Raw genomic sequence first — 144,179 nt, 5'->3', positions numbered from 1 at the left:
GACAGAAAGAGAGAGAGAAAGAGAGAGAGAGAGAGAAAAAACAAAAACTCCACCCATTTCAGTAATATGAACATAAAAAAAGAACAATTACGTGTACTATGCGAGTCAATTTTGTAATGCACCCACTTTCTAATTCATTGCAGTCATTTGTAATTAGTTCCCCGTTGTCGGTAACTCACTTCCATTTTTTTTCTTCTTATAGTCAGACCATAGCTTTTTCGGGCCTTCGACTTGATAAGTTGGCTTTGCTAAATGTGACTATTTGCCCCTTGCTGGAACAAAAAATAGCAAACTAAAATGGTGTAAGTGAAATTCGTTTAAATAATCTTGCGATCGTTTAATCGCTAACGATATGTGAATGTTCTTCTTTCCCATTATGTGTTATACCAAGTGTACAGTAGAACAAATGGGCAGTGGACATCAAACATCTCACTTTCTTTACCACCCCCTCTATTAAGTGAGAAACTACCATCAACGTCACTCATTGCTGATTTTTAATGTCATTATGTGGTAGTTTTTTTTCTTCTCCCTTTCCTATATACGGTGGAATAAGGAAAGAAGACCTGATGTTTGTGTTTATGTCGAGATCAATTCGTGGCCCAACTTTATATAATTGAACACCCATCATCACAAACTAGTATCTATTATTTCCAAGCAAAATCTTTCGTATTATCTGCTTTATTAAAGAAGAAATGGGATGGGATGGAAACAAGAGGACAACTTCAACGAAAAACCCAATATATATCCTTGTCCAAAAGCTTGTCTTTTAAACATAACGAAAGATGTTGTTATATGAAATATCATATTACTTGAGGCTAATAGTTAAGAAAATAATTGATTGTTAAACCTATTACATGAAAGGAGTTGTATTCATGAGACCGACATTGATGATCAGGGTAATGATAAAGGATGGCTTCTAACTTTAAAATGAAATGATCCGTGCTGATCAGCGATCTTCAGCGACTCTTTTTTGATCGATTCTCAGGATGCCAGTTTGTCAACATCATGCCCTGATCGCGGGGCACATGCAATGAGAACCTTGCACGCATCACGTCTTGTTTACCCAGATGTGTGTTTATACCAACCATGCAACACGTAAACCCATTCATGCATTCTCATCTTACCATCCGTACAGGATCCCGGCTGAAGATGACATGCTAGCAGCATCCAAACCACCAGGAAAATACCATTCTCACAGTGCGCCATAATCCCAATATGTTTCCAAGGTCCCGGATGCTCAACCACAGAAGTAACCTGGTTGTTTTGATTTCTGCCAATATATTTCACCACCGCTGCGTAGGGTACACACTGTGATGAGCGCGCAATCCAAAAACAACCGAGTCGTTTGTGTCGATATCCAATGAGTCTTATGAAGACAGCTTCTCCTGCGATTGTTGCTGGTAGAGAATTCTTCAAGTTCGAGTCTGGATCATGAATTCGAAGAAACAAGTATTAGATGCGAGGGTAATGATTTGTTGTAAAATCGAGTAAGCTACATCTAATGGAGGGTGTGTGTATAACTAGCATCCAGGCACTCTTTTCTTGTTGATGTTAAGTAGAGGAGGGAGTGGGGAGGTTGAAGCTATCGCACCGTGCAAACACACACACTCACACAACACTGCAGCCTCACTCCCTTCCGTGGCGTCTAGCGATCGATTGCATTGCACAAATTACTTCGTTGCAACCTATGACTGAATGAGTCGTGTGTGATTTGATGTTGTCCTTATTCTCCCCTTCTACACGTTGATTTTGGTCCAGTTCAATACATGCATTCACCTTTTGACTGTCATTTATTCATGGACAACATACCAGCACAATATTCCATCAGCTGCAATTATGACGCTGATAATCTGTCTCTTAATCGAGATCGTCAGGACCATGACCCATTAAACATGTTACTTTCAAAGATGAAAAATGCTTGTATAGCTTTTCCCCCGTAAGGATTATAATAATTCGAGAGATCAATTACCGATATATGTTTCTCTATGTAACTCTTTTTTCTCTCTAATTTCTCTACCCATATATAATAGATCTGTCCATGTCTTCCCCTTTCTCTATAAAGTGCATAATCCCCCTTCTCTCTCCATCTAGTATGTTTCATGGTTGTCACTACGTGTATGCAATACATGTATGTTCATATTCGTTTTCTTTCCTTCAAATAAAGCTTGAATCTTGTCCACTTCCCTTTCCCAAATTTATTCGCCACATTTCCATCATTTTTCTTCTAAATCATTATTTCCCTTCCCCCTCTTTATTTTACTTTAGAATTTTCATTTGTGAATATCCAGTTTCATAATTTGCTTCGCTCCTTACTGTCATATCACATACTACTAATGATTATATTCCGCTTTTATATAACGCCAATTACATCGATACAACGATGTGTCTAAGCGCTCTACATATATTATTACCCCTGTCATCGGATTCAGGCTTACCCGCGATAAATGTATGCACATTCCCCACTCCCTGGGGAGCATTTCATTTCATACGTATCCGGGCATTTGAAACATCCTATATCGTTATGAGATATTTATTCGTTTCTGTCTTTAAATTTTCCTTTAAAGCCACACTGTCCTACTTGTAGCTACTTGCTCCCTCTATATAGAAAACAATGCCTAATCGGTGATCATTGGTCCCCCATGATCCTCTATTTCTTATGTTAATTGAGAGCTGAGTTGATGAGATAGCCACCTGTCCAGTGACCTTGCGGTGTGGTCTAATCCCTCCTATAAACTAGTACAGATAAGCTTTACAAAAAAATATTCCAGTGGTCTTTGATTCCGTTCTTTCGCGTTGTATGCAAAACATAATTATTAACTAAATATATGCTATTGTTATTTTGTTTAAATTCAGAAATCTTTCAATCTACAAAATTCCATACTTAGGTCTATTGTGACAAAACACATTACTCTATCGAAATACATTTTTCCCATTGAATATAGATATGATATATTCTTTTCACTAGCTATTTTGTCATCATCGTCAAGTTAATTTTCAAATACTTGATATACTTAAAATGAAATACAAAATTACAATGAAAGACTTTTGCGATGATCACCAAAAGGGAAGTTAAAAGTGAAAGGGATTAGGTAACTTTGTCTCAGATTCTCAAACAAAATCATGGATTTAGCTTATGCTGCAATGATTATTAATAACCTTTAGGTCAGTCAGGAATCCCATGACTTTTACAAGCCAACAGTCTATTGGGGAACATGAGTATGGTAAAACCGGTCACTCAAAGATTTTTAATTTTTTGGGGCACTTCATGATCATTTTGAAGCGCATTTTTTTTTTTTTTTTTTTTTTTTTTGGTGGGGGGGGGGGGGCTTCAATATTACACCATTTCATAGACACTGAGGACAACTGAGGACTCCACGCATCTCATATTTAACATTGTTAACCGATGCATTTAAGGGTAGAATTTTTGCACTTCGATACCCATATGAAAAAGATAGCAACAACATCAACAACAGGGGCAACAACAATAACAGCAAAGAAACAATCAGGCAAAAATAAAAGCGAAAACATGGACAAAATCCAATCAAATGCACATGACCTTTCAACCTTGCATTCAATCATTCATCTCAGTTATGAAACAAACCATATTGTATCAATGAATCTAACAGATGACGTCCAATGTTTTGATGCAAACCAATCAGACAATTCATGAAAATGCGTCTGTGCGTATGCGTATATTGACATGATATAGGACTAAAGAGAGAGAGAGAGAGAGGGGGAGGAGAGAGTTAGGGAGAGATAAACAGAGAGAGAGAGAGAGAGAGAGAAAATAGAGAGAGAGAGAGAGTGAGAGAGAGAGAGAGATAGAGAAGGGGAATTGTTTGGAAGTATATACAAGCCTGTGTTTTACGAAAGAACACACCAATGAACCATTTCATGAGCGTGGTCAGAACAACATCAGCATACACCTGTTACGGCGCCACCATTGTGCATCTCACACTATGTGAGGGAGCCCGTATACATCACGTGATACAATGCATTCATCATGAAGCGTATCCACGTTGTAAAGGAAGGATCTTTAACGAAAGTGAATATAGCTTCACCATAATTCTTTATCGTAAGATTGCCCAAGTATTGAAATGGGGGAAACCTCACAGAATACAAAATGGTTACTGCACGTTTGAAACAAACAATGCGATATCTTATTTGTCAGATGAATGTGATATATATATATATATATATATATATATATATGTTTATATGTCATTTATTCATTTCAAATGTTCAATATCCTATATGATGTTATGAACTTTCTCTCGCTCTCTCTCTCTCTATCTCTCTCTCTTTCTTTCTCCATGTATATATATTTGTATATCGTTTTTGATTACAATGAAACAATGTGTGAATGAATAGATCTATGTATTCCTAATATCAATATAATATACAGATCTGTAAACATTGTAAAAAGTTCATTACATTCTCTCTCTCTCTCTCTCTCTCTCTCTCTCTCTCTCTCTCTGTGTGTAATATTCATATGTGTTTGTGTGTGGGTTCTCAGACACCTACCCCCTGGACAACCAACCTTTCGGATAACCACCCCTAGGACAACTTCCCCTTAGGCAAATCACCCTCTTTTGCTCTAAGACGACTACCCCAGGACAATTACCCTCTAGGTTGATTACCCCCCCCCCCCCCAGCTAACTACCCCTAGGTGAACCACCCCCTAGGCCAACACCCTCTAGAACAACTATCCCCGAACATCTACCTCAGACAACTACCCCGTAGGACAACCAACTTCTAGGACAACTACCCCCGATTGATCATTACCCTAAGTGCTTATTGTCCGGGTTAGTTGGGTGGTAGTTACCATATGTGGCAGATGTCAAGGAGGTATATGTCCTAGAGGGCGGTTGCCCTATGGGATAGTTGTCTGGGGGGTACTTGTCCTGGAGGATGGTTATCCTAGGGAGTAGTTTTGTGGGGGCTATATGCCGGGGGTAGTTGTCCTAGAGGGTGGTTGTCCTAGGAGGTAGTTTTATGGGGGCTATTATGTCTGGGGGAAGATGTCATTGGGTAGTTTTCCTAGAGGGTGGTTGTACTAGGGGGTAGTTGTCCTAGAGGTAGTCGTTCAGAGGGGGGTTGCCCTAGGGGTACTTGTCCTATGGGGTAGTTGTCCTAGATGCTGGTTATCCTAAAGGTGGTTATCCGGGGGTGGTTATTCAGGGGGTAGGTGTCAGGATACGGTGTGTGTGTGTGTGTGTGTGTTTTTCTGTCTCTGGAGCTCTCCGATCTTTATCTTCCTTTCTCTCTATCATTCATAATCCTGTCGTTTCTATTTTTAGCTTTTTCCTTTTTTTTGGTCACTCTCACTCTTAACTTATAATTGTCTCCATTTGAACCCAGTGTAATAATGAGGTATTTGTAATCCCTGTATATGGCTATAAGCTCCTCGTTTAACACAGTACTTTTATTCCAAACAAGCTGAATTACATATCCATTCTCACATCAACCATCTTTTACTACAGTGTTTTAATTGAAAATAATATATATTTCAATCCTTTTTCAGGTATAGATATTTCGGAAAGAAAGACATTGGTATATGATAAGAAATTAGATATACAGACGGATATTTTACTGATTATCTGCAACAATAAAGATTTAGAATTTTGAAGTAAAAATGATTATATTTTAAAAGATTATTACATGACTTTCTAAAAAAAAAAAATCATATTACATACAGGTCATGCTAGGCCATAAAAGTCAGAGTCGCTATTCTGGTTGAAACACTTTAACATCCACGTGCTCCATTCGGGCGGGAAAGGGGTGGGGTGTGCGATGAGATAATACTTTTTTGTTCAGAACAGTCATCCCGCCCCTCCGATATTTGTTAGGATTATATTTATGACCGCTTTCTGTAAAACATTTCTCTGGTTAATTGATACAACTATTTCAAAATGATTATTGAAACTTTCTTGAATATATGTTTATGAGTGCGTAGATGAGTAATACATGTATATAAATAATTGTCTCTATGGATAATTGTTCATGGACACATATACATTTACCTAAGAAAATAACTATGAAGAGTATGTGGCCTTTCATACCTTTCACAAAATATCTGTATAGATGCATGTCACTTGAGATTATCCAGAATCCCTTGTTTCAGTACTGTTATCTAATACTGGAAATAAAGATCGTCACCGAAAACATCACCACTAAATAAAGTTTTACATTGTATCTTGATATATGAATACAATATAACACAACATCCTTATGTACGTCTGTGAGTATTATATATAAGTTTATACTAAAATCCTAACGAAGAAACCAAGGTATGTACGATAACGAACAAGAAAACAGTATAAACGTCTGCGGTGAGGAACAGAAGTAAAAAATGATCTATTTGGTATCGTAATAGTCGTTGCTGCCCAGTAAAGGTTATATAGATATTTTATAAACTAAAATTATAATGAACTTACGACGGAATATACAATAAAGGAAAACAAATAGTATGTAGTGAAGAACAAAGGAAATTAATAATCAAATTTGGTATCAGCAAGTTTTGCTGCCCGTTAGAGGTTCTGCACAGTGAATATATATATATAAGTCATCGAATCTAAATACGAAAGCTATACTTGAAATTCATATTTTCAAAGTTCTGAAGATTACATTTTCCATGAGTCATAGTATAGTAATACAAGACCTATATGTTCTATAAGTAGTAGTGTGTCTGTTTATTTGAATTACATTCGGCATCTACTTTGGTCGAAAGAACCTCGCCACCTAAATTTAGGGTTTAAATTTATGGCCTATAATTATGTTGATCAAACTGAACTGATCTTAGGTTTCCGCCGTACCTCGGGCTTGATCTACCATCAGTAACACGGCCTGGGTTGGAGATCACTGACAAGGTAGACCCACTTCGAAGATGTCTTGGAGGCACCGAACCATACAAACCAACACCCGGACTATCATCATAGTCTCTGACAGCATTGACAATTTCATCTACAGCTTGTCTCTCCTCGTTCCCAAGGTTGTTGACATGGCCATTAGACTGCGCCGTACCACCGGAGATAACGGAGTCACGATTAGCAGACCCAGGGTAGTCTACGGGAGGGTAGTAGGTCTCGGTTGGTGAGGGTGGGTCGGGGGCAGGTTGAGAGGGTGGTGGTGGTAGGATGATAGGTTCTGTCTGTTGTACAGCATCATGAGATTGAGTTGTAGCAGCAGGAGGAGGTGGAGGTGGAATACCTAAGGTGGAGGCGGTACTTATGTTGGTACCTTGACGTACTAATCCACTTGCTGATGCTTCGTTGATGGGGATAAGAGCTGGTCGTCCACTGTAGTCATTATCAGTAGGAGTTGCTAAGTGTGTGATAACAGGACCCCGATCGTCTTCCCGCCTTAACAAATGAGAAAATTGAACAATCTTAATTCATTGTATTTCCACGATTCGAATATGATTTGTTTTTAAATCATACAATATGAGCAAATAACAGAAAAATGTTTTTCAAAGTACTAGACGCACTCATCCATTATCTCCGATATACAAACCAAAATCATCAAGTAAATAACGCTTTATCAAAGGTGTTAGATACATTACAGGTGCGAATATGGAAAGTGATAGAATAGACATACTGAAGCTTTTTGTATTGCACTCAGAGTAAAATCACTATTTCATGTTATATTCATATTTATTTCATTTCCAACTATGATTAACAGGAATCCGAAATCGGATAATATAATGAGGAGCTAGAATAATAGACGTACTTAAAGACCGTCAGTACTCGTTTGGCTAGGAGGGATTAGACCACACAGCGATGTCACTGACAGGTGGCTATCTCATAAACTCAGCTCTCAAATAACATAAGAAACAGAGGATCATGGGGGACCAACTGACACCGATTGGGAAAGTTTTCTATATAGAGGGAGCAAGTACCTACAAGTAGGACAGTGGGGCTTTAATTTTCTGTTTTGCATTCGTCATGTTTGTGTTTTACCCTGATGAGTGCAAGACGATGTGCGCTCTAGAGTGTATTATAATAACATTACCTCTTTTTTTTCTTCCCGAACGCGACGGCCATGATTAGGAAGATGACGATTAGGATGACAAGACAGAGAGAAATCACCACTGCGATCACTGAAAAAGTTAAAAATAAACAAATAAACATATATTTACATGTTTTTGTCTTCTAGGTTTTTCTTACATAATTATACCATACATCAAAGCAATACGAGTATTGTTTACACCAAAACAACCGAGTAAATACAAAACAAAAAAAATAGAGTAGAAAGTTTGAAATTTGTAACTAATCACGATCTTTTAAGTTCCCATAATAGGTACAATTCCGTGACGTAATTTCAGTGTCTCCATCTTTTCTAGGATTTTGTTTCTCCGTTCGAAAAGCGCTTTTCATATTAAAGAAAATCGTATGATAGGGGGTGTAACACCTTCTCTTACAATTGTGTCATTGTACTGCCATGCTGTTCTTTTAACACACTGTAATTAGCTTAGGTACAGGGCACAGTGCATTGAACACAGAATGGATCCGACATGTAATACGCATTTATTACATATGGGTCGAGAGAGGGTCCCGTGGACAGACAGAAGAACAAACCGATGGGTACTGGACAAGCTGGATACAGAGATGTTGCTCAGAGTATTGCCAGAAGGAAACTTCAGTTTTTTGGCCATGTAGTAAGGAGAGATGTTCTTGGAAAGTCCCTTATAATAGGAACAGTGGAAGCCAGGCGAAGAAGAGGCAGACCTGCTATTTCCTGGTTCAAAGATATCCACATATGGACAGGGAAAAAGCTGTCAGAGGCAACGAGAGCAATAGCTGACAGAGAAGGATGGTGTTAACTTGTGATGGCCACAGCAGCGCAGCTAGCGCCACATGACTGAAGAAGGGCCGAGAGAGACAAGACAGTGTAGATAATGTTGTTCTTGAGTAGCCCTTATATTACAACAAGATGATTACATCTCTGTAGCGTGTCCGAAGAACTTTTGAATATCATTATCCAGTTTAGCTTTGGCAACCATAGCACTAAGTGCATACGTAGGGTACCGGGTACACACTTACTATTGTCGACTAAGTTCAGTGTGGCAAATGTTGGCTGATGTCTTGCCAACTGAGTGCACGGAATCGAACCCCATGCTTTGCTGTCTACTGTTCGGTGACTTATTTACTTAACTATGACACCTCCACAGATACAACGTACTGACTAGCCTCGTTCAGATAAGATGCGGTAAAACCTCGGGGGATTTCTTTTTCATGATGACGCAAATGTTACACACTTCATGGCCCGAATTCACAAAGGAGGTTTGTCGACAAACTTAGGTTTATGTTCGTCATATGACGCGTTTCGACCAACCTTGGTTTGAAACGCGTCGAAACGCGTCATAATTATGACGCACATAAACCTAGGTTTGTCGACAAACCTCCTTCGTGAATTCGGGCCGTTATGGCTGTATCTTATAACACAGAGGTACACGCATGACCTTCATTGCGCGCAGTTGATTTTTTTTTCGGGGGGGGGGGGGGAGGGGGGAGGGGGGGGTGGCGGTTTATCGCGTCGAATCTAAACAAGCCTTAAGGATATGTGTGTGTGTGTGTGTGTGTGTGTGTGTAATTGGTTTTTTACAGACGTGTATTAATCAGATATGATTATCTACGTCTGGGGACCGACCTTTAAGGTCACCATCCGAGAGACGTAAAAGACGAAAGACGTAAAAGACGTATCTGTAAGGATGGGCTTACCAATGATCATCCATACTTCGATTCCTCCTGATGCGGTACAGGTTGGTAGAGGGAACCATGTTCTATCGGACTGGCACGAAAGAGTGGTATTCTCCACTGGGTTTCGTCCGTCATCACAGTCTAACACCACACTCTGACCCACCTGGTATGGACTCCCGTCTACACCTACGATTCTTCCTTCCTCTACAACCGGATGGTCGCATGTGGCTGTGGAAAGCAACGGATAAAAACATATATGTGCTTGATTCATTATCCAAGTATGGTATAAATACAACCACCATTTACAGATTAATTTCGTACTGGGAAAATGTGTGATTAAAAATATAGATTCTGTTGTCACATACAGTATGCGTGACACTGATATAGCAAGAGTTTATTGGTAAATTAACAATGAACAATACAGCGTTGTTATAACAATCATTATCCATTACAGTCGCATCGCCAAACCGATTACAAACCGACACCAAACCAACTGATTTTGGGTCATTCACTCGGTAATTTAAGTATTGTGTACAATATGTTGCCATTCTCGGTGTGACCGGGTCTAATACAGAATGAGATGCCTTTTCAGATGCGTGATCATTTAAGATACGTAATAATAAAACACGATCCCACTACTTTCGGATAATAAACATAGGGCGATTTCAATGGCTTTGTAAGTCACCTTTTGAAATCTGTCAATATGACAGTGACATATTACGTTAGCCGAACATTATTTCTACGACACATGAAATAAGGTCTTTTAAATTACCCCTAAGTTAATTTTCGAAAGAAGTTGAGAACGTGTTATACGTCCTTTTTACAGCACACTTCAGAGAAATAACTTAAAGTACATTAAAACTACCCGTATTCAGTCAGTAAAAAACTATTTTTCAATAGATCCATCTCTGAAAAGATAATATCATCTACAGCAATCAAACAAGCTTTCCTCTAACGCCCATTGCACACGATGCGTCAATGTATTGGCGTAGAGCTGCGTCGGTGATTGGTGCTGTCCTTAATGTGCTATGTGTAAGTGAGATCATCATGATCATTGAATGTTTTGAATTTAATACAAAGCGTAGGTGCCGATTGTTTTCATAGTCTTGATATGCGCAGGTAAGAACGCAATCAAACTGACGCCTGGGGGTTGTTTCACAAAACTGGTCATCAGTGACAAATGACAGTTGTTGTTATAAGCTACTGAAATCCTTGCTTCTGATTGGTTATCAGCAGATTTGTCACTTATATTTGTCATTTGTCATTGAAAACAGGCTTTGTGAAACGGGTCCCTGGTGTGCGGTGGATAGAATGCTTACATGGGTTTGGAGGTATGGTGACAGAGGCTGTAGTCATTGCAGGGTCAGTGGCTTCATCTGTGGAAGGAGGAGCGGTCGCTGGCACAACAGCTGCAGTCGTGACCTCATCTGGAGGGGTTGCTGTAGAGTTGGGATCTGGTGAAACTGGTGGAACTGGTACAGCTGGTGATGAAGTCACCTCTGGTTGATTAGTCATCGGGATGGCTGATACTATGGTCGGCGTAGTTTGAGGCATCGTTGTGGTCGGATCTCCTGTATAGTGATAATAATGATGAGGATGATGATGGTAATGATAACAATGATGCTAATGATGATAATAATAATAATGCTAATGTTAATGATAATGATAATACTACTACTACTAATAATAATGATGGTAATGATAATACTACTTCTAATAATGATCTACACCTGGAGGGCGGGGAAGGTAGGGGGGTTGGAGTGGATGTAAATTGACGTTAGTGCCTACGTGGGATTAAAACCAACCCCAATTTTTGGATTTAGAGTCATATGACTTAACCGCTCATTGATTTAAACAATTCTCAAAGTTTACTCCTCACTTGTTATAGTAAAAGTTTATAGAAACGTCTTTACTAATTTACGCAAATGAAGGGAGGGATACTCGCTGGATAGAGCGAATACCTTAGGAATCCTGCGTTTGAGGACCAATTAGAAAGGCTACTCATCCCATTCCTTCGGAAGGGACTAAAAACTGAAGGATATCTGGAATTGTCTTCACTTCCTTTATATTAAGTGTAGGAAAACGATATATCGTATGATTTTTTTTTTTTAAAGCGTTAAAAACACCAAACGTTGATTTTCTCGGCAATAAAAGGCTAACTCACTGGTAAAGGTGATAAGATATCCCGATGCTCCAGCCGAGTTCGCAGCCCTCGTCAACGTCGCAGTCACAACCAGTGCCATCTCTAGTAGCCCGGACAGCATGGTTTCACCAGATTCTGTAGGGTTGATGGTCATACCTCCTACCTCCACACTCAGTGTGTCTCCAGGAGCTAGGTCGAAAGCCAGGACTCGAATTAAAAGCATCCCTGATGACGCAGTGACATCGGTACTGGAGATGAGGTCGTCTGGTTGGAATGTATCAGTACTTGATAGGACGTAATTACCAGGAAACCATGGTGATGAGACGTAGCCATCGCCAACAGACACTAGATAATTTGAAATAAAAATGGAAGTCGAAGAAAACAAATCAAATGAAACACAAAACAAGATTGCTCAATGTCAAACTGTCTGGTTCAACTTGAATAGATTTTTCATTAAACCTTTGTAATCATGAAAATTGTTGAACGTGTGAGATCTGTTGAGGATCTAAAGGGCATTAAATCTTTTAAGAATGATATCAGTTAACACCTTTCTGGCCATTAACAGACGACTGATATGAAATTACGATAAATTCATAAGCAAAAGAACATCTTTTTGAAAGAAGATGACAATATACAGTAAGCTTGCGGGTGCACCATGTGAGAGAGAGAGGGAGGATTGAGGAGTCTTGCAAAGGACTTTCGGTATTTTCTTGAGGTTTTTGTAGTCCTGAAAAAGACTGTTGGTATAGTCTTGAAAAAGACTGTTGGTTATCTTTCTTAGCTAATAGTTCAAAGGAGAACTATATGAGCGCTTGGAGAGGATGGGTGGCGGGAGTGGCATGGTGCATGGTGCATCCGCAAGCCTACTGTATATCTACATCACAATGCAAGCCGACACTTACAAGCAGCATCTTAGATGACAATATTTTTTTAATTTTTAATCCAAATTTTAAAACCATAAACCTAAGTCTGGAATGTTTCGTTAAATTGTATTAGACTACAATTCAGACATTTTATTTGTATAATTATTTCTTTATTTTGAGATATGAAAACGCTTACCAGAATAAACAGATAGGACTTCCATGTTGACTTCAGCGTCACCACATAGCTGGGCAGAGTTACCTGGGCATGGCATTCTACACATAGTGTTATCAATAGGCTGGGCTGAAGGATTTATCTGGTCATCACAAGTACATGTCTCTCCATATAAACCAGCAAACATAAAATTTATTGAACAGCTTTCTAAACAAGTCTCAATAGTATTTGACTCGAAAGTAATTGCTGAGTTTGATACAGGAATGTCTTCAAAACGGTAGCACCCTTGGTAATTTGGCGCGATCCCAACGTTTAAGCCTAAAAAGGTGTAAAAAATAAATATGGATTACGTTTAAACAAATTAAGATTTAAAGTTTCTGTTGAAAATACGTCTATTGCTGCTCTCAAGTAGCATAAATAATGAATGCATAGCATTATTCAATGAAATATAATCACTTCAAGATTCAGAATTCTCACGTGCAATTATGATTTTAAACGCAGCCTCCGGTCTCTGTAAAATATAACATCAATCGGGAAAATGTTGAATCTGTCGGTTCATATATTTTGTTGTATTGAACTTCATATAGCATTTATTATTTCGTCTACTAGTAATACAATAATAAGGAATAATAACAAAGTGAATATGACGATGGAAAACAAATAATGTACAATGACTTTAGTCATACGTTTTTCTTTTTTTTCGAGACGGGTAAACAGGATTTAACCTTTTTTGAGTATCATTGTGTTGGAATAAATATTCGCCTATGTTTACGGAGTTAATCATACAAATAATTTTGGTCTACTCGGGGTAAATATTTCTCTCCTTTAAAGAAACCTAAAGAGTAAAAAAAAAGAAGAAAAAAAGAAGACATACATACAAAATAATTATGTTGACACAGGTCGATTATCAGTTTCGATATGTAGATCATCGAGGAAATAAAAGGTAATTTCATGAGGCTTGAAGACTTACCTGAGCACCTAACACCTACATCGTTGTTATGAGGGCATGTAGAGGTCTGTCCCCATTGGCCGTCTGTAACACACTCGTTCAGACGTCGGTCGGATGATTCACACTGTACGTCAGCTAACCAGATACTTTGTGTTGGAATGCCAGCCCCGAAACTTGGACTGCTCAAAGAAACTTGAAAACCTATATTAAATATGACAGTGGAAATTTCACAATTAAAAACCCTGTTAATCCTAGAGTCCTGTGTTAAATAACATATGTTTCAATAAGGGTGACCCATTCCACAAATGGAAATAAACAAAGCAAAATAGAACAATGTTGGAATACCTGGCCTGAATCAGTTCATCATAGGGAGCCCTGGTTTAATATTGATCCATGCTTCTGAGTGTCTATAATTCCTTTACTTCCAAATACATGCAATATCGACTCAATATCTTCGTGTTTCATTACAAAGACAATCCAACGTCAATGAAAGAAACAGTGATAAAGTAACCGGGACATACAGTAATGTTTTATAAGGATGATGGGTTAGAGATTTACACATATCAAATGGCTATATCTGTATTAAATTATTAAATGTACTATTCAACATCATTTCGGCTATGACGAGCTACCCATTCAAAATGATGTTTGAGAAATAATAATTAAGAATAAAAAACATGGTGTTATGATTTTTCTCTCCCCATTTCTTTTCTTTTGGGCATTTCCCTTTTCATGCTTTAACAAAAATGATCTTTTCTTCTTCAGCATTCCCTGCTCTTTCCCATTCTCTCTTGTTACAAATCCTTCCTTTCAAGGCAATTTTGTACTTCCTTTCTGATATCTTATTTACATTGCAATCTGCGTTTGTATAACTCATTTGAATTCATACCAATGGCTTTGAAGAAGACTTTTGTTATAGTTACACAGATTAATTAAAAATTCAAATCAAGTCGATTCAAAGAAGTATAATAAGAAAGATATAATAAAGAAGAAAAAATAGGATGAGAAGATGAAGAAGAAAAAGGTTAAAGAAGAAAAAAGGAGAAGAGAAAAAAGAAAAGGTAGAAGAAGAAGAAGATTGAAGAATATTAATAAGAAGAAATTGAGCTATAGTAGTCAAGGCTCACGTACTTTTAGTCATAGTCACAGTCTCATATTTCAGAGTATTTTCAGTCTCTAATTTTCAGAGTAGTTTCAGAGAAAGTGATTTCTAGGAAGTTGTGTTGGTTTCCTTATTTTGTCTGGTCCAAAAGCAAATATATTGTATTAAAAAGAAAATATATTTTATATTTTTATTTACATATATTTACATTATTGCTTCTCAATTACTATTGTTCAGCCTATTGGATTGTAAACATGACGAGTTTTCATACAAACCTAGCTGTCTGCAGACTACACCACTGTCTGTACTATCCCATCCTCGGTTGCATATCGTACCCCACACGTTATCATAATACACCTCTACCCTTCCTTCCAGAGTGGAACTACCATCAACCAGTCGTACATCACCTACAGAAAGAAAGACAAAATACGTAAATGGTTTTAAACACTACCAATCAGCCCTATATCGGAAGAATAAGGAAATCAACTCAGAACAATGAAATTCGCTTTCGAACATCTCACGTCAGTAGACTAAATTTGATTCTAATAATTCATTGGTATAATAATAATGTGGTCTTATCAATAACCGAGGTAGTCACTTTAGTGTTACTATACTGCTCCTTCTACGAACCCTGTAATTATTATGAACCCAGCATTGCCAGATACGCATTTGGGTCGAGAGGTCAGATATGGGTTGAACATCTTGTCTCAGGAGGTAATCACACAGCGAGGATCGAACACACGACCTCGGGTGTTGTGTTCATTTAATAGGACATTTTCGTAATCTAACCAAATTCGTGCATATGCCTTTGTGAAGGGCCTCTATAAGAATTATTTTGTTCACCAATTACGAGAAATTGTATATCGCAATATTTAAAATGCAAATTGTGTGTATTTAGTTGTTGCTAGGTAGGACAGTACTTATGGCTTGTACTACATAGCAAAACCTAATGTAGCCTATGCAATTTGCATTCTGACTATTGAAATATTATTATTCGTATCAGGTGAATGAAATAATTCATATCGTGACACTTATGTATCAATTCGGTTACATTGCGAAAATGGCCTATTCGGTGATTATTTACTTCATGAAGGTTGGACGTAAATGCATACAATTGGTGGAGCGACACCTTGTTTGATTTGAAGGAAAAACATCCATTTCACTTTGACATCTGAGTTGGGTTATCTCTCCATCATAGCAAAAATAACCAATAAATTAAAGTGAAGAAAATACAGGCATAAATGTGGGGGTCGGACTTACATCAGAGAAAACTGTTTTCAGACCTTTCAACTTAAAGAAAAGGTTGAGTTATGGAGAGAGGTGAACAATAATTTGTGAGCGTTTTTATTTTTATTTTGCAAATATGGAAGAATATATAAGAAAAAATGTTACCTGAAAAGCATTGCTCTTCAAATGCCACCATATTATAAATATGACATGAAACAGCTTAAAAATGAGGACCACATTTTTATGCCACACGTTTGTGTAGTCCCATATTCATCTTTCTGTGTACAGTGCTTGTTATTTATACCAAGACTGGGCCAAATTTCTTATCATTTTAATGATTTCAGAGCCTTGCAATACACACATATATGCGTATAAGCTACATGATAAACTTGTTTATGATCGATTCCACACTGTTCTATCAAAATGCAATCGCATGACCAGAACTCAACTTTATCTTTAAGTTAAAGTTAAAATCTCTGTGATATTATTAGCTAAGTCTTAAATTTTCTGAATGAATTGGTATCTAAGATATCACTTTTTAACTTGGTGTAGAAAAGATGTTGATCGATATTGACAAAATTCAGATAGGGATTGATCTTTTGGGGAGTCGGCCGAGCATTATGAGGGGTCGGATGTGCATTATTCAAACTGAACAAATCCTGTATATCTGTTCCCCTTTAAAAAAAACACATGCACAAAATCTACAAATTATTTGTTCATAAACCTACAATAATTTATGTTTGGTTTGAATTATTTCAAATAAAATTGAATTTTTTGAGAGCTTTTGTGTCAGACTATGAACTGTAGGTGACACAATTTGGCACCTTTCCAGACTCTGAACGTCCGACCTCAAAATGTTATTTGTGGTAAATTATCCCTGTTGATTTCACAAACTAACAAACAACCAAACAAACTTCATGGATGTATATGACCAATAAAATTGTAACGAAAAGAAAACAATAAACAATTTATTCACTGTCAAAATCCATGTCCTTTAGGAACTTTCACATCGCAGGAAAATCAAGAAATTTCTACAGTGGTTCAAACTCGAAGATTTTTCGTTAAACAAAACATCTTGTTGAAAAGCTGCTTAATGACAATCGTTAAGGTATCATAATTAGATTCAATCTGTTTTCAACTTAAGTAGATTTAGGTCGGTTATTACTTCTCTTAAAAATCTACAAATACATGTACTTACAGACTAAAGGCTAAAGACTGTCTGTTACGGCTACTTACACATACACATCAAAGCCCAAAGACATACAATATGAATAACTTTATTTGTACACACCTAGTAATTTTGTTTTCAAGAACGTAAAAATACAATCTTCTAATGATATTTCTGATTTACATGTGAAATAATAATAAGTCGAGAGCTTGATAGGTTTTGAAGCTCACCTGAATTTACTAATGGTATTTGAATCTATGGAATTCAGGTTTAGAATAACATAAATGATTAACAGAATTTCATGGATCAATCACTATACAGAAACAAATAAACTGTAATGCTTTAGCTGTCGAATGAGACCATATATATTACATTTCGAAATTTTGACCTTTTACTTATTTATGGAATTGCTCAAATCTATATTTTACAGTATAGTATACAAACATGAAAATTTGACTTTTGTATAGTCTGTTTTAAGGAAGTACACGATATAGATGACCTATGTAAAGTATTATCAAAAATATTTAACACTGTTACTGTAGAGTCAAATTGAACATTTCCATTTCTTTCACGCCTATTACTTGATTGACATTTCAAAAGATCAAATGAGACATTTTACAATATATTAGTTCATTGATGTAACTTTTTAATCTATTGATGTTTTACACTGCAAAAAGGAGTTGGATATTTTTTTTACTCATGTTAGGTAAAAAAAAAAAAACCTATAGGGAGCATGCATGTTTGTAACAGTTTACCTAACATTGCGGGTTCAATCTGACCCGATATTGGCTATATTTTACCCACTGTTGGGTTAGATCTTTTCAAGAAAACAAACACAATCTCTTTTTTAATCCAACGTGAGTAAAATTGTCTCCATTTCAATAATATAGCGTTCTCTTATTTCAAATAGCTATTATTTATACACGTCAATTTACCAAAGGCGTGGCATTCATATAGTTTACTACAAGTCTTCAAAGTACCGTATATATTGCTATAATGCTATACTTTTACCTGGAGATTGTCCTAATATTCCCGATCCTGTTGAAACTAATAAGATGACTTGAGTCCAGAATAAAATCAGAGAATCCATGGTGGATAATCAATTGAAATCCATTCACACAATCATGGTAATAGTTTTAACATTGAGTAGTCCTATCCACGCTCTGAGCAAGGGCGAGTATACAACTAACGTACAGGAAACTATGGGTGTGCGACGTCTTTTCAGATTGTGTATGGTACATTATATTTTCCTATTCCTCTTTCCGAAACCAAAGTTCACCCAAAGAGAGAAATATCTTTTGAAATATTCATATAGTTAGTGCAGTCAACCTTATAGAAATATGTCAACGTCATAGCCAATGGTACAATGGAGGTGTGTGCTTGTGATATGCGGGATGCGACCGACCAGAAAAGCTCTTTCTTTTGTCATTTTTTTATTTATTGTATCTATAAACTGCAACAGGGCACCGCCTGTTTGTAGAGTACTCAATACATGAAGTCCACAGTTCGCCAAGTATCACCCCATGACGTTCTGAGAATGATCCTATTTGTAAAATATGTGTGCAACAAAAGAAAATTGAAATTTTAAGTGATAAATCTCAACTAGATTTCAACAACATGAGCGGATGCCATGTATTTAAACATATACATGTATGTTAGAGAGAAATTGTACCCTCTCTATAGTTATTTCATCCTATATTATATATGATACAGATGTAACCTGAACTCTGACACTAATCGTAGACCTAACCATTAGCCAAAATTGCGTTCACAACAATAACTTTATACCTTTCACGAAAATGAAGCCCGAAGCAATTGTCGCAGGTACAATTAATGTTCGGTCGCAAGTAGAGGTGCGGGCTACCTCTAATTCATAATGCATTGTTGAGATTATCAACGATCATGCCGTTTTGTGTTCGTAGCGTGGGTGTTTCTGCGTGCCAATTCGTTTCTACAAGCTATCTGACACTTAATGAACTTCCTCCTTTTTTAATATATAATAACACAATTTCACCGCTAAACCAACTCAAAACCCAATGACACCATTTAAAAGCTTGGCCATTCTTGGATTTTGTTCAATCCGTCATCGATCTAGTATATCTGGACTGGAGTATCAACTCTATTGGTTAAATGAAATGACTCTTCAACCGGTACAAGTCAACGAGGTTTATGTGTACTATGGTGTTTTCATTATGAGTGATAGTTCTATTAATAGTCAAATTTATTATACAAATTGCGAGTAATTTGAAATGATATTTGATTCGAGCGAAACAGGCATAGAAGCATTGAACGATCGAGTAATATTATCAAACTTGTCAAAGTAATTAAATTTATTATATAGAAAATGCGAGTAATTTCAACAATATTTGAAACAAGATAAGAGGCTAGCAAACAGTGAATAACCAAGTCCTATTTTCAAACATTACAACTCAAATTTCAGTATGTCATATATTGCATGGGTAGATAAACAATACAAACTAGTTGACGGAACAGACACACCCGTTCCCGAAGAACATACCCCATATCCCACAGTTAGCGGTGTGCACAATTCATTCGTGTTATTGGTTGTTAAAACACACTTCCATTTACCTATTTCTGTTTACGTATATATTTACTACGTTTTGATTCCCGTTTAATGTGTTTAAAACAAACTTTTGAATTTTTTAGTCTGTTAAACAATAATACTAATGATGATAACAACAAAACATAAAGATAATGATAATGATAATAACAATAATGATAATAATAATGATAATAATAATAATGATACTACTACTACTACTACTACTACTACTACTAATCAACAAATCAAGAACATTTGTAGAGATATGTTTTCAGTTCACTATTTACTATTCACTAAAGATGCAGGGAGTTTTAATTAATAGGCGTGGGACCACAGATTGAAAGTATTCGTAGCCAGTTTGTTAGAAATGATTTTGACAAAGAATAGTCTATGCCTAGTGTATACCAAAAATGTAGGCTTGCTCAATCACATGATCCAAGTTGATTACACTTTTCATTAGAAATCAAATTTAATTATTGATGTAATTTCTGAGGTGCGCAGATTTGACTACGTGATGTCGTCAAGATTAAGTGAGGCACAGATTTCAAACTCTTCTGAGTTGAGCGTGGCTCTGTTGCTTGCTCTAATTAGTTAAGAGAAATGCGCCCTTTGGTATTTTGAATAGAAAGGCTTTTCACTGATATTTCACACCAATGGTTTCATGTTTTTGTCAAATATCGCTCAAAGTTGGTTCCACCACCTGGTAAAAATCTAAACGATGGAAACAATTTAAAGAAGCCTGTCTTTTCTGCAATCTCAAAGCTTTCAAAGACAAATTCGAGGATCCCCTTATTAAAAAGCCTCGTTGTCGTAGTCAAATCGCTTTCCAAGACCAACATATTATATTGGAAAAACTAGAACATAAACAAATAATCAATGATATGATAAAGTTTATTTAAACTGTGTTCAATTTCCTCTGTATTTGTACAGGGCCTCTCAGGAAAACAGTTTAAATACTGAGAGAGTCACCCTATGTAAATTAAACGAATGAATACATAAATAATCAAAAATACGTCCAACAATAATTATCATAAAAAAGGTACCAAAGGCTTTGATTCTTACTATCATAGATCATCGCCAGATGGCGTGCTTCATTTACGATGGTTTCTTCCAATTAAACTTGCCTATATAGCTAGACCTCGTTTAAAAAAAAGTTTCATTCACTCCCCCAAAGGGCAGTAAGCCAATTAAGTCATTAAAAAAGAGGTTACAAAAAAAAAACAGATTCCCATGTTCATTTTAGCAAATCTGGCACATTAATTGGTAATTAACAACAACAACCAAACATTAAAGTATTGTAAGGGGTTGGGAAATTACCCTGTGACCGGTAGAGGGCGGAGTGCTGAGACAGGCCAGCACTCTTTGCTTGTCCTTCTCACAGGTGAGTTGATCGAACTTGGACCACTTTTATGTTTAGTAAATATTGGTATTGTTATACTAAATATTTGTTATGTACATATGTGGATTGCGTCAGAACGATTTCAGTGATTATTTTGATGTATCATGTGGGTTGATATGATTATATCGAAAGCGAAGATTTAATGTTAAAATGTGAGATGCTTAGCGTTTTGATTAATTTGGAAAATTTACATTGTAGTACATGGGCATGTACACTAATTACTAGTAGTTGAATGCAGTACCAACATTGGGTGTAGTGCGTGCGCGCTAATATTTTACCTGGTCCCAGGACCAGGACCAGGGTTACGCTCTAATTTTTGTGATGAGTATAGGTCTTGGTTCAGGAACGAGGTCAGTGAGAAGTATAGGGAGCATAGAAAGAAGTGCTTATGATAGGATTTGAGTGTTAGCAATGCATGTTGTTTGAATATCGGTTGCTAAGGGGATATTAATAAAGCACATCAAACAGTGATGATCGAACTTTGTCTGACTATTTAGTCATAAGAGGGTTTCTAGCGCCCTCTATTATTGTAAACCTTGTTTATCATTTTGCAGATTGCTATAAAAAAATATTGTTACATGTTAAATTGATATGGACTATTAAGGAGTAAGGGCAGTGAAAGGGGTTAGACCAGGAGATATTTGGAAGTAAGAAAAGTATGGAAGATAAATAGTTGGATTGGAGTGGTTGATGAACGTTTATTTTGATGCAGATAATAAAGATATTTATTGTTTCCAGGATTTATCAATGTTTCTGGTCTTGGGATATTCTGATATTTTGTCTTTGTTCCATTGGTCTATTGTTATGATATTGTTAGTTTCATTATTCATTCTATAAGATGTGCTTACTTTGAAAAGGGGAACCAGGATAGCCCTATTTAAGTTTATGTTATTAGGATATTCGCATTGTCTTAATATTACAATGTACAAGTTAAATGCATAGTTTATTGAACAAGAATTGAGTAGTGATATAGAGGTCGCATGATAAGGTTATTAAACCTAGCTTGGTGTGTTGGCTTATCCAACTTTGTGAATGTGTTGCTTTATATGAGTTTTATATTGACTGATATTTGTATATTAAAGTATTTGGGTCAGGTATTTACCTGTGTTAGTGTTGAGAGTTTCAGCTACATTGTACTGTGGCAATTGGTTTTTAAAGGGCAAATTTACTCGTTTTATACTTAATAAAATTACAAGTTTTTGGGGATGCATGATCTCCATGATAATCAGCAATACTATGTGATATGTAATGTATCAGTTACTGGTTACTACTATAAATAAAGACACTCCTAGCGTCTTCGATTCTTGTCTTAAAACGCTCAACGGCGAACACTCAATTAGATTGGTGCCCGGCGGGCGGCCGCCGCTCGGTGCCCGGACGAAATCGGCTAAAAACTCGCCGCCCGGCCGCCGAGCAGGCTACTTTTTGGGTTTACAGTAAATCGTCATGACTGATAACATTGCGAGAGCAAGAAGAAATTTTACAAATCAAAGAATAAGAATACGTTTTACAGCTCTCCTATTGTATTAACATATTGTGACCTGCCCTAAATAAAATATTTCAGTGCAATAGCTGTCATTGCACAGGTTAAATATTTGAAGGACATGATTAGATATTTTTTTTAATTAAACAAAAAGAGAATTAAGCAGATGGAGGATAGATTCTTGCAGAGAAATAATCTTGAATAAAGGTAATAGCATTTGGTATACATGTCAAAACCACTTTATCTCGGGGATGATCTTGTCCTGTTATGAATTGTTTTGTCATGTCTTGTCTTATCATATTATGTCAGTAATGTCCTTTGTGTCCCGTTTTAATTTTTCAGTGAATTACCCTAAAATATGTCATGAAGATTGTGTTTCTATTAATTTTAACCCATTCATTCAACGAAATGAACTATCAGGAATATGTGAGAACAATTTCATATCAATAACTTAAAAAATTCATGTTGAATTGAAAGATTTATAAAATAAGTCACTTTTGCACTAAAACTGTGAATATGTAGGATTTTGCTGTTTGAAGTAGTAAATTTATACCCTTTTTGTGCATACCCGAATTAAATATTTCACTGAGGTATTCCTCTATGTATTACCTTTCAACTGGGCAAGAAAAAAATTGAAGAAAAAAAAAATCACCCAAACTTAGTTTTGGCGCACTTTGGTTCCTCCCTGGCCCAATGTGCGCCGTCCGGAGAAGCTTCCCGATTTCGTACAGTTTTTATCTGATAAAAACGCTCTTCAGACTGCTGGACTTCTCCAAAAATCGTTTGGCGATTGCCTACATTCCAGCGGCGACCGGACAGGCTGCAAGTCGGTCAGTCGCCGCTCTGAGCTGTGATCATAGCTTAAGGCTTCCGCTGTATCTCGGGCTTGATGATTGATCTGCCATAAGTAACACCGCCTGGATTAGAGATCACTGACAAAGTAGACCCACTTCGAAGATGTCTTTGGAGGCACCGAACAATATATATACCAGTACTTGGACTACCATCATAGTCTCTGACAGCATTGACAAGTTCATCTACAGCCTGTCTCTCCTCGTTACCGAGGTTTTTGACATGGCCATTATACTGCGCCACCTCATTGAAGGTGATGGAGTCACAATTACCAGTCTCCATGTAGTCTCGGGGAGAGTAAGTATCGGTTGGGGAGGGTGGATCTGGGGCGAGTTCAAAGGGTGGAGACCGGATAGTTCACGCTAGTTTACTTGTTAGCCAGAGTGTAAACGACGCTTCCCTTGGCTAGATGTTGAATTACACCATCTTCGACACGCCTTCCTTTTGAAGATTGTCCCTTTGATATCCGTACATAGGTTTATCAACCAGGTCACCATATGACACCGAGTCTTGTTTCCCGATGTCCATTTCGTTTTAGATTGGGTTCATGATCAGGGGTGGACATCCACCATCTTCGTCTTCATTCAGACGTCGAATAAAGGACCTTGGTTGTCATTCTTGACATCGACAGCTTCATTAGCCTCTGGATTTGAGGCTTAAGCGTTTTTCGGTTGTGCCATCGCCTCCGGACGTATTTCAGGACGTATTAAAGTAATGAATATACTCTTCATAATCAATATGGTGTTCAATATCTTTGGTTTAGGTTTAAGTGTCTTAGTGGAAATGCCTCCATATGTAGAGCCTGGTTTTTGGGGTTGTATGCTTTAAAGATCCAACTAGAACTCAGTTAGTGTTCTCATGATAATGGTCTAAAGCACCATCATGATCATTATCATCATCATCATCATCGTCTTCATCATTATCATTATCATCATCATCAACCTCGACAACATCATCCTTCTCATAATTATAATCATCATCATTATTCTTATCATCATTACTTCATCATTATCATCATATTCATTTGTATCATCATCATCATCATCATCATCAACATCATCAACATTCTAATCACTATCATTATCATCATCACCATCGTCATCACCAGTTTTCTCAAAATGACATACTATGCAATTGTGTACCCTTACTTTCCTTATGCTATCATTGTCTGGGGGCAATGCTGTTTTAATTCATCAAGATAGATTGTTTAATTTACAAAAACGTGCAATAACAACTATTAATCATTCTTCTTTTCTTGCCAATACCAATTAAATATTTTACTCCTTAAACATGTTACAATAAAGGGATGTATAATCATTACGAGTAGGTGATTTGAAGCATTTATATCATAAAATTTTTTCGTGATTCCATTCTCAAATTTTGTATATCAAACTGTAATATTCATAGTTATAGTAATAATTATAAATGCTCAATTTTTTCATTTGCCATTGATTCGTACAGTACTCAACCAAAAACGAATTATTTTAAAGGGCCGTTCCGTGGATCGCTCTTCTTCGTTACATACATAATTCTGCTAGTGTAAATGTATTAAAACGTAGGTATAAACATTTATTTTGGGTAAATTGCACTAATCATTTGAAATCAAGAAATGTATGGTTTGTTTGTATTTATGTTTTTTATTTTGTTTATTCGTGTCTCGAATAATGTTCATTAACGAATATATGTCATATTTTTTATTATCGAAAATGGGTCAACCTTTATAAGGATTATATATCCTTTCAGGTTGCAGCCTATTAAGTTTGTTTTATGTGCTAGTCCAATATGTTCTTCATGTGTATTTTATGTAATATATCTGATTGTTACATGTAATGCTTTTTTGTAAACTGAATTACATAAAATTGAATGGAATCGTTTTAAAAAGAATCCCTCTTTTCCAGTTACTCTTGCAAATGTAAACGTTATGTGAGATTATTTTTGTATTGCTTTCAAAACGGAATTAAAAAAAAGAAGAATTAATCTGTTGATGTTGTTCTCAGTAAAATGAAGATACGTAAAATTGCTGACATTTATATTGTGTTTTTCTAAAGCTTCTAATTATTTTTATTTTAGGGAAGTACAATCTAAAAATGAGCACCCTCTTCTTTTTTGTGTGCAATCTCCGAAACATTCTGGTTCTCATAAATCAGGTTTGGTGATGGTAGACGTCTTTCTCCTGGTGTTTTGGACGAAGCCGTTGAGGTGATAGCCATCTCCTGGTATGTCCTGTCTCCCTCGGGTCTGGGTTGTAGGTCCATGTAAGGATCTGGTTCGTTCTCGCCCGTCCTGGTTCGTACTTTGCGTCTGTTACAGACAAAATAATCACATGAATAAATCCATATTAATCCACATTCACCACTCTCCATCCAAGTATTAAATGGGTACCCGGTATGATGCATACGCCGGTGCATACGCCGGTGCATACGTCTTTGTAGTTTCATTGCTCAGCATTAAAAAAGCGCTGAAATGCTCCCCAGTGGATGGAAAAGGTGGATACATTGTGAGCGGGCAAGCCTGAATCTTAGTACCGGGGTGAAGCGCTTTGAAACATCGTCGATGTATTCTATACCCGATCATTTTTAGGTGATTTGCCGTGTAGCGTGGCAGAGCACCTATTGATTTCGTCAGAATCTATCCTTTGCCCCTTTTTTGGTTACCCTTTCTTTCTGTATGGATTTCGTTAGCTCCATACCTAATGAATGACATGTGCCTATGCATTATAATTGATCCTTACGACGATAACTTTTTCTTTATTACTGATGCGTGACGTCATCTAGGCGACATTTTGTTAATTTCTATTATTGACCATATTTCCGTCATACAATATCATTTCTGAAGGATATTCCATACGCATAAACTTGACGTCATGGATAAACTTTTGTAAGGTCACACCCTTTGGTCAAACCCATGTCCGTGAGCGCATCAAGACGGGCGCGTACGCGTGCGTCGAAATTTGAAATTGGTCAACAATGCTTATTGGACCAATTTACTACACGTTTCAGACCTTTATGTAACATTATAAAATTGTGCGAGCGCGGATTCATATGCGCGTGTTTTACGTGTGCCGTCCGTACTGAATATATTAATCTAACTTGTTCAAATGTTGCTGAGACTATTTTTTGCAAATTCAATTTTTTTTTAGCCATTATTGACCTCAATTTAGCTTTTATACTTTCCTTAACCCTAAAAAGGCCGGGCTATTTGAGTTCTTAGTATGGCGGGGGGGGGGGGGCATTATGGTTCCTCTTAAGATCTCGGCCGTGAAACGGCCGATCTCCGTGAAAATTAGCACGCATGTCAATTGAAGTGTATAAAATACTATGATAATATGAATTTTTTGTAAAATTCACTTATTTGCATATTTATGGTAATTTATGCAAATATGGTCATAAATCACATTTTTACCCATAAATCATATATTATTCATATTGAAGCATTCTTTTTTCACTACATATATTCATTAAACAATTTGAAATAATAGGACAAAACATTTGGAAGAGCCAGCTTATTCCTTTATATGCTATCTTTTGTTTTGATAATTTCTTATGTATTTCATTGTTTTTTTAAACTTAGTATTTTATTGTTTTTGTTGTTTTATTTCATTTCTAACTACAATTCAACTGTTTTGACTCCCAAAACAACCACCTAAACTTTAAACAAGACCCAATAACCAATGTTCGATTTATTTTTAGGAAAAATGACATTTCAATATGTTTTGTACACAAGGGGGGGGGGCATAATGGCCCAGCGTTACTAGGGTTAAACACCACAATTAAAGATCATAATAAAAACTCAGTTAATGTCTTCTTGATTTTGGTCAAATGCCCCATCATCAACATGATAATAATAATAATACATTTATAAAGCGCAGCTTTAATACAAAATATATATCATCATCATTAACACATCGGCATCATTCTCATCATTATTATTCTCATTATAAACATTACCATCATCATTATCATTATTATCATTATCACCATTATCATCATCAAAATCATCGTCATTATCATCATCACCAACATTATCATCATCATTATCATTCTGATCATCATCATCATCATCATCGTCATAATCATGATCGTCATCAACATTCTAAAAACTATCATCTTCATCATCATCATCATCATTATCATCATGGTCAATATCATCATTTAAATCACTATCAAAATCTTCGTCAGGATCATTATCACCAACTTCATGACCATCATCATTATCATCATCATCAACATCATCATCCCCATCATCAACATCATCACCTCATCATCATCATCATCATCATCATCGTCTTCATCATCAACATCATTATTTACATCATCATCCCCATCATCATCAACATTATAATCACTATCATCATCATCATCATCATTAATACCATCACCACCATCATCATCAACAACATCATCATTCAAATCGCTACCATCATCATCATCATCATTATTCTCGTCATCATCAATATTTTCACCTCCATCATCATCAACATCATCATCATTCTAATCACTATCTCCATCATCATCGACATCATTCTAATCATCATCATCATTGTCATTCTCATCATTATCATCACCGTCATCATTACCATCATCATTCAAATCACTTTCATTATCATCAACATCATCGTTCTCAACATCATCATCATCATCATCATCAACATTATAATCACTATCATCATCATTATCATCATCATTAATACCATCACCACCATCATCATCAACAACATCATCATTCAAATCGCTACCATCATCATCATCATCATTATTCTCGTCATCATCAATATTTTCACCTCCATCATCATCATCAACATCATCATCATTCTAATCACTATCTCCATCATCATCGACATCATTCTAATCATCATCATCATTGTCATTCTCATCATTATCATCACCGTCATCATTACCATCATCATTCAAAATACTTTCATTATTATCAACATCATCGTTCTCAACATCATCATCATCATCATCATCACCACCAACATCAATATCATCATCACCATCATGATCCTCATCATCAACATGATTATAGAAACTATCATCATCGTTTCATCATAATCATCATTATCAATCTCATCATTAATCATTATTAATATAAGTGAAAAAGAGAAAAAACGAAACCGACAATTATCGATGTTTAATCATAATTTAATCAATATTATAATTAATAAATGACACACATTTGCAAAGTTTAGATCCTCTTCTGTCATTCGATGCAACTCATATGATGCATATTTAACGCATGAGTGATTAAAAACAATTTGAAGAGAGGGTACCAAAAAAGTCATTTGGCGGGCGGTATCTGAATTTCAAAGGGAAAATCACATTTCTAGAAAGTTCATTTTTGCCGTTTCATATGACACCTCAATCAGGAAAAATGAGCCAGGAATAACAAAGTTCTGTTTTTTAAAAGTGATGCTTGCATTTCCATAATTTAATGAAACAAATTGGTTTTCACTGGTTGCCTGCCGTAGCAACAAACAGAGTTGACAAAAGACTTAACTCCGTTTAGTTCACGATCAGCCATGTTTCAAGTCTATCGTCTTCCTTGTGCATGGCTGATTGTCAACGAAACGGAGTTAAGTCCTTGTCAACTCTGTTTGTTGCGTCAAGTATTTTGTCTTCTTTGTCCATGGCTGATTTTGAGCCTAATTGGACAATATCACTCTGGATATGTAAAGAAATTGGTTAGATACATTTATTAACCTTACGCTGGGCAATATATTACCCCGCCCCCCCCCCCCCCCCCCACTCCGTGAACGGAGGGATACCATGCGTGTTCCTAAACTCTCCGGCTCGTAACAAAAAAAAAAGGTCGACCCGTATTGACTTTACACACCGGACTTTTGCTGAAAAGGGAGGGGGGGGGGTGTGCTGAAAAAGGCTCGTATAACAAAAGAAAAAGGTCGACCCGTATTGACTTTACACACCGGACTTTTGCTGAAAGGGGGGGGGGGTCGCTTGGAACACGCATATGCGTACCCTAAATAGCACTGAGTGGGGGGGGGGGGGGGGCGGGTATAAAACCTAATATTTTTAAGACAACTAATTTTGGCATGCAGGACAAAATTGAACAAAATATGGCAATATTTAAGGAGCAGTATTTTTAATAGCATTTGGCATGTTGAATGTCTTACTCCAGAAGATCTATTTTGTAGGTTACTATTTTTATCTCAATGTGTAAGCGTATGTTGCGTAAGTATTAACAAATTTACCTTTGTCTTTGCGGAATTGTTTAATCATATACCCTGCCCTCTGTTAAATGTAACATTTTTGTCGTAGAAGTTGAGCCCCCTCCCACTCTCAATAAAGAAAGAAACAATAATGTGTTAATGATTTATTCCATAATAGAATATGATAAATTATTCATATACAAGGAGTGTTAGTCTGGAAATAAAAAAGTGTTGGTGAGTAACAGTTAACGAAAAAAATATATCACATTTTCGAAGGAAAGAAGTATTTTCTTTTATGACAGTTTGTTGTTTCAAGAGTTTCTTTTATTGATGTGTTGGTTGATGTACTTACCTTCGCTGGTAGCAAAACAGCGTTAGCAGAACAGATATGACGATGAATTGCAAAACAATAACAGAAGCTAACACAGGAATAAGCCATGGCATACACTGTCTAACAGCATATGGTGTGGAAGCTGGAAAGAATGGAGAGACAAGGAAGATTGGTTAGAACACTGATTAATTTGAGTGTCTTGTCTACATGTTGGCTTTAAGAGAAAGGATATTGAAAGATAAAAACTTGGGATGGCACTATATTTTTCATAAGACTATGTTGGAAACTGAAATAGTAGTCAAATGAATATTTCATCCATCCCAAACGAGGTCATACGTGAGTTCGAGCCCATGCACGAAACTGAGGTCAATGAGCAAGGAGTTTTACCTACATAGCTCCTCCCCCCCCCCCAGGTGTTAACTGGGTACCCGGTTGGATGCGAATGTGTTATATTTTTGTTCACTCTCTACAGTACGATCCTTATTTTCCTCTAGTAAATAGAACAATTATCAAGATACAAAAAATGATGGGCAGAGTTTGTTTCTCTTGCGTTATATAAAAGCCCTTAAAGATAAAGGTGAGTTCTGGTAAAAAAAAAGAAAATGAATTCTCACAGAATCAAACGAAAATTACACTGGATGTTCAAGATTACAAATAAATGTTATTTGCCAAACAATTTTGGTAGAAAATGTATACTGGCTGAGTAATGAGCATAGAAAGATTAGGAAATCAAGGTTAGTAGCCCCGACACCATTTGTGTAGTTCCATATACATCTTTCTGTGTACAGTGCTCGTTACTTTACCAAGAGTGGGCCAAATTTATCATGATTTTGATGACTCCAGAACTCTGCAGTACACACCAATGCTTACATGCTACATGATCAAATTTTTCTGATCCATTACACACTTTTTCTTTCACAATGCACTCGGATGACCAGAACTCACCATTATCCTTAACTTGCACGAGGAAATACAAAATGTCTTCTACATCAATTGAAAGCATCCGCCGTCTTTGATGAAAATACATGACATTCGAGTAGGGGCTAATTGGATAATTAGTTCTCGATTAGAGCTCGATTATGTTATTTGTATTCATTGACAAGGTACCTACTGATATTAGATATATTGGATGCTCTGTTTTAAATACAGTCAAGCCTGCGGAGTAATGAGTTATCTACTGCTACTTGTCCTAAATCAAAAGTGTGGCGAACGGTAGCGGCCGGAGGCTGCGCTATATCAAATTCTCGATTGCTACATCAAGATGTTTACTTGGCTTTTGGTCTCTATCAGATAGAGTGATGTTTGTTGAGTTGAAGGGTCAACCTTTCAATGTGTATATTAGTCAGGTTTACGCACCTATACTACGGCTCATTCAGAGGAAGATGTAGACAAATTCTATGAGGATTTGGAAAAGGCCATGAAGCATTGTAAGTCACAGGTAATAACTTTCACCACGGCTGATAGCACAGTAGGACCTCATGGACTTTGAACCAGTAGTAGTACTGAAAGAGTATAGAGATAAATTAGTTTACAAGTCACCATTTACACAAACATGTGTTGTTGTTTTTTAAATCCGAGACGACTGTGGACTTTGAAAACTCCAGGCGACAAAACCAGACACCAGATTGACTACATCAACATGAACAGAACATTCCGAAATTCCATACGACAAGCTAAATGATATCACGGAGCTGAATGCCAAATCGACCATGTTCTCCTCATCAGTCACATGCATGTCATGCTAAGAAAGTTGAAGAAGACGGAGGCAAGCCAGCGATTAGAACTTGACTTTTTAATGTGTGCTGCGCCTAGAAACAAAGTACGAGGCGCGTTATAAATGTGAGCTATTATTATTATTATTATTATTATTATTATTATTATTATTATTATTATTATTATTATTATTATTAAAGAGAGGGCAAAGAAGTGACGGAAAAGTACAGAGTGGCAGTGCAAAATGGGTTTAACATGTTACAGGTGGAGACAGGAAATGAGTTTCAATAACCAAGGTTTTCTGAAGCTGTCCCCACTGTGCTTATAAGACTCTTCCGAAAAAGAATATGAGGAAGAAAAAGAAATTGATACCCTCCAAAATACTTAGATAGATGGCGAAGGGGCGAGAGGAGAAACGGAATGGAGAAGCCTATGGATATCTAGATAAACAGATCTGAAAGAGGAGTAACGAAGCCAAAAACAACTGGCTTAATGAGCAGTGTAATGAAATAGAGAGTAAGAAATGAGTATCAGACATTCATGCATTAATTTGAGAAATAAAAGGAAAAGCGGTTTGCAGCTTTACCGGATGTTTTATATCAAAGGCCCTTTAACGCCCATTGCACACGAGGCGTCAATGTACTGATGGAGGACTGCGTCAGTGACTGTAGATGTCATTGATGTGCTCGTGAAAGTGAGACCACAATGATAAACCAAGTAGAAAAATGAACAGGGAAACATTGTGTTGAATTCAAAAGTGTTGTGCCGATTATTTTTATAATCTTAATTAGCGCTGGTAATAGCGCAATCAAAATGACGCAGGGTGTCCGATGGGCATAATGCTTACATGGGTTTGGAGGTTTGGTGACAGGGGCTGTAGTCGTCGGGGTGGTTAATATAGTCGGCATAGTTTGAGGCATCGTTGTGGTTGGATCTACTGTATAATGATAATGATGATAATAATGATTATAAAAATAAAGATATAATGATAAGAATAACAACTTTAATGATAGGCCTACTACTACTACTAATACTAATACTAATACTCTTACCACTACTACTACTAATACTAATACTAATACTACTACTCTTACCACCACTACTACTACCTATAATAATGATACTAATAATAAAGATAATAAATAATAGTAATGATAATAATTATGATTGCCAGGTTAACAATGTACACCTACAAGGGGAGAGGGAGGGGTAGTGGTAAAAGTGGATTTATGTCTTGCCAATTGACGTTTGTGCCTAGCTGAGATTTGAACCCACCCCCCCCCCCTACCCTTGGATTGGGAATCATTTGAATTAACCACTTGTTGATTACAACAATTCTTTAATTTTACTTTGTACTTGAAAAAAAATGTTATACGTCTTTACTAATTTACGCAAATAAAAGGGAGGGAGACTCGATAGAGTGAATGTTTCAGGACTAACTAGAAAGGCTACTCATCCTATTCCAACGGAAGGGACTAAACACTGAAGGTCATCTGGAATTTTTTTTAGAAATTACTTCCTTTTTTTATATAGTGAAGTAAAAACGATCTCGTATGAAAATTGTCTTTATTTGTCAATTGAAAGCGTTAAAAACACCAAACGTTGATTTTTTTCCGGCAATAAAAGGCTAACTCACTGGTAAAGGTGATAAGGTACCCCGATGCTCCAGCCGAGTTCGCAGCCCTCGTCAACATTGCAGTCAAAACCAGTGCCGTATCTGGTAGCCCAGACAGCATGGTTTCTCCAGGTTCTGTAGGGCTGATGGTCATACCTCCTACCTCCACACTCAGTGTGTCTCCAGGAGCCAGGTCGAAAGCCAGGATTCGAATCAAGAGCATCCCTGATGACGCAGTGACATCGGTACTGGAGGTGAGGTTGTCTGGTTGGGATGTATCAGTACTTGAAAGGACGTAATTACCAGGAAACCATGGTGATGAGACGTAGCCATCGCCAACAGACACTAGATGATTTAAAATGAAAATGGAAGTTTAAATAAAATAAAAATGAAACACCATACAAGATTATTAATTGTCAGACTGTCAGGTTCAGCTTAAATAGATATTTCATTAAACCTTTGAAATCAGGAATAATTGTTGAATGTGTGAGATCTGTTGAGAATCAAAAGGGCATTAACTATATTTAGAATGATATCAGTTAACACTCTTCTGGCTATTATTAAACAGACGACTGATATGACATTACGATATTAGTTCAATGGGTTTTGGATAAGAACAGTTATTTGAAAGAAGATGACAATAATTGGACAATTTTTCCGAGGAGACCTAAGCCTAGAATGTTACATGTGTATTCGTTTAATTTGTTATCTTCATTATTGTTTTAGACTACAATTCAAATATTTTAATTTTATAATGATTTCTTTATTTTGAGATATGAAAACACTCACCAGAATAAACAGATACGAATTCCATGTTGACTTCATCATCACCACACAGCTGGGCAGAGTTACCTGGGCATGGCATTCTACACATATTGTTATCAACAGGCTGGGCTGAAGGATTTACCTGGTCATCACAAGTACATGTCTCTCCATATAAACCAGCAAACATAAAATTTATTGAACAGCTTTCTAAACAAGTCTCAATAGTATTTGACGTGAAACGAATTGCTGTGTTTGATACAGGAATGTCTTCAAAACGGTAGCACCCTTGGTAATTTGGCGCGATCCCAACGTTTAAGCCTATTAAAGGTGTAAAAAATAAATATGGATTACGTTTAAACAAATTAAGATTTAAAGTTTCTGTTGAAAATACGTCTATTGCAACTCTCAAGTAGCATAAATAATGAATGCATAGCATCATTCAATGAAATATAATCACTTCAAGATTCAGAATTCTCACGTGCAATTATAATTTTAAACTCGGCCTCTGGTCTCAGTAAAATATAACATCAATCGGGAAAATGTTGAATCTGTCGGTTTATATATTTTGTTGTATTGAACTTCATATAGCATTTATTATTTCGTATACTAGTAATACAATAATAAGGAATAATAACAAAGTGAATATGACGAAGGAAAACAAATACATGTACAATGACTGTAGTCATACGTTTTTCTCTTTTTTCGAGACGGGTAAACAGGATTTAACCATTTGTGAGTATCATTGTGTTGGAATAAATATTCGCCTTTGTTTACGGAGTTAATCATACAAATAATACATTTGGTCTACTCGGGGTAAATATTTCTCTCCTTTAAAGAAACCTAAAGAGTAAAAAAAAAGAAAAAAAAAGAAGACATACATACAAAATAATTATGTTGACACAGGTCGATTATCAGTTTCGATATGTAGATTATTGAGGAAATAAAAGGTAATTCCACGTGGCTTGAAGACTTACCTGAGCACCTAACACCTACATCGTTGTTATGAGGGCATGTAGAGGTCTGTCCCCACTGGCCGTCTGTAACACACTCGTTCAGACGTCGGTCGGATGATTCACACTGTACGTCAGCTAACCAGATACGTTGTGTTGGAATGCCAGGCCCGAAACTTGGACTACTCAAAGAAACTTGAAAACCTATATTAAACATGAAAAATGGACATTTCACAATACGAAAAACCACTGTTCAGTCTAAATTGGAGTCCTGTGTAAAACAACCTTTGTGCCAATAAGGGTGTTCATTCCACAAAATGGAAATAAACAAAGCAAAATAGAACAATGTTGGAATACCTGGCCTGAATCAGTTCATCATAGGGAGCCCTGGTTTAATATTGATCCATGCTTCTGAGTGTCTATAATTCCTTTACTTCCAAATACATGCAATATCGACACAATATCTTCATGTTTCATTACAAATATTACAAAGACAATCCAACGTAACCGGGACATACAGTAATGTTTTATAAGGATGATGGGTTAGAGATTTACACATATCAAATAGCTATATCTGTATTAAATTATTAAATGTACTATTCAACATCATTTCGGCTATGACGAGCTACCCATTCAAAATGATGTTTGAGAAATAATAATTAAGAATAAAAAACATGGTGTTATGATTTTTCTCTCCCCATTTCTTTTCTTTTGGGCATTTCCCTTTCCATGCTTTAACAAAAATGATCTTTTCTTCTTCAGCATTCCCTGCTCTTTCCCATTCTCTCTTGTTACAAATCCTTTCTTTCAAGGCAGTTTTGTACTTCCTTTCTGATATCTTATTTACATTGCAATCTGCGTTTGTATAACTCATTTGAATTCATACCAATGGCTTTGAAGAAGACTTTTGTTATAGTTACACAGATTAATTAAAAATTCAAATCAAGTCGATTCAAAGAAGTATAATAAGAAAGATATAATAAAGAAGAAAAAATAGGATGAGAAGATGAAGAAGAAAAAGGTTAAAGAAGAAAAAAGGAGAAGAGAAAAAAAAAGGTAAAAGAAGAAGAAGATTGAAGAATATTAATATGAAGAAATTGAGCTATAGTAGTCGAGACTCACGTCCTTTTAGTCACAGTCACAGTCTCATATTTCAGAGTATTTTCAGAGTAGTTTCAGAGAAAGTGATTTTTAGGAAGTTGTGTTGGTTTCCTTATTTTGTCTGGTCCAAAAGCAAATATATTGTATTAAAAAGAAAATATATTTTATATTTTTATTTACATATATTTACATTATTGCTTCTCAATTACTATTGTTCAGCCTATTGGATTGTAAACATGACGAGTTTTCATACAAACCTAGCTGTCTGCAGACTACACCACTGTCTGTACTATCCCATCCTCGGTTGCATATCGTACCCCAAAGGTTATCATAATACACCTCTACCCTTCCTTCCAGAGTGGAACTACCATCAACCAGTCGTACATCACCTACAGAAAGAAAGACAAAATATGTAAATAGTTTTAAACACTACCAATCAGCCCTCTATCGGAAGAATAAGGAAATTAACTCAGAACAATGTAATTCCCTTTCGAATATCTCACGTCAGTAGACTAGATTTGATTCTAAGTATTCATTGATAATAATAATATTAATAATAATATTTAATTTTTATATAGCGCTAATACAAATGTCTCTAAGCGCTTTACAAATAATGTGGTACAATCAATGGCCGGTGTAGCGACTTTAGTTTTACTATATTGCTCCTCCTACAAACCCTGCAATTGTTATCAACCCAGCATTGCCAGATACGCATTTAATATGCCTGGGTCGAGAGGTCAAATATGGGTTGAACATCTTGTCTCAAGAGGTCATCACACAACGAGGATTGAACACACGACCTTGGATATAGTGTTCTTTTAAAAGGCCACTTCCGTAACTTTCAACTTAAAGATAAGGTTAAGTTCTGGAGAGAGGTGAAAGTCATTGTGATCGTTTTTATTTTATGCCAAATGTTTGTGTAGTCCCATATTCATCTTTATGTATACAGTGCTTGTTACTTTAATACCAAGACTGCGCTAAATTTCTTATCATTTTGATGATTGCAGATCCTTGCAGTATACATAAATATTTATATGTTACGTGATCAAATTTTTCTGATCGATTCCACACCGTTTAACCAGAACTAAACTTTTTATTTGAGTTAAAATTAAAATATCTGTGATTTGTATTAGCCAAGTCTTACATTTTCTGTATGAATTGGTTTCTAAGAAAGCACTCTTTAACTAGATGGGGAAAAGATGTTGATCTACGTTGCCATATTATAGATATGGATTGATCTTGGGGAGGGGGGTGGGGTCGGACGGACGAATATTATGAGGGGTTTGAATGTGCATTTAATATGCAAACTGAACAAATCCTGTATATCTGATCACCTTTAAACAACACTTGCACAACATCTACAAATTATTTGTTTATAAACCTACAATAATTTATGTCTGGTTTGTATTCTTTCAAATAAAATTGAATTTTGTGAGAGCTTTTGTGTCAGACAATGAACTGTAGTTAACTAAATTTGGCACCTTTCCGGACTCTGAACGTATGACCATGAACATTTTATTTGTGGTTTATTATCCCTGTTGATTTCACAAACTGACAAACAACCAAACAAACTTCATGGATGTCTATGACCATTAAAATTGTAACGAAAAACAAACAAACACTTTATTCACTCGAAAAATCCATGTCCTCTAGAAGCATTCACATCGCAGAAAAATCAAGAAATTTGTACAATGGTTCAAACTCGAAGATTTGATAAACTTGATGTCTGGTAAAAAAAGAAAATTGATTCTCACAGAATCAAACGGAACTGACACTGAATGTTCAAGATTACATATAAATGTAATTTGCCAAAAGAATTTGGTATAAAATGTATACTGGCTGAGTCATGAGCATAGAAAGATAAGGAAATCAAGGTAAGTACGCCCGAAACCATTTGTGTAGTCCCATATACATCTTTCTGTGTACAGTGCTCGTTACTTTACCAAGACTGGGCCAAATTTATTATGATTTTGATGATTCCAGAACCTTGCAGTAAACTCCAATACTGACATGATACATGATCAACTTTTTCTGATCCATTCCACACCTTTTCTTTCACAAGGCAATCGCATGACCAGAACTCAACTTTATCTTTAATGACAATCGTTAAGGTCTTATAATTAGATTCAATCTGTTTTCAAATTCAGTAGATTCAGGTTGAACATGACTTCTTTTACAAATTTACAAATACATGTACTCACATGAAGCTAAAGACTGTAACGACTAATTAAAAATACACATCGAAAGCCCAAAGACATACAATATGAATACTTTATTTGTACACACCTAGTAATTTTGATTTCAAGAACGTAAATATATAATCTTCTAATGATATTTCTGATTTACATGTGAAATAATAATAATGATAGAGTACTGTGACATTATAGAACATAGCTATTCCACAAGACAAAAAGAAGATGGACAATTACGTCTTCCAAAATTAAGAACGACACAAGGTCAATTTTCATTGTCTTTTGTGGGCAGTGAATTTTGGAATAGATTACCTGTTGATGTCAGATTGACAAGGTCTAGAAACAGGTTTCGGAATTCTGTTACAAGTCATTTGTTGGAGAAGTCATGAATGAAATATCAAGTATACCAATTCATAATTCATATTTTACATTATTAGTTTGTATATTGTAAGACATTGTTGAGTACTGATGCTTTTTTTTTTTAAAGTATCGATTGTAAAGGTAAATTCATTATTTTTTGTTTTGTTACGTTCTCTAAACTGATTTGTACCAAAATACTTTGTTTACCTGTTTAAGGGGTTAGGCTCGACTAGCACATGTGCTATTATCTGGCCCCTTTTACCAACCAATAGTTTCTCTTCCTGTATATGTAATTATTGTATAAAATGTATGAAATGTATTGCTGTTGGTAAATAAATAAATAAATAAGTCGATAGCTTGAAAGGTTTTGAAGCTCACCTGAGCTTTCAGTTTACTAAAGGAATTAGGATCTATGAAATTCAGGTTTAGAATAACAAAAATGATTAACAGAATAACATGGATTAGTCACTAAACAGAAACAAATAAACTGTAATGTCTAGCTTTCAAAGAGACCATATATATATTACATTCAGTCAGTTTTGAAATGTTGACCTTTTGCTTATTTTTGGAATTGCTCAATTCTATATTTTCACAGTACAGTATACGAACATGAAAGTTTGACTTTTGTATAGTCTGTTTTTAAGGAAGTACACGATATAGATATTATCAAGAATATTTAACACTGCCACTGTAGAGTAAAATTGAACATTCCTATTTCTTTCATTCTAAATTCAAAGAATATGCCTAATGTCCATGCATGAGGGAATGGTATAAATGAATTCGATTCATTATATTTGTACATTTTATCAATATTACATCATGATATGGATTTACATAACATTGCTCTACCTCCATGTACACATCCAAAACATTATTGTTCTTCTACTCTTGTTGCATAACTATGTCTATCACGTGATTGAAGTGTAATTGATCAAAATATAACAGCTCGTGATTGTGTTGGTAGAGTATATGAGACATTATTAAATATATTAGTGCATTGTGTAAACTTTATAATTTGTGATCCTTTGATCTATTGACGTTTTACACTGCAAAAAGTGCTGGGTGAAAAAAAACATAGGGAGCATGCATATTTGTTGGGTAAAATTTTACCTAACACTGGATAAATCTTGCCTTATTTGGGCTGCATTTTACCCACTTTAAGGTAAGGTCTTTCCAAGCAAACAAACACGATCCCTTTTTTAACCCAACGTGAGTAAAATTGTATCTAAATCATAATATAGTGTTCTCTTATAAGCTATTATTTATACACGTCAATTTACCAAAGGCGTGGCATTATAGTGTATTGCAAAAATACTGTTCATATTGCTATAATGATATACTTTTACCTGGAGATTGTCCTAATATCCCCGATCCTGTTGAAACTAATAAGATGACTTGAGTCCAGAATAAAATCCGAGAATCCATTGCGGATAATCAATTAAAATCCATTCACACAATCATGGTAATAGTTTTAACATTGAGTAGTCCTATCCACGCTCTGAGCAAGGGCGAGTATACAACTAACGTACAGGAAACTATGGGTGTGCGACGTCTTTTCAGATTGTGTATGCTACATTATATTTTCCTATTCCTCTTTCCGAAACCAAAGTTCACCCAAAGAGAGAAATATCTTTTGAAATATTCATATAGTTAGTGCAGTCAACCTTATAGAAATATGTCAACGTCATAGCCAATGGTTACAATGGAGGTGTGTGCTTGTGATATGCGGGATGCGACCGACCAGAAAAGCTCTTTCTTTTGTCATTTTTTTATTTATTGTATCTATAAACTGCAACAGGGCACCGCCTGTTTGTAGAGTACTCAATACATGAAGTCCACAGTTCGCCAAGTATCACCCCATGACGTTCTGAGAATGATCCTATTTGTAAAATATTTGTGCAACAAAAGAAAATAGAAATTGAGTGATAAATCTCTACTAGGTTTCCACAACATGAGCGGATGCCATGTATTTAAACATAGTATGTTAGAGATAAATTGTACCCTCTCTATAGTTATTTCATCCTAGAGTATGGTAAATATGTAACCCTAACTCTGACACTAGTCCTAAACAAAATTGCATTCCCAACCTTAAATCTATACCTTTACGAAAATAAAGCCCGAAGCAATTGTCGCAGGTACAAATGTTCGGTCGCAAGTAGAGGTGCGGGCTACCTCTAATTCATAATGCATTGTTGAGATTATCAACGATCATGCCGTTTTGTGTTCGTAGCGTGGGTGTTTCTGCGTGCCAATTCGTTTCTACAAGCTATCTGACACTTAATGAACTTCCTCCTTTTTTAATATATAATAACACAATCTCACCGCTAAACCAACTCAAAACCCAATGACACCATTTAAAAGCTTGGCCATTCTGGGATTTTGTTCAATCCGTCATCGATCTAGTATATCTGGACTGGAGTATCAACTCTATTGGTTAAATGAAATGACTCTTCAACCGGTACAAGTCAACGAGGTTTATGTGTACTATGGTGTTTTCATTATGAGTGATAGTTCTATTAATAGTCAAATTTATTATACAAATTGCGACTAATTTGAAATGATATTTGATTCGAGCGAAACAGGCATAGAAGCATTGAACGATCGAGTAATATTATCAAACTTGTCAAAGTAATTAAATTTATTATATAGAAAATGCGAGTAATTTCAACAATATTTGAAACAAGATAAGAGGCTAGCGAACAATGAATAACCAAGTCCTATTTTCAAACATTACAACTCAAATTTCAGTATGTCATATATTGCATGGGTAGATAAACAATACAAACTAGTTGACGGAACAGACACACCCGTTCCCGAAGAACATACCCCATATCCAACAGTTAGCGGTGTGCACAATTCATTCTTGTTATTGGTTGTTAAAACACACTTCCACTTACCTATTTCTGTTTACGTATATATTTACTACGTTTTGATTCCCGTTTAATGTGTTTAAAACAAACTTTTGAATTTTTTAGTCTGTTAAACAATAATACTAATGATGATAACAACAAATAATAAAGATAATGATAATGATAATAACAATAATGATAATAATAATGATAATAATAATAATGATACTACTACTACTACTACTACTACTACTACTACTAATCAACAAATCAAGAACATTTGTAGAGATATGTTTTCAGTTCACTATTTACTATTCACTAAAGATGCAGGGAGTTCTAATTAATAGGCGTGGGACAACAGATTGAAAGTATTCGTAGCCATTTTGTTAGAAATGATTTTGACAAAGAATAGTCTATGCCTAGTGTGTACCAAAAATGTAGGCTTGCTCAATCACATGATCCAAGTTGATTACACTTTTCATTAGAAATTAAATTTAATTATTGATGTAATTTCTGAGGTGCGCAGAATTGACTACGTGATGTCGTCAAGATTAAGGGAGGCACAGATTTCAAACTCTTCTGAGTTGAGCGTGGCTCTGTTGCTTGCTCTAATTGTTAAGAGAAATGCGCCCTTTGGTATTTTGAATAGAAAGGCTTTTCACTGATATTTCACACCAATGGTTTCATGTTTTTGTCAAATATCGCTCAAAGTTGGCTCCACCACCTGGTAAAAATCTAAACGATGGAAACAATTTAAAGAAGCCTGTCATTTCTGCAATCTCAAAGCTTTCAAAGACAAATTCGAGGATCCCCTTATTAAAAAGCCTCGTTGTCGTAGTCAAATCGCTTTCCAAGACCAACAGATTATATTGGAAAAACTAGAACATAAACAAATAATCAATGATATGATAAAGATATGTATGTATTTAAACTGTGTTCAATTTCCTCTGTATTTGTACAGGGCCTCTCAGGAAAACAGTTAAAATACTGAGAGAGTCACCCTGTGTAAATTAAACGAATGAATACATAAATAATCAAAAATACGTCCAACAATAATTATCATAAAAAAGGTACCAAAGGCTTTGATTCTCACTATCATAAATCATCGCCAGATGGCGTGCTTCATTGACGATGGTAGCGAGTTCACGGTTGCAGTCTGAGCATGAGCAGATCAAGGTCATTGCAGAACAAATTGTGAAATACACGGAGACGAAATACTGGATACGTGCTCATGAAAGTTATGTAATCGTTATTCATTCTTGCACATTCAGTGCAATCCATGATACACAGGTGGAAGTATTCTTTCAAAGGGGAAAACAAAGGCTATGTTATATAGCACCTTCATCGCTGTAGGAATGATTATTTCACAATGTACAAAGTGGGACCTCTTCATGTTTTGAAGATCTGTGGATATTCGGGGTCATTGCAGTAATGTGCTAACCGTGAACTGGTCTATTAAACTTGCCTATATAGCTAGACCTCGTTTAAAAAAAAAAGTTTCATTCACTCCCCCAAAGGGCAGTAAGCCAATTAAGTCATTAAAAAAGAGGTTACAAAAAAAAAACAGATTCCCATGTTCATTTTAGCAAATCTGGCACATTAATTAGTAATTAACAACAACAACCAAACATTAAAGTATTGGGAAAAGTTGGGAAATTACCCTGTGACCGGTAGAGGGCGGAGAGCTGAGACAAGCCGGCACTCTTTGCTTGTCCCTCTCACAGGTGAGTTGACCAAACTTGAACCACTTTTATGTTTAGTAGATATTGATATTGTTATACTAAATATTTGTTATGTACATATGTGGATTGCGTCAGAACGATTTCAGTGATTATTTTGATGTATCATGTGGGTTGATATGATTATATCGAAAGCGAGGATTTAATGTTAAAATGTGAGATACTTAGCGTTTTGATTAATTTGGTAAATTTACATTGTAGTACATTGGCATGTACACTAATTACTAGTAGTTGAATGCAGTACCAACATTGGGTGTAGTGCGTGCGCGCTAATATTTTACCTGGTCCCAGGACCAGGACCAGGGTTACGCTCTAATTTTTGTGATGAGTATAGGTCTTGGTTCAGGAACGAGGTCAGTGAGAAGTATAGAGAGCATAGAAAGAAATGCTTATGATAGAAGTGGAGTGTTTAAAAGCATTGCATGTTGTTTGAATATCGGTTGCTAAGGGGATATTAATAAAGCACATCAAACAGTGATGATCGAACTTTGTCTGACTATTTAGTCATAAGAGGGTTTCTAGCGCCCTCTATTATTGTAAACCTTATTTATCATTTCGCAGTTTGCTATAAACAAATATTGTTACAGGTTAAATTGATATGGACTATTAAGGAGTAAGAGCAGTGAAAGGGGTTAGACCAGGAGATATTTGGAAGTAAGAAAAGTATGGAAGATAAATAGTTGGATTGGAGTGGTTGATGAACGTTTATTTTGATGCAGATAATAAAGAGATTTATTGTTTACAGGATTTATCAATGTTTCTGGTCTTGGGATATTCTGATATTTTGTCTTTGTTCCATTGGTCCATTGTTATAATATTGTTAGTTTCATTATTCATTCTATAAGATGTGCTTACGTTGAAAAGGGGAACCAGGATAGCCCTATTTAAGTTTATGTTATTAGGATATTTGCATTGTCTTAATATTACAATGTAAAAGTTAAAGGTATAGTTTATTGAACAAGAATTAAGTAGTGATATAGAGGTCGCATGATAAGGTTATTAAACCTAGCTTGGTGTGTTGGCTTATCCAACTTTGTGAATGTGTTGCTTTATATGAGTTTTACATTGACTGATATTTGTATAATTATTTGGGTCAGGTATTACCTGTGTTAATGTTGAGAGTTTCAGCTACATTGTACTGTGGCAATTGGTTTTAAAAGGGCAAATTTACTCGTTTTATCCTTAATAAAATGACATGTTTTTAGGGATGCATGATCTCCATGATAATCAAAAATATTATGTGATATGTAATGTATCAGTTACTGGTTACTACTATAAATAAAGACACTCTTTGCTTGTCCCTCTCACAGGATCTGTATGTCCGTCATTCATCTCAAAGTCTCGACCACCTCACAGTATGGTGTCATTAATCACGTAATATCTTACGGTGTAGCTGATTGGAGAATAAGTGGCAAGAAAACGAATTTTGTATTAATCATGTATGAGATTGCTTTGCTTGCAGAACCAAGACATCGGTAACGTTATTTGCGTTGTGCATGCTAGTGCAGCGCGTACGTAGTCTGCTCTTTTTTGGTCGGTTCTGGAGACGTGTTTCCATGCAAGGGCGTCGCTAAAGGGGGGGGAGGGGGAGTTGGTGGGTGCGACATCTCCACCTATCAGGTTATTGTCGGTAAAATTGCGCTGTCGACGGGGAAAATGACAAAAAAGGGGAGGGGAAAATAGAGGGAAAGAAAAAGAAAAGAAAAAAAAGGAAAGGAAATAAAAAGAAAGAAAAGAAAGGAAAATAAAGGAAAGAGAAGAAAGCAATAGAAAAAAGAAAATGAGCAAGGAGAGGAATAAAAAAAGAAAAAAGACAAGAAACGAAAAGAATGAAAAGAATGAAAAGAAAGAAATCAAAGGAAAGGAGAAAAGGAAAAAAGAAGAAAAAAAGAGAAAATGGAACGTAAGAAACGGGTGGATGAAAGAGAGGAGAGAGAGGGGGTGAGAGCATGAGAGAGGAGGGGTGGGAGTAAGAGAGAGAGAGAGAGAGAGAGAGGGAAGGGTGTTGGGTGGTGTCATCTCGTCGACGAAGCAAGAAAGATAAACATAGATATGTTGCTCTGTCGGTATACTCGCTCAGATGTTTGAACTCGCTGAGATGTCGGTCCGCCGGCGAAAGAAAAGGAAGAAATGGAGAAAAGGGGAGAAAAAAAAATAAACCAAAGAAACGGGGGGATGAAAGAAAGGATTTAGAAGGGGGTGGGGGGGGGGGTAAGAGCATGAGAGAGGATGGGGGTGATAAGAGAGAGAGAGAGAGAGAGAGAGAGAGAGAGAGAAGGGGTGGTTGTTGGGTGGAGTCATCTCTTCGATTGACCAAGAAAGATATACGGATAGATATGTTGCTGTGTCGGGTCAGCTGTGTCGGTATTCTCGCTCGATCCTCCTGTACTATATCAATGCAAAAGTTAAACTCGGTGAGATGTATAATGAAGGTCAGTCGGCCGGTGAATAATTTTGTCATACGAATTAATTGTGACTTTTTGTCACCCCGCTGTTACTCTAGTAACTTCTCGATTTTGCACATTAACCGCAGATTCTCCGTCCGCGTTGAACTTGCGAAAAATCCCTAATGTCACAACGCACAACTTAATCTTGAAGTTGATTGAAGTTGAGTGATGAGAAAGTTGACTTACATTAGACTGGTAACTCTATTAACAGTAAATGTATATATTTTTAAAAATAAATTTCATTTTTTTTTTAAATGACTGTTTTTGTGCAATAAAAATAAAACAAATATGCTACTGCTTTTGTAGTTAAAATGGATGATCATGATAATGTCAAGCCTAATAGTATTCAAACAGTTAATCTAAAGCTACGGTCGCAACTCAGAGCGGCGACCGACCGATTTGTAGCCCGCTCGGTCGCCGCTGAAATTTAGGAATCGCCCGACGATTTTTTTTTTGGGGTCAAGCAGGCTGTAGAGCCCCAGCGGTGCCCGGGCACTAGTGCCCTGTCACTTTTCCGCCGGTCGCCGGTCAATTTTGGGTCAAACTGGGCGAAATCGGGGAGCTTATCCACGCGGCGTCCCGGCAGTGACCGACCGATGACCCACCGATTCCCGGGCAGTCTCCCATCGGCTGATCTTAAAGAAATTGCCCGGCGGTCGGCCGGTGATCGGCGTGTCATCTGCGGGTGTCTTGTATGTAAAATACGCTCGGTGTCCGGGCGTTCGCCGCCCGGGCACCGACCTCATTGAGCGTTCACCGTTGAGCGATTTAAGTCAAATATCGAAGCCGGTAGGCTGCCGAGCTGGCGCTGCCTGGACTCCGACCGAAAAAATAAGACGCCTTCCGGCAGCGACCGGGCGGTGACCACTAGGCAAACTTTGTCCTAGCGTCATCGATTCTTGTCCAAAATCGCTCAGCGGCGAACACTCAATTAGATTGGTGCCCGGCGGGCGGCCGCCGCTCGGTGCCCGGACGAAATTGGCTCAAAACTCGCCGCCCGGCCGCCGAGCAGGCTACTTTTTGGGTTTACAGTAAATCGTCATGACTGATAACATTGCGAGAGCAAGAAGAAATTTTACACATCAAAGAATAAGAATACGTTTTACAGCTCTTCTGTTGTATTAACATATTTTGACCTGCCCTAAATAAAATATTTCAGTACAATAGCTGTCAGTGCACAGGTTAAATATTTGAAGGACATGATTAGATATTTTTTAAATTAAACAAAAAGAGAATTAAGCAGATGGAGGATAGATTCTTGCAGAGAAATAATCTTGAATAAAGGTAATAGCATTTGGTATACATTCAATTCAATTTTTCTCGAAAGCAGAAGTGTTTTAGGGGCTAAAATTTCTGGTGTTTTTAATTCATCCACAGGGGCATCCAAATATATTAAAATTGTAAAGAATCACTATCCACCCATTTTTCAAAATTTCCCAAAACTTTGTAATACCTTTAATCCGATCCCCACTCAATTAATGTTACATGTGCTTTCAACTACTGATTTTACTATGTCCATCTCTATATTTATGCGTTCTGTTTTTATATATTGGGTGAATAAATGAATCAAATTGAATTTAATAAAATCAATCAATCAATAAAACTCTTTTTGTTTAATAGTTTCCAGTATGTAAATGTAGGTGACCAATAAGATGTCACAGGACTGACAGGAGAACCACCGGTGTCTCCTTCGATCACGGGTGCTGGTGTTCTCCCCCAGACGGATCGACCACACATCTTCCCAAGGGAATGTCAGACTCTCAAAGCCAGCAACTTGTTAGAGAAGGCAGTGAAGATGACTGGTATTATTTTCTTGGACAAATTTGTTTCATTTTTTTCTTCTTTAGTACGTCCATTTATTTTTCTGATGTTAAAGGCATCGTTTAACAATGTTAAATCTGAACTGCATGGCTCTACGTGTTATCATTGTCTGTGATATGGTGTCATATTGAAGCCCTGAAAAAAAAAATAGAGTAAATAATATTTGAGTGACCGGTTTTACCATACTCGTTCTCCCCCGAAGGACTGTAGTGTTATAAAAACCGTTAGCAAAACGAAAAATGAAATTTCGAATTCCAATCATAAATATCTAGATAATCAGATAGGCGATTGGCTTGTAAAGTTTTTCGATTTTTGACTTATTTCGCTCGACGGCGAACGCTCGATTATGTCGGTGCCCCGCCGATCACCGGCCGGCCGCCGGGCGATTTCTTTAAAATCAGCCTGTGGCCGGTGGGAGACCGCTGGGAAATCGGTGGGTCATCAGTCGCTCTCTGCCAGGACGCCGTCCGGAGAAGCTTCCCGACTTCGCCCAGTTTTTATCTGAAATCGCTGGGGCTCTTCAGCCTGCTGGACTTCTCCAAAAATCGTTTGGCGATTGCCTACATTCCAGCGGGGATCGGACAGGCTACAAATCGGTCGGTCGCCGCTCTGAGTTGTGACCATAGCTTAAGGCTTCCGCTGTATCTCAGGCTTGATGATTGATCTGCAATAAGTAACACCGCCTGGATTAGAGATCACTGACAAAGTAGACCCACTTCGAAGATGTCTTTGGAGGCACCGAACAATATATATACCAGTACTCGGACTATCATCATAGTCTCTGACAGCATTGACAAGTTCATCTCCAGCCTGTCTCTCCTCGTTACCAAGGTTATTGACATGACCATCATCCTGCGCCAGCTCATTGAAGGTGATGGAGTCACGATTACTAGTCTCCAGGTAGTCTCGGGGAGAGTAAGTATCGGTTGGGGAGGGTGGATCTGGGGCGTGTTCAAAGGATGGGGCAGGATGATTCACACTAGTTTACTTGTTAGCCAGAGTGTAAACGACGCTTCCCTTGGCTAGATGTTGAAGTCCACCATCTTCCACACGCTTAAAGATAAACTTTAGTACTGGTAATGCGATTGAATTGTGAAAGAAAAGGTGTGGAAAGGATCAGAAAAAGTTGATCATGTATCATGTAAGTATTGGTGTGCACTGCAAGGTTCTGGAGTCATCAAAATCATAATAAATTGACCGAGTCTTGGTAAAGTAACAAGCACTGTACACAGAAAGCTATATATGGGACAACACACATGGTGTCGGGGCTAGTACTACCTTGATTTCATTGTCTTTCTTTGCTCATTACTCAGCCAGTATACATTTTCTTCCAAAATTGTTTGGCACATGTCATTTATTTGTAATCTTGAACATTCAGTGTAAGTATCGTTTGATTCTGTGAGAATTAATTTTCTTTCTTTTTTTTACCAGAACTGGAGTTTATCTTTAAGATTTCCATGTACCCCTCCTTTTGATGATTGTACGTTTGATATGTGATTGTGCCTTTGATATCCGTACAGAGGTTTATCAACCAGGTCACCATATGGCACTGAGTCTTGTTTCCCGATGTCCATTTCGTTTTAGATTGGGTTCATAATCAGGGGTGGACATCCACCATCTTAATCTTCATTCAGACGTCGGTCGTCATTCTTGACATCGAAAACTTCATTATTAGCCTCTGGATTTGAGGCTTAAGCGTTTTTCGGTTGTGCCATCGCCTACGGACACCGGAATCTCAGGACGTAAGTAATGAATAAACTCTTCATAATCAATATGGTGTTCAATGTCTTTGGTTTAGGTTTGATTGTCTGAATTGAAATGCCTCCATCTGTAGGGACTGGTTTTCTGGGCTGTATGCTTTAAAGATTAAAATAGAACTCAGCTAGTGTTCTCATGATAATGGTCTAAATCACCATCATTCTAACCATTATCATTATCATCTTCATCAGTAACATTATCACCATCATCAACATTCTCATCATCATCAACATTATCATCATCATCATTCTAACAATTATCATCATTACCATGAGCATCAGCATCATTCTCATCATCATCAACATTCTCATCATCATCATTCTAACAATTATCATCATTACCATCTTCATCAGCATCATTATCACCAACATCAACATTCTCATCATCATCATTCTAACCATGTTCATCATTATCATCTTGATCAGCATCATTATCACCATCATCAACATTCTCATCATCATCATCATTCTAACCATTATCATCATTATCATCAGCAGCAGCATCAAAATCATTATCACATCATCAACATCAACAACATCATCAATCTCATAACTATGATCATCATCATTATTCTTATCATCATCACTTCGTCATTATCATGATATTCCTTTTTATTATCATCATCATTAACATCATCAACATTCTAATCACTATCACTATCATCATCACCATCGTCATCACCTGTTTTCTCAAAATGACATACAAAATGCCATTGTGTACCCTTACTTTCATTATGCTATTATTGTCTGGGGGCACTGCTGCTTTAATTTCATAAAGATAAATTGTTTAAATTACAAAAACGTGAATAAGAACTATTAATCATTCTTCTTTTCTTGCCAATACCAATTAAATATTTTACTCCTTAAACATGTTAAAATAAAGGGATGTATATTTATTACGAGTAGGTGATTTCAAGCATTTACATCATAACAATTTTCCTGATTCCATTCCCAAATTTTGTATATCAAACTGTTTATTCATAGTTATAGTAATAAAAATGCTCAAATCTCTCATTTGCCATTGATTCGTACAGTACTCAACCAAAAACTAATTATTTTCCAAGGACCGTTATGTGGATCGCTCTTCATCGTTACACACAAAATTGTGCTAGTGTAAACGTAATAAAACGTAGGTATGAACATTTATTTTGGGTAAATTGCAATAATCATTTGAAATCAAGAAATGTTTGGTTTGATTGTATTTATGTTTGTTGTTTTGATTCGTGTCTTGAATAATGTTCAGTAACGAATATATTTCATATTTTTTATTATCGAAAATGGGTCAACCTTTATAAGGATTATATTTCCTTTCAGGTTGCAGCATATTAAGTATATTCTTATGTGCTAGTCCAATATGTTGTTCATGTGTATTTTATTTAATATATTCGATTGTTACATGTAATGTTTTTTTTAAACTGAATTACATAAAATGGAATGGAATCGATTTAAAAAGAATCCCTCTTTTCCAGTTACTCTTGCCAATGTGAGCATTATGTGAGATTATTTTTGTATTACTTTCAAAACAGAATTAAAAAAAACAGAATTAATTAGTTGATGTTGTTCTCTGTAAATGAAAATAAAGATACGTAAAATTGCTGACATTTATATTGTGTTTTTCTAAAGCTTCTAATTATTTTTATTTTGGGGAAGTACAATCTAAAAACTAGAAATGCAATCGTGTCAGAACGATGTGCGTGCAATGACGCCGTGTTTCTACGTGTCAAACGAAAGAGCTTCTCTTGGACTATCCAGAGCAATTTGCACGAAGTCTGTAGCTTCTGTGATATTGGAGATAGGTAGGGCGAAAGAAAGGCATCAACAGTGACCTTGATGGGATGGTACTATGCCTACGAAGTTTGAAAGAAATTGGGATAGGGGAAAGAACCTAGAAAGGGCTCACAAGCACTGCGTGCACAAACCAATGGGATTTGGTGCATGTTTGACATTGCAATCAAGTTCGTTCTGGGGGCCAAAAGCGTGAACCCGATATGCCCCATAGACAATGCGTGTAATGAATGGGCGGAAAACGTGCAGGATCTGTATTATGGCCGGAGTTAAATTGTTTTTTCTCTCTCTCTCTCTACGTCTCTTTTTGGGCCGTATTTGGTATCATTAGAAAGAGAATTTCATGGTTGTTATTGTAAACCACTCTCTTTTTTTCTATGATAATCCTATCGAAACACGTGATGTAAAATAGATGTATAGGACAAAATGGAGTCTTAAATGGCCCCCTTGACCAATTTCAAAAATCCGGCCAAGAGGTGCCCTGCGTATTGGAACTCGGCATGTCACTGCAAAATTTGAAGGAAAAAAAAGGACTTTTAAGGGGCGAAAAGCAGTCTGAAAAAATGACGTCATAGCCGAAACGTGTTAGGTTCGGGCGGAAACTCGGCGGAATTCGTGTAGTGATCTTTGTTCAAATGCGATTTACTCACAATTTTCTGTGTGAACATATATAATACTTGGTATCATCCGAAAGGGCACTTCATTGCGGTCAGTTTGACACCATTGTTAACTGCGCGCAATGTATTGCGCGCATTGAACGCGCTATTACGTAATCCATAGTAAATTCATCATTTTTGGCGATTACTTTGCGCTGACATATTCGAATTTTACCAAACTTGGTAAACAGTTGTCACGTATATGGATACATATGTCTGCAAAGTTTCATTGATGTAAGTATAACGATCGCCATTTTAGAGCAAGTTGAAGTTATTTCTCAATTTTCTTGAAAATGGCGAATTTGGAGGGCAATTTTCTCAAATTTGGTCAGTGATAGGGTATATAATTTTGTATATGGCTGGAAAGGGCATATCTTCAAGTATCTAAATCCAAAAAAGGGTACGGGTTTGCCAAGCCATTATGGAGATACGGCCACAGAGAGAAAGCCAATTCCCAGAACTTTAGAGGGCGCTATTTATGTTGTGCAAAGCCATTGGAGCGTGAAATTTGGCATGGCTATGTGCAATTAGGAGACAAACATACTGTGAGATTTAAATACAAAACGGAATTTATATGAGAAAGTTATGGCAGTTTTAGATTATTTAGGGGTCCATTTTTCAAGAACTTGAGAGATTTTTGACGGAGTCGGTTTTAGATTTGAATTTCGAGTATAAAGATGGCATTTTGAAGGGCAGGTTATGTGTCGCAGATGAAAGAACATCTCTCAGACTATCTAGAGGAATTTGTTAGAAGTTTGTAGGATCTAGGATATTGGAGATAGGAAGGAAGATATAAAGGCCTTAAAATGGACCAGAAACGGACAAAATGGCGCCTGGACGGTTATGCATGAGTGATTTCGAAAATCGAAGAATGTAGTGACCTTGAAGGGATGTTAGAGACTATGCCTATGAAATGTGAAAGGAAAAGGACATGAGAAAAGCACCTAACTAGGAATAACAAACATTACGTGCAAAACGAATGCGATTTCCTGACGATAAGGAAAAGGAAAAGGAGGAAAAGGAGAATATTAATGGGGCAGAATGTGAACGAAAACAAGGCAATGACGAAGGTCGTCATTGCAATGAGCACCCTCTACTATTTTGTGTGCAATCTGCATAACATTCTGGTTCTCATAAATCAGGTTTGGTGATGGTAGACGTCTTTCTCCTGGTGTTTTAGACGAAGCCGTTGAGTTGATAGCCATCTCCTGGTATGTCCTGCCTGCCTCAGGTCTGGGCTGTAGGTCCATGTAAGGATCTGGTCCGTTCTCTCCAGTCCTGGTTCGTACTTCGCGTCTGTTACAGACAAAATAATCACATGAATAAAACCATATTAATCCACTTTCATCACTCTCCATCCAAGTATTAAATGGTTACCCGGTATGATGCATACGCCGGTGCATACGTCTTTGTAGTTTCATTGCTCAGCATTAAAAAAGCGCTGAAATCCTCCCCAGTGGATGGAAAAGGTGGATACATTGTGAGCGGGCAAGCCTGAATCTTAGTACCGGGGTGAAGCGCTTTGAAACATCGTCGATGTATTCTATACCCGATCATTTTTAGGTGATTTGCCGTGTAGCGTGGCAGAGCACCTATTGATTTCGTCAGAATCTATCCTTTGCCCCTTTTTTGGTTACCCTTTCTTTCTGTATGGATTTCGTTAGCTCCATACCTAATGAATGACATGTGCCTATGCATTATAATTGATCCTTACGAAGATAACTTTTTCTTTATTACTGATGCGTGACGTCATCTAGGCGACATTTTGTTAATTTCTATTATTGACCATATTTCCGTCATACAATATCATTTCTGAAGGATATTCCATACGCATAAACTTGACGTCATGGATAAACTTTTGTCAGGTCACACCCTTTGGTCAAACCCATGTCCGTGAGTGCATCAAGACGGGCGCGTACGCGTGCGTCGAAATTTGAAATTGGTCAACAATGCTTATTGGACCAATTTACTACACGTGTCAGACCTTTATGTAACATTCCAAAATTGTGCGAGCGCGGATTCATATGCGCGTGTTTTACGTGTGCCGTCCGTACTGAATATATTAATCTAACTTGTTCAAATGTTGCTGAGACTATTTTTTGCAAATTCAATTTTTTTTTAGCCATTATTGACCTCAATTTAGCTTTTATACTTTCCTTAACCCTAAAAAGGCCGGGCTATTTGAGTTCTTAGTATGGCGGGGGGGGGGGGCATTATGGTTCCTCTTAAAGGTATTACAAAGTTTTGGTATGGGGTCATGATTTTGGTTCAAATTAACATATTGGAAGCATATACGTTCCTACAATATACATTGATCGTTGTCGCGGTTGAATTCGAGTTTAAAGTTATGAAATTATAAATAATAAACTCTTTATGTTGTATAGCTCCCTCTCAAGGTCAAGATATTAATTCAACTATGAAACAATGTTTCTTGACTAAAATCGACCGATTAGCTATTCCCGTTTGGAAATTATATATCCCAACTACATATTCTGAGATTTTCACGGTCGCAGCTACCATTGTACGGCCATAGGAGCTATTTGAAATTTATCAAAATTTACCGGGAGCACCGGTAGAAAAATTTTATATTCAATTTTCTCGAAAACAGAAGTGTTTTAGGGGCTAATTTTTTTAGTGCTTATAATACATCCACAGGGGCATCCAAATATATCAAAATTGTAAAGATTCACTATCCACCCAATTTTCAAAATCTCCCAAAACTTTGTATTACCTTTAAGATCTCGGCCGTGAAACGGCCGATCTCCGTGAAAATTAGCACGCATGTCAATTGAAGTGTATAAAATACTATGATAATTTGAATTTTTTGTAAAATTCACTTATTTGCATATTTATGGTAATTTATGCAAATGTGGTCATAAATCACATTTTTACCCATAAATCATATATTATTCATATTTAAGCATTCTTTTTTCACTACATATATTCATTAAACAATTTGAAATAATAGGACAAAACATTTGGAAGAGCCAGCTTATTCCTTTATATGCTATCTTTTGTTTTGATAATTTCTTATGTATTTCATTGTTTTTTTAAACTTAGTATTTTATTGTTTTTGTTGTTTTATTTCATTTCTAACTACAATTCAACTGTTTTGACTCCCAAAACAACCACCTAAACTTTAAACAAGACCCAATAACCAATGTTCGATTTATTTTTAGGAAAAATGACATTTCAATATGTTTTGTACACAAGGGGGGGGGGGGCATAATGGCCCCAGCGTTACTAGGGTTAAACACCACAATTAAAGATCATAATAAAAACTCAGTTAATGTCTTCTTGATTTTGGTCAAAAGCCCCATCATCAACATGATAATAATAATAATACATTTATAAAGCGCAGCTTTAATACAAAATATATATCATCATCATTAACACATCGGCATCATTCTCATCATTATTATTCTCATTATAAACATTACCATCATCATTAGCATTATTATCATTATCACCATTATCATCATCAAAATCATCGTCATTATCATCATCACCAACATTATTATCATTCTGATCATCATCATCATCATCATCGTCATAATCATGATCGTCATCAACATTCTAAAAACTATCATCTTCATCATCATCATCATCATTATCATCATGGTCAATATCATCATTTAAATCACTATCAAAATCTTCGTCAGGATCATTATCACCAACTTCATGACCATCATCATTATCATCATCATCAACATCATCATCCCCATCATCAACATCATCACCTCATCATCATCATCATCACCATCGTCTTCATCATCAACATCATTATTTACATCATCATCCCCATCATCATCAACATTATAATCACTATCATCATCATTATCATCATCATTAATACCATCACCACCATCATCATCAACAACATCATCATTCAAATCGCTACCATCATCATCATCATCATTATTCTCGTCATCATCAATATTTTCACCTCCATCATCATCATCAACATCATCATCATTCTAATCACTATCTCCATCATCATCGACATCATTCTAATCATCATCATCATCATTGTCATTCTCATCATTATCATCACCGTCATCATTACCATCATCATTCAAATCACTTTCATTATCATCAACATCATCGTTCTCAACATCATCATCATCATCATCACCACCACCAACATCAATATCATCATCACCATCATGATCCTCATCATCAACATGATTATAGAAACTATCATCATCGTTTCATCATAATCATCATTATCAATCTCATCATTAATCATTATTAATATAAGTGAAAAAGAGAAAAAACGAAACCGACAATTATCGATGTTTAATCATAATTTAATCAATATTATAATTAATAAATGACACACATTTGCAAAGTTTAGATCCTCTTCTGTCATTCGATGCAACTCATATGATGCATATTTAACGCATGAGTGATTAAAAACAATTTGAAGAGAGGGTACCAAAAAAGTCATTTGGCGGGCGGTATCTGAATTTCAAAGGGAAAATCACATTTCTAGAAAGTTCATTTTTGCCGTTTCATATGACACCTCAATCAGGAAAAATGAGCCAAGAATAACAAAGGTCTGTTTTTTTTTAAAAGTGATGCTTGCATTTCCATAATTTAATTAAACAAATTGGTTTTCACTGGTTGCCTGCCGTAGCAACAAACAGAGTTGACAAAAGACTTAACTCCGTTTAGTTCACGATCAGCCATGTTTCAAGTCTATCGTCTTCCTTGTGCATGGCTGATTGTCAACGAAACGGAGTTAAGTCCTTGTCAACTCTGTTGCGTCAAGTATTTTGTCTTCTTTGTCCATGGCTGATTTTGAGCCTTATTGGACAATATCACTCTGGATAGGTAAAGAAATTGGTTAGATACATTTATTAACCTTACGCTGGGCAATATATTACCCCGCCCCCCCCCCCCCCCACTCCGTGAACGGAGGGATACCATGCGTGTTCCTAAACTCTCCGGCTCGTAACAAAAAAAAAGGTCGACCCGTATTGACTTTACACACCGGACTTTTGCTGAAAAGGGAGGGGGGGGGGGTGTGCTGAAAAAGGCTCGTATAACAAAAGAAAAAGGTCGACCCGTATTGACTTTACACACCGGACTTTTGCTGAAAGGGGGGGGGGGGGTCGCTTGGAACACGCATATGCGTACCCTAAATAGCACTGAGTGGGGGGGCGGGTATATTACCTAATATTTTTAAGACAACTAATTTTGGCATGCAGGACAAAATTGAACAAAATATGGCAATATTTAAGGAGCAGTATTTTTAATAGCATTTGGCATGTTGAATGTCTTACTCCAGAAGATCTATTTTGTAGGTTACTATTTTTATCTCAATGTGTAAGCGTATGTTGCGTAAGTATTAACAAATTTACCTTTGTCTTTGCGGAATTGTTTAATCATATACCCTGCCCTCTGTTAAATGTAACATTTTTGTCGTAGAAGTTGAGCCCCCTCCCTCTCTCAATAAAGAAAGAAACAATAATGTGTTAATGATTTATTCCATAATAGAATATGATAAATTATTCATATACAAGGAGTGTTAGTCTGGAAATAAAAAAGTGTTGGTGAGTAACAGTTAACGAAAAAAATATATCACATTTTCGAAGGAAAGAAGTATTTTCTTTTATGACAGTTTGTTGTTTCAAGAGTTTCTTTTATTGATGTGTTGGTTGATGTACTTACCTTCGCTGGTAGCAAAACAGCATTAGCAGAACAGATATGACGATGAATTGCAAAACAATAACAGAAGCTAACACAGGAATAAGCCATGGCATACACTGTCTAACAGCATATGGTGTGGAAGCTGGAAAGAATGGAGAGACAAGGAAGATTGGTTAGAACACTGATTAATTTGAGTGTCTTGTCTACATGTTGGCTTTAAGAGAAAGGATATTGAAAGATAAAAACTTGGGATGGCACTATATTTTTCATAAGACTATGTTGGAAACTGAAATAGTAGTCAAATGAATATTTCATCCATCCCAAACGAGGTCATACGTGAGTTCGAGCCCATGCACGAAACTGATGTCAATGAGCAAGGAGTTTTACCTACATAGCTCCTTCCCCCCCCCCCCCCCAGGTGTTAACTGGGTACCCGGTTGGATGCGAATGTGTTATATTTTTGTTCACTCTCTACAGTACGATCCTTATTTTCCTCTAGTAAATAGAACAATTATCAAGATACAAAAAATGAGTTTGTTTCTCTTGCGTTATATAAAAGCCCTTAAAGATAAAGGTGAGTTCTGGTAAAAAAAAAGAAAATGAATTTTCACAGAATCAAACGAAAATTACACTGGATGTTCAAGATTACAAATAAATGTTATTTGCCAAACAATTTTGGTAGAAAATGTATACTGGCTGAGTAATGAGCATAGAAAGATTAGGAAATCAAGGTTAGTAGCCCCGACACCATTTGTGTAGTTCCATATACATCTTTCTGTGTACAGTGCTCGTTACTTTACCAAGAGTGGGCCAAATTTATCATGATTTTGATGACTCCAGAACTCTGCAGTACACACCAATGCTTACATGCTACATGATCAAATTTTTCTGATCCATTACACACTTTTTCTTTCACAATGCACTCGGATGACCAGAACTCACCATTATCCTTAACTTGCACGAGGAAATACAAAATGTCTTCTACATCTATTGAAAGCATCCGCCGTCTTTGATGAAAATACATGACATTCGAGTAGGGGCTAATTGGATAATTAGTTCTCGATTAGAGCTCGATTATGTTATTTGTATTCATTGACAAGGTACCTACTGATATTAGATATATTGGATGCTCTGTTTTAAATACAGTCAAGCCTGCGGAGTAATGAGTTATCTACTGCTACTTGTCCTAAATCAGAAGTGTGGCGAACGGTAGCGGCCGGAGGCTGCGCTATATCAAATTCTCGATTGCTACATCAAGATGTTTACTTGGCTTTTGGTCTCTATCAGATAGAGTGCTGTTTGTTGAGTTGAAGGGTCAACCTTTCAATGTGTATATTAGTCAGGTTTACGCACCTATACTACGGCTCATTCAGAGGAAGATGTAGACAAATTCTATGAGGATATGGAATTATTAGTGTGTAGATGAATTGCGAATGGAAATTGTAAAGGCGTGTTCACTGATCACACAACATAACTCTCTTTTTAATTTAACTACGAGGAAACAAGGTTGCACTGGCAATAAAATACATGATAAAAAGTATTCCCTTTTCGTTATTTTATTGGGTACTGATTTGCAGACACAACACTTGCAAAGTGTAGTCATGCAAGCAAATAAATGATTCAGAATGAGGATCGTGGATATTGCACGGAGTTTAAATGGTCATGTAATGAGATGGACATGAATAAATGCAGTGAATGAATATAGCTTACGACAATGGTAGAAATGACGTCGAAAGTCAATGAAGATGATGACGGATGGAACGAAGAAAGGGGCTCACGCGATGATTGTGCGGAGGCTTGATGATGGAAACGCGACTTCGTTGACGTGGCTGAAGAGCCGAGAAGAACGCGATGTCGATGCCGACGCTCATGATGATGATGAATGTAGCGCTCGGGCGAGAAGAAAAGAGAAGAGATGTGGCACTCGACGACGAGGCAGTGAGTCGCTCGATGTCGGAGGCCCAGGTTGAAATGTAGACATCAAAGCCGGTATAGTGGTGATCGTGAAGAGCAGTGAGTCGCTCGATGCTGGATCGATGAGCCGGACTTTGTGAAAGTGAAATCATCCGAGTTGCAGTGAGATGGACTCGTTGATGAAAGTTCAGGCGAGCTACAGTGAATCGAGCTCGTGTGTGAAGAAGAAACTAGCAGCTCCCAGCGGAGAATCAGGAGCCATGTCGGATCCTGATTTAAGCGTTCCACTGCAAGACTGCCAGTCCTTTGAAGACGGAAGGATAAAGAGTTGATGTGCCATACAAGAGGTGATAGGCACGGAAGAGAATTCTCCAAGTGAAATGCAGGAGGTTAAAATTGAAGATGGATTTGCTCCTTGTGTATGCATGAAGCAAATAGTAGAAGTAGAGGTGACATTCTCATATTGACGTGTTACTTCATCGAAGAATTATGAGAAGTGTAGTGGTGAAGAAAGTTAGAGAGTATGATGTTGTTTTCATCCTTCTTGGGAGGCAGGATAAAACAAAGAGGGTACTATATACCAATACTGGGAAGGGAGAGTGAGTCACTGGTCATTACCAGGTACAGGGACATTGAAGCCATTATGCTGACACTTGTTGACACATATATAGGGGTGGCAGTGCCTGGCATAAGTCAGAGGGCAATGTCCTCCCAAATTGGGTTTACAAAGTAACAAATGAAATTTGGAAACTAGAAATGCAATCGTGTCCCAACGATGTGCGTGCAATGACGCCATGTTTCGATAAGTCAAACGAAAGAGCTTCTCTCGGACTATCCAGAGCAATTTGTACGAAGTCTGTAGCTTCTGTGATATTGGAGATAGATAGTGCGAAAGAAAGGCCTCAACAGTGACCTTGATGGGATGGTAGTGACTATGCCTACGAAGTTTGAAAGAAATTGGGATAGGGGAAAGAACCTAGAAAGGGCTCGCGAGCACTGCGTGCAAAAACCAATGGGATTTGGTGCATGTTCGTCATTGCAATCAAGATCGTTCTGGGGGCCAAAAGCGTGAACCCGATATGCCCCATAGACAATGCGTGTAATGCATGGGCGAAAAACGTACAGGATCTGTAATACGACCGGAGTTAAATTGTTTTTTTTCTCTCTCTTTATGTCTTTTTATGGGCCGTATTTGGTATCATTAGAAAGAAAATTTCATGGTTGTTATCGTAAACCACTCTTTTTTTTCTATGATAATCCTATCGAAACACGTGATGTAAAATAGATTTATAGGACAAAATGGCGTCTTAAATGGCCCCCTTGACCAATTTTAAAAATCCGGCCAAGAGGTGCCCTGCGTATTGGAACTCGGCATGTCACTGCAAATTTTCAAGGAAAAAAAAGGACGTTTAAGGGGCGAAAAGCAGTCTGAAAAATTACGTCATAGCCGATACGTGTTATATTCGGGCGGAAACTCGGCGGAATTCGTGTAGTGACCTTTGTTAAAATGCGATTTACTCACAATTTTCTGTATGAACATATATCATACTTGGTATCATTCGAAAGGGCACTTCATTGCGGTCAGTTTGACACCATTGTTATCTGCGCGCAATGTATTGCACGCATTAAACGCGCTATTACGTAATGCATAGTAAATTCATCATTTTTGGCGATTACTTTGCGCTGACATATTCGAATTTTACCAAACTTAGTAAACAGTTGTCACGTATATGGATACATATGTCTGCCAAGTTTCATGGATGTAGGTATAAAGATCGCCATTTTAGAGCAAGTTGAAGTTATTTCGGAATTTTCTTGAAAATGGCGAATTTGGAGGGCAATTTTCTCAAATTTGGTCAGTGATAGGGTATATAATTTTGTATATGGCTGGAAAGGGCATATCTTCAAGTATCTAAATCCAAAAAAGGGTACGGGTTTGCCAAGCCATTATGGAGATACGGCCACAGAGAGAAAGCCAATTCCCAGAACTTTAGAGGGCGCTATTTATGTTGTGCAAAGCCATTGGAGCGTGAAATTTGGCATGGCTATGTGCAATTATGAGATAAAGATACTGTGAGATTTAAATACAAAACGGAATTTATATGAGAAAGTTATGGCAGTTTTAGATTATTTAGGGGTCCATTTTTCAAGAACTTGAGAGATTTTTGACGGAGTCGGTTTTAGATTTGAATTTCGAGTATGAAGATGGCATTTTGAAGGTCAAGTCATTTGTCGCAGATGAAAGAACATCTCTCAGACTATCTAGAGGAATTTGTTAGAAGTTTGTAGAATCTAGGATAGTGGAGATAGGAAGGAAGATATAAAGGCCTTAAAATGGACCAGAAACGGACAAAATGGCGCCTGGACGGTCATGCATGAGTGATTTCCAAAATCGAAGAATGTAGTGACCTTGATGAGATGTTAGAGACTATGCCTATGAAATTTGAAAGGAAAAGGACATGAGAAAAGCACCTAACTAGGAATCACAAACACTACGTGCAAAACGAATGCGATTTCCTGACGATAAGGATAAGGATAAGGAAAAGGAAAAGGAAAAGGAGAATATTAATGGGGCAGAATGTGAACGAAAACAAGGCAATGACGAAGGTCGTCATTGCAATGAAGAAAGATGAAATGAGGAAAATACTACAAGGATTTGGAAAAGGCCATGAAGCATTGTAAGTCACAGGTAATAACTTTCACCACGGCTGATAGCACAGTAGGACCTCATGGACTTGGAACCAGTACTGAAAGAGTATAGAGATAAATTAGTTTACAAGTCACCATTTACACAAACATGTTTTTTCAAAATCCGAGACGACTGAACATGAACAGGACATTCCGAAATTCCATACGACAAGCTAAAGGATATCACGGAGCTGAATGCCAAATCGACCATGTTCTCCTCATCAGTCACATGCATGTCATGCTAAGAAAGCTGAAGAAGACGGAGGCAAGCCAGCGATTAGAACTTGACTTTTTAATTTGTGCTGCGCCTAGAAACAAAGTATGAGGCGCGTTATAAATGTGAGCTATTATTATTATTATTATTATTATTATTAAAGAGAGGGCAACGAAGTGACGGAAAAGTACAGAGTGGCAGTGCAAAATAGGTTACGCATGTTACAGGTAGAGGTAGGAAATGAGTCTCAATGACCAAGGTTTTCTGAAGCTGTCTCCACTGTAGCTTATAAGACTCTTACGAAAAAGAACAGGAAGAAGAAAAAGAAATTGATAACCTCCAAAATACTAATATTAATGGCGAAGGAGCGAGAGGAGAGGCCTATGAATACCTAGAGAAACAAATCCGAAAGAAGTATAACGAAACCAAAGACAACTGGCTAAATGAGCAGTGTAATGAAATAGAGAGTAAGAAATGAGTATCAGACATTCATGCATTAATTCGAGAAATAACAGGAAAAGCGGTTTGCAGCTTTACCGGATGTTTGATATCAAAGGCCCTCTAACGCCCATCGCACACGAGACGTCAATGTACTGGCGTAGAACTGCGTCAGTGATTGGTGATGTCCTTGATGTGCAACGTGAAAGTAAGATCTTCATGATCATTGGGAGAAGCAATTAGAAAAATGAGCAGGGCAAACAATGTGTTGAATTAACAAAGTGTATGTGCTGATTATTTTTATAGTCTCGGGTAATAACGCAATCAAGCTGACGCCTGGTGTGCGGTGGGCATAATGCTTACATGTCTTTACAGTTGTGATGACAGGGGTCGTAGTCATTGCAGGGTCTGTGGATACACTTGGGGAAGGAGGAGGGGTCGCTAGCACAGCGGATGAGGTCATCTCTGGTTGATAAGTCGTCGGGGTGGTTGATATAGTCGGCGTAGTTTGAGGCATCGTTGTGGTTGGATCTACTGTATAATGATAATAATGATGATGATGATGATAATAATGATCATAAAAATTAAGAATATAATGATAAAAATAACAACATTAATGATAGGCTTACTACTAATACTGATACTAATAATACTACTCTTACCACTACTACTACTTATAATAATAATACTACTAATAAAGATAATGCATAATAGTAATGATAATAATTATAATTGCCAGGTTAACAATGTACACCAACAAGGGAAGGGGTAGGGGTAAAAGTGGATTTATGTCTTGCCAATTGACGTTTGTGCCTAGCTGGGATTTGAACCCGGGCCCCCAACCCTTGGATTAAAAGTCATATGAATTAACCACTTGTTGATTACACCAACTCTCTAATTTTACTTTGTTCTTTAAAAAAATGTTATAGTAACGTCTTTTAATTTACGCAAATAAAGGGAGGTAGACTCGATAGAGCGAATGTCTTAGGGATAGGAACCTGTGTTTCAGGACCAACTAAAAAGCCTACTCATCTTATTCCCTCGGAAGGGACTAAAAACTGAAGGTCATCTGTAATTGTCTTTAGAAATTACTTCCTTTATATCAAGTGAAGAAAAAAGATCAATCTTGTATAAAAAATTGCCTTTTTTTGTCAATTGAAAGCGTTAAAAACACCAAACGTTGATTTTGTTTTCGGCAATAGGGGGCTAACTCACTGGTAAAGGTGATAATGTATCCCGATGATCCAGCCGAGTTCACAGCCCTCGTCAACGTCGCAGTCAAAACCAGTGTCGTCTCTGGTAGTCCAGACATCACGGTTTCACCAAATGTTGTAGGGTTGATGGTCATACCGCCTACCTCCACACTCAGTGTGTCTCCAGGAGCTAGGTCGAAAGCCAGGATTCGAATCAAGAGCATCCCCGATGACGCAGTGACATCGGTTCTGGAGATTAGGTTGTCTGGTCGGGATGTATCAGTACCTGATAGGACGTAATTACCAGGAAACCATGGTGATGAGACGTAGCCATCGCCAACAGACACTAGATTATTTTAAATGAAAATAAAAGTTAAAAAAACATCAAATGAAACACCATACTAGATTTGTCATTGTCAGCCTGTCATGTTCAGCCTTAATAGATCTTTCATTAAACCTTTGTAATCAGAAATTGTTTTGAATGTGTGAGATCTGTTGGGAATCAAAAGGGCATTAACTCTATCTAGAGTGATATCAGTTAACACCCTTCTAACTATCAAAAGACGACTGCTATGACAATACGAACAGTTAAATAGGTTTTTGATAAGAACAGTTATTTGAAAGAAGATGACAAAAATTGTGAAACCAAATCCGAGGTTTTAAAACTGTAGACCTAAGCCTGGAATGTTAAATATTCGTTAAATTTGGTATGTGTGTGTGCGTGTGTGCGTGTGTGTGTGTAATTGGGTTTTTACAGACGTGTATCAATCAGATATGATTATTTACTTCAGGAGACCGACCTTTATTCGTCACCATCCGAAAGATATTATCTTCATTATTGTTTTAGCCTACAATTCAGACATTTTATTTATTATAATTATTTCTTTATTTTGAGATATGAAAACACTCACCAGAATAAACAGATAGGACTTCCATGTTGACTTCAGTGTCACCACATAGCTGAGCAGAGTTACCTGGGCATGGCGTTCTACACATAGTGTTATCAACAGGTTGGGCTGAAGGTTTTATCTGGTCTCCACAAACACAAGTGGTTCCATATAAACCAGCGAACATAAAATTTATTGAACAGCTCTGTAAGCAAGTCTCAATAGTATTTGCCGGGAAAGTAAGTGCTGAGTGCGATAAAGCACTGTCTTCAAAACGGTAGCACCCTCGGTAATTTGGCGCGATCCCCACGTTTAAGCCTAAAAAGGAGCAAAAATAAATATGGATTACGTTCAGACAAATTAAGACTTAATGTTTCTGTTAAAAATAGGACTACTACTGCTCTCAAGTAGAATAAGTAATTAATGCATAGTATCATTAAATGAAATGTAATCACTTCAAGATTCAGAATTCTCACGTGCAATTATAATTTTAAACTCGGCCTCTGGTCTCAGTAAAATATAACATCAATCGGGAAAATGTTGAATATGTCGGTTCATATATTTTGTTGTATTGAACTTCATATAGCATTTATTATTTCGTATACTAGTAATACAATAATAAGGAATAATAACAAAGTGAATATGACGAAGGAAAACAAATACATGTACAATGACTGTAGTCATACGTTTTTCTTTTTTTTCGAGACGGGTAAACAGGATTTAACCTTTTTTGAGTATCATTGTGTTGGAATAAATATTCGCCTATGTTTACGGAGTTAATCATACAAATAATACGTTTGGTCTACTCGGGGTAAATATTTCTCTCCTTTAAAGAAACCTAAAGAGTAAAAAAAAAAAAAAAAAAAAGAAGACATACATACAAAATAATTATGTTGACACAGGTCGATTATCAGTTTCGATATGTAGATCATCGAGGAAATAAAAGGTAATTTCATGAGGCTTGAAGACTTACCTGAGCACCTAACACCTACATCGTTGTTATGAGGGCATGTAGAGGTCTGTCCCCACTGGCCGTCTGTAACACACTCGTTCAGACGTCGGTCGGATGATTCACACTGTACGTCAGCTAACCAGATACGTTGTGTTGGAATGCCAGGCCCGAAACTTGGACTACTCAAAGAAACTTGAAAACCTATATTAAACGTGAAAAATGGGCATTTCACAATACGAAAAACCACTGTTCAGTCTAAATTGGAGTCCTGTGTAAAACAACCTTTGTGCCAATAAGGGTGTTCATTCCACAAAATGGAAATAAACAAAGCACAATAGAAAAATGTTGGAATACCCGGCCTGAATGAGTTCATAATTTAGGAGCCCTGGTTTAATATTGACACATGCTTCTGACAGTCTATAATTCCTTTACTTCCACATACATGGAATATCGACTCAATACTTTTGTGCTTAATTACAAAGACAATTCAACATCAATGAAAGACAAATTTATAAAATAACCGAGACATACAGTAATACATGTATGTAATTTAAGGATGATGGGTTAGAAATGTAATGGTTGTCTCAGGCCCAGTCTAACACAATATCATTTGACTATATCTGTAATTAAATGTACTATTTAACATCATTTCAGCTACGACGAACTACCCATTCCAAATGATGTTGCACAAATAATGATTCAGAATTTTTTTTTAAACATTGTGATATAGTTATTTATTTATTTATATATTCATGTCTTCTTTTAAAAGCAGTGTAGGTCTTTCTCTTAAAAACTGCTTTACAATGGAGCCCTGCTGCAACATACAAACAAATGAGCAACAACAAAAGAAGAAACACGTTACAATGAAATACTAGAAATATCACTGTACAAATAAAAGGTGACATATATGAACAATAACATTGCAAGAATTATAAAAGTAAGAAAAAAAAACTGAACAGGAAATAAAGGATGACAACCATGTCATTACAACACATTTATAACTACTTGACATTTGTTTTAAAGATTGAAAGAAAGAAGAACAAATAGGATGAGAAGATGAAGAAGAAAAAGGTTAAAGAAGAAAAAAGGAGAAGAGAAAAAAAAAGGTAAAAGAAGACGAAGATTGAAGAATATTAATATGAAGAAATTGAGCTATAGTAGTCGAGACTCACGTCCTTTTAGTCACAGTCACAGTCTCATATTTCAGAGTATTTTCAGTCTCTAATTTTCAGAGTAGTTTCAGAGAAAGTGATTTCTAGGAAGTTGTGTTGGTTTCCTTATTTTGTCTGGTTCAAAAGCAAATATATTGTATTAAAAAGAAAATATATTTTATATTTTTATTTACATATATTTACATTATTGCTTCTCAATTACTATTGTTCAGCCTATTGGATTGTAAACATGACGAGTTTTCATACAAACCTAGCTGTCTGCAGACTACACCACTGTCTGTACTATCCCATCCTCGGTTGCATATCGTACCCCAAAGGTTATCATAATACACCTCTACCCTTCCTTCCAGAGTGGAACTACCATCAACCAGTCGTACATCACCTACACAAAGAAAATCAAAATACGTAAATGGTTTTAAACACTACCAATCAGCCCTATATCGGAAGAATAAGGAAATTAACTCAGAACAATGTAATTCCCTCTCGAACATCTCTCGTCAGTAGACTAAGTTTGATTCTAATAATTCATTGGTATAATAATAATGTGGTCTTATCAATAACCGAGGTAGTCACTCTAGTGTTACTATACTGCTCCTTCTACGAACCCTGCAATTATTATGAACCCAGCATTGCCAGATACGCATTTGGGTCGAGAGGTCAGATATGGGTTGAACATCTTGTCTCAGGAGGTAATCACACAGCGAGGATCGAACACACGACCTCGGGTGTTGTGTTCATTTAATAGGACATTTTCGTAATCTAACCAAATTCGTGCATATGCCTTTGTGAAGGGCCTCTATAAGAATTATTTTGTTCACCAATTACGAGAAATTGTATATCGCAATATTTACAATGCAAATTGTGTGTATTTAGTTGTTGCTAGGTAGGACAGTACTTATGGCTTGTACTACATAGCAAAACCTAATGTAGCCTATGCAATTTGCATTCTGACTATTGAAATATTATTATTCGTATCAGGTGAATGAAATAATTCATATCGTGACACTTATGTATCATTTCGGTTACATTGCGAAAATGGCCTATTCGGTGATTATTTACTTCATGAAGGTTGGACGTAAATGCATACAATTGGTGGAGCGACACCTTGTTTGATTTGAAGGAAAAACATCCATTTCACTTTGACATCTGAGTTGGGTTATCTCTCCATCATAGCAAAAATAACCAATAACTTAAAGTGAAGAAAATACAGGCATAAATGTGGGGGTCGGACTTACATCAGAGAAAACTGTTTTCAGACCTTTCAACTTAAAGAGAAGGTTGAGTTATGGAGAGAGGTGAAAAATAATTTGTGAGCGTTTTTATTTTTATTATGCAAATATGGAAGAATATATAAGAAAAAATGTTACCTGGAAAGCATTGCTCTTCAAATGCCACCATATTCTAAATATGACATGAAACAGCTTAAAAATGAGGACCACATTTTTATGCCACACGTTTGTGTAGTCCCATATTCATCTTTTCAGTGCTTGTTACTTATACCAAAACTGGGCCAAATTTCTTATCATTTTAATGATTTCAGAGCCTTGTAATACACACATATGCGTATAAGCTACATGATAAACTTGTTTATGATCGATTCCACACTGTTCTATCAAAATGCAATCGCATAACCAGAACTCAACTTTATCTTTAAGTTAAAGTTAAAATCTCTGTGATATTATAAGCTAAGTCTTAAATTTTCTGAAAGAATTGGTATCTAAGATATCACTTTTTAATTGGTGTAGGAAAGATTTTGATCGATATTGATAAAATTCAGATAGGGATTGATCTTTTGGGGAGTCGGCCGAGCATTATGAGGGGTCGGATGTGCATTATTCAAACTGAACAAATCCTGTATATCTGATCCCCTTTAAAAAACACATGCACAAAATCTACAAATTATTTGTTCATAAACCTAAAATAATTTATGTTTGGTTTGAATTATTTCAAATAAAATTGAATTTTTTGAGAGCTTTTGTGTCAGACTATGAACTGTAGGTGACAACATTTGGCACCTTTCCAGACTCTGAACGTCTGACCATGAAATGTTTATTTGTAGTAAATTATCCCTGTTGATTTCACGAACTAACAAACAACCAAACAAACTTCATGGATGTCTATGACCATTACAATTGTAACAGAAAACAATATAAACTTTATTCACTCTCAAAATCCATGTCCCCTATAGGAACTTTCGCATCGCGGGAAAATCAAGAAATTTCTATAGTGGTTCAAACTCGAAGATTTTTCGTGAAAAAATATCTTGTTGAAAAGCTGCTTAATGAGAATCGTTAAGGTCTTATAATTAGACTCAATCTGTTTACAACTTTAGTAGAATAGGTAGATCATTACTTCTTTTAAAAATCTACAAATACATATACTTACATGAAGCTAAAGACTGTTAAACTAGACTTCTTAAAAATACACATCAAAAGTCCAAAGACATACAATATGAATAACTTTATGTTTACATCACTAATACTTTTGATTTCAAGAACCTTAAAAATATAATCTTCTCACTTAAATGATATTTCTGATTTACATGTGAAATAATAATATGTCGAGAGGCTTCAGAGGTTTCGAAGCTACTTGAGCTTTGAATTTACTTATGGTATTAGGGATCTATGAAATTCAGGTTTAGAATAGCGGAAATAATTAACAGAATATCATGGATTAGTCGCTACAAGTAATAACAATCCATGAAATTTACGGTTAAAGATAAACTTGAGTTCTGGTAAAAAAAAGAAAATGAATTCTCACAGAATCTAACAAAACTTACACTGAATGTTCAAGATTACAAATAAATGTCATGTGCCAAACAATTTTGGAATAAAATGTATACTGGCTGAGGAATGAGCATAGAAAGATAAGGAAATCAGGGTAGTACCAGGGAGGTGTTTACAAGCCCTGGTAGTACTAGCCCCAACACCATGTGTGTTGTCCCATATATATCTTTCTGTGTAAGTGATTGTTACTTTACCAAGACTCTGCCAAATTTTTGATGATTTTGATGACTCCAGAACCTTGCATTACACACCATTACTTACATGCTACATGATCAACTTTTCTGATCCATTCCACACCTTTTCTTTCACAATGCAATCGCATTACCAGAACTCAAGTTTATCTTTAAGTTTCATAAACTGCAATGTTATAGCTGTCAAATGAGACCGTATATATTAAATTCAGTCAATTCTGAAATGTTGACCTAAAGGTTTACTTACTTATGGAATTGCTCAAATCTATCTTTCACAGTATAGAATACCAACATGAAATTTGACTTTTGTATAGTCTGTTTTTAAGGTAAAGTACAAGATATAAATGACCTATGTAAAACATTATCAAGAATATTTAACACTGTCACTGTAGAGTCAAATTGAACATTTCCATTTCTTTCATTCTAAATTCGAAGAATATGCCTAATATGCATGCATGCATGAGGGAATGGTATAAATGAATACAATTCATTATATTTGTACATTTTAATGTACATAACATTGCTCTACCTCAACATACATATCCACGACACTATTGTTCTTCTACTCTTGTTGCATAACTATGTCTATCACTTGATTGAATTGTAATTGATCAAAATATACCAACCCATAATTGTGTTGGTAGAGTATATGAGACAATATCAAAATATATTAGTTCGTTGTGTAAACTTTATACTTTGTGATCCTTAGATCTATTGACGTTTAACACTCCAAAAAGGAGTTGGATAATTTACTCGTGTTGGGTAAAAAAAAGAACAGGGAGCATGCATATTTGTTGGGTAACATTTTATCTAACACTTGGTAAATCTTACCCTATTTTAGCTACATTTTACCAACTGTTAAGTTAAGTCTTTTCAAACAAACAAACACATTCCCTTTTCTACCCACTATGAGTAAAATTGTATCCAATCCTCAAGAGTGTGTTCACATTTTTGAAGTAGCTATCATTTATACACGTCAATTTACCAAAGGCGTGGCCATATAGTGTATTGCAAGTCTCGAATATACTGTTCATATTATAATAATGATATCATTTTACCTTGAGATTGTCCTAATATTCCCGATCCTGTTGAAACTAATAAGATGACTTGAGTCCAGAATAAAATCAGAGAATCCATGGTGGATAATCAATTCAAATCCATTCACACAATCATGGTAATAGTTTTAACATTGAGTAGTCCGATCCACGCTCTGAGCAAGGGCGAGTATACAAACTAACGTACAGGAAACTATGGGTGTGCGACGTCTTTTCAGATTGTGTATGGTACATTATATTTTCCTATTCCTCTTTCCGAAACCAAAGTTCACCCAAAGAGAGAAATATCTTTTGAAATATTCATATAGTTAGTGCAGTCAACCTTATAGAAATATGTCAACGTCATAGCCAATGGTACAATGAAGGTGTGTGCTTGTGATATGCGGGATGCGACCGACCAGAAAAGTTCTTTCTTTTGTCATTTTTTTTATTTATTGTATCTATAAACTGCAACAGGGCACCGCCTGTTTGTAGAGTACTCAATACATGAAGTCCACAGTTCGCCAAGTATCACCCCATGACGTTCTGAGAATGATCCTATTTGTAAAATATTTGTGCAACAAAAGAAAAATAGAAATTGAGTGATAAATCTCTACCGGCTTTTCACAAGATGAACGAACGCGATATATACATGTTATAGAGGAACTGTACCCTCTCTATAGTTATTTCATCCTAGAGTATGGTAAATATGTAACCCTAACTCTGACACTAGTCCTAAACAAAATTGCATTCCCAACCTTAAATATATACCTTTACGAAAATAAAGCCCGAAGCTATTGTCGCAGGTACAAATGTTCGGTCGCAAGTAGAGGTGCAGGCTACCTCTAATTCATAATGCATTGTTGAGATTATCAACGATCATGCCGTTTTGTGTTCGTAGCGTGGGTGTTTCTGCGTGCCAATTCGTTTCTACAAGCTATCTGACACTTAATGAACTTCCTCCTTTTTTAATATATAATAATACAATCTCACCGCTAAACCAACTCAAAACCCAATGACACCATTTAAAAGCTTGGCCATTCTGGGATTTTGTTCAATCCGTCATCGATCTAGTATATCTGGACTGGAGTATCAACTCTATTGGTTAAATGAAATGAATCTTCAACCGGTACAAGTCAACGAGGTTTATGTGTACTATGGTGTTTTCATTATGAGTGATAGTTCTATTAATAGTCAAATTTATTATACAAATTGCGAGTAATTTGAAATGATATTTGATTCGAGCGAAACAGGCATAGAAGCATTGAACGATCGAGTATTATTATCAAACTTGTCAAAGTAATTAAATTTATTATATAGAAAATGCGAGTAATTTCAACAGTATTTGAAACAAGATAAGAGGCTAGCGAACAGTGAATAACCAAGTCCTATTTTCAAACATTACAACTCAAATTTCAGTATGTCATACATTGCATGGGTAGATAAACAATACAAACTAGTTGACGGAGCAGACACACCCGTTCCCGAAGAACATACCCCATATCCCACAGTTAGCGGTGTGCACAATTCATTCTTGTTATTGGTTGTTAAAACACACTTCCACTTACCTATTTCTGTTTACGTATATATTTACTACGTTTTGATTCCCGTTTTATGTGTTTAAAACAAACTCTTGAATTTTTTAGTCTGTTAAACAATAATACTAATGATGATAACAACAACTAATAAAGATAATGATAATGATAATAACAATAATGATAATAATAATAATGATACTACTACTACTACTACTACTACTACTAATCAACAAATCAAGAACATTTGTAGAGATATGTTTTCAGTTCACTATTTACTATTCACTAAAGATGCAGGGAGTTTTAATTAATAGGCGTGGGATAACAGATTGAAAGTATTCGTAGCCAGTTTGTTAGAAATGATTTTGACGAAGAATAGTCTATGCCTAGTGTGTGCCCAAAATGTAGGCTTGCTCAATCACATGATCCAAGTTGATTACACTTTTCATTAGAAATCAAATTTAATTATTGATGTAATTTCTGAGGTGCGCAGATTTGACAACGTGATGTCGTCAAGATTAAGGGAGGCACAGATTTCAAACTCTTCTGAGTTGAGCGTGGCTCTGTTGCTTGCTCTAATTGTTAAGAGAAATGCGCCCTTTAGTATTTTGAATAGAAAGGCTTTTCACTGATATTTCACACCAATGGTTTCATGTTTTTGTCAAATATCGCTCAAAGTTGGTTCCACCACCTGGTAAAAATCTAAACGATGGAAACAATTTAAAGAAGCCTGTCATTTCTGCAATCTCAAAGCTTTCAAAGACAAATTCGAAGATCCCCTTATTAAAAAGCCTCGTTGTCGTAGTCAAATCGCTTTCCAAGACCAAAAGATTATATTGGAAAAACTAGAACATAAACAAATAATCAATGATATGATAAAGATATGAATGTATTTAAACTGTGTTCAATTTCCTCTGTATTTGTACAGGGCCTCTCAGGAAAACAGTTTGAATATAAAACGAATGAATAAATAATAATAAAACATACGTACAACAATAATTGTCATAAAAAGGGACAAAAGGCTTTGATTTTCACTTGCAAAAATCATCGCTAGATGGCGTGCTTCATCTACGATGGTTTCTTCCAATTAAACTTGCCTACATAGCTAGACCTCGTTTTAAAAAAGGTTTCGTTCACTCCCCAAAGGGCAGTAAGCCAATTTAGTCTTTAAACAAGGGGTTACAAAAAACACAGCAGATTCCTATAGCAAATCTGGCACATTAATTAGTAATTAACAACAACCCAAAGTTAAAGTATTGTAAGGGATTAGGAAATTAACCTGTGACCTGTAGAGGGCGGAGTGCTGAGACAAGATGACACTCTTTGCTTGTCCCTCTCACAGGTGAGTTGATCGACCTTGGACCACTTTTATGTTTAGTAGATATTGATATTGTTATGCTAAATATTTGTTATGTATGTGGATTGCGTCAGAACGATTTTTAGTGATTATTTTGATGTATCATGTCGGTTGATATGATTATATCGAAAACGAGGATTTAATGTTAAAATGTGAGATGCTTAGCGTAATGATTAATTTAGTAAATTTACATTGAAGTACATGGGCATGTACACTAATTACTAGTAGTTGAATGCAGTACCAACTTTGGGTGTAGTGCGTGCGCGCTAATATTGTACCTGGTCCCAGGACCAGGACCAGGTACCCTCTAATTTTTGTGATGAGTATAGGTCTTGGTTAAGGAACGAGGTCAGTGAGAAATATAGGGAGCATAGAAAGAAGTGCTTATGATAGAAGTTGAGTGTTTAAAAGCATTGCATGTTGTTTGAATATCGGTTGCTAAGGGGATATTAATAAAGCACATCAGAGAGTGATCGAACTTTGACTATTTAGTCATTAGAGGGTTTCTAGCGCCCTCTATCATTGTAAACCTTATTTATCATTTCGCAGTTTGCTATAAACAAATATTGTTACATGTTAAATTGATATGGACTATTAAGGAGTAAGAGCAGTGAAAGGGGTTAGACCAGGAGATATTTGGAAGTAAGAAAAGTATGGAAGATAAATAGTTGGATTGGAGTGGTTGATGAACGTTTATTTTGATGCAGATAATAAAGAGATTTATTGTTTACAGGATTTATCAATGTTTCTGGTCTTGGGATATTCTGATAATTTGTCTTTGTTCTATTGGTCCATTGTTATGATATTGTTAGTTTCATTATTCATTCTATAAGATGTGCTTACGTTAAAAAGGGGAACCAGGATAGCCCTATTTAAGTTTATGTTATTAGGATATTTGCATTGTCTTAATATTACAATGTACAAGTTAAAGGTATAGTTTATTTAACAAGAATTAAGTAGTGATATAGAGGTCGCATGATAAGGTTATTAAACCTAGCTTGGTGTGTTGGCTTATCCAACTTTGTGAATGTGTTGCTTTATATGAGTTTTACATTGACTGATTTGGGTCAGGTATTACCTGTGTTAATGTTGAGAGTTTCAGCTACATTGTACTGTGGCAATTGGTTTTAAAAGGGCAAATTTACTCGTTTTATACTTAATAAAATGACATGTTTTTGGGGATGCATGATCTTCATGATAATCAACAATATTATGTGATATGTAATGTATCAGTTACTGGTTACTACTATAAATAAAGACACTCTTTGCTTGTCCCTCTCACAGGATATGTATGTCCGTCATTCATCTCAAAGTCTCGACCACCTCACAGTATGATGTCATTAATCACGTAATATCTTACGGTGTAGCTGATTGGAGAATAAGTGGCAAGAAAACGAATTTTGTATTAATCATGTATGAGATTGCTTGGCTTGCAGAACCAAGACATCGGTAACGTTATTTGCGTTGGGCATGCTAGTGCAGCGCGTACGTAGTCTGCTCTTTTTTGGTCGGTTCTGGAGACGTGTTTCCATGCAAATGCGTCGCTAAAAAAAAGGGGGGGAGGGGGGTTGATGGGTGCGACATCTCCACCTATCAGGTTATTGTCGGTAAAATTGCGCTGCCGACGGGGGAAATGAAAAAAAGGGGAGGGGAAAATAGAGGGAAAGAAAAAGAAAAGAAAAAAAAAGAAAAGGAAATAAAAAGAAAGAAAAGAAAGGAAAATAAAGAAATCAAAGGAAAGGGAAAAAGGAAAAAAAGAAGAAAAAGAGAGAAAATTGAACGTAAGAAACGGGTGGATGAAAGAGAGGAGAGAGAGGGGGTGAGAGCATGAGAGAGGAGGGGTGGGAGTAAGAGAGAGAGAGAAAGAGAGAGAGAGGGGAGGGGTGTTGGGTGGTGTCAACTCGTCGACGAAGCAAGAAAGATAAACATAGATATGTTGCTCTGTCGGTATACTCGCTCAGATGTTTGAACTCCTGAGATGTCGGCGAAAGAAAAGGAAGAAATGGAGAAAAGGGGGAAAAAAATAAACCAAAGAAACGGGGGGATGAAAGAAAGAATTTAGAAGGGGGTGGGGGGTAAGAGCATGAGAGAGGATGGGGTGATAAGAGAGAGAGAGAGAGAGAGAGAGAGAAGGGGTGGTTGTTGGAAGGAGTCATCTCTTCGATTGACCAAGAAAGATATACGGATAGATATGTTGCTGTGTCGGGTCAGCTGTGTCGGTATTCTCGCTCGATCCTCCTGTACTATATCAATGCAAAAGTTAAACTCGGTGAGATGTATAATGAAGGTCAGTCGGCCGGTGAATAATTTTGTCATACGAATTAATTGTGACTTTTTGTCACCCCGCTGTTACTCTAGTAACTTCTCGAGTTTGCACATTAACCGCAGATTCCCCGTCCGTGTGAACTTGCGAAAAATCCCTAATGTCACAACGCACAACTTGATCTTGAAGTTGATTGAAGTTGAGTGATGAGAAAGTTGACTTACATTAGACTGGTAACTCTAAATGTATACATTTTTTAAAATAAATTTCTTTTTTTTTAAATGACTGTTGTTGTGCAATAAAAATAAAACAAATCTGCTACTGCTTTTGTAGTGAAAATGGATGATCATGATAATGTCAAGCCTAATAGTATTCAAACAGTTTATCTAAAGCTACGGTCGCAACTCAGAGCGGCGACCGACCGATTTGTAGCCCGCTCGGTCGCCGCTAAAATTTAGGAATCGCCCGACGATTTTTTTTTGGGGTCAAGCAGGCCGTAGAGCCCCAGCGGTGACTGGGCACTAGTGCCCTGTCACTTTTCCGCCGGTCGCCGGTCAATTTTGGGTCAAACTGGGCGAAATCGGGGAGCTTATCCACGCGGCGTCGCGGTAGTGACCGATCAATGACCCACCGATTCCCGGGCAGTCTCCCATCGGCTGATTTTAAAGAAATTGCCCGGCGGTCGGCCGGTGATCGGCGTGTCATCTGCGGGTGTCTTGTATGTAAAATACGCTCGGTGTCCGGGCGTTCGCCGCCCGGGCACCGACCTCATTGAGCGTTCACCGTTGAGCGATTTAAGTCAAATATCGAAGCCGGTAGGCTGCCGAGCTGGCGCTGCCTGGACTCCGACCGAGAAAATAAGACGCCTTCCGGCAGCGACCGGGCGGTGACCACTCGGCAAACTTTGTCCTAGCGTCATCGATTCTTGTCCAAAATCGCTCAACGGCGAACACTCAATTATGGAGCTCTCACACTCTGCCGTGTATGCCTACCGTCCACCTGCCGGGCTATTAAAAAAACAACAGAGTCCAGAACGTTGGTTTTTGAGCGAACTTGTCCCCGGCCGCAAAAAAAAAATTCATAAAATTAATCTTTTCACCGTTTCGTTGCCATCTTCTGACCGTTCTCACCGGGCGCATACCGGGTGTTGAACGTGCTTCTACCGTCTTCACCGCCCAGATTGACTTTTGTTGATAATTTTGGCCGTTTCCATACCGGGCCCATACCAGTCACTTAGCGTCCCCTCACCGCTCGGAGCGTCCTGTGAGCGAGTCCCCGGACTGCTGACGTCATGACACGACTGGTCGACTGCCATAAATACCCCGATTTGAACGGCAACGGTCAGTCCGCTCTCCATTTTTCATCACCGTTCTGTAACGGGTTATGAGCGTGTTGTGAACGTGTTCATACAGTGTGACCGTTTTCATAACGTATTCATACCGTCCTCATACCGTTCAACACCGTCCTCTTGCCGCTTACTTGCGGCCGGTGCCAGGCGGCCAAAGTTTTGAACATGCCCAAAACTTTCGCCGGGTCCCACCGGGTGTAAATAAGCGCCAACGCCCTATTAACGTGTTGCCCGCTTTGATAACGAACCACCGTGTGCCCTCGCCGTTCTCCACCGTCCGCAGACATTTTCGCGCACGGTGGCACACGGTAGGCCTACACGGCAGAGTGTGAGAGTCACTTTAGATTGGTGCCCGGCGGGCGGCCGCCGCTCGGTGCCCGGACGAAATTGGCTAAAAACTCGCCGCCCGGCCGCCGAGCAGGCTACTTTTTGGGTTTACAGTAAATCGTCATGACTGATAACATTGCGAGAGCAAGAAGAAATTTTACACATCAAAGAATAAGAATACGTTTTACAGCTCTTCTATTGTATTAACATATTTTGACCTGCCCTAAATAAAATATTTCAGTACAATAGCTGTCAGTGCACAGGTTAAATATTTGAAGGACATGATTAGATATTTTTTTAATTAAACAAAAAGAGAATTAAGCAGATGGAGGATAGATTCTTGCAGAGAAATAATCTTGAATAAAGGTAATAGCATTTGGTATACATGTCAAAACCACTTTATCTCTGGGATTATCTTGTCCTGTTATGAATTGTTTTGTCATGTCTTGTCTTATCATATTATGTCAGTAATGTCCTTTGTGTCCCGTTTTGTAATTCTGTTCTTTTTGGATATTCCGATTATTTACATATTTTAAAAGGGTTTATGAAAATATGTTATTACAAAAACAAGCTATGATTTCCAATAGGTTCCTGTTTCATTTCATAATTTGGAACTTACTTTGTAAAGTGACTTTCTTTATTGTGCGAACAATTGTTTATTCCAATGTTTATTCATCCTACATGTATGTATTAACTTTACTTCTCAGCTTGCCTTTCTCTCCCTCAATTTCCTTTCTCTCTCTGTCTGTCTGTCCGTCTCTCTATTTCCCTATCTCGTCTCTCTATGACCCAGCTGCTTATAAATTATATTCTCTCTCTTGTTGTTGTACATGCAACAATATCCAATGCAATGTATACATCGCAATGGGGTCGAATTCAGAAGATCTTTAAATAGATCTTTAATCCGATCCCCACTCAATTAATGTTACATGACATATGTGCTTTCAACTACTGATTTTACTATGTCCATTTCTTTATATATGCGTTCTGTTTTTATATATTTGGTGAATAAATGAATCAAATTGAATTTAATAAAAATCAATCAATCAATAAAACTCTTTTTGTTTAATAGTTTCCAGTATGTAAATGTAGGTGACCAATAATATGTCACAGGACTGACAGGAGAACCACCAGCAAAGTGTCTCCTTCGATCACGGGTGCTGGTGTTCTCCCCCAGACGGATCGACCACACATCTTCCCAAGGGAATGCCAGACTCTCAAAGCCAGCAACTTGTTAGAGAAGGCAGTGAAGATGACTGGTATTATTTTCTTGGACAAATTTGTTTCAGTTTTTTTTTCTTTCTCTAGTACGTCCATTTATTTTTCTGATGTTAAAGGCATCTGAGATGCATGGCTCTACGTGTTATTATTGTCTGTGATATGGTGTCATATTGGAGCCCTGAAAAAAAAATCAATAGAGTAAATAATCTTTGAGTGACCGGTTTTACCATACTCGTTTTCCCCCGAAGGACTGTAGTGTTATAAAAACCGTTAGCAAAACGAAAAATGAAATTTCGAATTCCAATCATAAATATCTAGATAATCAGACAGGCTTGTAAAAATCTTCGATTGTTGACCTATATCGCTCGACGGTGAACGCTCGATTATGTCGGTGCCCCGCCGATCACCGGCCGGCCGCCGGGCGATTTCTTTAAAATCAGCCGGTGGCCGGTGGGAGACCGCTTGGGAATCGGTGGGTCATCAGTCGCTCTCTGCCAGGACGCCGTCCGGAGGAGCTTCCTGACTTCGCCCAGTTTTTATCTGAAATCGCTGGGGCTCTTCAGCCTGCTGGACTTCTCCAAAAATCGTTTGGCGATTGCCTACATTCCAGCGGGGACCGGACAGGCTACAAATCGGTCGGTCGCCGCTCTGAGTTGTGACCATAGCTTAAGGCTTCCGCTGTATCTCGGGCTTGATGATTGGTCTGCAATAAGTAACACCGCCTGGATTAGAGATCACTGACAAAGTAGACCCACTTCGAAGATGTCTTTGGAGGCACCGAACAATATATATATACCAGTACTCGGACTATCATCATAGTCTCTGACAGCATTGACAAGTTCATCTACAGCCTGTCTCTCCTCGTTACCAAGGTTTTTGACATGGCCATTATACTGCGCCAGCTCATTGAAGGTGATGGAGTCACGATTACCAGTCTCCAGGTAGTCTCGGGGAGAGTAAGTATCGGTTGGGGAGGGTGGATCTGGGGCGAGTTCAAAGGGTGGAGACCGGATAGTTCACGCTAGTTTATTTGTTAGCCAGAGTGTAAACGACGCTTCCCTTGGCTAGATGTTGAAGTCCACCATCTTCCACACGCTTAAAGATAAACTTTAGTACTGGTAATGCGATTGCATTGTGAAAATAAAGGTGTGGAAAGGATCAGAAACAGTTGATCATGTATCATGTAAGTATTGGCGTGCACTGCAAGGTTCTGCAGTCATCAAAATCATAATAAATTGACCGAGTCTTGGTAAAGTAACAAGCACTGTACACAGAAAGCTATATATATATGGGACAACACACATGGTGTCGGGGCTAGTACTACCTTGATTTCATTGTCTTTCTTTGCTCATTACTCAGCCAGTATACATTTTCTTCCAAAATTGTTTGGCACATGTCATTTATTTGTAATCTTGAACATTGTAGTATCGTTTGATTCTGTGAGAATTTTTTTTTTTTTTTTTACCAGAACTGGAGTTTATCTTTAAGGTTTCCATGTACCCCTCCTTTTGATGATTGTACGTTTGATATGTGATTGTGCCTTCGATATCCGTACAGAGGTTTATCAACCAGGTCACCATATGGCACTGAGTCTTGTTTCCCGATGTCCATTTCGTTTTTAGATTTGGTTGATTTTCAGGGTGGACATCCACCATCTTAATCTTCATTCAGACGTCGAATAAAGGACCTTGGTTGTCATTCTTGACATCGACAGCTTCATTAGCCTCTGGATTTGAGGCTTAAGCGTTTTTCGGTTGTGCCATCGCCTCCGGACGTATTTCAGGACGTATTTAAGTAATGAATATAATCTTCATAATCAATATGGTGTTCAATATCTTTGGTTTAGGTTTAAGTGTCTTAGTGGAAATGCCTCCATGTAGAGCCTGGTTTTTGGGGTTGTATGCTTTAAAGATCTAAATAGAACTCAGCTAGTGTTCTCATGATAATGGTTTAAATCACCATCTTTCTAACCATTATCATTATCATCTTCATCAGCAATATTATCACCATCATCAACATTCTCATCATCATCATTCTAACAATTATCATCATTACCATGAGCATCAGCATCATTCTCATCATCATCAACATTATCATCATCAACATTCTCATCATCATCATTCTAACAATTATCATCATTACCATCTTCATCAGCATCATTATCACCAACATCAACATTCTCATCATCATCATTCTAACCATGTTCATCATTATCATCTTGATCAGCATCATTATCACCATCATCAACATTCTCATCATCATCATCATTCTAACCATTATCATCATTCTCATCAGCAGCAGCATCAAAATCATTATCACCATCATCAACATCGACAACATCATCAATCTCATAATTATGATCATCATCATTATTCTTATCATCATCACTTCATCATTATCATGATATTCCTTTTTATTATCATCATCATTAACATCATCAACATTCTAATCACTATCATTATCATCATCACCATCGTCATCACCAGTTTTCTCAAAATGACATACTATGCAATTGTGTACCCTTACTTTCCTTATGCTATCATTGTCTGGGGGCAATGCTGCTTTAATTCATCAAGATAGATTGTTTAAATTACAAAAACGTGCAATAACAACTATTAATCATTCTCCTTTTCTTGCCAATACCAATTAAATATTTTACTCCTTAAACATGTTACAATAAAGGGATGTATATTTATTACGAGTAGGTGATTTCAAGCATTTATATCATAAAATTTTTCGTGATTCCATTCTCAAATTTTGTATATCAAACTGTAATATTCATAGTTATAGTAATATAAATGCTCAATTTTTTTCATTTGCCATTGATTCGTACAGTACTCAACCAAAAACGAATTATTTTATAGGGCCGTTCCGTGGATCGCTCTTCTTCGTTACATACATAATTCTGCTAGTGTAAATGAATTAAAACGTAGGTATAAACATTTATTTTGGGTAAATTGCATTAATCATTTGAAATCAAGAAATGTATGGTTTGTTTGTATTTATGTGTTTTATTTTTTTTATTCGTGTCTTGAATAATGTTCATTAACGAATATATTTCATATTTTTTATTATCGAAAATGGGTCACCCTTTATAAGGATTATATATCCTTTCAGGTTGCAGCCTATTAAGTTTGTTTTATGTGCTAGTCCAATATGTTCTTCATGTGTATTTTATGTAATATATCTGATTGTTACATGATTGTAATGCTTTTTTGTAAACTGAATTACATAAAATTGAATGGAATCGTTTTAAAAAGAATCCCTCTTTTCCAGTTACTCTTGCAAATGTGAGCGTTATGTGAGATTATTTTTGTATTGCTTTCAAAACGGAATTAAAAAAAAGAAGAATTAATCTGTTGATGTTGTTCTCAGTAAAATGAAGATACGTAAAATTGCTGACATTTATATTGTGTTTTTCTAAAGCTTCTAATTATTTTTATTTTAGGGAAGTACAATCTAAAAATGAGCACCCTCTTCTTTTTTGTGTGCAATCTCCGAAACATTCTGGTTCTCACAAATCAGGTTTGGTGATGGTAGACGTCTTTCTCCTGGTGTTTTGGACGAAGCCGTTGAGGTGATAGCCATCTCCTGGTATGTCCTGTCTCCCTCGGGTCTGGGTTGTAGGTCCATGTAAGGATCTGGTTCGTTCTCGCCCGTCCTGGTTCGTACTTTGCGTCTGTTTCAGACAAAATAATCACATGAATAAATCCATATTAATCCACATTCACCACTCTCCATCCAAGTATTAAATGGGTACCCGGTATGATGCATACGCCGGTGCATACGTCTTTGTAGTTTCATTGCTCAGCATTAAAAAAGCGCTGAAATCCTCCCCAGTGGATGGAAAAGGTGGATACATTGTGAGCGGGCAAGCCTGAATCTTAGTACCGGGGTGAAGCGCTTTGAAACATCGTCGATGTATTCTATACCCGATCATTTTTAGGTGATTTGCCGTGTAGCGTGGCAGAGCACCTATTGATTTCGTCAGAATCTATCCTTTGCCCCCTTTTTTGGTTACCCTTTCTTTCTGTATGGATTTCGTTAGCTCCATACCTAATGAATGACATGTGCCTATGCATTATAATTGATCCTTACGAAGATAACTTTTTCTTTATTACTGATGCGTGACGTCATCTAGGCGACATTTTGTTAATTTCTATTATTGACCATATTTCCGTCATACAATATCATTTCTGAAGGATATTCCATACGCATAAACTTGACGTCATGGATAAAATTTTGTCAGGTCACACCCTTTGGTCAAACCCATGTCCGTGAGCGCATCAAGACGGGCGCGTACGCGTGCGTCGAAATTTGAAATTGGTCAACAATGCTTATTGGACCAATTTACTACACTTTTCAGACCTTTATGTAACATTCCAAAATTGTGCGAGCGCGGATTCATATGCGCGTGTTTTACGTGTGCCGTCCGTACTGAATATATTAATCTAACTTGTTCAAATGTTGCTGAGACTATTTTTTGCAAATTCAATTTTTTTTTTAGCCATTATTGACCTCAATTTAGCTTTTATACTTTCCTTAACCCTAAAAAGGCCGGGCTATTTGAGTTCTTAGTATGGCGGGGGGGGGGGGGCATTATGGTTCCTCATGAAGGTATTACAAAGTTTTGGTATGGGGTCATGATTTTGGTTCAAATTAACATATTGGAAGCATATACGTTCCTACAATATACATTGATCGTTGTCGCGGTTGAATTCGAGTTTAAAGTTATGAAATTATAAATAATAAACTCTTTATGTTGTATAGCTCCCTCTCAAGGTCAAGATATTGATTTAACTATGAAACAATGTTTCTTGACTAAAATCGACCGATTAGCTATTCCCGTTTGGAAATTATATATCCCAACTACATATTCTGAGATTTTCACGGTCGCAGCTACCATTGTACGGCCATAGGAGCTATTTGAAATTTATTAAAATTTACCGGGAGCACCGGTAGAAAATTTTATATTCAATTTTCTCGAAAACAGAAGTGTTTTAGGGGCTAATCCGTGAAAATTAGCACGCATGTCAATTGAAGTGTATAAAATACTATGATAATTTGAATTTTGTGTAAAATTCACTTATTTGCATATTTATGGTAATTTATGCAAATATGGTCATAAATCACATTTTTACCCATAAATCATATATTATTCATATTTAAGCATTCTTTTTTCACTACATATATTCATTAAACAATTTGAAATAATAGGACAAAACATTTGGAAGAGCCAGCTTATTCCTTTATATGCTATCTTTTGTTTTGATAATTTCTTATGTATTTCATTGTTTTTTTAAACTTAGTATTTTATTGTTTTTGTTGTTTTATTTCATTTCTAACTACAATTCAACTGTTTTGACTCCCAAAACAACCACCTAAACTTTAAACAAGACCCAATAACCAATGTTCGATTTATTTTTAGGAAAAATGACATTTCAATATGTTTTGTACACAAGGGGGGGGGGCATAATGGCCCCAGCGTTACTAGGGTTAAACACCACAATTAAAGATCATAATAAAAACTCAGTTAATGTCTTCTTGATTTTGGTCAAAAGCCCCATCATCAACATGATAATAATAATAATACATTTATAAAGCGCAGCTTTAATACAAAATATATATCATCATCATTAACACATCGGCATCATTCTCATCATTATTATTCTCATTATAAACATTACCATCATCATTATCATTATTATCATTATCACCATTATCATCATCAAAATCATCGTCATTATCATCATCACCAACATTATCATCATCATTATCATTCTGATCATCATCATCATCATCATCGTCATAATCATGATCGTCATCAACATTCTAAAAACTATCATCTTCATCATCATCATCATCATTATCATCATGGTCAATATCATCATTTAAATCACTATCAAAATCTTCGTCAGGATCATTATCACCAACTTCATGACCATCATCATTATCATCATCATCAACATCATCATCCCCATCATCAACATCATCACCTCATCATCATCATCATCATCATCGTCTTCATCATCAACATCATTATTTACATCATCATCCCCATCATCATCAACATTATAATTACTATCATCATCATTATCATCATCATTAATACCATCACCATCATCATCAACAACATCATCATTCAAATCGCTACCATCATCATCATCATCATTATTCTCGTCATCATCAATATTTTCACCTCCATCATCATCATCAACATCATCATCGACATCATTCTAATCATCATCATCATTCTCATTCTCATCATTATCATCACCGTCATCATTACCATCATCATTCAAATCACTTTCATTATCATCAACATCATCGTTCTCAACATCATCATCATCATCATCATCATCACCACCAACATCAATATCATCATCACCATCATGATCCTCATCATCAACATGATTATAGAAACTATCATCATCGTTTCATCATAATCATCATTATCAATCTCATCATTAATCATTATTAATAAGAGAAAAAACGAAACCGACAATTATCGATGTTTAATCATAATTTAATCAATATTATAATTAATAAATGACACACATTTGCAAAGTTTAGATCCTCTTCTGTCATTCGATGCAACTCATATGATGCATATTTAACGCATGAGTGATTAAAAACAATTTGAAGAGAGGGTATCAAAAAAGTCATTTGGCGGGCGGTATCTGAATTTCAAAGGGAAAATCACATTTCTAGAAAGTTCATTTTTGCCGTTTCATATGACACCTCAATCAGGAAAAATGAGCCAGGAATAACAAAGTTTTTTTTTTGTTTTTAAAGTGATGCTTGCATTTCCATAATTTAATTAAACAAAATGGTTTTCACTGGTTGCCTGCCGTAGCAACAAACAGAGTTGACAAAAGACTTAACTCCGTTTAGTTCACGATCAGCCATGTTTCAAGTCTATCGTCTATCTTGTGCATGGCTGATTGTCAACGAAACGGAGTTAAGTCCTTGTCAACTCTGTTTGTTGCGTCAAGTATTTTGTCTTCTTTGTCCATGGCTGATTTTGAGCCTAATTGGACAATATCACTCTGGATAGGTAAAGAAATTGGTTAGATACATTTATTAACCTTACGCTGGGCAATATATTACCCCCCCCCCCCCCCCCCCACTCCGTGAACGGAGGGATACCATGCGTGTTCCTAAACTCTCCGGCTCGTAACAAAAAAAAAGGTCGACCCGTATTGACTTTACACACCGGACTTTTGCTGAAAAGGGAGGGGGTGTGCTGAAAAAGGCTCGTATAACAAAAGAAAAAGGTCGACCCGTATTGACTTTACACACCGGACTTTTGCTGAAAGGGGGGGGGGGTCGCTTGGAACACGCATATGCGTACCCTAAATAGCACTGAGTGGGGGGGGGGGCGGGTATATTACCTAATATTTTTAAGACAACTAATTTTGGCATGCAGGACAAAATTGAACAAAATATGGCAATATTTAAGGAGCAGTATTTTTAATAGCATTTGGCATGTTGAATGTCTTACTCCAGAAGATCTATTTTGTAGGTTACTATTTTTATCTCAATGTGTAAGCGTATGTTGCGTAAGTATTAACAAATTTACCTTTGTCTTTGCGGAATTGTTTAATCATATACCCTGCCCTCTGTTAAATGTAACATTTTTGTCGTAGAAGTTGAGCCCCCTCCCACTCTCAATAAAGAAAGAAACAATAATGTGTTAATGATTTATTCCATAATAGAATATGATAAATTATTCATATACAAGGAGTGTTAGTCTGGAAATAAAAAAGTGTTGGTGAGCAACAGTTAACGAAAAAAATATATCACATTTTCGAAGGAAAGAAGTATTTTCTTTTATGACAGTTTGTTGTTTCAAGAGTTTCTTTTATTGATGTGTTGGTTGATGTACTTACCTTCGCTGGTAGCAAAACAGCATTAGCAGAACAGATATGACGATGAATTGCAAAACAATAACAGAAGCTAACACAGGAATAAGCCATGGCATACACTGTCTAACAGCATATGGTGTGGAAGCTGGAAAGAATGGAGAGACAAGGAAGATTGGTTAGAACACTGATTAATTTGAGTGTCTTGTCTACATGTTGGCTTTAAGAGAAAGGATATTGAAAGATAAAAACTTGGGATGGCACTATACTATGTTGGAAACTGAAATAGTAGTCAAATGAATATTTCATCCATCCCAAACGAGGCCATACGTGAGTTCGAGCCCATGCACGAAACTGATGTCAATGAGCAAGGAGTTTTACCTACATAGCTCCTTCCCCCCCCCCCCCCCCAGGTGTTAACTGGGTACCCGGTTGGATGCGAATGTGTTATATTTTTGTTCACTCTCTACAGTACGATCCTCATTTTCCTCTAGTAAATAGAACAATTATCAAGATACAAAAAATGATGGGCAGAGTTTGTTTCACTTGCGTTATATAAAATCCCTTAAAGATAAAGGTGAGTTCTGGTAAAAAAAAAAAAATGAATTCTCACAGAATCAAACGAAAATTACACTGGATGTTCAAGATTACAAATAAAAGTTATTTGCCAAACAATTTTGGTAGAAAATGTATACTGGCTAAGTAATAAGCATGGAAAGATTAGGAAATCAAGGTTAGTAGCCCCGGCACCATTTGTGTAGTTCCATATACATCTTTCTGTGTACAGTGCTCGTTACTTTACCAAGAGTGGGCCAAATTTATCATGATTTTGATGACTCCAGAACTCTGCAGTACACACCAATGCTTACATGCTACATGATCAAATTTTTCTGATCCATTACACACTTTTTCTTTCACAATGCACTCGGATGACCAGAACTCACCATTATCCTTAACTTGCACGAGGAAATACAAAATGTCTTCTACATCAATTGAAAGCATCCCCCGTCTTTGATGAAAATACATGACATTCGAGTAGGGGCTAATTGGATAATTAGTTCTCGATTAGAGCTCGATTATGTTATTTGTATTCATTGACAAGGTACCTACTGATATTAGATATATTGGATGCTCTGTTTTAAATACAGTCAAGCCTGCGGAATAATGAGTTATCTACTGCTACTTGTCCTAAATCAAAAGTGTGGCGAACGGTAGCGGCCGGAGGCTGCGCTATATCCAATCCTCGATTGCTACATCAAGATTTTTACTTGGCTTTTGGTCTATATCAGATAGAGTGCTGTTTGTTGAGTTGAAGGGTCAACCTTTCAATATGTATACTAGTCAGGTTTACGCACCTATACTACGGCTCATTCAGAGGAAGATGTAGACAAATTCTATGAGGATTTGGTGAAGGCCATGAAGCATTGTAAGTCACGGGTAATAACTTTCACCACGGCTGATAGCACATTAGGACCTCATGGACTTTGAACCAGTACTGAAAGAGTATAGAGATAAATTACAAGTCACCATTTACACAAACATGTTTTTTCAAAATCCGAGACGACTGAACATGAACAGGACATTCCGAAATTCCATACGACAAGCTAAAGGATATCACGGAGCTGAATGCCAAATCGACCATGTTCTCCTCATCAGTCACATGCATGTCATGCTAAGAAAGTTGAAGAAGACGGAGGCAAGCCAGCGATTAGAACTTGACTTTTTAATATTTGCTGCGCCTAGAAACAAAGTACGAGGCGCGTTATAAATGTGAGCTATTATTATTATTATTATTATTATTATTATTATTATTATTATTATTATTATTAAAGAGAGGGCAAAGAAGTGACGGAAAAGTACAGAGTGGCAGTGCAAAATGGGTTTAACATGTTACAGGTGGAGGCAGGAAATGAGTCTCAATGACCAAGGTTTTCTGAAGCTGTCTCCACTGTAGCTTATAATACTTTTCAGAAAAAGAACAGGAAGAAGAAAAAGAAATTGATAACCTCCAAAATATTTAGATTGATGGGGAAGGAGCGAGAGGAGAAACAGAATGGAGAGGTATATGCATATCTAGATAAACAAAACCGAAAAAAGTGTAACAAAGCCAAAGACAACTGGCTAAATAAGCAGTGTAATTAAATAGAGAGTAAGAAATGAGCCTCAAACATTCATGCACAAACTCGAGAAATATTAACAGAAAAAGCGGTTCGCAGCTTTTTATATCAAACGCCCTCTAACGCCCATTGCACACGAGGCGTCAATGTAATGGCGTAGGACTGCGTCAGTAATTAGTGCTGTCCTTGATGTGCTACGTGAACGTGAGATCATCATGATCATTGAGATAAGCATTTAGAAAAATGAACAGGGCAACATTGTGTTAAATTCAAAAGCGTAAATGCACATTAGTTGTATAGTAAGCAAATATTAATCGACTACGAGGGTAATGATACAAACTATCATCGCCGAGGTGATCTCGGCGGTGATAGGTTGTATCCATTGCCTGAGTAAAGGAGGTTAATATTTGTTTAATATCCCACATCGGCAATAAGGTCTATTTAAAGTGAATTTTACATAGTCAAAAGAACTGATTCTGCAGACAGTTTAGCTCCAGCTAGATTTTACAAAGCGCAACATGCATACAATGTAACAAAGTCGATGCGCGCTCATTTGACATTGACATTGACATTTCACGTAACTTACTTTGCTACGCGTATTCAATGGCATGTGGTTGCTGTAGCAAAGAATTCCATTACAAAAGTCCTATCGCAGGTAGATAGTACTTATCTATCTTTTTTCATGTGACCTCGTTTAGATCAATCAGATTGCAAGATTCTTAGTATGCGGGATATAATCTTGATTAGCGCAGATAATAACGCAATCAAAATGACGCAGGGTGTCCGATGGGCGTAATGCTTACATGGGTTCGGAGTAATGATGATAGAGGCTGTAGTCATTACAGGGTCGGTGGCTTCATCTGTGGAAGGAGGAGTGGTCGGTGGCACAACGAGTGAAGTCGTGACCTCATCTGGAGAAGTTGCTGTAGAGTTTGGATCTGGTGAAGCTGGTGAAACTGGTGATGATGAAGAGGATGAGGATGATGAGGATGATGATAATAAATAACAATGTTTATGATAATATAATGATAATAAGAATTGCCAGTTTAATGACGTGCACCTGGAGAGTGGGGACGGGAGGGGAGAGTGATTAAAGTGGATTAATGTATTGTCAATGGACGTTAGCTCCTACCTGGGATTCAAACCAACCCCAACCCTTGGATTGAAGGTCATATGAATGAACCACTTGTTGATTAGAATAATTCTCTGTACTTTAAACAAAATTAAATGATAACGTCTTTACTAATTTAGGCGATTGAAGGGAGGGAGACTCGCTGGATAGAGCGAATGCATTAGGGATCTAATCCTGTGTTTCAAGACCAATTATAAAGGCTAATATGCCATTCACTCGGAAGGGACTAAAAATGAAGGTCATTTGGAATTATCTTTAGAAATCACTTTCTTCATATTAACTGAAGGAAAACGATAAATCTAGTAAGAATTTTTTTTTTTTTTGTCAAAGCGTTAAAAACTCCAAACGTTGATTTTTTTCCCGGCAATAAAAGGCTAACTCACTGGTAAATGTGATAATGTATCCCGATGCTCCAGCCGAGTTCGCAGCCCTCGTCAACGTCGCAGTCAAAACCAGTGCCGTATCTGGTAGCCCAGACAGCATGGTTTCACCAGATTCTATAGGGCTGATGGTCATACCTCCTACCTCCACACTCAGTGTGTCTCCAGGAGCTAGGTCGAAAGCCAGGATTCGAATCAAGAGCATCCCTGATGACGCAGTGACATCAGTACTGGAGGTGAGGTTGTCTGGTTGGGATGTATCAGTACTTGAAAGGACGTAATTACCAGGAAACCATGGTGATGAGACGTAGCCATCGCCAACAGACACTAGATGATTTGAAATGAAAATGGAAGTTTAAATAAAATAAAAATGAAACACCATACAAGATTATTAATTGTCAGACTGTCAGGTTCAGCTTAAATAGATCTTTCATTAAACCTTTGTAATCAGAAATTGTTTTGAATGTGTGAGATCTGTTGGGAATCAAAAGGGCATTAACTCTATCTAGAGTGATATCAGTTAACACCCTTCTAACTATCAAAAGACGACTGCTATGACAATACGAACAGTTAAATAGGTTTTTGATAAGAACAGTTATTTGAAAGAAGATGACAAAAATTGTGAAACCAAATCCGAGGTTTTAAAACTGTAGACCTAAGCCTGGAATGTTAAATATTCGTTAAATTTGGTATGTGTGTGTGCGTGTGTGCGTGTGTGTGTGTAATTGGGTTTTTACAGACGTGTATCAATCAGATATGATTATTTACTTCAGGAGACCGACCTTTATTCGTCACCATCTGAAAGATATTATCTTCATTATTGTTTTAGCCTACAATTCAGACATTTTATTTATTATAATTATTTCTTTATTTTGAGATATGAAAACACTCACCAGAATAAACAGATAGGACTTCCATGTTGACTTCAGTGTCACCACATAACTGAGCAGAGTTACCTGGGCATGGCGTTCTACACATAGTGTTATCAACAGGTTGGGCTGAAGGATTTACCTGGTCATCACAACTACATATGGTTCCATATAAACCAGCGAACATAAAATTTATTGAACAGCTCTGTAAGCAAGTCTCAATAGTATTTGACGTGAAAGTAATTGCTGAGTTTGATACAGGAATGTCTTCAAAGCGGTAGCACCCTCGGTAATTTGGCGCGATCCCCACGTTTAAGCCTAAAAAAGAGCAAAAATAAATATGGATTACGTTCAGACAAATTAAGACTTTAGGTTTCTGTTAAAAATAGGACTACTACTGCTCTCAAGTAGAATAAATAATTAATGCATAGTATCATTAAATGAAATGTAATCACTTCAAGATTCAGAATTCTCACGTACAATTATAATTTTAAACTCGGCCTCTGGTCTCAGTAAAATATAACATCAATCGGGAAAATGTTGAATATGTCGGTTCATATATTTTGTTGTATTGAACTTCATATAGCATTTATTATTTCGTATACTAGTAATACAATAATAAGGAATAATAACAAAGTGATACGTTTTTCTTTTTTTTCCGAGACGGGTAAACAGGATTTAACCTTTTTTGAGTATCATTGTGTTGGAATAAATATTCGCCTATGTTTATGGAGTTAATCATACAAATAATTTTGGTCTACTCGGGGTAAATATTTCTCTCCTTTAAAGAAACCTAAAGAGTAAAAAAAAAGAAGAAAAAAAGAAGACATACATACAAAATAATTATGTTGACACAGGTCGATTATCAGTTTCGATATGTAGATCATCGAGGAAATAAAAGGTAATTTCATGAGGCTTGAAGACTTACCTGAGCACCTAACACCTACATCGTTGTTATGAGGGCACGTAGAGGTCTGTCCCCACTGGCCGTCTGTAACACACTCGTTCAGACGTCGATCGGATGATTCACACTGTACGTCAGCTAACCAGATACGTTGTGTTGGAATGCCAGGCCCGAAACTTGGACTACTCAAAGAAACTTGAAAACCTATATTAAACATGAAAAATGGACATTTCACAATACGAAAAACCACTGTTCAGTCTAAATTGGAGTCCTGTGTAAAACAACCTTTGTGCCAATAAGGGTGTTCATTCCACAAAATGGAAATAAACAAAGCACAATAGAAAAATGTTGGAATACCCGGCCTGAATGAGTTCATAATTTAGGAGCCCTGGTTTAATATTGACACATGCTTCTGACAGTCTATAATTCCTTTACTTCCAAAAACATGGAATATCGACTCAATACTTTTGTGCTTAATTACAAAGACAATTCAACATCAATGAAAGACAAATTTATAAAATAACCGAGACATACAGTAATACATGTGTGTAATTTAAGGATGATGGGTTAGAAATGTAATGGTTGTCTGAGGCCCAGTCTAACACAATATCATTTGACTATATCTGTAATTAAATGTACTATTTAACATCATTTCAGCTACGACGAACTACCCATTCCAAATGATGTTGCACGAATAATGATTCAGAATTTTTTTTTAAAACATTGTGATATAGTTATTTATTTATTTATATATTCATGTCTTCTTTTAAAAGCAGTGTAGGTCTTTCTGTTAAAAACTGCTTTACAATGGAGCCCTGCTGCAACATACAAACAAATGAGCAACGACAACAACAACAAAAGAAGAAAAACGTTACCATGAAATACTAGAAATATCACTGTACAAATAAAAGGTGACATATATTAACAATAACATTGCAAGAATTATAAAAGTAAGAAAAAAAACTGAACAGGAAATAAAGGATGACAACCATGTCATTACAACACATTTATAACTACTTGACATTTGTTTTAAAGATTGAAAGAAAGAAGAACAAATAGGATGAGAAGATGAAGAAGAAAAAGGTTAAAGAAGAAAAAAGGAGAAGAGAAAAAAAAAAGGTAAAAGAAGAAGAAGATTGAAGAATATTAATATGAAGAAATTGAGCTATAGTAGTCGAGACTCACGTCCTTTTAGTCACAGTCACAGTCTCATATTTCAGAGTATTTTCAGTCTCTAATTTTCAGAGTAGTTTCAGAGAAAGTGATTTCTAGGAAGTTGTGTTGGTTTCCTTATTTTGTCTGGTCCAAAAGCAAATATATTGTATTAAAAAGAAAATATATTTTATATTTTTATTTACATATATTTACATTATTGCTTCTCAATTACTATTGTTCAGCCTATTGGATTGTAAACATGACGAGTTTTCATACAAACCTAGCTGTCTGCAGACTACACCACTGTCTGTACTATCCCATCCTCGGTTGCATATCGTACCCCAACGGTTATCATAATACACCTCTACCCTTCCTTCCAGAGTGGAACTACCATCAACCAGTCGTACATCACCTACAGAAAGAAAGACAAAATATGTAAATAGTTTTAAACACTACCAATCAGCCCTCTATCGGAAGAATAAGGAAATTAACTCAGAACAATGTAATTCCCTCTCGAACATCTCTCGTCAGTAGACTAAGTTTGATTCTAAGTATTCATTGGTATAATAATGATGTGGTCTTATCAATAACCGAGGTAGTCACTCTAGTGTTACTATACTGCTCCTTCTACGAACCCTGCAATTATTATGAACCCAGCATTGCCAGATACGCATTTGGGTCGAGAGGTCAGATATGGGTTGAACATCTTGTCTCAGGAGGTAATCACACAGCGAGGATCGAACACACGACCTCGGGTGTTGTGTTCATTTAATAGGACATTTTCGTAATCTAACCAAATTCGTGCATATGCCTTTGTGAAGGGCCTCTATAAGAATTATTTTGTTCACCAATTACGAGAAATTGTATATCGCAATATTCACAATGCAAATTGTGTGTATTTAGTTGTTGCTAGGTAGGACAGTACTTATGGCTTGTACTACATAGCAAAACCTAATGTAGCCTATGCAATTTGCATTCTGACTATTGAAATATAATTATTCGTATCAGGTGAATGAAATAATTCATATCGTGACACTTATGTATCAATTCGGTTACATTGCGAAAATGGCCTATTCGGTGATTATTTACTTCATGAAGGCTGGACGTAAATGCATACAATTGGTGGAGCGACACCTTGTTTGATTTGAAGGAAACAAATCCAGTTCAGTATGACATCTGAGTTGAGTTATCTCTCCATCATAGCAAAAATAACCAATAACTTAAAGTGAAGAAAATACAGGCATAAATGTGGGGGTCGGACTTACATCAGAAAAAACTGTTTTCGGACCTTTCAACTTAAAGAGAAGGTTGAGTTATGGAGAGAGGTGAAAAATAATTTGTGAGCGTTTTTATTTTTATTATGCAAATATGGAAGAATATATAAGAAAAAAATGTTACCTGAAAAGCATAGCTCTTCAAATGCCACCATATTCTAAATATGACATGAAACAGCTTAAAAATGAGGACCACATTTTTTATGCCACACGTTTGTGTAGTCCATATTCATCTTTCTGTATACAGTGCTTGTCAGTGGCGGATCCAGGGGGGGGGGCCCGGGGGGCCCGGCCCCCCCCCCCCTTGAGAAAATAATCATGCAAAATCACGCGATTTTGTGCTCACTACCCCCCCCCCCCCCCACTGAGCGACTTTTCGGCTGACTGAGTCGTTGCGATTTTTTTTGGGACTCCAAAAAAAAAAAAAAAAATGTCTGCTTACCCCCCTCCCCCCCCCCCCCCCATGTGCTTCGATTAGATTCGATCTGTTTTCAACTTTAGTAGATTTAGGTCGGTTATTACTTCTCTTAAAAATCTACAGATACATGTACTTACAGACTAAAGGCTAAAGACTGTCTGTTACGGCTACTTACACATACACATCAAAGCCCAAAGACATACAATATGAATAACTTTATTAGTACACACCTAGTAATTTTGTTTTCAAGAACGTAAAAATATAATCTTCTAATGATATTTCTGATTTACATGTGAAATAATAATAAGTCGAGAGCTTGATAGGTTTTGAAGCTCACCTGAATTTACTAATGGTATTTGAATCTATGGAATTCAGGTTTAGAATAACATAAATGATTAACAGAATTTCATGGATCAATCACTACAGAGAAACAAATAAACTGTAATGCTTTAGCTGTCGAATGAGACCATATATATTACATTTCGAAATTTTGACCTTTTACTTATTTATGGAATTGCTCAAATCTATATTTCACAGTATAGTATACCAACATGAAAATTTGACTTTTGTATAGTCTGTTTTAAGGAAATACACGATATAGATGACTTATGTAAAGTATTATCAAGAATATTTAACACTGTCACTGTAGAGTCAAATTGAACATTTCCATTTCTTTCACGCCTATTACTTGATTGAAATTTCAAAAGATCAAATGAGACATTTTACAAAATATATTAGTTCATTGATGTAACTTTTTAATCTATTGAAGTTTTACACTGCAAAAAGGAATTGGATATTTTTTTACTCATGTTAGGTAAAAAAAAAAAAAAAAAAAAAAAAAAACATATAGGGAGCATGCATGTTTGTAACAGTTTACCTAACATTGCGGGTTCAATCTTACCCGATGTTGGCTATATTTTACCCACTGTTGGGTTAAATCTTTTCAAGAAAACAAACAAAATCCCTTTTTTAATCCAACGTGAGTACAATTGTCTCCAACTCAATAATATAGTGTTCTCTTATTTCAAGTAGCTATTATTTATACACGTCAATTTACCAAAGGCGTGGCATTCATATAGTTTACTACAAGTCTTGAATGTACCGTATATATTGCTATAATGCTATACTTTTACCTGGAGATTGTCCTAATATTCCCGATCCTGTTGAAACTAATAAGATGACCTGAGTCCAGAATAAAATCAGAGAATCCATGGTAGATAATCAATTGAAATCCATTCACACAATCATGGTAATAGTTTTAACATTGAGTAGTCCTATCCACGCTCTGAGCAAGGGCGAGTATACAACTAACGTACAGGAAACTATGGGTGTGCGACGTCTTTTCAGATTGTGTATGGTACATTATATTTTCCTATTCCTCTTTCCGAAACCAAAGTTCACCCAAAGAGAGAAATATCTTTTGAAATATTCATATAGTTAGTGCAGTCAACCTTATAGAAATATGTCAACGTCATAGCCAATGGTACAATGGAGGTGTGTGCTTGTGATATGCGGGATGCGACCGACCAGAAAAGCTCTTTCTTTTGTCATTTTTTTTTATTTATTGTATCTATAAACTGCAACAGGGCACCGCCTGTTTGTAGAGTACTCAATACATGAAGTCCACAGTTCGCCAAGTATCACCCCATGACGTTCTGAGAATGATCCTATTTGTAAAATATTTGTGCAACAAAAGAAAATAGAAATTTAGTGATAAATCTCTACCGGCTTTTCACAAGATGAACGAACGCGATATACATGTTATAGAGGAACTGTACCCTCTCTATAGTTATTTCATCCTAGAGTGTATATGATACAGATGTAACCCTAACCCTGACACTAACTGTAAACCTAATCTATAGCCACAATGGAGTTCCTAACTTTAACTCTATACCTTTTACGAAAATGAAGCCCTAAGCAATTGTCGCAGGTACAAATGTTCGGTCGCAAGTAGAGGTGCGGGCTACCTCTAATTCATAATGCATTGTTGAGATTATCAACGATCATGCCGTTTTGTGTTCCTAGCGTGGGTGTTTCTGCGTGCCAATTCGTTTCTACAAGCTATCTGACACTTAATGAACTTCCTCCTTTTTTAATATATAATAACACAATCTCACCGCTAAACCAACTCAAAACCCAATGACACCATTTAAAAGCTTGGCCATTCTGTGATTTTGTTCAATCCGTCATCGATCTAGTATATCTGGACTGGAGTATCAACTCTATTGGTTAAGTGAAATGACTCTTCAACCGGTAGTCAACGAGGTTTATGTGTAATATGGTGTTTTCATTAAGAGTGATAGTTCTATTAATAGTCAAATTTATTATACAAATTGCGATTAATTTGAAATGATATTTGATTCGAGCGAAACAGGCATAGAAGCATTGAACGATCGAGTAATATTATCAAACTTGTCAAAGTAATTAAATTTATTATATAGAAAATGCGAGTAATTTCAACAATATTTGAAACAAGATAATAGGCTAGCGAACAGTGAATAACCAAGTCCTATTTTCAAACATTACAACTCAAATTTCAGTATGTCATATATTGCATGGGTAGATAAACAATACAAACTAGTTGACGGAACAGACACACCCGTTCCCGAAGAACATACCCCATATCCAACAGTCAGCGGTGTGCACAATTCATTCTTGTTATTGGTTGTTAAAACACACTTCCACTTACCTATTTCTGTTTACGTATATATTTACTACGTTTTGATTCCCGTTTAATGTGTTTAAAACAAACTTTTGAATTTTTTAGTCTGTTAAACAATAATACTAATGATGATAACAACAAATAATAAAGATAATGATAATGATAATAACAATAATGATAATAATAATGATAACAATAATAATGATACTACTACTACTACTACTACTACTACTAATCAACAAATCAAGAACATTTGTAGAGATATGTTTTCAGTTCACTATTTACTATTCACTAAAGATGCAGGGAGTTTTAATTAATAGGCGTGGGACAACAGATTGAAAGTATTCGTAGCCAGTTTGTTAGAAATGATTTTAACAAAGAATAGTCTATGCCTAGTGTGTACCCAAAATGTAGGCTTGCTCAATCACATGATCCAAGTTGATTACACTTTCCATTAGAAATCAAATTTAATTATTGATGTAATTTCTGAGGTGCGCAGATTTGACTACGTGATGTCGTCAAGATTAAGGGAGGCACAGATTTCAAACTCTTCTGAGTTGAGCGTGGCTCTATTGCTTGCTCTAATTGTTAAGAGAAATGCGCCCTTTGGTATTTTGAATAGAAAGGCTTTTCACTGATATTTCACACCAATGGTTTCATGTTTTTGTCAAATATCGCTCAAAGTTGGTTCCACCACCTGGTAAAAATCTAAACGATGGAAACAATTTAAAGAAGCCTGTCATTTCTGCAATCTCAAAGCTTTCAAAGACAAATTCGAGGATCCCCTTATTAAAAAGCCTCGTTGTCGTAGTCAAATCGCTTTCCAAGACCAACAGATTATATTGGAAAAACTAGAACATAAACAAATAATCAATGATATGATAAAGATATGTATGTATTTAAACTGTGTTCAGTTTCCTCTGTATTTGTACAGGGCCTCTCAGGAAAACAGTTTAAATACTGAGAGAGTCACCCTGTGTAAATTAAACGAATGAATACATATATAATCAAAAATACGTCCAACAATAATTACCATAAAAAAGTACCAAAGGCTTTGATTCTCACTATCATAGATCATCGCCAGATGGCGTGCTTCATTTACGATGGTTTCTTCCAATTAAACTTCCCTATACCTCGTTTAAAAAAACGACGTGCCGGCAGCACTCAACTTAGATACAACAATACAAATAAAAATAAAAAAAGAGTGAATTGCAGAGAAGAAAAGGAAAGGGGAGAGAAGAAGGAGGAGGAGGAGCGTTGGTAATAATACAATAAATCTCATACAGCTGCTGATTGAATAGTTGGATTGGAGTGGTTGATGAACGTTTATTTTGATGCAGATAATAAAGATATTTATTGTTTCCAGGATTTATCAATGTTTCTGGTCTTGGGATATTCTGATATTTTGTCTTTGTTCCATTGGTCCATTGTTATGATATTGTTAGTTTCATTATTCACTCTATAAGATGTGCTTACTTTGAAAAGGGGAACCAGGATAGCCCTATTTAAGTTTATGTTATTAGGATATTCGCATTGTCTTAATATTACAATGTACAAGTTAAATGTATAGTTTTATTATTGAACAAGAATTGAGTAGTGATATAGATGTCGCATGATAAGGTTATTAAACCTAGCTTGGTGTGTTGGCTTATCCAGCTTTGTGAATGTGTTGCTTTATATGAGTTTTATATTGACTGATATTTGTATAAGTATTTGGGTCAGGTATTTACCTGTGTTAATGTTGAGAGTTTCAGCTACATTGTACTGTGGCAATTGGTTTTTAAAGGGCAAATTTACTCGTTTTATACTTAATAAAATGACAAGTTTTTTGGGGATGCATGATCTCCATGATAATCAGCAATACTATGTGATATGTAATGTATCAGTTACTGGTTACTACTATAAATAAAGACACTCCTAGCGTCTTCGATTCTTGTCTTAAATCGCTCAACGGCGAACACTCAATTAGATTGGTGCCCGGCGGGCGGCTGCCGCTCGGTGCCCGGACGAAATTGGCTAAAAACTCGCCGCCCGGCCGCCGAGCAGGCTACTTTTTGGGTTTACAGTAAATCGTCATGACTGATAACATTGCGAGAGCAAGAAGAAATTTTACACATCAAAGAATAAGAATACGTTTTACAGCTCTCCTATTGTATTAACATATTGTGACCTGCCCTAAATAAAATATTTCAGTGCAATAGCTGTCAGTGCACAGGTTAAATATTTGAAGGACATGATTAGATATTTTTTAAATTAAACAAAAAGAGAATTAAGCAGATGGAGGATAGATTCTTGCAGAGAAATAATCTTGAATAAAGGTAATATCATTTGGTATACATGTCAAAACCACTTTATCTCGGGGATGATCTTGTCCTGTTATGAATTGTTTTGTCATGTCTTGTCTTATCATATTATGTCAGTAATGTCCTTTGTGTCCCGTTTTGTAATTCTGTTCTTTTTGGATATTCCGATTATTTAGATATTTTAAAAGGGTTTATGAAAATATTTTATTACAAAAACAAGCTATGATTTCCAGTAGGTTCCTGTTTCATTTCATAATTTGGAACTTACTTTGTCAAGTGACTTTCTTTATTGTGCGAACAATTATTTATTCCAGTGTTTATTCATCCTACATGTATGTATTAACTTTACTTCTCAGCTTGCCTTTCTCTCCCTCAATTTCCTTTCTCTCTCTCTCTGTCTGTCTGTCCGTCTCTCTATTTCCCTATCTCGTTTCTCTATGACCCAGCTGCTTATATATTCTCTCTCTTGTTGTTGTACATGCAACAATATTCAATGCAATGTATACATCGCAATGGGGTCGAATTCAGAAGATCTTTAAATAGATCTTTAAAGGTAATATAAAGTTTTGGTATGGGGTCATGAATTTGGTTCAAATGAACATATTGGAAGCATATACGATCCTACAATATTCAGTGATCGTTGTCGCGGTCGAAATCGACTCTAAAATTGTAAATAATAAACACTTTATGTTGAATAGCTCCCTCTCAAGGTCAAGATATTAATTAAGCTACAAAACATTGTTTGTTTACTAAAATTGACTAATTAGCTATTCTCGTTCGGAAATTATATACCACAACTACATACTCTGAGATTTTCATGGTCGCAGCTACCATTGTACGGCCGTAGGAGCTATTTTAAATTTATCAAAATTTACCGGGAGCACCGGTAAACCTTTATATTCAATTTTTCTCGAAAGCAGAAGTGTTTTAGGGGCTAAAATTTCTGGTGTTTTTAATTCATCCACAGGGGCATCCAAATATATTAAAATTGTAAAGAATCACTATCCACCCATTTTTCAAAATTTCCCAAAACTTTGTAATACCTTTAATCCGATCCCCACTCAATTAATGTTACATGTGCTTTCAACTTCTGATTTTACTATGTCCATCTCTTTATATATGCGTTCTGTTTTTATATATTGGGTGAATAAATGAATCAAATTGAATTGAATAAAATCAATCAATCAATCAAACTATTTTTGTTTAATAGTTTCCAGTATGTAAATGTAGGTGACCAATAAGATGTCACAGGACTGACAGGAGAACCACCGGCGTCTCCTTCAATCACGGGTGCTGGTGTTCTCCCCCAGACGGATCGACCACACATCTTCCCAAGGGAATGCCAGACTTTCAAAACCAGCAACTTGTTAGAGAAGGCAGTGAAGATGACTGGTATTATTTTCTTGGACAAATTTGTTTCAGTTATTTTTTTTTCTTTCTCTAGTACGTCTATTTATTTTTCTGATGTTAAAGGCATCGTTTAACAATGTTAAATCCGAGATGCATGGCTCTACGTGTTATCATTGTTTGTGATATGGTGTCATATTGAAGCCCTGAAAAACAATCAATAGAGTAAATAATCTTTGAGTGACCGGTTTTACCATACTCGTTTTCCCCCAATAGACTGTAGTGTTATAAAAACCGTTAGCAAAACGAAAAATGAAATTTCGAATTCCAATCATAAATATCTAGATAATCAGACAGGCGATCGGCTTGTAAAAATCTTTGATTTTTGACCTGTATCGCTCCACGGCGAACGCTCGATTATGTCGGTGCCCCGCCGATCACCGGCCGGCCGCCGGGCGATTTCTTTAAAATCAGCCGGTGGCCGGTGGGAGGCCGCTGGGGAATCGGTGGGTCATCAGTCGCTCTCTGCCAGGACGCCGTCCGGAGAAGCTTCCCGACTTCGCCCAGTTTTTATCTGAAATCGCTGGGGCTCTTCAGCCTGCTGGACTTCTCCAAAAATCGTTTGGCGATTGCCTACATTCCAGCGGGGACCGGACAGGCTACAAATCGGTCGGTCGCCGCTCTGAGTTGTGACCATAGCTTAAGGCTTCCGCTGTATCTCGGGCTTGATGATTGATCTGCAATAAGTAACACCGCCTTGATTAGAGATCACTGACAAAGTAGACCCACTTCGAAGATGTCTTTGGAGGCACCGAACAATATATATATATACCAGTACTCGGACTATCATCATAGTCTCTGACAGGATTGACAAGTTCATCTACAGCCTGTCTCTCCTCGTTACCAAGGTTTTTGACATGGCCATTATACTGCGCCAGCTCATTGAAGGTGATGGAGTCACGATTACCAGTCTCCAGGTAGTCTCGGGGAGAGTAAGTATCGGTTGGGGAGGGTGGATCTGGGGCGAGTTCAAAGGGTGGAGACCGGATAGTTCACGCTAGTTTACTTGTTAGCCAGAGTGTAAACGACGCTTTCCTTGGCTAGATGTTGAATCACACCATCTTCGACACGCCTTCCTTTTGAAGATTGTCCCTTCGATATCCGTACATAGGTTTATCAACCAGGTCACCATATGACACAGAGTCTGGTTTCCCGATGTTCATTTCGTTTTAGATTGGGTTCATGATCAGGGGTGGACATCCACCATCTTCGTCTTCATTCAGACGTCGAATAAAGGACCTTGGTTGTCATTCTTGACATCGACAGCTTCATTAGCCTCTGGATTTGAGGCTTAAGCGTTTTTCGGTTGTGCCATCGCCTCCGGACGTATTTCAGGACGTATTAAAGTAATGAATATACTCTTCATAATCAATGTGGTGTTCAATGTCTTTGGTTTAGGTTTAAGTGTCTTAGTGGAAATGCCTCCATCTGTAGAGCCTGGTTTTTGGGGTTGTATGCTGTAAAAATCCAAATCCACTTAGTATTCGTAATTTTAACTGCCCTTCATGACTTCAAAGTTGCTCTAAAACCCATCTCTTTCTAAACAGTGCTATTTAATCATGTCAATGCAGCGTAATAATTTGTGTTGTATTAGTTTACTTTAGTTTAGTTAAGAAAGTTATATTTGTGTGATAGTAATACATGTATGTACAGCGCCATGAGGGTCAGAGCCTGGCGGATATACCGGCGCTATATAATAGAACTCAGTAAGTGTATCATGATAATGGTCTAAAGCACCATCATGATCGTTATCATCATCATCATCATCATCGTCGTCTTCATCATTCTCATTATCATCATCATTATTATCATCATCATTCTAACCATTATCATTATCGCCATCATCAACCTCGACAACATCATCATTCTCATAATTATAATCATCATCATTATTCTTCTCATCATTACTTCATCATTATCATCATATTCATTTTCATTATCATCAACATCATCAACATTCTAATCACTATCATTATCATCATCACCATCGTCATCACCATTTTGTATTTAAAATGACATACTATGCTATTGTGTACCCTTACTTTCATTATGCTATTAATGTTTGGGGGCAATGCTGCTTTAATTCATCAAGATAGATTGTTAAAATAACAAAAACATGAATAAGAACTATTGATCATTCTTCTTTTCTTGCCAATACCAATTAAATATTTCACTCCTTAAACATGTTACAATAAAGGGATGTATAATCATTACGAGTAGGTGATTTTAAGCATTTATATCATAACAATTTTTCGTGATTCCATTCTCAAATTTTGTATATCAAACTGTAATATTCATAGTTATAGTAATATAAATGCTCAATTTTTTTCATTTGCCATTGATTCGTACAGTACTCAACCAAAAACGAATTATTTTAAAGGGCCGTTCCGTGGATCGCTCTTCTTCGTTACATACATAATTCTGCTAGTGTAAATGTATTAAAACGTAGGTATAAACATTTATTTTGGGTAAATTGCACTAATCATTTGAAATCAAGAAATGTATGGTTTGTTTGTATTTATGTTTTTTATTTTTTTTATTCGTGTCTTGAATAATGTTCATTAACGAATATATTTCATATTTTTCATTATCGAAAATGGGTCAACCTTTATAAGGATTATATGTCCTTTCAGGTTGCAGCCTATTAAGTTTGTTTTATGTGCTAGTCCAATATGTTGTTCATGTGTATTTTATGTAATATATCTGATTGTTACATGTAATGCTTTTTTGTAAACTGAATTACATAAAATTGAATGGAATCGATTTAAAAAGAATCCCTCTTTTCCAGTTACTCTTGCTAATGTGAGCGTTATGTGAGATTATTTTTCTATTGCTTTCAAAACGGAATTAAAAAAAGAAGAATTAAGTTGTTGATGTTGTTCTCAGTAAAATGAAGATACATAAAATTGCTGACATATATATTGTGTTTTTCTAAAGCTTCTAATTATTTTATTTTAGGGAAGTACAATCTAAAAATGAGCACCCTCTTCTTTTTTGTGTGCAATCTCCGAAACATTCTGGTTCTCATAAATCAGGTTTGGTGATGGTAGACGTCCTTCTGGTGTTTTGGACGAAGCCGTTGAGGTGATAGCCATCTCCTGGTATGTCCTGTCTCCCTCGGGTCTGGGTTGTAGGTCTATGTAAGGATCTGGTTCGTTCTCTCCCGTCCTGGTTCGTACTTTGCGTCTGTTACAGACAAAACAATCACATGAATAAATCCATATTAATCCACATTCACCACTCTCCATCCAAGTATTAAATGGGTACCCGGTATGATTCATACGCCGGTGCATACGTCTTTGTAGTTTCATTGCTCAGCATTAAAAAAGCGCTGAAATCCTCCCCAGTGGATGGAAAAGGTGGATACATTGTGAGCGGGCAAGCCTGAATCTTAGTACCGGGGTGAAGCGCTTTGAAACATCGTCGATGTATTCTATACCCGATCATTTTTAGGTGATTTGCCGTGTAGCGTGGCAGAGCACCTATTGATTTTGTCAGAATCCATCCTTTTCCCCTTTTTTTGTTACCCTTTCTTTCTGTATGGATTTTGTTCGCTCCATACCTAATGAATGACATGTGCCTATGTATTATAATTGATCCTAACGAAGATGACTTTTTCTTCATTACTAATGCGTGACGTCATCTTGACGCCATTTTGTTAATTTATATTATTGACCATATTTCCGTCATACAAAATGTACATTATCATTTCTGAAGGATATTTCATATGCATAAACTTGACGTCATGGGTAAACTTTTGGCGGTCACACCCTTTGGTCAAACCCATGTCCGTGCGCGCATCAAGACAGCTTTTATACAAAAAATATATCATCATCATTAACACATCGGCATCATTCTCATCATTATTATTCTCATTATAAACATCACCATCATCATTATCATCATTATTATCATTATCATCATCATCATCATCATCGTCACCATCATCATCGTCACAATCATGATCGTCATCAACATTCTAAAAACTATCATCATCATCAACATCATCATTATCATCATCGTCAATATCATTTAAATCACTGTCATAATCTTCATCAGGATCATTATCACTATCTTCATGATCATCAACATTATCATCATCAGCATCATCATCATTCAAATTACTATCATCACCATCATCATCAACATCATCATTTTCATCACCATCATCAACATCATCATCATTCAAATCACTATCTCCATCATCATCAACATCATTCTCATCATCAACATTTTCATTCTCATCATTATCATCACCACCATTATTACCATCATCATGAAAATCATCATCATTCAAATCACTTTCATTATCATCAACATCATCTTTCTCAACATCATCATCATCATCATCACCACCACCAACGTCAATATCATCATCACCATCACGATCCTCATCATCGACATGATTATAGAAACTATCATCATCGTTTTCATCATAATCATCGTTATCAATCTCATCATTAATCATTATTAATAAAAGTGAAAAAGAGAAAAAACGAAACCGAGAATTATCGATGTTTAATCATAATTTAATCAACATTATAATTAATAAATGACACATATTTGTAAAGTTAAGATCCTCTGTTGTCATTTGAAGTAACTCATATGATGCATATTTAACGCATGAGTGATTAAAAACAATTTGAAGAGAGGGTACCAACAAGTCGTTTGGCGGGCGGTATCTGAATTTCAAAGGGAAAATCACATTTCTAGAAAGTTCATTTTTGCCCTTTTATATGACACCTCAATCAGGAAAAATGAGCCAGGAATAAACAATTTTTTGTTTTAAAGTGATGCTTGCATTTCCATAATTTGATTAAACCAATTGGTTTTTACTGGCTGCCTGCCGTAGCAACAAACAGAGTTGACAAAAGACTTAATTCCGTTTCGTTGATCAGCCATGCGTCAAGTCCATCGTCTTCTTTGTGCATGGCTGATCGTCAACGAAACGGAGTTAAGTCCTTGTCAACTCTGTTTGTTGCGCCAAGTCTTTCGTCTCCGTTTGTGCATGGCTGATTTTTAGCCTAATTGGACAATATCACCCTGGATAGGGAAAGAAATGACCAACACTGGTTAGATACAGAATGAACCTTACGCTGGGCAATACATTACCTAATATTTTTAAGACAAATTATTTTGACATGCAGGACAAAGTTGAACAAAGTATGACAATATTTAGGGAGCAGTATTTTAGCATTTGATATGGTGAATGTTTTACTCCATAAGATCTATTTTGTAGGTTACTATTTTCATCTCAATGTGTAAGCATGGGTTGCTTACGTATTAACAAATTTACCTTTGTTTGTTGCCCTCTCTTAAATGTGATATTTTTGTCGCGGAAATTGAGGCTTCCCCCTCCTCAAAAAAGAAAGAAAAAAGAACATGTGAATGATTCATTCCATAATAGAATATGAAAAATTATTCATATACAATCAGTGTAATAGTCTGGAAATAAAATAACTGTTTGTGAGTAACAGTAAAAAAAAAATAAAATAATAATTTTCGAAGGAAAGAAGTATTTTCTTTTATGACAGTATGTTGTTTCAAGAGTTTCTTTTATTGATGTTTTGGTTGATGTACTTACCTTCGCTGGTAGCAAAACAGCATTAGCAGAACAGATATGACGATGAATTGCAAAACAATAACAGAAGCTAACACAGGAATAAGCCATGGCATACACTGTTTAACAACATAAGGTGTTGAAGCTGGAAACAATGAAGAGATAAGGAAGATTAGTTAGTGCACCGATTAATTTGAGTCTTGTCTACATGTTGGTTTTAAGAGAAAGGAATATTGAAAAATAAAAACTTGGGATGGCACTATATTTTTCATAAGATTATGTTGGCAACTGAAAAAATGGTCAAATGAATATTTCATTCATTACAAACGAGGTCATACGTGAGTTCGAGCCCATGCATGACACTGATGTCAATGAGCAAGGAGTTTTACCTACATAACATTTGTTTTCACTCTCTACAGTCCGATCCTTATTTTCCTCTAGTAAATAAACAACTTTTCAAGATGCAAATAATGATGAGCAGAGTTTGTTTTACTTGTCTTATATAAAAGCCCTTAATTTGCACGAGGATATACAAAACGTCTTCCACATCCAAGTCTATTGAAAGCATCCCCGTCTTTGATGAAAATACAAGACATGCGAATAGGGGCTAACACCTCGCTTGGATACCCGAGCAGAATTAGTTAATGCTCAACAAAGAACCGAATGTTATGGAAAAGAGCTCGATTATGTTATTTGTATTCACTGACAGGGTACCTACTGATATTAGGTATATTTTATGCTCTGTTTAAAAACAGTCTGACCTGCGGAGTAATGAGTTTATATCTACTGCTACTCAGTGGCGTAATGAGAAAAAACGTTTGGGGGGGGGGGCTGGCAAAAAAAATCCGCAGCACCCCACTCTAACATGCAGGCCCCACTGAACGTTTCGCAAAGTGGGGTCTAGGGGCAAAGCCCCGGCGGGGGTCAAGGGGCGGAGACCCCGAAGCTCAAGGGGAATGGTCATTAGTGGCGGATCCAGGAATTTCTTACCGGGGGGGAGGGCACAAAATGGCATGGGGTTGAATGTAAAACGATGAAGCGACAGAACGAGGCTTTAGCGGCGAGGATGGGGCAGAGTAAGAAGTATTTGCAATTTTAGAACAAAATTAGATGCATTTTCAGGCACTTCCTGGAGTAATATGACGTAAAATTGCTTTCTTTTGCAATTTGAGAACCCCATTTGGCATATAAATGTCCACCGGCACTTCCTGGAGAAAAAAACGAGGCCTTCTGATTGGTTAGAAGTTAGAAAAAAGTGATAAGTCACGTCTTGAGACGTTGTATTTGCTTTGATGCCGCACAAATGCTCAGTGCACAAAGACGGTGGTCCGGTACTTCATCAGTAGTACTTGCAAACATTTTCTCGAGTGTATAGACTGTGCCGTTATCACTCAGGTCGCTAGATCTTTGTCAGTGGGGGAGTGGGGAGGGTGTAGAGGCCACCGATTACCGACAAAACGAGCAACCAATTACCGACAAATAATGCCAATGTCCAAATGTCTACAAATTTAACCCTATAAACCCGGGGCCAAGAACTAAGTTATTTTTCAGTCTCCCCCCTCCCGCGCGAAGCGCAGAAACTTTGACACTTCATTAAATTATTAGAGAAAGAAGACGATCCCTTGTACCGTTCTCGACTCTTAATTCTTGTTTGGATCCAGTTCCCCCCCCCCCCTCCCGCGCAAAGCGCGGCAGTTTTGACATTTCAATAAATTATTAATCTTAATCCTTGTCTGAATTCATTTTGCCCATCCCGCGCGAAGCGCGGAAGCTTTGACGACTCATTTAATTATTACTCTTAATCCTTGTCTGAATTCATTTTCGCCCATCTCGCGCGAAGCGCGGAAGCTTTGATGTTCAATAAATCATTACTCTTTACCCTTGTCTGAATTCATTTTCGCCCATTCCGCGCAAAGCGCGGAAGCTTTCACGTTTCATTAGATTATTAGAGAAAGGAGACGATTGTATCGTGTTCTTGTCTGAATTCAGTTTTCCCCCTCCCGCGCGAAGCTCGGAAGCTTTGACACTTCATTAAATTATTAGAGAAAGAAGACAATTCGTTGTACCGTTCTTGACTCTTAATTTCTGTTTTGATCCAGTTCCTCCCCCCCCCCCCTTCCCGCGCAAAGTGCGGCAGTTTTGACGTTTCAATAACTTATTAATCTTAATCCTTGTCTGAATTCATTTTGCCCATCCCGCGGCGGAAGCTTTCACATTTCATTAGATTATCAAAAAAAGAAGACGATTCGTTGTATCGTGTTCTTGTCTGAATTCAGTTTCCCCCCCCCCCTCCCGCGCGAAGCGCAGAAACTTTGAAACTTCATTAAATTATAAGAAAGAAGACAATCCGTTGTACCGTTCTTGACTCTTAGTTTCTGTTTGGATCCAGTTGCTCCCCCCCCCCTCCCGCGCAAAGTGCGGCAGTTGTGACGTTTCAATAACTTATTAATCTTAATCCTTGTCTGAATTCATTTTGCCCATCCCGCGGCGGACGCTTTCACATTTCATTAGATTATCAAAGAAAGAAGACGATTCGTTGTATCGTGTTCTTGTCTGAATTCAGTTCCCCCCCCCCCCTCCCTCCCGCGCGAAGCGCAGAAACTTTGAAACTTCATTAAATTATAAGAAAGACAATCCGTTGTACCGTTCTTGACTCTTAATTTCTGTTTGGATCCAGTTGCTCCCCCCCCCCTCCCGCGCAAAGTGCGGCAGTTTTGACGTTTCAATAACTTATTAATCTTAATCCTTGTCTGAATTCATTTTCGCCCATCTCGCGCGAAGCGCGGAAACTTTCATGTTTCATATCAGAGAAAGAAGACGATTCGTTGTATCGTGTTTTTTCTTAATTTAGTTCCCCCCCAGTTTTGACACTTCATTAAATTATTAGAGAAGCAGACGATTCGTTGTACCGTTTTCAACTCTTAATCCTAGTCTGAATTCAGTTGCCCTTCTCCCCCTACCCCGAAGTGCCGAAGCTTTGCCGTTTCATTAAATTATTAGAGAAAGAAGACGATTCGTTGTACCGTTCACTACTCTTAATCTTGTCTGAATTCGATTTCCCCACTGGGCCCTTAACGGTACATGTGCAGTGTTACATGATTTAAGTATGGAACGCCCGGCAGTGCTTGTCACAGTTGCTTCTGGAAAGGATTTTATTTAATAGTGTTACTGTATAGTGGCCACGGCCCCTTAGTTACTAGAAAAAACATATGCTCTTCCTGGCCATTTGGGAATGGGTCAGTTTGCAACAGAAATGGAGAAACGCGCATTTTGTTGAAAATCATGTGATATCACGAACATGTATACATCACTTGTATATGGAATTGAAAATAAGTCATGGCTAAATTTTATTTGGGGGGAGGGGGCTGGCGCCCCCCCCCCCCACCAGTACGCCAGTGCTGCTACTTGTCCTAAATCAAAAGTGTGGCGAACGGTACCGATCGCAGGCTGCGCTATATCCAATTCTCGATTGCTACATCAAGATGTTTACTCGGCGTTTGGTCTCTATCAGATAGAGTGCTGTTTGTTGAGTTGAAGGGTCAATCTTTCAATATGTATATTAGTCAGGTTTACGCACCTATACTACGGCTCATTCAGAGGAAGATGTAGACAAATTCTATGAGGATTTGGAAAAGGCCATGAAGCATTGTAAGTCACAGGTAATAACTTTCACCACGGCTGATAGCACAGTAGGACCTCATGGACTTTGAACCAGTACTGAAAGAGTATAGAGATAAATTAGTTTACAAGTCACCATTTACACAAACATGTTTTTTCAAAATCCGAGACGACTGAACATGAACAGGACATTCCGATACGACAATTCCATACGACAAGCTAAAGGATATCACGGAGCTGAATGCCAAATCGACCATGTTCTCCTCATCAGTCACATGCATGTCATGCTAAGAAAGCTGAAGAAGACGGAGGCAAGCCAGCGATTAGAACTTGACTTTTTAATTTGTGCTGCGCCTAGAAACAAAGTATGAGGCGCGTTATAAATGTGAGCTATTATTATTATTATTATTATTATTAAAGAGAGGGCAACGAAGTGACGGAAAAGTACAGAGTGGCAGTGCAAAATAGGTTACGCATGTTACAGGTAGAGGTAGGAAATGAGTCTCAATGACCAAGGTTTTCTGAAGCTGTCTCCACTGTAGCTTATAAGACTCTTACGAAAAAGAACAGGAAGAAGAAAAAGAAATTGATAACCTCCAAAATACTAATATTAATGGCGAAGGAGCGAGAGGAGAGGCCTATGAATACCTAGATAAACAAATCCGAAAGAAGTATAACGAAACCAAAGACAACTGGCTAAATGAGCAGTGTAATGAAATAGAGAGTAAGAAATGAGTATCAGACATTCATGCATTAATTCGAGAAATAACAGGAAAAGCGGTTTGCAGCTTTACCGGATGTTTGATATCAAAGGCCCTCTAACGCCCATCGCACACGAGACGTCAATGTACTGGCGTAGAACTGCGTCAGTGATTGGTGATGACCTTGATGTGCAACGTGAAAGTAAGATCTTCATGATCATTGGGAGAAGCAATTAGAAAAATGAACAGGGCAAACAATGTGTTGAATTAACAAAGTGTATGTGCTGATTATTTTTATAGTCTCGGGTAATAACGCAATCAAGCTGACGCCTGGTGTGCGGTGGGCATAATGCTTACATGTCTTTACAGTTGTGATGACAGGGGTCGTAGTCATTGCAGGGTCTGTGGATACACTTGGGGAAGGAGGAGGGGTCGCTAGCACAGCGGATGAGGTCATCTCTGGTTGATAAGTCGTCGGGGTGGTTGATATAGTCGGCGTAGTTTGAGGCATCGTTGTGGTTGGATCTACTGTATAATGATAATAATGATGATGATGATGATAATAATGATCATAAAAATTAAGAATATAATGATAAAAATAACAACATTAATGATAGGCTTACTACTAATACTGATACTAATAATACTACTCTTACCACTACTACTACTTATAATAATAATACTACTAATAAAGATAATGCATAATAGTAATGATAATAATTATAATTGCCAGGTTAACAATGTACACCAACAAGGGAAGGGGTAGGGGTAAAAGTGGATTTATGTCTTGCCAATTGACGTTTGTGCCTAGCTGGGATTTGAACCCGGGCCCCCAACCCTTGGATTAAAAGTCATATGAATTAACCACTTGTTGATTACACCAACTCTCTAATTTTACTTTGTTCTTTAAAAAAATGTTATAGTAACGTCTTTTAATTTACGCAAATAAAGGGAGGTAGACTCGATAGAGCGAATGTCTTAGGGATAGGAACCTGTGTTTCAGGACCAACTAGAAAGCCTACTCATCTTATTCCCTCGGAAGGGACTAAAAACTGAAGGTCATCTGTAATTGTCTTTAGAAATTACTTCCTTTATATCAAGTGAAGAAAAAAGATCAATCTTGTATAAAAAATTGCCTTTTTTTGTCAATTGAAAGCGTTAAAAACACCAAACGTTGATTTTGTTTTCGGCAATAGGGGGCTAACTCACTGGTAAAGGTGATAATGTATCCCGATGATCCAGCCGAGTTCACAGCCCTCGTCAACGTCGCAGTCAAAACCAGTGTCGTCTCTGGTAGTCCAGACATCACGGTTTCACCAAATGTTGTAGGGTTGATGGTCATACCGCCTACCTCCACACTCAGTGTGTCTCCAGGAGCTAGGTCGAAAACCAGGATTCGAATCAAGAGCATCCCCGATGACGCAGTGACATCGGTTCTGGAGATTAGGTTGTCTGGTCGGGATGTATCAGTACCTGATAGGACGTAATTACCAGGAAACCATGGTGATGAGACGTAGCCATCGCCAACAGACACTAGATTATTTTAAATGAAAATAAAAGTTAAAAAACATCAAATGAAACACCATACTAGATTTGTCATTGTCAGCCTGTCATGTTCAGCCTTAATAGATCTTTCATTAAACCTTTGTAATCAGAAATTGTTTTGAATGTGTGAGATCTGTTGGGAATCAAAAGGGCATTAACTCTATCTAGAGTGATATCAGTTAACACCCTTCTAACTATCAAAAGACGACTGCTATGACAATACGAACAGTTAAATAGGTTTTTGATAAGAACAGTTATTTGAAAGAAGATGACAAAAATTGTGAAACCAAATCCGAGGTTTTAAAACTGTAGACCTAAGCCTGGAATGTTAAATATTCGTTAAATTTGGTATGTGTGTGTGCGTGTGTGCGTGTGTGTGTGTAATTGGGTTTTTACAGACGTGTATCAATCAGATATGATTATTTACTTCAGGAGACCGACCTTTATTCGTCACCATCTGAAAGATATTATCTTCATTATTGTTTTAGCCTACAATTCAGACATTTTATTTATTATAATTATTTCTTTATTTTGAGATATGAAAACACTCACCAGAATAAACAGATAGGACTTCCATGTTGACTTCAGTGTCACCACATAGCTGAGCAGAGTTACCTGGGCATGGCGTTCTACACATAGTGTTATCAACAGGTTGGGCTGAAGGATTTACCTGGTCACCACAACTACATATGGTTCCATATAAACCAGCGAACATAAAATTTATTGAACAGCTCTGTAAGCAAGTCTCAATAGTATTTGACGTGAAAGTAATTGCTGAGTTTGATACAGGAATGTCTTCAAAGCGATAGCACCCTCGGTAATTTGGCGCGATCCCCACGTTTAAGCCTAAAAAAGAGCAAAAATAAATATGGATTACGTTCAGACAAATTAAGACTTTAGGTTTCTGTTAAAAATAGGACTACTACTGCTCTCATGTAGAATAAATAATTAATGCATAGTATCATTAAATGAAATGTAATCACTTCAAGATTCAGAATTCTCACGTACAATTATAATTTTAAACTCGGCCTCTGGTCTCAGTAAAATATAACATCAATCGGGAAAATGTTGAATATGTCGGTTCATATATTTTGTTGTATTGAACTTCATATAGCATTTATTATTTCGTATACTAGTAATACAATAATAAGGAATAATAACAAAGTGAATATGACGAAAGAAAACAAATACATGTACAATGACTGTATTCATACGTTTTTCTTTTTTTTCGAGACGGGTAAACAGGATTTAACCTTTTTTGAGTATCATTGTGTTGGAATAAATATTCGCCTATGTTTACGGAGTTAATCATACAAATAATACGTTTGGTCTACTCGGGATAAATATTTCTCTCCTTTAAAGAAACCTAAAGAGTAAAAAAAAAAGAAGAAAAAAAGAAGACATACATACAAAATAATTATGTTGACACAGGTCGATTATCAGTTTCGATATGTAGATCATCGAGGAAATAAAAGGTAATTTCATGAGGCTTGAAGACTTACCTGAGCACCTAACACCTACATCGTTGTTATGAGGGCATGTAGAGGTCTGTCCCCACTGGCCGTCTGTAACACACTCGTTCAGACGTCGGTCGGATGATTCACACTGGACGTCAGCTAACCAGATACGTTGTGTTGGAATGCCAGGCCCGAAACTTGGACTACTCAAAGAAACTTGAAAACCTATATTAAACATGAAAAATGGACATTTCACAATACGAAAAACCACTGTTCAGTCTAAATTGGAGTCCTGTGTAAAACAACCTTTGTGCCAATAAGGGAGTTCATTCCACAAAATGGAAATAAACAAAGCACAATAGAAAAATGTTTGAATACCCGGCCTGAATGAGTTCATAATTTAGGAGCCCTGGTTTAATATTGACACATGCTTCTGACAGTCTATAATTCCTTTACTTCCAAAGACATGGAATATCGACTCAATACTTTTGTGCTTAATTACAAAGACAATTCAACATCAATGAAAGACAAATTTATAAAATAACCGAGACATACAGTAATACATGTATGTAATTTAAGGATGATGGGTTAGAAATGTAATGGTTGTCTGAGGCCCAGTCTAACACAATATCATTTGACTATATCTGTAATTAAATGTACTATTTAACATCATTTCAGCTACGACGAACTACCCATTCCAAATGATGTTGCACAAATAATGATTCAGAATTTTTTTTTTAAACATTGTGATATAGTTATTTATTTATTTATATATTCATGTCTTCTTTTAAAAGCAGTGTAGGTCTTTCTGTTAAAAACTGCTTTACAATGGAGCCCTGCTGCAACATACAAACAAATGAGCAACAACAAAAGAAGAAAAACGTTACCATGAAATACTAGAAATATCACTGTACAAATAAAAGGTGACATATATGAACAATAACATTGCAAGAAATATAAAAGTAAGAAAAAAAACTGAACAGGAAATAAAGGATGACAACCATGTCATTACAACACATTTATAACTACTTGACATTTGTTTTAAAGATTGAAAGAAAGAAGAACAAATAGGATGAGAAGATGAAGAAGAAAAAGGTTAAAGAAGAAAAAGGAGAAGAGAAAAAAAAGGTAAAAGAAGAAGAAGATTGAAGAATATTAATATGAAGAAATTGAGCTATAGTAGTCGAGACTCACGTCCTTTTAGTCACAGTCACAGTCTCATATTTCAGAGTATTTTCAGTCTCTAATTTTCAGAGTAGTTTCAGAGAAAGTGATTTCTAGGAAGTTGTGTTGGTTTCCTTATTTTGTCTGGTCCAAAAGCAAATATATTGTATTTAAAAGAAAATATATTTTATATTTTTATTTACATATATTTACATTATTGCTTCTCAATTACTATTGTTCAGCCTATTGGATTGTAAACATGACGAGTTTTCATACAAACCTAGCTGTCTGCAGACTACATCACTGTCTGTACTATCCCATCCTCGGTTGCATATCGTACCCCAAAGGTTATCATAATACACCTCTACCCTTCCTTCCAGAGTGGAACTACCATCAACCAGTCGTACATCACCTACACAAAGAAAGACAAAATATGTAAATGGTTTTAAACACTACCAATCAGCCCTCTATCGGAAGAATAAGGAAATTAACTCAGAACAATGTAATTCCCTCTCGAACATCTCTCGTCAGTAGACTAAGTTTGATTCTAATAATTCATTGGCATAATAATAATGTGGTCTTATCAATAACCGGGGTAGTCACTTTAGTGTTACTATACTGCACCTCCTAGGAACCCTGCAATTATTATGAACCCAGCATTGCCAGATACGCATTTGGGTCGAGAGGTCAGATATGGGTTGAACATCTTGTCTCAGGAGGTAATCACACAGCGAGGATCGAACACACGACCTCGGGTGTTGTGTTCATTTAATAGGACATTTTCGTAATCTAACCAAATTCGTGCATATGCCTTTGTGAAGGGCCTCTATAAGAATTATTTTGTTCACCAATTACGAGAAATTGTATATCGCAATATTTACAATGCAAATTGTGTGTATTTAGTTGTTGCTAGGTAGGACAGTACTTATGGCTTGTACTACATAGCAAAACCTAATGTAGCCTATGCAATTTGCATTCTGACTATTGAAATATAATTATTCGTATCAGGTGAATGAAATAATTCATATCGTGACACTTATGTATCAATTCGGTTACATTGCGAAAATGGCCTATTCGGTGATTATTTACTTCATGAAGGTTGGACGTAACTGCATACAATTGGTGGAGCGACACCTTGTTTGATTTGAAGGAAACAAATCCAGTTCAGTATGACATCTGAGTTGAGTTATCTCTCCATCATAGCAAAAATAACCAATAACTTAAAGTGAAGAAAATACAGGCATAAATGTGGGGGTCGGACTTACATCAAAGAAAACTGTTTTCAGACCTTTCAACTTAAAGAGAAGGTTGAGTTATGGAGAGAGGTGAACAATAATTTGTGAGCGTTTTTATTTTTATTATGCAAATATGGAAGAATATATAAGAAAAAAATGTTACCTGAAAAGCATAGCTCTTCAAATGCCCCCATATTCTAAATATGACATGAAACAGCTTAAAAATGAGGACCACATTTTTTATGCCACACGTTTGTGTAGTCCATATTCATCTTTCTGTATACAGTGCTTGTCAGTGGCGGATCCGGGGGGGGGGGGGGCCCGGGGGGCCCGGCCCCCCCCCCCGAGAAAATAATCATGCAAAATCACGCGATTTTGTGCTCACTACCCCCCCCCCCCCCCTCCCCCCCCCCCCCCCCCCCCCCACTGAGCGACTTTTCGGCTGACTGAGTCGTTGCGATTTTTTTTGGGACTCAAAAAAAAATAAAAAAATGTCCGCTTATCTTTAAGTTAAAGTTAAAATCTCTGTGATATTATAAGCTAAGTCTTAAATTTTCTGAACGAATTGGTATCTAAGATATCACTTTTTAACTTGATGTAGGAAAGATGGTGACACAATTTGGCACCTTTCCAGACTCTGAACGTCCCACTTCAAAATGTTATTTGTGGTAAATTATCCCTGTTGATTTCACAAACTAACAAACAACCAAACAAACTTCATGGATGTATATGACCAATAAAATTGTAACGAAAAGAAAACAATAAACAATTTATTCACTGTCAAAATCCATGTCCTTTAGGAACTTTCACATCGCAGGAAAATCAAGAAATTTCTACAGTGGTTCAAACTCGAAGATTTTTCGTTAAACAAAATATCTTGTTGAAAAGCTGCTTAATGACAATCGTTAAGGTATCATAATTAGATTCAATCTGTTTACAACTTTCGTAGATTTAGGTCGGTTATTACTTCTCTTAAAAATCTACAAATACATGTACTTACAGACTAAAGGCTAAAGACTGTTACGGCTACTTACACATACACATCAAAGCCCAAAGACATACAATGTGAATAACTTTATTTGTACACACCTAGTAATTTTGTTTTCAAGAACGTAAAAATATAATCTTCTAATGATATTTCTGATTTACATGTGAAATAATAATAAGTCGAGAGCTTGATAGGTTTTGAAGCTCACCTAAATTTACCAATGGTATTTGAATCTATGGAATTCAGGTTTAGAATAACATAAATGATTAACAGAATTTCATGGATCAATCACTACACAGAAACAAATAAACTGTAATGCTTTAGCTGTCGAATGAAACCATATATATTACATTTCGAAATTTTGACCTTTTACTTATTTATGGAATTGCTCAAATCTATATTTTACAATATAGTATACCAACATGAAAATTTGACTTTTGTATAGTCTGTTTTAAGGAAGTACACGATATAGATGACCTATGTAAACTATTACCAAGAATATTTAACACTGTCACTGTAGAGTCAAATTGAACATTTCCATTTCTTTCACGCCTATTACTTGATTGAAATTTCAAAAGATCAAATGAGACATTTTACAAAATATATTAGTTCATTGATGTAACTTTTTAATCTATTGACGTTTTACACTGCAAAAAGGAATTGGATATTTTTTTACTCATGTTAGGTAAAAAAAAACAAAAAAAAAACAAACATATAGGGAGCATGCATGTTTGTAACAGTTTACCTAACATTGCGGGTTCAATCTTACCCGATGTTGGCTATATTTTACCCACTGTTGGGTTAAATCTTTTCAAGAAAACAAACACAATTTCTTTTTTAATCCAACGTGAGTAAAATTGTCTCCAACTCAATAATATAGTGTTCTCTTATTTCAAGTAGCTATTATTTATACACGTCAATTTACCAAAGGCGTGGCATTCATATAGTTTACTACAAGTCTTCAATGTACCGTATATATTGCTATAATGCTATACTTTTACCTGGAGATTGTCCTAATATTCCCGATCCTGTTGAAACTAATAAGATGACTTGAGTCCAGAATAAAATCAGAGAATCCATGGTGGATAATCAATTACAATCCATTCACACAATCATGGTAATAGTTTTAACATTGAGTAGTCCTATCCACGCTCTGAGCAAGGGCGAGTATACAAACTAACGTACAGGAAACTATAGGTGTGCGACGTCTTTTCAGATTGTGTATGGTACATTATATTTTCCTATTCCTCTTTCCGAAACCAAAGTTCACCCAAAGAGAGAAATATCTTTTGAAATATTCATATAGTTAGTGCAGTCAACCTTATAGAAATATGTCAACGTCATAGCCAATGGTACAATGGAGGTGTGTGCTTGTGATATGCGGGATGCGACCGACCAGAAAAGCTCTTTCTTTTGTCATTTTTTTTTATTTATTGTATCTATAAACTGCAACAGGGCACCGCCTGTTTGTAGAGTACTCAATACATGAAGTCCACAGTTCGCCAAGTATCACCCCATGACGTTCTGAGAATGATCCTATTTGTAAAATATGTGTGCAACAAAAAAAAATAGAAATTGAGTGATAAATCTCTACCGGCTTTTCACAAGATGAATGAACGCGATATATACATGTTATAGAGGAACTGTACCCTCTCTATAGTTATTTCATCCTAGAGTATGGTAAATATGTAACCCTAACTCTGACACTAGTCCTAAACAAAATTGCATTCCCAACCTTAAATCTATACCTTTACGAAAATAAAGCCCGAAGCAATTGTCGCAGGTACAAATGTTCGGTCGCAAGTAGAGGTGCGGGCTACCTCTAATTCATAATGCATTGTTGAGATTATCAACGATCATGCCGTTTTGTGTTCGTAGCGTGGGTGTTTCTGCGTGCCAATTCGTTTCTACAAGCTATCTGACACTTAATGAACTTCCTCCTTTTTTAATATATAATAACACAATCTCACCGCTAAACCAACTCAAAACCCAATGACACCATTTAAAAGCTTGGCCATTCTGTGATTTTGTTCAATCCGTCATCGATCTAGTATATCTGGACTGGAGTATCAACTCTATTGGTTAAGTGAAATGACTCTTCAACCGGTACAAGTCAACGAGGTTTATGTGTAATAATGTGTTTTCATTAAGAGTGATAGTTCTATTAATAGTCAAATTTATTATACAAATTGCGAGTAATTTGAAATGATATTTGATTCGAGCGAAACAGGCATAGAAGCATTGAACGATCGAGTAATATTATCAAACTTGTCAAAGTAATTAAATTTATTATATAGAAAATGCGAGTAATTTCAACAATATTTGAAACAAGATAATAGGCTAGCGAACAGTGAATAACCAAGTCCTATTTTCAAACATTACAACTCAAATTTCAGTATGTCATATATTGCATGGGTAGATAAACAATACAAACTAGTTGACGGAACAGACACACCCGTTCCCGAAGAACATACCCCATATCCAACAGTCAGCGGTGTGCACAATTCATTCTTGTTATTGGTTGTTAAAACACACTTCCATTTACCTATTTCTGTTTACGTATATATTTACTACGTTTTGATTCCCGTTTAATGTGTTTAAAACAAACTGTTGAATTTTTTAGTCTGTTAAACAATAATACTAATGATGATAACAACGAAACATAAAGATAATGATAATGATAATAACAATAATGATAATAATAATGATAATAATAATAATGATACTACTACTACTACTACTACTACTACTAATCAACAAATCAAGAACATTTGTAGAGATATGTTTTCAGTTCACTATTTACTATTCACTAAAGATGCAGGGAGTTTTAATTAATAGGCGTGGGACCACAGATTGAAAGTATTCGTAGCCAGTTTGTTAGAAATGATTTTGACAAAGAATAGTCTATGCCTAGTGTATACCAAAAATGTAGGCTTGCTCAATCACATGATCCAAGTTGATTACACTTTTCATTAGAAATCAAATTTAATTATTGATGTAATTTCTGAGGTGCGCAGATTTGACTACGTGATGTCGTCAAGATTAAGTGAGGCACAGATTTCAAACTCTTCTGAGTTGAGCGTGGCTCTGTTGCTTGCTCTAATTAGTTAAGAGAAATGCGCCCTTTGGTATTTTGAATAGAAAGGCTTTTCACTGATATTTCACACCAATGGTTTCATGTTTTTGTCAAATATCGCTCAAAGTTGGTTCCACCACCTGGTAAAAATCTAAACGATGGAAACAATTTAAAGAAGCCTGTCTTTTCTGCAATCTCAAAGCTTTCAAAGACAAATTCGAGGATCCCCTTATTAAAAAGCCTCGTTGTCGTAGTCAAATCGCTTTCCAAGACCAACATATTATATTGGAAAAACTAGAACATAAACAAATAATCAATGATATGATAAAGTTTATTTAAACTGTGTTCAATTTCCTCTGTATTTGTACAGGGCCTCTCAGGAAAACAGTTTAAATACTGAGAGAGTCACCCTATGTAAATTAAACGAATGAATACATAAATAATCAAAAATACGTCCAACAATAATTATCATAAAAAAGGTACCAAAGGCTTTGATTCTTACTATCATAGATCATCGCCAGATGGCGTGCTTCATTTACGATGGTTTCTTCCAATTAAACTTGCCTATATAGCTAGACCTCGTTTAAAAAAAAGTTTCATTCACTCCCCCAAAGGGCAGTAAGCCAATTAAGTCATTAAAAAAGAGGTTACAAAAAAAAAACAGATTCCCATGTTCATTTTAGCAAATCTGGCACATTAATTGGTAATTAACAACAACAACCAAACATTAAAGTATTGTAAGGGGTTGGGAAATTACCCTGTGACCGGTAGAGGGCGGAGTGCTGAGACAGGCCAGCACTCTTTGCTTGTCCTTCTCACAGGTGAGTTGATCGAACTTGGACCACTTTTATGTTTAGTAAATATTGGTATTGTTATACTAAATATTTGTTATGTACATATGTGGATTGCGTCAGAACGATTTCAGTGATTATTTTGATGTATCATGTGGGTTGATATGATTATATCGAAAGCGAAGATTTAATGTTAAAATGTGAGATGCTTAGCGTTTTGATTAATTTGGAAAATTTACATTGTAGTACATGGGCATGTACACTAATTACTAGTAGTTGAATGCAGTACCAACATTGGGTGTAGTGCGTGCGCGCTAATATTTTACCTGGTCCCAGGACCAGGACCAGGGTTACGCTCTAATTTTTGTGATGAGTATAGGTCTTGGTTCAGGAACGAGGTCAGTGAGAAGTATAGGGAGCATAGAAAGAAGTGCTTATGATAGGATTTGAGTGTTAGCAATGCATGTTGTTTGAATATCGGTTGCTAAGGGGATATTAATAAAGCACATCAAACAGTGATGATCGAACTTTGTCTGACTATTTAGTCATAAGAGGGTTTCTAGCGCCCTCTATTATTGTAAACCTTGTTTATCATTTTGCAGATTGCTATAAAAAAAATATTGTTACATGTTAAATTGATATGGACTATTAAGGAGTAAGGGCAGTGAAAGGGGTTAGACCAGGAGATATTTGGAAGTAAGAAAAGTATGGAAGATAAATAGTTGGATTGGAGTGGTTGATGAACGTTTATTTTGATGCAGATAATAAAGATATTTATTGTTTCCAGGATTTATCAATGTTTCTGGTCTTGGGATATTCTGATATTTTGTCTTTGTTCCATTGGTCTATTGTTATGATATTGTTAGTTTCATTATTCATTCTATAAGATGTGCTTACTTTGAAAAGGGGAACCAGGATAGCCCTATTTAAGTTTATGTTATTAGGATATTCGCATTGTCTTAATATTACAATGTACAAGTTAAATGCATAGTTTATTGAACAAGAATTGAGTAGTGATATAGAGGTCGCATGATAAGGTTATTAAACCTAGCTTGGTGTGTTGGCTTATCCAACTTTGTGAATGTGTTGCTTTATATGAGTTTTATATTGACTGATATTTGTATATTAAAGTATTTGGGTCAGGTATTTACATGTGTTAGTGTTGAGAGTTTCAGCTACATTGTACTGTGGCAATTGGTTTTTAAAGGGCAAATTTACTCGTTTTATACTTAATAAAATTACAAGTTTTTGGGGGTGCATGATCTCCATGATAATCAGCAATACTATGTGATATGTAATGTATCAGTTACTGGTTACTACTATAAATAAAGACACTCCTAGCATCTTCGATTCTTGTCTTAAAACGCTCAACGGCGAACACTCAATTAGATTGGTGCCCGGCGGGCGGCCGCCGCTCGGTGCCCGGACGAAATTGGCTAAAAACTCGCCGCCCGGCCGCCGAGCAGGCTACTTTTTGGGTTTACAGTAAATCGTCATGACTGATAACATTGCGAGAGCAAGAAGAAATTTTACAAATCAAAGAATAAGAATACGTTTTACAGCTCTCCTATTGTATTAACATATTGTGACCTGCCCTAAATAAAATATTTCAGTGCAATAGCTGTCATTGCACAGGTTAAATATTTGAAGGACATGATTAGATATTTTTTTTAATTAAACAAAAAGAGAATTAAGCAGATGGAGGATAGATTCTTGCAGAGAAATAATCTTGAATAAAGGTAATAGCATTTGGTATACATGTCAAAACCACTTTATCTCGGGGATGATCTTGTCCTGTTATGAATTGTTTTGTCATGTCTTGTCTTATCATATTATGTCAGTAATGTCCTTTGTGTCCCGTTTTAATTTTTCAGTGAATTACCCTAAAATATGTCATGAAGATTGTGTTTCTATTAATTTTAACCCATTCATTCAACGAAATGAACTATCAGGAATATGTGAGAACAATTTCATATCAATAACTTAAAAAATTCATGTTGAATTGAAAGATTTATAAAATAAGTCACTTTTGCACTAAAACTGTGAATATGTAGGATTTTGCTGTTTGAAGTAGTAAATTTATACCCTTTTTGTGCATACCCGAATTAAATATTTCACTGAGGTATTCCTCTATGTATTACCTTTCAACTGGGCAAGAAAAAAATTGAAGAAAAAAAAAATCACCCAAACTTAGTTTTGGCGCACTTTGGTTCCTCCCTGGCCCAATGTGCGCCGTCCGGAGAAGCTTCCCGATTTCGTACAGTTTTTAACTGATAAAAACGCTCTTCAGACTGCTGGACTTCTCCAAAAATCGTTTGGCGATTGCCTACATTCCAGCGGCGACCGGACAGGCTGCAAGTCGGTCAGTCGCCGCTCTGAGCTGTGATCATAGCTTAAGGCTTCCGCTGTATCTCGGGCTTGATGATTGATCTGCCATAAGTAACACCGCCTGGATTAGAGATCACTGACAAAGTAGACCCACTTCGAAGATGTCTTTGGAGGCACCGAACAATATATATACCAGTACTTGGACTACCATCATAGTCTCTGACAGCATTGACAAGTTCATCTACAGCCTGTCTCTCCTCGTTACCGAGGTTTTTGACATGGCCATTATACTGCGCCACCTCATTGAAGGTGATGGAGTCACAATTACCAGTCTCCATGTAGTCTCGGGGAGAGTAAGTATCGGTTGGGGAGGGTGGATCTGGGGCGAGTTCAAAGGGTGGAGACCGGATAGTTCACGCTAGTTTACTTGTTAGCCAGAGTGTAAACGACGCTTCCCTTGGCTAGATGTTGAATTACACCATCTTCGACACGCCTTCCTTTTGAAGATTGTCCCTTCGATATCCGTACATAGGTTTATCAACCAGGTCACCATATGACACCGAGTCTTGTTTCCCGATGTCCATTTCGTTTTAGATTGGGTTCATGATCAGGGGTGGACATCCACCATCTTCGTCTTCATTCAGACGTCGAATAAAGGACCTTGGTTGTCATTCTTGACATCGACAGCTTCATTAGCCTCTGGATTTGAGGCTTAAGCGTTTTTCGGTTGTGCCATCGCCTCCGGACGTATTTCAGGACGTATTAAAGTAATGAATATACTCTTCATAATCAATATGGTGTTCAATATCTTTGGTTTAGGTTTAAGTGTCTTAGTGGAAATGCCTCCATATGTAGAGCCTGGTTTTTGGGGTTGTATGCTTTAAAGATCCAACTAGAACTCAGTTAGTGTTCTCATGATAATGGTCTAAAGCACCATCATGATCATTATCATCATCATCATCATCGTCTTCATCATTATCATTATCATCATCATCAACCTCGACAACATCATCCTTCTCATAATTATAATCATCATCATTATTCTTATCATCATTACTTCATCATTATCATCATATTCATTTGTATCATCATCATCATCATCATCATCAACATCATCAACATTCTAATCACTATCATTATCATCATCACCATCGTCATCACCAGTTTTCTCAAAATGACATACTATGCAATTGTGTACCCTTACTTTCCTTATGCTATCATTGTCTGGGGGCAATGCTGTTTTAATTCATCAAGATAGATTGTTTAATTTACAAAAACGTGCAATAACAACTATTAATCATTCTTCTTTTCTTGCCAATACCAATTAAATATTTTACTCCTTAAACATGTTACAATAAAGGGATGTATAATCATTACGAGTAGGTGATTTGAAGCATTTATATCATAAAATTTTTTCGTGATTCCATTCTCAAATTTTGTATATCAAACTGTAATATTCATAGTTATAGTAATAATTATAAATGCTCAATTTTTTCATTTGCCATTGATTCGTACAGTACTCAACCAAAAACGAATTATTTTAAAGGGCCGTTCCGTGGATCGCTCTTCTTCGTTACATACATAATTCTGCTAGTGTAAGTATTAAAACGTAGGTATAAACATTTATTTTGGGTAAATTGCACTAATCATTTGAAATCAAGAAATGTATGGTTTGTTTGTATTTATGTTTTTTATTTTGTTTATTCGTGTCTCGAATAATGTTCATTAACGAATATATTTCATATTTTTTATTATCGAAAATGGGTCAACCTTTATAAGGATTATATATCCTTTCAGGTTGCAGCCTATTAAGTTTGTTTTATGTGCTAGTCCAATATGTTCTTCATGTGTATTTTATGTAATATATCTGATTGTTACATGTAATGCTTTTTTGTAAACTGAATTACATAAAATTGAATGGAATCGTTTTAAAAAGAATCCCTCTTTTCCAGTTACTCTTGCAAATGTAAACGTTATGTGAGATTATTTTTGTATTGCTTTCAAAACGGAATTAAAAAAAAGAAGAATTAATCTGTTGATGTTGTTCTCAGTAAAATGAAGATACGTAAAATTGCTGACATTTATATTGTGTTTTTCTAAAGCTTCTAATTATTTTTATTTTAGGGAAGTACAATCTAAAAATGAGCACCCTCTTCTTTTTTGTGTGCAATCTCCGAAACATTCTGGTTCTCATAAATCAGGTTTGGTGATGGTAGACGTCTTTCTCCTGGTGTTTTGGACGAAGCCGTTGAGGTGATAGCCATCTCCTGGTATGTCCTGTCTCCCTCGGGTCTGGGTTGTAGGTCCATGTAAGGATCTGGTTCGTTCTCGCCCGTCCTGGTTCGTACTTTGCGTCTGTTACAGACAAAATAATCACATGAATAAATCCATATTAATCCACATTCACCACTCTCCATCCAAGTATTAAATGGGTACCCGGTATGATGCATACGCCGGTGCATACGCCGGTGCATACGTCTTTGTAGTTTCATTGCTCAGCATTAAAAAAGCGCTGAAATGCTCCCCAGTGGATGGAAAAGGTGGATACATTGTGAGCGGGCAAGCCTGAATCTTAGTACCGGGGTGAAGCGCTTTGAAACATCGTCGATGTATTCTATACCCGATCATTTTTAGGTGATTTGCCGTGTAGCGTGGCAGAGCACCTATTGATTTCGTCAGAATCTATCCTTTGCCCCTTTTTTGGTTACCCTTTCTTTCTGTATGGATTTCGTTAGCTCCATACCTAATGAATGACATGTGCCTATGCATTATAATTGATCCTTACGACGATAACTTTTTCTTTATTACTGATGCGTGACGTCATCTAGGCGACATTTTGTTAATTTCTATTATTGACCATATTTCCGTCATACAATATCATTTCTGAAGGATATTCCATACGCATAAACTTGACGTCATGGATAAACTTTTGTCAGGTCACACCCTTTGGTCAAACCCATGTCCGTGAGCGCATCAAGACGGGCGCGTACGCGTGCGTCGAAATTTGAAATTGGTCAACAATGCTTATTGGACCAATTTACTACACGTTTCAGACCTTTATGTAACATTCTAAAATTGTGCGAGCGCGGATTCATATGCGCGTGTTTTACGTGTGCCGTCCGTACTGAATATATTAATCTAACTTGTTCAAATGTTGCTGAGACTATTTTTTGCAAATTCAATTTTTTTTTAGCCATTATTGACCTCAATTTAGCTTTTATACTTTCCTTAACCCTAAAAAGGCCGGGCTATTTGAGTTCTTAGTATGGCGGGGGGGGGGGGCATTATGGTTCCTCTTAAGATCTCGGCCGTGAAACGGCCGATCTCCGTGAAAATTAGCACGCATGTCAATTGAAGTGTATAAAATACTATGATAATATGAATTTTTTGTAAAATTCACTTATTTGCATATTTATGGTAATTTATGCAAATATGGTCATAAATCACATTTTTACCCATAAATCATATATTATTCATATTGAAGCATTCTTTTTTCACTACATATATTCATTAAACAATTTGAAATAATAGGACAAAACATTTGGAAGAGCCAGCTTATTCCTTTATATGCTATCTTTTGTTTTGATAATTTCTTATGTATTTCATTGTTTTTTTAAACTTAGTATTTTATTGTTTTTGTTGTTTTATTTCATTTCTAACTACAATTCAACTGTTTTGACTCCCAAAACAACCACCTAAACTTTAAACAAGACCCAATAACCAATGTTCGATTTATTTTTAGGAAAAATGACATTTCAATATGTTTTGTACACAAGGGGGGGGGGCATAATGGCCCAGCGTTACTAGGGTTAAACACCACAATTAAAGATCATAATAAAAACTCAGTTAATGTCTTCTTGATTTTGGTCAAATGCCCCATCATCAACATGATAATAATAATAATACATTTATAAAGCGCAGCTTTAATACAAAATATATATCATCATCATTAACACATCGGCATCATTCTCATCATTATTATTCTCATTATAAACATTACCATCATCATTATCATTATTATCATTATCACCATTATCATCATCAAAATCATCGTCATTATCATCATCACCAACATTATCATCATCATTATCATTCTGATCATCATCATCATCATCATCGTCATAATCATGATCGTCATCAACATTCTAAAAACTATCATCTTCATCATCATCATCATCATTATCATCATGGTCAATATCATCATTTAAATCACTATCAAAATCTTCGTCAGGATCATTATCACCAACTTCATGACCATCATCATTATCATCATCATCAACATCATCATCCCCATCATCAACATCATCACCTCATCATCATCATCATCATCATCGTCTTCATCATCAACATCATTATTTACATCATCATCCCCATCATCATCAACATTATAATCACTATCATCATCATTATCATCATCATTAATACCATCACCACCATCATCATCAACAACATCATCATTCAAATCGCTACCATCATCATCATCATCATTATTCTCGTCATCATCAATATTTTCACCTCCATCATCATCATCAACATCATCATCATTCTAATCACTATCTCCATCATCATCGACATCATTCTAATCATCATCATCATTGTCATTCTCATCATTATCATCACCGTCATCATTACCATCATCATTCAAATCACTTTCATTATCATCAACATCATCGTTCTCAACATCATCATCATCATCATCATCAACATTATAATCACTATCATCATCATTATCATCATCATTAATACCATCACCACCATCATCATCAACAACATCATCATTCAAATCGCTACCATCATCATCATCATCATTATTCTCGTCATCATCAATATTTTCACCTCCATCATCATCATCAACATCATCATCATTCTAATCACTATCTCCATCATCATCGACATCATTCTAATCATCATCATCATTGTCATTCTCATCATTATCATCACCGTCATCATTACCATCATCATTCAAAATACTTTCATTATTATCAACATCATCGTTCTCAACATCATCATCATCATCATCATCACCACCAACATCAATATCATCATCACCATCATGATCCTCATCATCAACATGATTATAGAAACTATCATCATCGTTTCATCATAATCATCATTATCAATCTCATCATTAATCATTATTAATATAAGTGAAAAAGAGAAAAAACGAAACCGACAATTATCGATGTTTAATCATAATTTAATCAATATTATAATTAATAAATGACACACATTTGCAAAGTTTAGATCCTCTTCTGTCATTCGATGCAACTCATATGATGCATATTTAACGCATGAGTGATTAAAAACAATTTGAAGAGAGGGTACCAAAAAAGTCATTTGGCGGGCGGTATCTGAATTTCAAAGGGAAAATCACATTTCTAGAAAGTTCATTTTTGCCGTTTCATATGACACCTCAATCAGGAAAAATGAGCCAGGAATAACAAAGTTCTGTTTTTTAAAAGTGATGCTTGCATTTCCATAATTTAATGAAACAAATTGGTTTTCACTGGTTGCCTGCCGTAGCAACAAACAGAGTTGACAAAAGACTTAACTCCGTTTAGTTCACGATCAGCCATGTTTCAAGTCTATCGTCTTCCTTGTGCATGGCTGATTGTCAACGAAACGGAGTTAAGTCCTTGTCAACTCTGTTTGTTGCGTCAAGTATTTTGTCTTCTTTGTCCATGGCTGATTTTGAGCCTAATTGGACAATATCACTCTGGATATGTAAAGAAATTGGTTAGATACATTTATTAACCTTACGCTGGGCAATATATTACCCCCCCCCCCCCCCCACTCCGTGAACGGAGGGATACCATGCGTGTTCCTAAACTCTCCGGCTCGTAACAAAAAAAAAAGGTCGACCCGTATTGACTTTACACACCGGACTTTTGCTGAAAAGGGAGGGGGGGGGTGTGCTGAAAAAGGCTCGTATAACAAAAGAAAAAGGTCGACCCGTATTGACTTTACACACCGGACTTTTGCTGAAAGGGGGGGGGGTCGCTTGGAACACGCATATGCGTACCCTAAATAGCACTGAGTGGGGGGGGGGGGGCGGGTATATTACCTAATATTTTTAAGACAACTAATTTTGGCATTCAGGACAAAATTGAACAAAATATGGCAATATTTAAGGAGCAGTATTTTTAATAGCATTTGGCATGTTGAATGTCTTACTCCAGAAGATCTATTTTGTAGGTTACTATTTTTATCTCAATGTGTAAGCGTATGTTGCGTAAGTATTAACAAATTTACCTTTGTCTTTGCGGAATTGTTTAATCATATACCCTGCCCTCTGTTAAATGTAACATTTTTGTCGTAGAAGTTGAGCCCCCTCCCACTCTCGATAAAGAAAGAAACAATAATGTGTTAATGATTTATTCCATAATAGAATATGATAAATTATTCATATACAAGGAGTGTTAGTCTGGAAATAAAAAAGTGTTGGTGAGTAACAGTTAACGAAAAAAATATATCACATTTTCGAAGGAAAGAAGTATTTTCTTTTATGACAGTTTGTTGTTTCAAGAGTTTCTTTTATTGATGTGTTGGTTGATGTACTTACCTTCGCTGGTAGCAAAACAGCGTTAGCAGAACAGATATGACGATGAATTGCAAAACAATAACAGAAGCTAACACAGGAATAAGCCATGGCATACACTGTCTAACAGCATATGGTGTGGAAGCTGGAAAGAATGGAGAGACAAGGAAGATTGGTTAGAACACTGATTAATTTGAGTGTCTTGTCTACATGTTGGCTTTAAGAGAAAGGATATTGAAAGATAAAAACTAGGGATGGCACTATATTTTTCATAAGACTATGTTGGAAACTGAAATAGTAGTCAAATGAATATTTCATCCATCCCAAACGAGGTCATACGTGAGTTCGAGCCCATGCACGAAACTGATGTCAATGAGCAAGGAGTTTTACCTACATAGCTCCTCCCCCCCCCCCCCCCAGGTGTTAACTGGGTACCCGGTTGGATGCGAATGTGTTATATTTTTGTTCACTCTCTACAGTACGATCCTTATTTTCCTCTAGTAAATAGAACAATTATCAAGATACAAAAAATGATGGGCAGAGTTTGTTTCTCTTGCGTTATATAAAAGCCCTTAAAGATAAAGGTGAGTTCTGGTAAAAAAAAAAGAAAATGAATTCTCACAGAATCAAACGAAAATTACACTGGATGTTCAAGATTACAAATAAATGTTATTTGCCAAACAATTTTGGTAGAAAATGTATACTGGCTGAGTAATGAGCATAGAAAGATTAGGAAATCAAGGTTAGTAGCCCCGACACCATTTGTGTAGTTCCATATACATCTTTCTGTGTACAGTGCTCGTTACTTTACCAAGAGTGGGCCAAATTTATCATGATTTTGATGACTCCAGAACTCTGCAGTACACACCAATGCTTACATGCTACATGATCAAATTTTTCTGATCCATTACACACTTTTTCTTTCACAATGCACTCGGATGACCAGAACTCACCATTATCCTTAACTTGCACGAGGAAATACAAAATGTCCTCTACATCAATTGAAAGCATCCGCCGTCTTTGATGAAAATACATGACATTCGAGTAGGGGCTAATTGGATAATTAGTTCTCGATTAGAGCTCGATTATGTTATTTGTATTCATTGACAAGGTACCTACTGATATTAGATATATTGGATGCTCTGTTTTAAATACAGTCAAGCCTGCGGAGTAATGAGTTATCTACTGCTACTTGTCCTAAATCAAAAGTGTGGCGAACGGTAGCGGCCGGAGGCTGCGCTATATCAAATTCTCGATTGCTACATCAAGATGTTTACTTGGCTTTTGGTCTCTATCAGATAGAGTGATGTTTGTTGAGTTGAAGGGTCAACCTTTCAATGTGTATATTAGTCAGGTTTACGCACCTATACTACGGCTCATTCAGAGGAAGATGTAGACAAATTCTATGAGGATTTGGAAAAGGCCATGAAGCATTGTAAGTCACAGGTAATAACTTTCACCACGGCTGATAGCACAGTAGGACCTCATGGACTTTGAACCAGTAGTAGTACTGAAAGAGTATAGAGATAAATTAGTTTACAAGTCACCATTTACACAAACATGTTTTTTCAAAATCCGAGACGACTGAACATGAACAGGACATTCCGATACGACAATTCCATACGACAAGCTAAAGGATATCACGGAGCTGAATGCCAAATCGACCATGTTCTCCTCATCAGTCACATGCATGTCATGCTTAGAAAGTTGAAGAAGACGGAGGCAAGCCAGCGATTAGAACTTGACTTTTTAATATGTGCTGCGCCTAGAAACAAAGTATGAGGCGCGTTATAAATGTGAGCTATTATTATTATTATTATTATTAAAGAGAGGGCAAAGAAGTGACGGAAAAGTACAGAGTGGCAGTGCAAAATAGGTTTAGCATGTTACAGGTGGAGACAGGAAATGAGTTTCAATAACCAAGGTTTTCTGAAGCTGTCCCCACTGTGCTTATAAGACTCTTCCGAAAAAGAATATGAGGAAGAAAAAGAAATTGATACCCTCCAAAATACTTAGATAGATGGCGAAGAGGCGAGAGGAGAAACGGAATGGAGAAGCCTATGGATATCTAGATAAACAGATCTGAAAGAGGAGTAACGAAGCCAAAGACAACTGGCTTAATGAGCAGTGTAATGAAATAGAGAGTAAGAAATGAGTATCAGACATTCATGCATTAATTTGAGAAATAAAAGGAAAAGCGGTTTGCAGCTTTACCGGATGTTTTATATCAAAGGCCCTTTAACGCCCATTGCACACGAGGCGTCAATGTACTGACGGAGGACTGCGTCAGTGACTGTAGATGTCATTGATGTGCTCGTGAAAGTGAGACCACAATGATAAACCAAGTAGAAAAATGAACAGGGAAACATTGTGTTGAATTCAAAAGTGTTGTGCCGATTATTTTTATAATCTTAATTAGCGCTGGTAATAGCGCAATCAAAATGACGCAGGGTGTCCAATGGGCATAATGCTTACATGGGTTTGGAGGTTTGGTGACAGGGGCTGTAGTGGTCGGGGTGGTTAATATAGTCGGCATAGTTTGAGGCATCGTTGTGGTTGGATCTACTGTATAATGATAATGATGATGATAATAATGATTATAAAAATAAAGATATAATGATAAGAATAACAACTTTAATGATAGGCCTACTACTACTAATACTAATACTAATACTAATACTCTTACCACTACTACTACTACTACTACTAATACTAATACAACTACTCTTACCACCACTACTACTACCTATAATAATGATACTAATAATAAAGATAATAAATAATAGTAATGATAATAATTATAATAATAATAACCAGGTTAACAATGTACACCTACAAGGGGAGAGGGAGGGGTAGTGGTAAAAGTGGATTTATGTCTTGCCAATTGACGTTTGTGCCTAGCTGAGATTTGAACCCGGCCCCCCCCCCCCCCCAAACCCTTGGATTGGGAGTCATTTGAATTAACCACTTGTTGATTACAACAATTCTTTAATTTTACTTTGTACTTGAAAAAAAAATGTTATACGTCTTTACTAATTTACGCAAATAAAAGGGAGGGAGACTCGATAGAGCGAATGTTTCAGGACCAACTAGAAAGGCTACTCATCCTATTCCAACGGAAGGGACTAAACACTGAAGGTCATCTGGAATTGTTTTTAGAAATTACTTCCTTTTTTTATATAGTGAAGTAAAAACGATCTCGTATGAAAATTGTCTTTATTTGTCAATTGAAAGCGTTAAAAACACCAAACGTTGATTTTTTTCCGGCAATGAAAGGCTAACTCACTGGTAAAGGTGATAAGGTACCCCGATGCTCCAGGCGAGTTCGCAGCCCTCGTCAACATTGCAGTCAAAACCAGTGTCGTCTCAGGTAGCCCAGACAGTATGGTTTCACCAGATGCTGTAGGGTTGATGGTCATACCTCCTACCTCCACCCTCAGTGTGTCTCCAGGAGCTAGGTCGAAAGCCAGGACTTGAATCAAAAGCATCCCTGATGACGCAGTGACATCGGTCCTGGAGATGAGGTTGTCTGGTTGGGATGTATCAGTACTTGGTAGGACGTAATTACCAGGAAACCATGGTGATGAGACGTAGCCATCGCCAACAGACACTAGATGATTTGAAATGAAAATGGAAGTTTAAATAAAATAAAAATGAAACACCATACAAGATTATTAATTGTCAGACTGTCAGGTTCAGCTTAAATAGATATTTCATTAAACCTTTGAAATCAGGAAAAATTGTTGAATGTGTGAGATCTGTTAAAAATCAAAAGGGCATTAACTATATTTAGAATGATATCAGTTAACACCCTTCTGGCTATTATTAAACAGACGACTGATATGACATTACGATATTAGTTCAATGGGTTTTGGATAAGAACAGTTATTTGAAAGAAGATGACAATAATTGGACAATTTTTCCGAGGAGACCTAAGCCTAGAATGTTACATGTGTATTCGTTTAATTTGTTATCTTCATTATTGTTTTAGACTACAATTCAAATATTTTAATTTTATAATTATTTCTTTATTTTGAGATATGAAAACACTCACCAGAATAAACAGATAAGAATTCCATGTTGACTTCATCATCACCACACAGCTGGGCAGAGCTACCTGGGCATGGCATTCTACACATATTGTTATCAACAGGCTGGGCTGAAGGATTTATCTGGTCATCACAAGTACATGTCTCTCCATATAAACCAGCAAACATAAAATTTATTGAACAGCTTTCTAAACAAGTCTCAATAGTATTTGACTCGAAAGTAATTGCTGAGTTTGATACAGGAATGTCTTCAAAACGGTAGCACCCTTGGTAATTTGGCGCGATCCCAACGTTTAAGCCTAAAAAGGTGTAAAAAATAAATATGGATTACGTTTAAACAAATTAAGATTTAAAGTTTCTGTTGAAAATACGTCTATTGCTGCTCTCAAGTAGCATAAATAATGAATGCATAGCATCATTCAATGAAATATAATCACTTCAAGATTCAGAATTCTCACGTGCAATTATAATTTTAAACGCAGCCTCCGGTCTCTGTAAAATATAACATCAATCGGGAAAATGTTGAATCTGTCGGTTCATATATTTTGTTGTATTGAACTTCATATAGCATTTATTATTTCGTCTACTAGTAATACAATAATAAGGAATAATAACAAAGTGAATATGACGATGGAAAACAAATAATGTACAATGACTTTAGTCATACGTTTTTCTTTTTTTTCGAGACGGGTAAACAGGATTTAACCTTTTTTGAGTATCATTGTGTTGGAATAAATATTCGCCTATGTTTACGGAGTTAATCATACAAATAATTTTGGTCTACTCGGGGTAAATATTTCTCTCCTTTAAAGAAACCTAAAGAGTAAAAAAAAAGAAAAAAAAAGAAGACATACATACAAAATAATTATGTTGACACAGGTCGATTATCAGTTTCGATATGTAGATCATCGAGGAAATAAAAGGTAATTCCACGTGGCTTGAAGACTTACCTGAGCACCTAACACCTACATCGTTGTTATGAGGGCATGTAGAGGTCTGTCCCCACTGGCCGTCTGTAACACACTCGTTCAGACGTCGGTCGGATGATTCACACTGTACGTCAGCTAACCAGATACGTTGTGTTGGAATGCCAGCCCCGAAACTTGGACTGCTCAAAGAAACTTGAAAACCTATATTAAATATGACAGTGGAAATTTCACAATTAAAAACCCTGTTAATCCTAGAGTCCTGTGTTAAATAACATATGTTTCAATAAGGGTGACCCATTCCACAAATGGAAATAAACAAAGCAAAATAGAACAATGTTGGAATACCTGGCCTGAATCAGTTCATCATAGGGAGCCCTGGTTTAATATTGATCCATGCTTCTGAGTGTCTATAATTCCTTTACTTCCAAATACATGCAATATCGACACAATATCTTCATGTTTCATTACAAAGACAATCCAACGTCAATGAAAGACACAGTGATAAAGTAACCGGGACATACAGTAATGTTTTATAAGGATGATGGGTTAGAGATTTACACATATCAAATAGCTATATCTGTATTAAATTATTAAATGTACTATTCAACATCATTTCGGCTATGACGAGCTACCCATTCAAAATGATGTTTGAGAAATAATAATTAAGAATAAAAAACATGGTGTTATGATTTTTCTCTCCCCATTTCTTTTCTTTTGGGCATTTCCCTTTCCATGCTTTAACAAAAATGATCTTTTCTTCTTCAGCATTCCCTGCTCTTTCCCATTCTCTCTTGTTACAAATCCTTTCTTTCAAGGCAGTTTTGTACTTCCTTTCTGATATCTTATTTACATTGCAATCTGCGTTTGTATAACTCATTTGAATTCATACCAATGGCTTTGAAGAAGACTTTTGTTATAGTTACACAGATTAATTAAAAATTCAAATCAAGTCGATTCAAAGAAGTATAATAAGAAAGATATAATAAAGAAGAAAAAATAGGATGAGAAGATGAAGAAGAAAAAGGTTAAAGAAGAAAAAAGGAGAAGAGAAAAAAAAAGGTAAAAGAAGAAGAAGATTGAAGAATATTAATATGAAGAAATTGAGCTATAGTAGTCGAGACTCACGTCCTTTTAGTCACAGTCACAGTCTCATATTTCAGAGTATTTTCAGTCTCTAATTTTCAGAGTAGTTTCAGAGAAAGTGATTTTTAGGAAGTTGTGTTGGTTTCCTTATTTTGTCTGGTCCAAAAGCAAATATATTGTATTAAAAAGAAAATATATTTTATATTTTTATTTACATATATTTACATTATTGCTTCTCAATTACTATTGTTCAGCCTATTGGATTGTAAACATGACGAGTTTTCATACAAACCTAGCTGTCTGCAGACTACACCACTGTCTGTACTATCCCATCCTCGGTTGCATATCGTACCCCAAAGGTTATCATAATACACCTCTACCCTTCCTTCCAGAGTGGAACTACCATCAACCAGTCGTACATCACTTACAGAAAGAAAGACAAAATATGTAAATAGTTTTAAACACTACCAATCAGCCCTCTATCGGAAGAATAAGGAAATTAACTCAGAACAATGTAATTCCCTTTCGAATATCTCACGTCAGTAGACTAGATTTGATTCTAAGTATTCATTGATAATAATAATATTAATAATAATATTTAATTTTTATATAGCGCTAATACAAATGTCTCTAAGCGCTTTACAAATAATGTGGTACAATCAATGACCGGTGTAGCGACTTTAGTTTTACTATATTGCTCCTCCTACAAACCCTGCAATTGTTATCAACCCAGCATTGCCAGATACGCATTTAATATGCCTGGGTCGAGAGGTCAAATATGGGTTGAACATCTTGTCTCAAGAGGTCATCACACAACGAGGATTGAACACACGACCTTGGATATAGTGTTCTTTTAAAAGGCCACTTCCGTAACTTTCAACTTAAAGATAAGGTTAAGTTCTGGAGAGAGGTGAAAGTCATTGTGATCGTTTTTATTTTATGCCAAATGTTTGTGTAGTCCCATATTCATCTTTATGTATACAGTGCTTGTTACTTTAATACCAAGACTGCGCTAAATTTCTTATCATTTTGATGATTGCAGATCCTTGCAGTATACATAAATATTTATATGTTACGTGATCAAATTTTTCTGATCGATTCCACACCGTTTAACCAGAACTAAACTTTTTATTTGAGTTAAAATTAAAATATCTGTGATTTGTATTAGCCAAGTCTTACATTTTCTGTATGAATTGGTTTCTAAGAAAGCACTCTTTAACTAGATGGGGAAAAGATGTTGATCTACGTTGCCATATTATAGATATGGATTGATCTGGGGGAGGGGGGTGGGGTCGGACGGACGAACATTATGAGGGGTTTGAATGTGCATTTAATATGCTAACTGAACAAATCCTGTATATCTGATCACCTTTAAACAACACTTGCACAACATCTACAAATTATTTGTTTATAAACCTACAATAATTTATGTCTGGTTTGTATTCTTTCAAATAAAATTGAATTTTGTGAGAGCTTTTGTGTCAGACAATGAACTGTAGTTAACTAAATTTGGCACCTTTCCGGACTCTGAACGTATGACCATGAACACTTTATTTGTGGTTTATTATCCCTGTTGATTTCACAAACTGACAAACAACCAAACAAACTTCATGGATGTCTATGACCATTAAAATTGTAACGAAAAACAAACAAACACTTTATTCACTCGAAAAATCCAGGTCCTCTAGAAGCATTCACATCGCAGGAAAATCAAGAAATTTGTACAATGGTTCAAACTCGAAGATTTGATAAACTTGATGTCTGGTAAAAAAAGAAAATTGATTCTCACAGAATCAAACGGAACTGACACTGAATGTTCAAGATTACAAATAAATGTAATTTGCCAAAAGAATTTGGTATAAAAATGTATACTGGCTGAGTCATGAGCATAGAAAGATAAGGAAATCAAGGTAAGTACGCCCGAAACCATTTGTGTAGTCCCATATACATCTTTCTGTGTACAGTGCTCGTTACTTTACCAAGACTGGGCCAAATTTATTATGATTTTGATCATTCCAGAACCTTGCAGTAAACTCCAATACTGACATGATACATGATCAACTTTTTCTGATCCATTCCACACCTTTTCTTTCACAAGGCAATCGCATGACCAGAACTCAACTTTATCTTTAATGACAATCGTTAAGGTCTTATAATTAGATTCAATCTGTTTTCAAATTCAGTAGATTCAGGTTGAACATGACTTCTTTTACAAATTTACAAATACATGTACTCACATGAAGCTAAAGACTGTAACGACTAATTAAAAATACACATCGAAAGCCCAAAGACATACAATATGAATACTTTATTTGTACACACCTAGTAATTTTGATTTCAAGAACGTAAATATATAATCTTCTAATGATATTTCTGATTTACATGTGAAATAATAATAATGATAGAGTACTGTGACATTATAGAACATAGCTATTCCACAAGACAAAAAGAAGATGGACAATTACGTCTTCCAAAATTAAGAACGACACAAGGTCAATTTTCATTGTCTTTTGTGGGCAGTGAATTTTGGAATAGATTACCTGTTGATGTCAGATTGACAAGGTCTAGAAACAAGTTTCGGAATTCTGTTACAAGTCATTTGTTGGAGAAGTCATGAATGAAATATCAAGTATACCCATTCATAATTCATATTTTACATTATTAGTTTGTATATTGTAAGACATTGTTGAGTACTGATTCTTGTCTTTTCTAAGTATCGATTGTAAAAGTAAATTCATTATTTTTTGTTTTGTTACGTTCTCTAAACTGATTTGTACCAAAATACTTTGTTTACCTGTTTAAGGGGTTAGGCTCGACTAGCACATGTGCTATTATCTGGCCCCTTTTACCAACCAATAGTTTCTCTTCCTGTATATGTAATTATTGTATAAAATGTATGAAATGTATAGCTGTTGGTAAATAAATAAATAAATAAGTCGATAGCTTGAAAGGTTTTGAAGCTCACCTGAGCTTTCAGTTTACTAATGGAATTAGGATCTATGAAATTCAGGTTTAGAATAACAAAAATGATTAACAGAATAACATGGATTAGTCACTAAACAGAAACAAATAAACTGTAATGTCTAGCTTTCAAAGAGACCATATATATATTACATTCAGTCAGTTTTGAAATGTTGACCTTTTGCTTATTTATGGAATTGCTCAATTCTATATTTTCACAGTACAGTATACGAACATGAAAGTTTGACTTTTGTATAGTCTGTTTTTAAGGAAGTACACGATATAGATATTATCAAGAATATTTAACACTGCCACTGTAGAGTAAAATTGAACATTCCTATTTCTTTCATTCTAAATTCAAAGAATATGCCTAATGTCCATGCATGAGGGAATGGTATAAATGGCTTCGATTCATTATATTTGTACATTTTATCAATATTACATCATGATATGGATTTACATAACATTGCTCTACCTCCATGTACACATCCAAAACATTATTGTTCTTCTACTCTTGTTGCATAACTATGTCTATCACGTGATTGAATTGTAATTGATCAAAATATAACAGCTCGTGATTGTGTTGGTAGAGTATATGAGACATTATTAAATATATTAGTTCATTGTGTAAACTTTATAATTTGTGATCCTTTGATCTATTGACGTTTTACACTGCAAAAAGTGCTGGGTGAAAAAAACATAGGGAGCATGCATATTTGTTGGGTAAAATTTTACCTAACACTGGATAAATCTTGCCTTATTTGGGCTGCAATTTACCCACTTTAAGGTTAGGTCTTTCCAAGCAAACAAACACGATCCCTTTTTTAACCCAACGTGAGTAAAATTGTATCTAAATCATAATATAGTGTTCTCTTATAAGCTATTATTTATACACGTCAATTTACCAAAGGCGTGGCATTATAGTGTATTGCAAAAATACTGTTCATATTGCTATAATGATATACTTTTACCTGGAGATTGTCCTAATATTCCCGATCCTGTTGAAACTAATAAGATGACTTGAGTCCAGAATAAAATCCGAGAATCCATGGTGGATAATCAATTACAATCCATTCACACAATCATGGTAATAGTTTTAACATTGAGTAGTCCTATCCACGCTCTGAGCAAGGGCGAGTATACAACTAACATACAGGAAACTATGGGTGTGCGACGTCTTTTCAGATTGTGTATGCTACATTATATTTTCCTATTCCTCTTTCCGAAACCAAAGTTCACCCAAAGAGAGAAATATCTTTTGAAATATTCATATAGTTAGTGCAGTCAACCTTATAGAAATATGTCAACGTCATAGCCAATGGTTACAATGGATGTGTGTGCTTGTGATATGCGGGATGCGACCGACCAGAAAAGCTCTTTCTTTTGTCATTTTTTTATTTATTGTATCTATAAACTGCAACAGGGCACCGCCTGTTTGTAGAGTACTCAATACATGAAGTCCACAGTTCGCCAAGTATCACCCCATGACGTTCTGAGAATGATCCTATTTGTAAAATATTTGTGCAACAAAAGAAAATTGAAATTTTAAGTGATAAATCTCAACTAGATTTCAACAACATGAGCGGATGCCATGTATTTAAACATATACATGTATGTTCTATAGAAATTGTACCCTCTCTATAGTTATTTCATCCTAGAGTGTATATGATACAGATGTAACCCTAACCCTGACACTAACTGTAAACCTAATCTATAGCCACAATTGCGTTCCTAACTTTAAAGCGTATCTGCCATAGTTTACAGGAGGGATTAGACTGCCCTGCAAGGTCACTGGACAGGTGGTTATCTCATCAACTCAGCTCTCAGTTAACATAAGAAAAAGAGGATCATGGGGGACCAATGGTCACCGATTAGGCATGGTTTGTTATATAGAGGGCGCAAGTAGTTATAGTGCGGTGGACCTTTAACTCTATACCTTTTACGAAAATGAAGCCCTAAGCAATTTGTCGCAGGTACAAATGTTCGGTCGCCAGTAAAGGTGCGTGCTACCTCTAAATCGTTATGCATTGATACGATTTTCAACGATAATGCCGTTTTGTGTTCATAACGTGGGTGTTTCTGCGTGCCACTTCATTCGTCCAAGCTATCTGACACTAAATGAACTTCCTCTTTTTCGAATTTAAAATAACCCAATCCCACCGCTTAACCAACTTAAAACCCAATGATACCATTTAAATCCTTGGCCATTCTGGGATTTTGTTCAGTCCGTTATCGCTATCGATCTAGTATTGGTCTTGTCTGGACAGGAATATCAGCGCTGTTGGTTAAAGCAAATTACTCTTGCAACCGGTTGCAATGAGGTTTATGTTTACAATATGAGTGATAGCTCTGTTATTGGTCAAATTTATAACACAAATTGCGAATAATTGAAACGATATTAGATTCGAGAGAAACAGGCATAGAAGCATTGAACGATCATCAACTTTTTAAAGTAATTAAATTTATTATATAGAAAATGTGAGTAATTTCAACAATATTTGATTCAAGGTAAGCGGCTATCAAACATTCAGTGTCCAATTCTTATTATCAAACATTACAACGCAGATTACAGTGTATCATATATTGCATGGGTAGATAAACCAGGAAGCTGTAATGAATGGAGATCCCGTCCAAGAGGCCCCTTTGAAGTCATCCGTGGCACCGCGCGTCTTTTGTTTCCCCTACCGTAATCCCCTTAATCCCCCTCCAAAACCTTACAGCTCCCTAGTAGCACTAAGTCCTCCCTTTCCACACAGCCCAGCCCAGCGAGCACGGCGGCTTTTGCTTTGCCGGCCCGTACTTTGGGTGAATAGTGGTGCTAACTTGACAACTTCTAGCCCTAAATCAATAAATGCGCAAACATATAACACAATTTCATTTAGTTCTTTAGGAAGATAAACCTTTGGACTACCTTCCTAGCTATGTACAAATTTCGGAAATTTTCGGAAAATGTCAATAATTAGATGAGAAAATCATGATTATGAAAATCTTTCATTCGCTCTAACTCATGATTTCCTTGGTCGATTTCGCTGGTTAAAATGGCCATGTCTTCAGTAGAGCTATCCGAGAACGGAAAACGCATTTGATGACTAATAGAAAGTTGCATTGGTCATAATGTTGTGAATTCTGCATTTTATATGTTATAGCTAAATACATCTTTCATGAACATGACTTAATTTGTCGGTGCCACGCATGGCTTCAAAGCCCGATGCTTGCATATTTTTGCAAACGAGTGAATAGAGAACTTAGGGAAGCAGATGGCGTTGCGTAACATTTCGTACTATTTGGAATGCCAGAGAGGGACTGTGCATTGATATGGACAGCTGTAGATGGAAATGATGGCTGGAGAGGGTTACATTTCTTTTTGTTAAGCCAGGTTAATCTTGAATAATTTTCCCTCGGAAAATTCTTTCGAGACGGTATCTCCATTCATTACAGCTTCCTGGATAAACAATACAAACTAGTTGACGGAAACAAGCACATCCGTTCCAGAAGATTATACCCCATATCCCACAGTTAGCGGTATGCACAATTCATTCTTTTTGGTTGTTGAAACACACTTCCAATTTACTTATGTTAACGTTTACTTACTACGTTTTGATTCCCTTTCAACGTGTTTAAAACAAACTTTTGAATTGTTTAGTCTGTTAAACAATAATAATAATGATGATAACAACAACATTGATATAATAATGATAATAATTATAACAATAATGATAATAATAATAGTAATAATAATAATAATCGACAAATTAAGAACATTTGAAGAGATATGTTTTCAGTTCACTATTTACTATTCACTATTTCTTAGAGATGCAGGGAGTTCTTATTAATAGGCTTGGGACAACAGATTGAAAGTATGTGTAGCCAGTTTGTTAGAAATGTTTTTGAAAAAGAATAGTCCATGTCTAGTGTGTACCAAACATGTAGGCTTGCTCAATCACATGATCCAAGTGTATTACACTTTTCATTTTAAATCAAGTTTAATTATTGATGTAATTTCTGAGGTGCGCAGATTTGACTACGAGATATCATCAATATTAAAGGCACACTGCCATACTTGTAGCTACTTGCTCCCTCTATATAGAAAACTTCCCCAATCGGTGCCTGTTGGTCCCCCATGATCATCTTTTTCTTATGTTAAATGAGAGCTGAGTTAATGAGATAGCCACCTGTCACAGTGACCTTGATGTCTCTCTGTGTGGTCTAATCCCTTCTGGCCCAGTAGTGGTGACGGTCTTTAAGGGAGGCACATATTTCAAACTATTGTGGGCTCCCATTGTTAAAAGAAATGCGCCCTTTGGTATTTTGAAAAAAAAGGCTTTTCACTGATTTTTCACACCAATGGTTTCATGTATTTGTCAAATATCGCTCAAAGTTCCAACATGTGTTTTATTCCACCACCCGGTAAAAAACCTAAACGATGGAAACAAGTTAAAGAAGCCTGTCATTTCTGCAGTCTCAAAGCTTTCAAGGACAGATTCAATGATCCCCTCTAATTTTAAAAAGCCTCGCTGTCGTAGTCAAATCGCTTTCCAAGACCAACCAACAGATTATATTGTAAAAACAAGAACATTAACAGATAATCCATGATGTATTTAAACGTTGTTCAATTTCCTCTGTATTTGT

General features: G+C 36.4%; 7 protein-coding genes across 10 annotated transcripts in view; all 7 read right to left on the bottom strand.

Moving 5' to 3' along the window:
- The window catches only part of LOC100891997 (scavenger receptor cysteine-rich domain superfamily protein), a 43,388-nt gene extending 41,691 nt beyond the window's left edge, over nt 1-1,697 (bottom strand). For all 4 annotated transcript variants that reach the window (XM_030982781.1, XM_030982782.1, XM_030982783.1 and 1 more), the window contains exon 1: nt 1,125-1,697. In XM_030982781.1, coding sequence (XP_030838641.1) covers nt 1,125-1,206 — 82 coding nt within the window. In that variant the 5' untranslated portion in view covers nt 1,207-1,697. The remainder of the gene's footprint in view (nt 1-1,124) is intronic.
- A 4,933-nt stretch (nt 1,698-6,630) lies between these two features.
- LOC100891870 (cell wall integrity and stress response component 4) lies at nt 6,631-18,579 on the bottom strand. The gene is made up of 9 exons (XM_030983848.1): nt 18,334-18,579; nt 15,203-15,334; nt 13,847-14,026; nt 12,901-13,194; nt 11,863-12,186; nt 11,018-11,269; nt 9,720-9,926; nt 8,011-8,098; nt 6,631-7,361 (listed from the first exon to the last, which is right to left on the bottom strand). Exons 1-9 carry the CDS (start codon nt 18,410-18,412, stop codon nt 6,761-6,763), a joined length of 2,157 nt encoding a protein of 718 aa, XP_030839708.1. The 5' UTR covers nt 18,413-18,579; the 3' UTR covers nt 6,631-6,760.
- Nucleotides 18,580-25,700: 7,121 nt separating this feature from the next.
- LOC763572 lies at nt 25,701-40,379 on the bottom strand. Its single transcript, XM_030983846.1, has 7 exons — nt 40,159-40,379; nt 36,518-36,649; nt 35,184-35,363; nt 34,234-34,527; nt 33,466-33,789; nt 30,138-30,258; nt 25,701-25,920 (listed from the first exon to the last, which is right to left on the bottom strand). The coding sequence occupies exons 1-7, from the start codon at nt 40,235-40,237 to the stop codon at nt 25,701-25,703; spliced, it is 1,350 nt and encodes a 449-aa protein (XP_030839706.1). The 5' UTR covers nt 40,238-40,379.
- A 22,567-nt stretch (nt 40,380-62,946) lies between these two features.
- Nucleotides 62,947-83,314, bottom strand: LOC105439904. Its single transcript, XM_030983845.1, has 8 exons — nt 83,298-83,314; nt 82,560-82,720; nt 79,838-80,023; nt 67,230-67,361; nt 65,829-66,008; nt 64,880-65,173; nt 63,991-64,314; nt 62,947-62,990 (listed from the first exon to the last, which is right to left on the bottom strand). Exons 1-8 carry the CDS (start codon nt 83,312-83,314, stop codon nt 62,947-62,949), a joined length of 1,338 nt encoding a protein of 445 aa, XP_030839705.1.
- Nucleotides 83,315-90,405: 7,091 nt separating this feature from the next.
- LOC105442337 lies at nt 90,406-91,486 on the bottom strand. The gene is made up of 2 exons (XM_030983755.1): nt 91,429-91,486; nt 90,406-90,862 (listed from the first exon to the last, which is right to left on the bottom strand). Exons 1-2 carry the CDS (start codon nt 91,451-91,453, stop codon nt 90,480-90,482), a joined length of 408 nt encoding a protein of 135 aa, XP_030839615.1. The 5' UTR covers nt 91,454-91,486; the 3' UTR covers nt 90,406-90,479.
- A 22,483-nt stretch (nt 91,487-113,969) lies between these two features.
- On the bottom strand, nt 113,970-118,963 carry LOC115923369 (scavenger receptor class A member 5-like). The gene is made up of 4 exons (XM_030983844.1): nt 118,797-118,963; nt 115,853-115,984; nt 114,454-114,633; nt 113,970-113,980 (listed from the first exon to the last, which is right to left on the bottom strand). The coding sequence occupies exons 1-4, from the start codon at nt 118,873-118,875 to the stop codon at nt 113,970-113,972; spliced, it is 402 nt and encodes a 133-aa protein (XP_030839704.1). The 5' UTR covers nt 118,876-118,963.
- A 7,162-nt stretch (nt 118,964-126,125) lies between these two features.
- Nucleotides 126,126-140,686, bottom strand: LOC115923368. Its single transcript, XM_030983843.1, has 7 exons — nt 140,522-140,686; nt 136,882-137,013; nt 135,528-135,707; nt 134,583-134,876; nt 133,815-134,138; nt 130,553-130,673; nt 126,126-126,345 (listed from the first exon to the last, which is right to left on the bottom strand). Exons 1-7 carry the CDS (start codon nt 140,598-140,600, stop codon nt 126,126-126,128), a joined length of 1,350 nt encoding a protein of 449 aa, XP_030839703.1. The 5' UTR covers nt 140,601-140,686.
- Nucleotides 140,687-144,179: the final 3,493 nt, after the last annotated feature.

Source organism: Strongylocentrotus purpuratus, unplaced genomic scaffold (assembly GCF_000002235.5).
Source record: "Strongylocentrotus purpuratus isolate Spur 01 unplaced genomic scaffold, Spur_5.0 spur5_scaffold_13, whole genome shotgun sequence".
Classification (NCBI taxonomy): domain Eukaryota; kingdom Metazoa; phylum Echinodermata; class Echinoidea; order Camarodonta; family Strongylocentrotidae; genus Strongylocentrotus; species Strongylocentrotus purpuratus.
The sequence above is the reverse complement of the archived record's forward strand: the minus strand, read 5'-3'. Positions and strand labels throughout refer to the sequence as shown.

What these genes read in the sequence shown, in the direction of transcription:
- LOC100891870 (XM_030983848.1), bottom strand. Translation starts at nt 18,412, where the DNA reads ATGGATTCTCTGATTTTATTCTGGACTCAAGTCATCTTATTAGTTTCA. An exon ending in TGTAGGTGTTAGGTGCTCAG is followed by an intron (nt 13,195 to 13,846) that starts GTAAGTCTTCAA and finishes ACACCTTTTTAG; the next exon opens with GCTTAAACGTTGGGATCGCG. An exon ending in AGTCCTATCTGTTTATTCTG is followed by an intron (nt 12,187 to 12,900) that starts GTAAGCGTTTTC and finishes CAAATTATCTAG; the next exon opens with TGTCTGTTGGCGATGGCTAC.
- LOC763572 (XM_030983846.1), bottom strand. Translation starts at nt 40,237, where the DNA reads ATGGATTCTCGGATTTTATTCTGGACTCAAGTCATCTTATTAGTTTCA. An exon ending in ATTCGTATCTGTTTATTCTG is followed by an intron (nt 33,790 to 34,233) that starts GTGAGTGTTTTC and finishes TAAATCATCTAG; the next exon opens with TGTCTGTTGGCGATGGCTAC. An exon ending in CTGTTTTGCTACCAGCGAAG is followed by an intron (nt 25,921 to 30,137) that starts GTAAGTACATCA and finishes TGTCTGTAACAG; the next exon opens with ACGCAAAGTACGAACCAGGA.
- LOC105439904 (XM_030983845.1), bottom strand. An exon ending in ACCATCACCAAACCTGATTT is followed by an intron (nt 80,024 to 82,559) that starts GTGAGAACCAGA and finishes AACTCGCCCCAG; the next exon opens with ATCCACCCTCCCCAACCGAT. An exon ending in TGTAGGTGTTAGGTGCTCAG is followed by an intron (nt 65,174 to 65,828) that starts GTAAGTCTTCAA and finishes GCTCCTTTTTAG; the next exon opens with GCTTAAACGTGGGGATCGCG.
- LOC105442337 (XM_030983755.1), bottom strand. Translation starts at nt 91,453, where the DNA reads ATGGAAGTCCTATCTGTTTATTCTG. An exon ending in AGTCCTATCTGTTTATTCTG is followed by an intron (nt 90,863 to 91,428) that starts GTGAGTGTTTTC and finishes CAAATCATCTAG; the next exon opens with TGTCTGTTGGCGATGGCTAC.
- LOC115923369 (XM_030983844.1), bottom strand. Translation starts at nt 118,875, where the DNA reads ATGGATTCTCTGATTTTATTCTGGACTCAAGTCATCTTATTAGTTTCA. An exon ending in AATATTAGGACAATCTCCAG is followed by an intron (nt 115,985 to 118,796) that starts GTAAAAGTATAG and finishes TTCTTTGTGTAG; the next exon opens with GTGATGTACGACTGGTTGAT. An exon ending in TGTAGTCTGCAGACAGCTAG is followed by an intron (nt 114,634 to 115,852) that starts GTTTGTATGAAA and finishes TGTTTAATATAG; the next exon opens with GTTTTCAAGTTTCTTTGAGT.
- LOC115923368 (XM_030983843.1), bottom strand. Translation starts at nt 140,600, where the DNA reads ATGGATTCTCGGATTTTATTCTGGACTCAAGTCATCTTATTAGTTTCA. An exon ending in TGTAGTCTGCAGACAGCTAG is followed by an intron (nt 135,708 to 136,881) that starts GTTTGTATGAAA and finishes TATTTAATATAG; the next exon opens with GTTTTCAAGTTTCTTTGAGC. An exon ending in CTGTTTTGCTACCAGCGAAG is followed by an intron (nt 126,346 to 130,552) that starts GTAAGTACATCA and finishes TGTCTGTAACAG; the next exon opens with ACGCAAAGTACGAACCAGGA.